The sequence below is a fragment of the Mirounga leonina genome, unplaced genomic scaffold (genome assembly GCF_011800145.1).
Source record: "Mirounga leonina isolate KUSES-001 unplaced genomic scaffold, KU_Mleo_1.0 Mir_153, whole genome shotgun sequence".
In the NCBI taxonomy this organism is placed as follows: domain Eukaryota; kingdom Metazoa; phylum Chordata; class Mammalia; order Carnivora; family Phocidae; genus Mirounga; species Mirounga leonina.
The window spans coordinates 41239891-41384069 of record NW_023270387.1 but is presented as its reverse complement, the minus strand read 5'-3'; the positions used below and the strand labels follow the sequence as shown (position 1 = coordinate 41384069).

The window sequence follows — 144179 nt, the reverse complement described above, 5'->3', positions numbered from 1 at the left end:
AGATATTGTGATGTTACTGGAACGCATGGAGACAAATCTTCCATCTAATGACAGCCACACATTCAGAACAACCCAGTCACAGATGGACTGGGGAAAAGTAGCTTTTAAGAATTATTCTGGAGAAAATGTGCAAACTCAAATGGCTGGAGATTTCTTATCGCATATGAAAATTTCTCACAGAATTAGTTCTGGAAGCTAAGGAACATGTTGAAAAGCCCTACAGAAGCAAAAGACACAAGAAACACTCAAACTTGCCCAAGAAGACCCTGACTGCTTTCCTTCCCTTCTTCAAGGAGAAGCGGTCCCAGTACTCCCAAAAATATCCCAAGCTGAGCAACCAGGAGCTGACCAATCTCCTGTCTGAGGAATACAAGGAGCTGCCAGAGCAGATAAGGCTCAAATATGTTCACGATTTTCAGAAGGATAAACAGGAGCTTGAGAAGCAACTGGCTCAGTTCAAGACAGACCACTGATCTATTCCAGAACTCTAAGAAATTGGATGTAACCAAGTGGAACCCAAACAAAGGCCCAAAGAAGTTTCAGAGTCATGGGCAGGGAGTGAAGTCTCCCCCTGAAACCTATTTTTCCAAGGGGATGAAATTCCACGAACAGCCAAAGAAGCCCCCCATGAACAGATAAAAGAAGTTCCACCGGGATTTGTGGTCAAGTCAGGAGCTGCAAGATGTGCCCCTGAGGGAGTGCATGGTGGAGATCAGCAGATGCTGGCAGCGAGTCCCCCAGAGCCAGAAGGAGCTTTATAAGCAGCAGGCTGAGGAGCTGCAGAGACAGTACAGGCTGGATCTGGATCACTGGCTCAAGAGTCTATCTCCTGAAGAATATGCTGTGTACAGAGACTCGACCCATACTAAGTGTAAAAACATGAGCATGAGGGGAGGCCCAGACCCCAAGAACAGACAGACAGATCTGCAGTCCCTGTCACCAAGGAGTCTGCAAGAAGGGCTTGGACAGGAGTCCAGGCTGCAGGCTCCAGAGACAGAGTCAGCAGACACTACTCGGGGCAATTCACGTGCCTCATGGGGATCAGGAGAAAATGAGGAAGGTGAGGAAGGGGAGGAAGGCAGTGACTCCTCAGATTCCATCAGTGGGGATGAAGATGAAGATTGTGAGTCTGAGGACAGTGGCTCCAGCTCATCTTCCTCAGGCGACTCCTCTGACTCAGACTCCAACTTGAGTTTTGTGGAACAGAGAACTCTCCAGCAAACATCCAGGGTATCCATGTCAAATGGAAGATGTCTTCCCCTTGTACCTTTTCATTTCCTTCTTTTGTATGTATATTTAACTCTTAGATCTCTGTGAGTCTTACTCATATCAAAAAATAAAAACAGTGAAGTCAAGACAGAAGTATTGCTTAAAAAATTGTTTTTTATTAAGGGGAGCATGTCACTGGCTGTGATGGATATGGACTCCATATTTCCAGATAATGGCAAGGAGCATAAAACCCTTAATATGGCCCGATGTTTGTGACATTTTATTTTAGCCACGAATATAACTTCATGATTTTGCTGCTATAGTTTCGGTTTTAAAACTTAGTTGACTAAGTTTAAAAATGTATTCTCTAAGAGTAGCCATGAGTTGATCATTGTAATGGTTTGATGATCAGTTTTCATTTTTCTATTCTTTCTAAACTTCTGTGAATGGTTAACTTTTTCTATGAATAAAATATTGAAAACAGAAAAGAATGGTATTTATTTTTTTAATTTTTGAAAAAATTCATAATTTCACTTGAGTGAGAGCCTCCATAGAATCAAGGGATTATGCTTTGGGGCACTGCTGCTCTGGGTGCTGTCTGCACTTATTCCTGGCAGAAGCCTCAACTCCTTCCTGCTGCTCCAGGTACAAGTGAGCCTCAGCTTTAACTTCCAGGACAGATGGATGAAAGGACAGATAGATAGATGAGTTAGAGAGAGAGAGAGATGATAGGGACGCTAGGTGGTGCAGTCAGTTAAGGGGCATACTGTTGGTTGAGGCTTGGGTCATGATCTCACAAGCAGTGGGATGGAGCCCAGAACAGTCTTCATGCTCAGCGGGGAGTCTGCTTGGGGATTCTCTCCCTCTGACCCTCCTCCCACTCCTCTCTCTCTTTCTCTCTTTCTCTCACTCTGTCTCTCTCAAATAAATAAATCTTTAAAAAAGTACATAGATACACAAAAAGATATAGACGCATACACTATCTCTTCTATTGGCCTTTCTATGAATTCTTGTCCCAATACCACATTGCTTTCATTACCTATTTTATCGGCATTTTTGGAAGTCTATTTAAGGCTAATGTTTTCTAATTATACTCTTTTTTCTCTATATATTACTGGCTATGTCCTTATTGTGTTCTCATGAATATTAGTATCCTACAAGTAGTTATATCATTTTTATCTGAAAACAAGGTTTGAGTGTTTAGACAAAAGACACCTTAATGAATTATTATTAATTGATTTTCTAGGTAGATAATGTTTCAAAAATAATGGCAATATTTACAACTTTTACACTTTTAATTCCTTTCTCTTTCTAAATATGTTGGTTGGGAATATCCAGAACAATGTTAAATCATAGTGAAATGCTTGTCTTGCTTCTGTCTTTGAAGCTAGTAGGATTTGCAATGATTAAAATTATGCTGATCAATATGCATTTGAAATAAATTATAACCTATTCAAAAAACACCTACTTACTTATTTTACTGTTCTTTTTAACCCATGATGTCTATTTTTTATTTAAAAAATCACTTCTCGGGACACCTGGGTGGCTCAGTCAGTTAAGTGTTTGCCTTGGCTCAGGTTATGATCCTGGGATCCTGGGACCAAGCCCTGCCTCAGGCTTCTTGTTCAGGGGTGAGTCTGCTTCTCCTTCTGCCGCTCCTCCCACCCGTGCCCACGCTTATTCAAGCTCTCTCTCTCAAATCAATAAAATCTTCTAAAAAATCACTTCTCTCTTGTATCAGTGTAATTTTTCTTTAGCTATATTAATACTAGGACTTGTATTGTTGAATTACCTAATATTAAGCCCACATTATATTCCAGAAATAAACCCACTGACTAATGTTGTATTGAAAAGATGAGTAAAGTTTAGGCAAATTTACCAGCCTTTTATATCCTGGAAATATAACAGATACACAAAGCTTCTGGTTATTAATTCCACTAACTCTTTTTCATGACCTAGAATTGAATTCATTGTTGTTCCAGTTAGTAAGACCTGAGTGGGGGCAGGGGGTGAGAGAAACAGGACTCTTGCTAATTATTACATTAAAGCTGAAGGGCTTCCCCAGGCCCTTCCCTAGAAAACTGAAAGAAAATGTAGTTAGGGAGAAGAACCAGGGAGGAAAATCTCTCTCAGAACTGTTCCAGACACATAGACTGGACTAGATTAGCACTTACGCTCTTGCATTCTGCAGAAACTGGACAAAAATTGATTGGGAAATGTCAAGGATTTCCCCATAAGTTGTCATGCACGTGGTATCTGAAACACCAGGGCAGGTATCCCTTCATGTCAGGGATGCTTGAACTGAGTCTCAAGGAGGTAGCAAGTCAGAGGGAGGAAAAGACATTGTAGAATTCGTTCCTACATTTACCACACTTATTCAGTCATTGGGCATTCCTTCTCTTCAGGTACCATAAACTCCTGTTTTCCTCTCAGTCCCCTTCACTGCTTTCTCTGTCTTGGGGATCTGCATATTCTCATGGTAGCCTATAAACTCAGCATGCTGCGTGCTTTTATGTGCCGTTCTTAACACCAAGTCCGTATATGTCTGCAAAACTCCTATCACAAAGTAATGATTTCATTGACATCTCCACTACAATTTTCCTCTGGAACACAATTCTTGAAGTGTCAAAACCAGAATTCATCCCAAATCCCAAACCTGCTCCTTTCTTGAGCAATGATCCCACCAATCACCCAACTGCCCCAAACCTTCCCATTCTACATTCATTGGTGTTCCCCTGCTTCATCTCCACCAGCACAGAGAAAGGGATCCACCCTCTCAACACCCAGTTGTAAATGAGAGTTCCAGAAGGCCTGACAAGCTCGAGTGGAGTTTTCCTAAATTATCTTGGCTAGTTTAATTTTCTTCAGGCTTTACCAGTTGTTACACACAGAATAAGCTATGAAGGACTCAGCTGTGGGACTGGGAACCACAGGGCAGCTCCAGCATCTCATCAGCGATGTAAAGTGCAAGCTGTGGGACTTGGGCGATGATTTAAGGCAGCCACTGGAGAAGTGTGGAGGTAGGGAGCAAAGGGCCAGAAGATTTTACCTTGACTACTCATTACTGATGAAAAAAAACCATGGAGCTGAGGGGGATGTCTGGGGTAGATCTTACTCTGTGGGGGGAGGAGGACGCTGCGCTGAGGGTAAAGCCCTCCCCATTCCTCTAGTGCTAATATGGTGGGAAGCTTGAGTCCTTGGGACGGTCCCAATGTGAGTGGAGAAATTCTGATGTCCGAAGATCTTCAGGGACAGGGTGGGGCTCAAACTTCTTCAGAGCAGAAGCTTTTCCCTTGTTCATCCAGAGCTCTAGGATTAAAGGCAATTCTACATTCCATCTGCGCACTCCCCTTTGTCTTGAAAAGGGTAGTGGGTGAGTGAAAATGAGTGATCTGAAACGGACTGCGTAATTTTCGAGAAAGTCATTTGAACCACCACCAAGACCTACAGAGGAAGCTGGGCCCTGCCCTGGAAGGAGGGTCCTACTGTCTACAAGGCTAAGGCTTCCCAGTTCATCCTCTAAGCGCCTAAAGAGCAGTGGAGGGTGCGACCCCGCCTGTCTCCAGGGTGAGAAAAGCCTAGAAGGACAGGGTCCCACTCTCGGATTCGCGGAGATTGAAGCTCTGCAGGAAATCCACCCGCAACAGGTGCGCACCCCACGTCTCCGGTCCCCGACGCGGGGCGGCGGCGACCGCGTGCACCACCGCGCAGGGACGGCCCCAAATGGTCCTGCAGCCAGGGCGCCTTTGCACACCCATTGTCCCGCGCTCGCTCAGCTTAGTGACTCGTCCTGCTCGGGCCGTGAACCTGCAGAGACGGACGGGGAATGCATTGGCGGGACGGTTTGCAGGGAAAATAACGAAAAAGGGGAAGCGAAGGCCTCAGGGAAAGACCGGGGTTTGCGAGACGACAGTGGGGAGAAAATAAGGGCCCACAAGAGGGAGCCCGAGAGCGAGCAGGGCCCGGGGGGACTGGCGCGAAGAGGGGTCGCCGGCGCCTCCAGCCTCAGTGACCCTCCGGACGCTGCGCACCTGCCTTAGGGGGAGACGGGGTCCGCGCAGCCGGCCGCCCAGGTGGGAGCCTTTCTCTGAATGCTGAAGTCGGAGGTGACGTGGAAAAGGTAAGGGTGCCGATGGTGATTGCATTCGGGGTCCGAAAGCGTACCTGGGATGTAGCTCAAGACCTCAGGCGACCCCGGGAGATCGCGGGAGGAATGCAGAGCGGGGGTGTCCCCAAAACAAAAGTAAAACCCACTCAAATCCCCCACTCGGAGCCCCCACACACCACCCCAGAGAGCCTTTACTCGGGATTTCTAAGACTTTACAGAAGGGGGGCCCCGAAGCGCGCGCGCTCCCTCTGACCTCACCCACTCCCCAACCCCCACCCACCTCCCCAACCCCCACCCACCCACCCCCGTTAATTAGGACAATTTCGCAGGTCATTACAGCTCCTCACATTTTACACAAGGACGTGCCTGGGCTTCAGAAGGATTTCTCTTTCTCCTTGACTCTTTGGACGCAGGATTCCAGATACTGGATGGAGGATAAAATGATAGACAGAAACAAGTACAGTCGCCCCGCTGGCAACGTTTTCGATACAAATTCCCTATCAAATACAGGGGAGAGAATGACTGATTCCTCTAAACCATAGGGACAATAAAATTGTCAAAAGACGAAAGGAGAACAGGGCTATTCTCTAGGAGGCAGATGCAGGAGCTGGACAATCTCAGCTTCTGACATTACCGGGTGTTCCTGAGAGTCAATGGGCTCTGCTTAAAATATACCTGCTGGGCGGGAATTTTCATCTCCTTCGGCAAAGTGCTGAAGAGCTGGCAAAGACCGGATCAGAGAGAGAAAGAAGAGAGAACAAAATATTATAATAGGACGGGAGAAAAAAGAAAACTGCAGACACAACAAAAACTATCGAAACGTTTCTCACAAGTCTTCCCAGACGCTGCTCCTGCACAGCTCCTGGAAAATTTGCAAAATTGCTCTTCACTTCTATGAACACGCTCCTCTATGGCCAGCATCCTCCTTTTTACAAAATTTATTTTACCAACTTGAAAACTGCAGAAGCCCAGAATCCGATACAAATCCTCAAACACTGACACACCTGCTATCCGTTCTTTGCATTTTTTTCCTCTGTCTTCATTCTTTTATTCCCTCTGTATCTTTATTTTTATGTTCTTATACATTTTTAGTGTAGTAGCATGCTTTTTGTTAGCTTTTTTGATGCATAATTTACATACAATATCATTTACCAATTTTAAGCTTACAATTTAATGTTTCCATAAATCAATAGAGTCACGCTGAAAAGCAAATCACAAACCAGCTGATATTATAGGTAATACCTAAAGATTATTATCCCTTGAAAAGAAGCATACTTTTGAAATCGGCTTGAAAACTTCATATTTAATAAGCAAAATAAATATATATCACAGAAGAACAAAATAATTAGAAGAGATCCGTTGAGCTGACTTCCCAAATGGCATAGAGAATGCTGTTCACTGAATGTAATTCAGTGTCCCTTTCTCTTTTTTTTTTTTTTTTAATGGATCATATGGGGGAAAATAATGCCTTCAGAGGTCCCTAGAATCCATAAGGCAGGAAACCATATTTGAAGAAATATTTGGAAGCATAGTGAAGGTATATGGTTCTTCATTTCTGACCCAAGAATATACCTTCCTGCCCAGACATCTCTAAACTTTATGAAACATGGTAAAGACATTGTCAAAGAAAGTTGTATTTCATAATAAAAAGTAAAGATACCCCCACATCCAGCCCCCAGTATTGCCTACCCAGCCCCAACTCTAACCCCTTCTCCCATATAGGTAATCACATCCTGATGATTAATATACCCTGATGCTAATTCTCATATTTTTGAAATTTAGGTAAATGAAGTCACATAGCACATGCCCTTCTGTATGTGATTTCATTTGTTTCAAATTATGTTGGTGAGATTTATCCGCCCTGCTGCTCATAGCAATTGTTTTTGTTATTTGTTTCTTAGTATTCCATTATATGAGTATACCATCATTTACTTATTCTACTATTGATGACCATGTGCCCTTCCAACTTGGGTAAGCATAAATACTGCTGCCATGAAAACCGTGTGCACATCCTTTTGAATTGTACGTATGCATTGCTATTGGGTGTGTAACTGGGAGTGAAGTAATTGGGTCATAATGCATGTTATGCTTAAAAGAGTTTGCCCAAGTGACTCTGCCAATTTACACACTTTTCAGCAACAGGTGATTGTTGTTGTTCCCTCCATTTTTTCTTGTAAACACTTGCCATTCCCTGTTTTGGTATTTCTGTCATTTTGTGGCTGGCATTGTGGTTTTAATTTGCACTTGCCTGAGGCCAAATGCAGTGAAACACTTTTTCATAGGGTTATCAGCCACTTGGGTTTTCTTGTTTGGTGAACAGTCTGTTCACATCATCCCTCCGCCCATTTTTCAAACAAGTTGACTTATGTTTTTCTTACTGACTTTTGGAGTTCTCTCTTCTCTGTAGAGTCGTTTGTTGGATGCAGGTATGTCAAATATGTTCTCCCATTATTGCCTTTCATTTTTTCATGGTGTCTCAACACACAGATGTTATTAATTTTCATGCATTTCAATTCATTTTACTTTATGGTTAGTAACCTTTATGTCATACTTAGGAAAACTTTCTCTGAAACTGGGATTAGGGGGACCTTTGTGATTGTAATCCCAGGCTCCTTTGGGGACTCCATCAGCACCTTAACCCTGAGGGGTCAGCGTGCCCCTCCTGGGGTGCCTGTGTCTGATCCTGCCCATGTGGGTTCCTTTGTCCAGCTGTCCTGTGGTGACCCACTAGAGCAGAGATCCCCGGGGAGGTGCCAGTGGACGGGGGCAGCAAATGGTTGTGGAGTGGTCCCAGCGCTTGTCTTTGTCCCTTTAGGTAAACACAACTGGGATTTCCTGATTTATTTATTTTTCCTCAGACTATCATGCTGTTTCAATTAATCTGTTTCTTTTAATAAATAACAACAAGTGCTAACAGACATGGAAAATAGGAAGAGGTGACAGCACACGATGTTGGTGAGGATGTGGGGCAACAGGAACTCTCACTGGTGGTTGGTGGAAATACCAAAGGGTACACTCACTTAGGAAGACAGTGTGGTAGTTCCTTACAAAACTTTTATCATATAATTCAGCAATCTCTTGTTATTTACCCAAATGAGTAGAAAATTTAAGGCTACAAGAACATCTGTACTGCTTTATTCATAATTGTTGAAACAGGGATGTAATAAGAATGTCTTCAATAGAGAGATAAACTAAAATACATGGCAATGGAATATTATTCAGTGCAAAAAAGAAAGGAACTATCAATCCATGGGAAAACTTGGAGGAACCCTAAATTATGTGGTGCTGAGTGGAAGAAGCCAATGTAAAAAGGCTACATACTGTCTGATGCCCACTAGATGACATTCCGGAATGGCTAAACTGTGGATACAGTAAAAAGATCAGTGGTTGCCCGAGGTTGAGGGAGGGAGGGATGGTCATGATCTTGGGGTTGTGAGATTGAGCCCACCTCCACGCTCAGCTCAGTGTGTGCTTGAGATTCTTTCTCCCTCTCCCTCGCCCTCTCCCCCCAAGCCCCCCACCCACCCTCTCTCTCTCTCAAACAAATAAATAAATCTTTAAAAAAAGTGGTTTCTTTACATGGTCAAATAAACTCACACTAGCAGTGTAAACACCTTTCAAATAAGCTCACACTAGTGTAAACATCTCCAGCTGTGTATGTGTAAGAACATGAGCACATACATCACGTGTTCACTTTCTGCTGTTACTCCATAAAGAAATCCTTTTATTATTCAACCTTTTATTTTTCTTCCATCCTTTTATTAACCTTTCTGAAATATGTCTTACATTCAGCACAGAACTGAGTTTTGCATTGTGATTTAATTTGACATCTTTTTCTTTTATAAGTCCATTTACTTTTATTGATAATGAGAATTTTGTGTGGTTTTATTTTGGTTACAGTATTTTCTACTATGTGTTACATGTCCCTATCTGTCTGTCCCTATCTTATTTGTATTTGTTGCTTTTGTTCTGGTGTTAGGATATTCAGGAAGGTTGGATTTTATTCTGATGGCTTCCTGATATACTTTTCTTAAGTCATCTTTTTCTTTAGACAGTAGTCATTGTCTGCAAACTAAGACAACAACATTAGCTTCCCCTCCCCATGCTATCCTTCATCCTCCACTTTGATATAATAATACTAACATGAAATGTTTCCCTTGGAGATAGTAAATATGCCTATAGCCTACACTTCCACACACAAGATCCTGTGACTCTGGGCATCATAGATGAGGTGGTCCGTAAGCTCATTCTATGCAATGCTTTTCTTCTTCCTGTTCTCCCATTCTTCTTAGTCCTGTCATTTCTACATTATCAGAGCACATACTAATTATATTCCTTTCTGTCCACTTCATCCTGTATATGTTGTCTTTGAAGTTAAATATACTCCGTGCTCACCACCACCACAATAAAATAAGAAGGTTTTTTTAAAAAAAAAGTGCTAGAGAAAGCATACAAAAATGTATCTGCTGGTGGAAAAGAAGGAAGAGAGAGGGAACGAATGAGAAGGAATATGTTTTTCCTGGGGGGAAGGGAGGTCACGCTGAGCCCAGTCTCTAAGATAGCAGAACAGGATAGTTGATTGGGAACAGGTGAAGTTTATAGCTCTTCAGGGGAGGGGGGAAGCCCGCCCCTCATAAAAAGCTGAGCAGACTCAGGAACCAATGATATTTCAGATCAGTGTTTCTATCTGCAGGTAGGACTTTGAGAACACTCTCTTAGCATCTATTTCCCAAGAAAATATTAGATACTCTTTGCCGAGCATCTGTCTGTATTGTGATGGACCTGAGTAGAATAGAGACTGGCCAGATTCATAGAAAGGGCCAGAGGATTATATCCTATTGAACCAAGACTTCCTGTTTTCCATGCACAGCATCTGGTATTTCTGGAACTAGAAGGTAAGGAAATTATCTGTACTTGGACTTGCTGAGGCTGTTTTCTCTTCCTCCTACATGTCAAATAGTTTTTCTTGGGCCTCAGTGTCCTTGTCCAGCTCAAATTATGATTGACTTCCTGAATTCTCTCCTCAGGTCAGGGCTTTGTCCTGGAGGTGGTTAGTTTGGTGGGCTCATAGGGTGGAGACCATTCACTCCCATCTGCTTTCGCCATCCTCACTGTCCCCTGCACGTTGAGACCAGGGGAGCCTCTCCTGGCCTCTGCTGTTGCTCTTAGCTTACACTACTGAGCTCTCCATGCCAAGCAGGAATCTCCAAATTTGGGGGTGCCTATCTGTTATCAGTTGGGTTTCTAAGTTTTCTGGCTCTTAGAGCCCTTGGAAACCCTGTTGCCTTTCCTTCATGATCTCCAAGACAGCTGGTGATTTTTCCCCGGGTGTCGGCGGTTTAGTTTCACTTGAGTAATCTGGGGTTCCTGGGGACATGTTGTTTTCTCATAGATGCTGTCTTGTTGTCCTTCTTGCTCTGTCAATACTGGTGGCCGATTCAGAGCTACTTAACTCTGCTGCTGCTAACATTTTTCATAGAAGCTCTACTGATTAAAATGTTGAATGTGTCCATGATTTAAAGCTGTAATTTTAATTCAATGTTATTTGACAGAGATATAGAAGAGCTTCTTTGTGTTGGTATTTCCATGCATTACAATATTTTTTAATAGAACATGAGAACATAAATTACTAAAAAAACAAACCAGGCCATCAGCCAATAACCATAAATTGAAATACTACGCAGCTGTTACAAATGAGGGACTCCAAACTTACATAGAGGTAACTATATGCTAAATTTTTTCAAATTTACTCATGTAACCACATTATTGTAAACACACACACACAACTATACATGCATATATCCTCAAGCAAATGGGTACAAACATTAAGAAATAACTAGATTGAGTGAAGGGTTTAATAACTTTATGTAATTTTATGTTCTGTGAATATTTTGTATGCTAGAAGCAGGCATTAATGTTTTTATTTTACTTTTAACTTTGATTTTGAGCTGTAGATTCACAGACAGTTGTAAACTATTGATACACAGAGGTTCCTTATGACCTTTGCCCATTTGCCCCCCAGCTGTAGCATCTTGCATGACTATGGTACATTACCACAATGTGGGAATTGAAATTGATGCAATTCACAGGACTTATTAAGATTTCACAGGGCGCCTGGGTGGCTCAGATGGTTGAGTGTCTGCCTTCGGCTCAGGTCATGATCCCAGGGTCCTGGGATCGAGTCCCACATTGAGCTCCCGGCTCAGCGGGGAGCCTGCTTCTCCCTCTGACCCTCTCCCCTCTCATGCTGTTTCTCGCTCGCTCTCTAAAAAATAAAATAAAAAAATAAAATCTTAAAAAAAAGAAAAGATTTCACAAATTTTAGGGTGCCTGGGTGGCTCAGTTGGTTGGGCGACTGCCTTTGGCTCAGGTCGTGATCCTGGAGTCCCTGGATTGAGTCCCGCATCGGGCTCCCTGCTCGGCAGGGAGTCTGCTTCTCCCTCTGACCCTCCCCCCTCTCATATGCTCTCTCTCATTCTCTCTCTCTCAAATAAATAAATAAATAAATCTTTAAAAAAAAAAGATTTCACAAATTTTATATTTACTCATTTGTGAGTTTTCTCATTATACATATAGATTCATGTAACCACCAACACAATCAAGATACAGAACATGCTACACAAGGATCTTGCCCTATCCTTTATAGCCCCAGCCAACTCCCTCATTCTTCCTGTCCTTAACCCCTACCAACGACTATGTGTTCTCCATCTCTACAATTTTGCGATTTCAAGAACTTAATAGATGGGATCATGGGTTTCAAAACCTTCTGAGATTGACTTTTAAAATCAACCGAATTCCCTCGGGATCACTTCAGGTTTTTGCATGTGTTCATAGTTTATGTCTATAGCTTGTTTATCGCTGAGTAGTATTTCTTTCTCTTTTTTTTAAGATTTTATTTATTTATTTATTTGACAGAGAGAGACACAGCGAGAGAGGGAACACAAGCAGGGGGGAGTGAGAGAGGTAGAAGCAGGCTTCCCACTGAGCAGGGAGCCCGATGCGGGGCTCAATCCCAGGACCCTGGGATCATGACCTGAGCCGAAGGCAGATGCTTAACGACAGAGCCACCCAGGCGCCCCTGCTGAGTAGTATTTCATGGTATGGATGTACCATAGTTTGATTGACCATTCAACCATTGACTGACATTTGGTTGTTTTCAGTTTAGTTCTAATAGGAATACAACCTATACACATTCATGTGTATGTTACTGTGTGAACATAAGTCTATTTCATATCTCTGGGATAATGGCCCAAGAGCTCAGTTGATGGGTCCTATGGTTAGCACATAGTTTGGTAAGAAACTGCCATGCTCTTTTCCAGAGTTACTCTATCATTGTACATTCCCATTAGCAATGTATGTGTGATTTTGTTCCTTTGCATTCTTGCCAGTATTTTGTGTTGACATTTTATTTTAGCCATTCTGAAAGAACAGTGATTTTTTTCATTGTGGTTTCAATGTGCATTTACCTAAGGGCTAAATATATTGAATATATTTTCCTTATTTACCATCTGTATATCATTTTCAGCAAAATGTCTATTCATGTCTTCTGCCTATTTTCTAATTGGATAGGTTTTTAAAAACTTCTGAGGATTCTTGTAGATATAAGTCCTTTTTTCAGATATGTGGTATGCAAATGATCTCTTGCAGGATGCGATTTGTCTTTTTGGGCACAGAATCTTTCCCAGGGAGAAGTTCTAATTTTAAGGAAGTCCAGTTTTATAAATTTTCTTTTTGTGGATTGTGCTTTTGTTGTCAAGCCTAAAAATTCTTTACTTAACCCCAAGTCCCAAGGTTTCTTCTCGTGTTTCTTTCTAAAAGTTTTATAGTTTTACTTTTATGTCCGTTTTACTTTTATGATATACGTTTATTTCTATATAAGGTGTAAATTTAGGTCAAAGTTCATTTCTGTGCCCGTGGAGATTCAATAGCTTCAGCACGGTTCTATCCTACCTTTGAATTGCTTATGCACTCTTTGAAAAAATCAGTTGGGCATATTTGTGCAGATCCATTACTTTTTAATAAAATAAAAATTTAATATTCATCAGTTATAGAAGTTTAATGTTTTTTTTTTAGAAGACCTACTTCTGAAAATAGAATAAAACCACCTTCATAGGTCAAATTGGTCAATATGCATAGTACTACTTCCCTTAAAAACATGAAAATGGAAACTAATCAAGCAACTGAAATTATATCAGACTGTAAGTAATGAATGCAATTTGAATTAATAGGTTTTTTCCATACAGTAGAATGAGTTTGGAAAAGCCCATTTTATCCTTAAATAAGCAAAGGCTTAGCGCTTTAATTTGAGAGACTGGAATTGATGTTCTACTGCCACCTTGTGGAAATTCTCTTCCATTACAGGCTATTATAAAAAGTAATGATGTGTGATCCTTGCAAGAGCCATTTTCTGCTTTCTCATTTCTCAAACACGATGCAACTCTAGAGAGGGCTTTTTTTTCCTTTCTTAAAATTAGTTTGTAGGTATTTGCCTCAAGGAACTTCATTTGTTGTAATATATTTTAAGAGTTTAATCTGTTAAATGGTGTCAGATAATCTGATTAAAATTTAAACTTCAAACCAAGAAGGGTGAGGTTTTTTTTTTTCTGTGAAAAATGAAAGTTGATTCTAAAAGTTGTAAAAATTTAAGTCTCTTGAAGAACACATTTTGAAGGACTTGTACTCAAGATAACAACTTATTTTAAGAACATGAGTCCCGTTGGAGGTTGTATGTTTTCTAGACCAAAGCTTCTCGAAATTAAAGTGCACTTAAGTCAGTTGGGTGTGCGCTAAACTTGCAGTAGGTGACTATCTCAGGTGACCTCAAGGAGATAGCAAACACAAGAACTGGAAAACCAGTTAGGCAGAGTCATGCAGACAGTAACTTTGAAAAATCAGATATGATAGGAACATAATGTATTAAGATTACCTAAGGGTCTTTCATGGGTCTCTATGGAAATCAGTAAACCTGATCTACAACCAGGCAAATTATACCTTCTAATGCACAGGTATTTGGAGAACTGCTTGCAAGCATGTATATCCCTTCCCCTCTTTGCATAAAATTCCCTGTAAACTAACAAGTTTTGGAGCAGTTCTTCAGAGCAATCTGAAATACTGTCTCTCAGGCTATCATCCTGAGTAAGACAAAAAGGCATTTACTAACCTATTTTGAGGTTGGCTTTCTTTTTTCCAGTTGACATGAGTATCTTGTCAAAAAGAGTAAATTTGACGAGTCAAATGAAGACTGAGAAGGCTCCCACATGAAACTGAGGCTGCTGATCTTTGACCAAACTTTGAGTAACAGGGCTGTGAACCACGAGTCTATAACTTACCTGCATATTCACCTGGGGAGCTCTTAATTTTACCAATACCTGGATCAGATCAATTAAGTTAAAACCTCTGGGATTGGGCTTTAATCATCAGCATGTTCAAAGCTCCCTGGTGATTCTAATGTGAAGACATTATGTATTAAACCTAAGAAATACAATATACAGGGAGAAGCAGACCTCTGAAAATTAAAAATTACAAGGAGTAGCATGGGCCCTATCTTCCTGGAAATCTCAAATGAATGTCAAAGTTGGGACAGAGAAATGCAAAAGTGATCCTGAAAATACCTAACACGAAAGGACATTGATAGACATTTGCATACAACCTGATGCATATGGCATGAGGTCAGTTTCTGTAAACCATTAAGAATTAAGTCTAACCAATAAATGAAAAGGTATCATGTGTTTAGGGATTGGAAATATTGATATTGATAAAATGTCAATACTATCAAAAGCCATCTAATAGATTTAATGCAATCCCTATGAAGATTTCAATGGCATTTGTTACAAAAGTAGAAAAAATCCTAAAACTTAAATGAAACCACAAAAAATCCTGAAAGCTGAAGTAATCCTGAAAAAGAACAAAGCAGTAGGCATTATCCTTCCAGATTTCAAGCTAGATTACATAATTATCATCCTCAAAACAGTATATAGTACTGGCATAAAAATAAATCAATGGAACAGAATCAAGAGTACAGAAATAAATCCAAGGATATACATTTAACTAATATGACAAGAGAGCTAAGAATACTCAGTGGACATGAGACCATCTCTTAAATGGTGCTAGGGAAATTGTATGTTCACATGTAAAAGAATGAAACTGGACCTGTATCTTTCACCACTCACAAAAACTAGCTGGAAATGGATTAATGACTTAAATGTAAGACCTGAAATGATAAAACTTCTGGAAGGAGACCTAGGCAAAGAGCTCCTTGACATGGATTTTTTTGGATAACATCTAAAGCACAAGCAACAATTAAACCCATGGGACTATCTCAAACTAAAAAGCTTCTGCTCAGCAAAACCATTAACAAAATGAGAAGACAACCTATGGAATGAGGAAAATATTTGCAAACCATTTATTTGATAAGGGGTTAATATCCAAGATATATAAAGAATTCCTACAATTCAACAGTAAAAAATCTAATTAAAATGGGCAAAAGACCTCAATGGACATTTTCCCAAAGAGAATACATATACAGAAGGGGGGCAGGTACACGAAAAGATGCTCAATGTCACTAGTCCTAAGGGAAATGCAAACCAAAACCACAATGAGCTATTATCTTACACCTGTTAGAGTAGCCATCATCAAAAAGACAAGAGCTAACAAATGCAGGTGCACATGTAGAGGAAAAGGAACTCTTTTGCATTGTTGATGGATTTGTGAACTGGTGCAGCCACTATGGAAAACAGAATGGAAGATGCTCAGAAAATTAAAAACAGAACTATCCTATGACCCAACAATTCCACTTCTGGGAATATATCCAAAGAAAACAAAATCACTCAAAAAGGTATCTGCATCCCCATGTTCATAGCAGCATTATTTGTAATAACTAAGACATGGAAATGATCTAAGTGTCCATCAACAAGTGAATGGATAAAGAAGCTGTGGTATACAATGTAATGTTAAAAAATGAGGAAGTCCTGCCACGAGATGGATGGACCTTGAGGGCATTATGTTGAATAAAATAAGTCCGAGAAAAGCAAATACTGTGTGATCTCACTTACACGTGGAATCTAAAAACTCCTGGGAAAAAGAGATTTGTGATTACCAGAGGCAGGAGGTGGATGGAGGAGGAATTGAAGGAAGGTGATCAAAATGTATAAACTTGGGGTTATAAGATAAACACTAGGAGTATGTTGTACAACGGGATGACTACAGTTAACACTGCTGTATGATATATAGTGAAGTTAAGAGAGAAGGTCCTGAGAGTTCTCATTCCAAAGAAAAGCCTTTTTCCTCTTTTTTTTGCTTTTTATTGTATCTATGTGAGGTGATGGTTGCTAGGTAAACTTATTGCAGTAATCATTTCGTGAAACATGTAAGTCAAACCATCATGCTGTATACCTTATATGGTGATGTATGTCAATTATATCTCAATAAAACTAGGGAGTGGTAGCAAAGGACAAAAGGTTATGTAAACCTGTTTTGAAATCTTTTTAAAAACTCAGTTTTGTGCTCACTGATTCTTCAACATGATGTACATGATGTATTTTCTGATTGTTAAAAATGCTTTTCTGTAAAAATAGTCTACCTTTTGAGTAAAGCGAAAACTTCTCAGCCCGTATGGATGGGGCCCATAAACCCCATCCTCAGAGAGTATATAATTGATGAAGTGGTTTTGTGTATAGGACAGATAAGAAATTTCTGAACATCTTGTACTGAGTAGGAATCAAGATTTCTGGGTAGAGAAGCAGAAAAAAAGTCACTGTTGGTCTAAGAACAAAAATGTTCTCTGAATTTTCCCACTTGGATTCTGTAAACTCAAGCCTGTAATTTATTATAACATTATATATAAATGTAATAAATGTTAACATAGTAGGGAGTCAATATTGCCAACATATAAAATGGATAAAATGCTGTTTTACCAAGGATACATATGGGTAAATAGAGACTCGTGTATAAGCCTTGGCTTTCAATTAATCTTTCAGGTTACTTTCAAATGCATTCCATTAACTTTTTTTTTTTAAAGATTTTATTCATTTGACAGAGAAAGACACAGCAAGAGAGGAAACACACAAGCAGGGGGAGTGGAAGAGGGAGAAGCAGGCTTCCTGCAGAGTAGGGAGCCCAATGCGGGGCTCGATGCCAGGACCCCGGGATCACGACCTGAGCCGAAGGCAGACACCCCATAACTGAGCCACCCAGGCACCCCTCAAATGCATTCCATTAAAAACTGTGTGTATGCTAACTGAGATACAACTTCTAATGTCCATAGAGGAAGAAAGAGGATATAAAGCTTTTGCACAGCAAAAGAAACAGTCAACAAAACGAAAAGACAACCGACAGAATGGGAGAAGATATTTGCAAATGACATATCAGATAAAGGGCTAGTATCCAAAATCTATAAAGAGCTTATCAAACTCAACACCCAAAGAACAAATGATCCATCAAGAAATGGGCAGAAGACATGAACAGACATTTTTCCAAAGAAGACATCCAAATGGCCAACAGACACATGACAAAGTGCTCAACATCGCTGGCATCAGGGAAATCCAAACCAAAACCTCAGTGAGATAACACCTCACACCAGTCAGAATGGCTAAAATTAACAAGTCAGGAAACAGCAGATGTTGGCGAGGATGCGGAGAAAGGGGAACCCTCCTACACTGTTGGTGGGAATGCAAGCTGGTGCAACCACTCTGGAAAACAGTATGGAGGTTCTTCAAAAAGTTGAAAATAGAGCTACCGTATGACCCAGCAATTGCGCTACTGGGTATTTACCTCAAAGATACAAAAGTAGGGATCCGAAGGGGTACGTGCACCCAGATGTTTATAGCAGCCATGTCCACAATAGCCAAACTGTGGAAAGAGCCAAGATGTCCATCAACAGATGAATGGATAAAGAAGATGTGGATAGATACAATGGAATATTATGTAGCCATCAAAAGGAATGAAATCTTGCCATTTGCAGCAATGTGGATGGAACTGGAGGGTGTTATACTGAGCGAAATAAGTCAATCAGAGAAAGACATGTATCACATGACCTCACTGATATGAGGAATTCTTAATCTCAGGAAACAAACTGAGGGTTGCTGGAGTGGTGGGGGGTGGGAGGGATGGAGTGGCTGGGTGATAGACATTGGGGAGGATATGTGCTATGGTGAGCACTGTGAATTGTGTAAGACTGTTGAATCACAGACCCGTACCTCTGAAACAAATAATACATTATATGTTAAAAAAAAAAAAAAGACAGCAGGAAGGGAAAAATGAAGGGGGGGGGGAAATCGAAGGGGGAGACGAACCATGAGAGACTATGAACTCTGAGAAACAAACTGAGAGTTCCAGAGGGGAGAGGGGTGGAGGGATGGGTTAGCCTGGTGATGGATATTAAAGAGGGCACGTTCTGCATGGAGCACTGGGTGTTATATGCAAACAATGAATCATGGAACACTACATCAAAAACTAATGATATAATGTATGGTGATTAGCATAACATAATAAAATTTTTAAAAAGATATTGGTTGAGTGTCTCTGATGCAAGTGACTGTGTCTGAAACTTAGGAAAACAATGACTATCTTTTTTTGGACCACCTTATTGAAATATAATTGACATATAATAAACTGCACAGTTTGATAAGTTCTGATCTATGTATACATGTCTAAAACCACCACCACATTTAAGATAATGAACAACCATACCCGAAAGTTTCCACCTCCCACTTTTTAATCTCCCTACCCTGACCCTCCAGGTTGCCCCTTTCTAGACAACCACTGATCTGCCTTTTGTCATAGAGACGAGCTTGCATTTTCTAGAATTGTGTATACATGCACTGTATACTATATAGTTGTTTTACCTAGTTGCTTTCACTTAACATTTATTTTGAGATTCATCTGTTATGTGCATGATTTTATTGCTGAATATTATTTGAATGAATAGATGCAACATAGTGTAACCATTGACTTTTTAATGCAAATATTGTTTTCAGTTTGAGTGATACCTAAGAATAAAATGGTTGAACCCCATGTCTCTGCTTGCTGACAGCATCCAATTAGAGCAAACATCTTTTTCCTTAGATTCTCGTTCAAATCCATCAGCCAAAGCTCAAATCCTATACTAGGTTCTGTCTAATACTCTATTCCTCAGTTCCCTTCATGGTTCCCCTTGGTATATGTTTTCCTTCATTGAAAGGAGTTATAAACACATCTTGTTCAATTACAAGTGTGTTCTTGGTGGTCTTTAGCTAACATTCCTTTCTAGGATTTTTTCTGTGTCACCTAAATTGCCTAATTTATTGGCAGAAAGTTGTTCAAAATATTTTCTTACTATTCATTTAATATCTGTACAATCAACAGTGATGTTATCAAATTTACCAAGTTAATGATCTTCTCCAAGATCAGTACGTTTTGGTTTTGTTGATTTTTCTCAGTTGTTTTTCTTTATATCATTGGTATCTGCTCATATTATTTCCATGCTTCTCCTTACTTTGGGTTTAATTTCTTTCTTTTTTTTTTTTCTTAAATCTGAAGTCACTGATTTGAGAACTTTTGTCCTAATTTCAGAGGCTATTAGTGCTAGACATTTATTTCTTAAGTGCTGCTAAATCCCACAGATTTTGGTATGCAGCATTTTTATTTTAATTGAATTTAAAACACTTCCAATTTTTCTTTATATTTCTTTTTTGAATTATAAGTTGTTTACAAATGTTACTTAGTTTCCAAATAATTGGGAATTTATCCAAATCTTTGTTATTGATTTCTAATTTAATTCCATTATGCTCAGAAAACATACTGTGTGGGTTTTCATCACTTCAAAGTTATTTAGATTCATTTTATGGCCTAGAATATGAACTACCTGTTAAATGTCTGTGCACAATTGAAAAGAATGCATAGTCTGCTGTTATTGGGTGCTGTGTTTCATAAATGTTAATGAGCTCAAGTTCACTGATAGCGTTCATCTTCTATATACTTTTTAAAGTATAGTTAATATATAATGTTATTAGTTTCAGGTGTACAACATAGAAATTTGACAATTTTATACATTACACAATGCTCACCACAGTTCAGTATAGTCACCATCTTCTATATCTGTTGATTTCACATCTATTTGTTCTGTCAAATATTGACAGAGGAGTATCAAAATCTCTTACTATAATTGTGGATTTCTTATTTCTTCTTGCAGTTCTATCCGTATTTGCCTCATGAATTTTGAAGGTCTGTTAGTAGGTGCCTAAATATTTAGGATCATTAAATCCCCTTGGTGAATTGACCATTTTATCCTTCTAAAATAACCTATTTACTACAGTAAAATAATTGGGAAAATTTTTTATTGAAATGGCAGAAAAGGCAATAAAAAGAAAATAACAAGTTTAAATTTTTTACCAAATGGCAAAATATAATATATACTAAAAAAAAAATTATGGGGGCACCTTGGTGGCTCAGTCGTTAAGCGTCTGCCTTCGGCTCAGGTCATGATCCCAGGGTCCTGGGATTGAGCCCCGCATTAGGCTCCCTGCTTTGTGGGGAAACCTGCTTCTCCCTCTCCCACTCCCCCTGCATCTGTTTCCTCTCTCGCTGTGTTTCTCTGTCAAATAAATAAAATCTTTTAAAAAAATTATCTACCTATCCCTAATATTCTTTGTTCTTTTTTTTTTTTTTTTCTTTTTTGATAGAGACACAGAGAGAGAGGGAACACAAGCAGGGGGAGTGGGAGAGGAAGAAGCAGGCTTCCTGCTGAGCAGGGAGCCCGATGCAGGGCTCAATCCCAGGACTCCGGGATCATGACCTGAACTGAAGGCAGACGCTTAACAACTGAGCCACCCAGGTGCCCCAATATTCTTTGTTCTTAAGCATACTTTCTCTGATATAGTAAAAGCCGATCTTGCTATTTTTTTTTTTTTTGCTTAGTATTATCAAGTTATATATTTTTGCATCCTTTCACTCTTAACCATTTTGTCCTTATACTTAAAGTACATTTCTTAAAGGACACATACAGACCAGACTTTTTTTTTTTTTTTACTATTTTTATACATTTTACTTTTATATATAGTATAAATCCTATATTACACTGGTATTTTTTCTCAAAACCATCAAATACCTTTTAAAGAGATTTGAGCATGAAAAATTATCCTTTGGGGACACAAGAACTCTAATCCCTCTGTCTCCTACTTTATTGCATTAGGTATATATTTTATATCTAATATTTTCTCACTCCCCATTGCATATAAAATGTAAGCAGGGTATAATGTTGGTGGTTATCTTTCCAGTTTTGGTCACAGGATGAGAACATTGAGATGGGCCCATGATGAAAATAGACAAAGAATGAACATCAACCAGAAATACTAGACTTGCAGCTGGTTGCAGTACCTGGGAGACTTGGAGTTGACTCCTCCCATTCTGTAAATCTGTAAAAGTACCTCTCTTTCTCTTTGCTGTCGAGGTCAATCTCTCTAGACCAGTGATTCTCAAACTTTAGCATGGCCAGAATACACTTAAGGGATTTGTTTAACACAGATTGCTTAGTTTCTGATTCAAGAATTCTAGATTTGGCCTGAGGATTTGCTCTTCTTGTAAGTTGCCAAGTGACAACAATGTTGCTAGTCTGGTGACCTCACTTTGGGAATCATTTCCTTAGATAGTACTCTAACATATTTTTTCTGTTTAGAGAAGGAATGAGTGGACTCTTATTAAGTGTGAAAATCATAAGACTATAGGGAATTTTTTTTGGAAATATAGCTATAGGAAGAATGACGTATATGGATGTTGGGCAGGCAAAGAATGGAGTATGTGATTATTTGCTGGCATGTTTTTGGTTGTCTAGTATTTGAAACCCTTATCTATGTTTGTGGACTATTCCACTCTGTGATAATTCATGGTTCCAGAATTCTTTTCTACTAGAGAAGCTCTAAAGTCTAGACATTTCTGTTCCCTGACCCTGAAAACTAGGGCACAGATACATGCTCTAGGTGTTTCCATGGTGTGAGTAAGGGTGGTCTCCTACATGAAGTGCTACACAGCAGCATGGTTAGTGTGATCTGGTGTTCTGCTGCTACAGCCCTACTATCTTCGCCATATTGTTCCTGTGACATAATTTTTGCCATAGTTAAAGGTGCCTGGCTGCCGTGATTTCTGCCCATTTTGAAATTTTTTTGATTTTCTTATCTTTCAGAGATTGTGAGCTACGATTACTCTTCTGCTCAAGTTAGTTAGTCAGTGCATATTGCTTGCAAAATGGAACATGATTAGTACCAAAGATATAGGCCAGTAATGATGTAGGTTGCAGATTATCTGTTTCAGTTCTAGTTCTTGTTTTCTGATAGGTCTTTTAGCTCTTTTGCTTGCGTAACTGTTCTGGCCATGATTTCCAACTCTGTTGAATAAAAGCTACAAGAGTGGGCAGGCATCCTTGGGCGCCTGGGTGGCTCAGTCAGTTAAGCAACTGCCTTCAGCTCAGGTCATGATCCCAGGGTCCTGGGATTGAGCCCCTCATCAAGCCCCTCCCCGAGAGGGAGCCTGCTTCTCCCTCTCCCTCTGCTGTTCTCCCTACTTGTGTGCACTCTCTCTCTGTCAAATAAATAAAAATAAAATCTTTATTAAAAAAAAAAAAAGAGTGGGCATCCTTGTCTTATTCCTGAAATTACAAGAAAAGTTATCAGCTTTTCACCATTGAGTATGATGTTAGCTGTAGGCTTGTCATATACGGCCTTTATTATTTGAGATATATTCCCACTGTAGTTACTTTGTTGAGAGTTTTGATCATGAAAGGATTTCAAATTTTGTCCAATTATCTTTCTGCATTTATTGAGATTGATCATACAATTTTTATCCTTCATTTTGTTAATGTGGTGTATCATGTTGATTGATTTGCAGGTACTGAGCCATCCTTACACCCCTGGAATAAATCTCACCTAATTATGATGAATTTTTGTGTATTGTTGAATTTGGTTTGCTAGTATCTTGTTGAAGATTTTTGCCTCTATATTCACAGGAATATTGGCCTATAGTTTTGTTTCTTTGGTTAGTTTTTTTGTAAAGTCTTTGTATGATTTTGGTATTAGGGTAATAGTGGCCTCATAGAATCAATTTGGAAGCATTCCTTTCTCTTCTAGTTTTTAAATAGTTTGAAAAGGATAGGTAATAATTCTTTTTAAAAATGTTTGGTAGAATGTACCCGTGAAGCCATTGGGCCTGGACTTTTTGTTTGTTGGGAGTTTTTTGTTTGTTTTTCTTTTTGTTTGTTTTGTTTTTAACCAATTCAGGTTTTTTTAACCAACTCAGTTTTACTATTAGTAATCAGTCTTTAAATTTTCTATTTCTCCTGATTCAGTCTTGGAGATAGTATGTTTCTAGAAATGTAGCCATTTCTGCTAGGTTGTCTAATTTGTTGGCATGCAATTTTTCATAGTTTTCTCCCATTATGTCATGTTGGTTGTAACTTCTCTTTCATTTCTGATTTTGAGTCCTCTCAATTTTTCTTGATGATTCTGGCTAAAGATTTATCAATTTTGTTTATTTTTACAAGAACCAGCCCTTAGGATCATTCATCTTTTCTATTTTTTTTAAGTTTCTATTTCATTTATTTCTGCTCTGATAGTATTACTTCTTTCTAACAACTTTGGACTTTGTTCTTTTCCTAGTTCCTTTAGGTGTAAGGTTAGATTGTTTGAGATTTTTGTTTCTTGAGGTAGGACTGTAGAGCTATAAACTGTCTTCTTAATGCTATTTTTGCTGTGTCCCAAAGATTTTAAACTGTAGTGTTTCCATTTTCATTTGTCTCCAGGTTTTTTTATTTCCTCTTTAATTTCTTCATTGACCCATTAGTTGTTTAGTAGCATGTTGTTTAGCCTTGACATGTTTGTGTTTCTTCCGGTTCTTTTCTTGTAACTGATTCCTTGTTTCATACTATTGTGGTTGGAATAGATGATTAATATGATTTCAGTCTTCTTAGATTTATTGATACTTGTTTTGTGGCCTATCTTGTGACCTATCCTAGAGAATGTTCTATGGGAACATTGAAAAGAAACTTGAAAAGAATGTGTACTCTGCTGTTTTGGGATGGAACGTTTTGTATGTATCTGTTAAGTCTAATGTGTCATTCAAAGATACTGTTTCCTTACTGATTTTCTGTCTGGATGATCTCTACATTGATGTAAGTGGGGGTGTTAAAGTCCCCTACTATTATTGTATTACTGTCAATTTCTCCCTTTATGTCTGTTAATATTTGTTTATCTGTTGAGGTGCTCCAATAGAGGTGCATAGATATTTACAATTGTTATATCCTCTTGTTAGATTGATCCCCTTATGTAGTGCTCCTCTTTGTCTCTTGTTACAACCTTTATTTAGTTATTTTTTAAATTTTTTATTGTTATGTTAATCACCATACATTAATTACATCATTAGTTTTTGATGTAGTGTTCCATGATTCATTGTTTGTGTATAACACCCAGTGCTCCATGCAATACGTGCCCTCTTTAATACCCATCACCAGGCTAACCCATCCTCCCACCCCCGCCTTTGTTTTTGTTTTTTGGGTTTTTTTTTAAGATTTATTTATTCATTTGAGAGAGCGAGAATGAGAGAGAGTACATGAGAGGGGGGAGGATCAGAGGGAGAAGCAGACTCCTCGCCGAGCAGGGAGCCCGATGCGGGACTCGATCCCGGGACTCCAGGATCATGACCTGAGCCGAAGGCAGTTGCTTAACCAACTGAGCCACCCAGGCGCCGCCCCCCCCCCCCCCCCCCCCCGGCCGCCTTTGTTTTCAAATCTGTTTTGTAAGTATTGCTACCCTGGCATTTTTCTGCTTCTGTTTGCATGAAATATCTTTTTCCATCTCTTCACTTGCAGTCTATATATGTCTTTAGGTCTGAATCAATTCTTGTAGGCAACATATAGATGGGTCTTTTAATTTTAATCCACTCAGTCACCTTCGGTCTTTTGACTGGAGCACTTAGTCCATTTACATTTAAATAATTATTGATAGCTATGTACTTATTGCCATTTTGTTATTTTCTGGCTGTTTTTGTAGTTCTTCTCTGTTCCTTATCTTTCCTTGTAGTTTGATGACTTTCTTTATTGCTTTCCCTTTGTGGGTGTGTGGGTGTGTTTCTGTATCTATTATAAATTTTTGGTTTGTGGTTACCATGAGATTCATATATAACATCCTATATATATATCAGTCTATATTAAGTTAATGGTTGCTTAAGTTTGAACACATTCTAAAGGAACTATGTGTTTATGCCCCCCTCTACCTTTTACATATAGGATATCATATTTTACATAATTTATTTCATGTATCCCTTACCTAATTTTTTTTAGATATAACTAGTAATACTACTTTTGTGTTTTAACAGTCATACTTGCTTTATAAACAATTGATCCGCTACTTCTGTGTGTTGGCTTTTACCAGTGAAATATTTTTCTTTGCATAATTTTCTTCCACTTATAGCCTTTTCTTTTGTAATTTAACATTTCTTAAAAGGCCCATTTAGTGGTGATGAATTCCTTTAACTTTTGTTTATCTGAGAAACTCTTTCTTTCCTTTAATTCTGAATGATAAACTTGTTGGGCAGGGTATTCTTGGTTGAAGGATTTTTTTTCTTTCTGCACATTGAATATATCATGCTACTCTCTTCTGACCTGCCAAGTTTCTGCTGAAAAATCAGCTGAAGGCTTTATGTGGTTTTCCTTGTACATAACGATTTGCTTTTCTTTTGCTGTTTTGAGGATTTTCTCTTTATTTTTAATTTTTCCATTTTATTCTAAATTTTTTTTAATATTTATTAGGGAGGGGGAGGATGGGGGGGAGGAACACAGAGAGAGGGAGAAGCAGTCTCCCCACTGAGCAGAGAGCCCAATGGAGGGGCTTGATCCCAGGACCCAAAGATCATGACCTGAGGCAAAGGTAGAGGCTTAACCCACTAAGCTCCCCAGGTGCCCCGATTTTTCCATTTTAATTATTATGCTTCTTGGTGTAGAGCTTCTTTTGTTCATCTTATTTAGGGACTTCTCTGCTTCCTGGACTTGGTGAGTGTCTGTTTCCTTCCTGAGATTAGGGGAGTTTTCAGATATTCTTTCTTATTTCTGACAATATTTTTTTAGTTGAAATATTATGTTCACATTTTAATGTAAGTACTTACATATTTAAGATTAATTACCCACTTTGTATATACATATTTTGAAATTTATTATTGAAGCATAGTTGGCATACAATGTTATATTAGTTTCAGGTATGCAACATAGTGGTTTGACAAGTTTATACCTTACTCATTGCTCATCATGGTAAGTGTCGTCACCATCTATTACCATATGACATTATTATAATATTAACTGTATTCCTTATGCTGTACTTTTCATCCCTGTGACTTATCTTCTAACTGGAAGTTTGTACCTCTTAATCTCCTTTACCTATTTCACCTATTCCCCCAACCACTTCCCTTCCAACAACCACCAGTTTGTTCTCTGTACTTATGAGTCTATTTGGGTTTTTTTGTCTTGTTTTTTGTTGTTTTATTTTTTTAGATTTCACATATAAATGAAATCATATGGTATTTGTTTTTCTGACTTATTTCACTTAGCATATTACCTACTAAGTACATTCATGTTGTCATGAATGACAAGATCTCATTCATTTTTATGGTTGAGTGATATTTCATTGTACATACATACCACATTTTCTTTATCCACTCATCTATCAGTGGACACATGTGTTGCCTCCATATCTTGGCTATTGTAAATAATGCTGCAATAAACATAGAGATGCATATATTTTGGACAAATATCCAGTAGTGGAATTACTAGATTGCATGGCATTTTTATTTTTAACTTTTTGAGGAAACTCCATACTCTTTTCCAAAGTAGTTGCACCAATTTACATTCCCACCCACCAGTGCATGAGGGTTCCCTTTACTCCACATCCTCACTAATACTTGTTATTTGTTGTCTTTTTGATATTAGCCATTCAGACAAGTGAGGTGATATCTCATTGTGGTTTTGATTTCATTTCCCTGAGGATGAGTGATGTAAAGCATCCTTTCATGTGTCTGCTGTCCATTTGTATATCATCTTTGGAAAAATGTCTATTCAGGTACTCTGCCCTTTTTTTTTCAGGTGGGGGAGGGGCAGAGGGAGAGGAAGAGAGAATCTTATGCTCCGTGAGGAGCCCAACAAGGGTTCAATTTCATGACCCTCAGATCATGACCTGAGCCAAAATCAAGAGTTGGATGCTTAATCAACTGAGCCATCCAGGCTCTTCTGCCCATTTTTTAAGCAGATTTTTTTTTTTTTTTTAATGATGGGTTGCATCAGTTCTTTATATATTTTGGATATTAACCCCTTGTTGAATATATCATTTGTGAATATCTTCTCCCACTCAGTACGTTCCCTTTTTGTTTTGTTGATGGTTTCCTTTGCTGTACAAATGCTTTTTATTTTGGTGTAGTCCCAATAGTTTATTTTTGCTTTTGTTTCCCTTGCCTAAGGAGACATATCCAGAAAACTGTTATAAGGGTGATATCCAAGGGATTACTGTCCACATTTCATTTTAGGAGTTTTATGGCTTTAGTTCTCACATTTAGGTCTTTAGTCTATTTTAAGTTTATTTTTGCATATGGTGTAAGAAAGTGGTCTAGTTTTATTCTTTGGCATGTAGCTTTGCATTTTTCCCAGCATGGTTTACTAACAAGTTGAGCTTTCCCCCATTGTATATTCTTGCCTCCTTTCTTGTGATTAATTGTCTATATAAGTGTGGGTTTATTTCTGGGCTCTCTATCCTGTTCCATTGATCTATGTGTCTATATTTGCACCAGTACCAGCCTGTTTGGATTGTTACAGCTTTGAAATTTAGGATTGTGATACCTTCAGTTTTGTTCTTTCAGGAAATTACTTTCCTTATTTAGGTTCTTTTATGATTCCATATAAATTTTAGGATTATTCTAGTCTGTGAAAAATGCTTCACTCTAGGTATTTTGATGGGGATTACATTGAATCTGTAGATTGCTTTAGATAGTATGGGCATTTTTTATAGTATTTATTCTTCCAATCCATAAGCATAGTATCTTTCAAAGTTTGTATTGTCTTCATTTCTTTCATCAATGTCTTAGTTTTCAGAGCACAGATTTTTCAGCTTCTTGGTTAAATTTATTTCTAGGTATTTTATTGTTGGTGCAATTGTAAATGGGATTGTTTTCTTAATTTCTCTTTCTGCTACTTTGTTATCAACCTTCAGAAATAACAAATTTTCTGTTTATTGATTTTGAATCCTGTAACTTTACTGAATTCATTTCAGTTCTAATAGTTTTTTGGTGGAACTTCAGGGTTTTCTATACAGTATCATGTCATCAGCAAATAGTGAAAATTTTACTTCTCCCTTACCAATTTGGATATGTTTTATTTCTTTTTATTATCTTACTGCTGTGACTAGGACTTCCAGAGCTATGATGAATTAAAGTGGTGAGAGTGAACATTCTTGCCTTGTTCCTAATCTAAGAGGAAAAGTTTTCAGCTTTTCATCATTGAGTACAGTGTTAGCTGTGGGTTTTTCATATATGGCCTTTATTATGTTGAGATATGTGCCCTCTAAACCCATTTTGTTGAGTTTTTATCACAAATTGGTGTTGTATTTTGTCGAATGTGTTTTTTGCATCTATTGAGATGATCATATGGTTTTTATCCTTCCTCTTATTAACATGATGCCTCACACTGGCTGATTCGAGGATGATGAAACACCATTGCATCCCTGGAATAAGGCCCACTTGATTGTGGTAAATTATCAGTTTAATGTATTGTTGAATTCAGTTTGCTAATATTTTGTTAAGGATTTTACATCTATGTTTATCAGAGATATTTGTCTATAATTTTTTTTTGTAGTGTATTTGTCCTGTTTTGGTATCAGAACATAGGAATTAGGAAATTTTCCTTTCTCTTCTATTTTTTTGTAATATTTTGAGAAGAATAGGGACTATTCTTAAATATTGGTAGAATTCACCTGTGAAGTCATCTGGCCCTGGAGCTTTGTTTGTTGGTTTTATTTTATTTTATTTTTATTACTGATTCAATTTTGTTACTAGTAACTGGACTGTTCAAATTTTCTATTTCTTCCTGATTCAGTGTCAGAAGATTGTTTCTAGGAATTGATCCTAGCTATTTATCTAGCTATTGTTTCTTTAAATAAGTTTTTTTTCTCCCACTTTCTCTGGAACACCTATAATATGAATGTTGTTATGATTGATTTTGTTGTAGATGTCCTAGTCTATCCTCATTTTTAAATTCTTTTTTTCTTTGTGCTGTTCAGCTTAGGTGCTTTCTACTACCAAGTCTTCCAGATTGCTACTCCGTTCTTCTGCATCCTTTAATCTGCTGTTGATTTTCTCTAATATATTTTAAATTTTCAGCTATTCTTCAGTTCTGATTGGTTATTTGTTTTATTTTCTATCTCTTTGAAGTTCTCACTAGGTTCATCCTCTCTTCTCCCAAGTCCAGTGAGCATCTTTGTGACCATTACTTTGAAATCTTTATCAGGTAGATTGCTTATCTCCATTTAAATTAGTCCTTTTTCTGTGGTTTTTATCTTATTCTTTTATTTGGAACATATTCTCTGTCCCCTTATTTTGTCTGACTTTCTGTGTTTTTTTTATTTCTATGTATTTTATAAGTCAGCTACATCTCTTGGTTTTAGAAGTAGTGACCTTATGTAGAAGGTGTCCCTATGATGCCTTGTAACACAAGTCCCCCTGGTCACCAAAACAGAAGTTCCAAGGGTGTCCCCTGTGTATGCCCCCTATTATGATTCAGCCTCAGCTCTTTAGGTGCACTGGTAGATAAAGCTTATCCCCTGCATGGCCTACTGCAACCACAGTAGGTGTGCTGGTGGGTGGCGCCAGCGCTCATCCCATCTGTCAGCAGTAATCAGCTGCATCTGCTGCTATGCACTGGTGGAGCAAGGTTTGTTCCTGCACAGCTAGCTGAGAGGCCCAGCTGCAGCTGGGCACACTAGTGTGTAGGATTAGCTTTCCTATCCCTTTGAAGGGGTGGCAGTCCCAGCTGAGGTCACCTGCCCAGTGTTGCAGGGCAGTAATCACTTTGGAGGGACACCAGTCCTGACTGAAGCTGCCTCCTAGGTGAGGCAGGGCAGGAGCTCTTTGGAGGGGCTGCCTGCTGAGGTAAGCACATTGAGTGGGGCAGGTCTATAGGGAAATGCCAGGGCAGGCAAGCGGTGCAAACAAGGTAAATGGAGAGTGTCAGAACTGATGCTGCAACCATTGGTTATCTAGGCTGAAGGAGGGCAAGAAAAATGGCACCTGCCAGCACTCCTGCTTCCAGAGAAAGCTCCCACAGATTCCTGACTCTCTGGCATGTGTCCTAAAATTAGTCAATAAATTTTCCTCATGTATAACTCAGGTGATTTTCAAACTGCTGCTTCTGTGCTGGGTCCCCTGCCAAGGTGTGTCCATGGGAGGTGGTGACTCAGGATCATAATACTCTGCCATCTTCCTTCTCCCACATTTTCTTTATTTCTTTTTTTATTTGGTTCAGTTAGGCAGCATATAGTACATCATTAGTTTTTGATGTAGTGTTCAACGATTTCATTAGTTGCGTATAACACCCAGTGCAACACATGGTCTCCTTAATACCCATTAATTCATCCATCAATGGACATGTATGTTGTTTCTATTTCTTGGCTATTGTTAATAATGCTGCAATAAATATGGGGGTGCAGATATCTTTTTGAATTGGTATTTTCATCTACATCAACTACTCAGAAGTGGAATTACTGGATCATATGGTAATTACATTTTTAATTTTGGAGTTGTTTTAAGTATAGTCAACACCCTTTCATCTGGGTGAGATGCTGTTTCCCAATGCCTACAGAGCAAGTATCCAAAGCAATTTTTAAAGTGGAAGGTAAATAGTAATTATCTCACTCCAAATTCTGTATTTACAGATTAGTTTTAAATTTGGTTTCACCTAAACTAAGTAAGAAATGGTATAAAATTCATTAAAGCTGATTTTCTACTAGGATAGAGTATCTCTCCTTGGATGTATTTTGCTTGGAGAAGAGAAGGGATAATGTGTCTCTTGAGGCCAATAAATTGCAAGGACAGTCTTCTCTAAGCAGTACAGAAAACACAATGTTTTGATCCTAAGATGTTGTAGTAAGTAAGTAAGTAAGTAAGTATAGTAAGCCTGCTCGCCACACCCTTTTTCCTCAAAAGATGACAACGAGAATGACCAGGATAATGGTCCTGCGGTCTGTCGATCGTTCCAAGTTTGTTGCAGTTTAGTGCTCCTTAAATCTTTTGGAAGTCAAAGTCCTGGGAATGGCTTTTGCTTTTTTTAGGTATCTTAGGTCCAGTTTTATGTATTTAGTTTTAGGGACTTTTACTCTATTCTGCAAGATGTAAGCTACCCTCAGATATTTTGTTCCAACATAAAGTAACTTTTATAAAATATTCAAATAGCATTCTTATTTGTGAAAAGAGACTTTAAGGAAAAGTAAATAAAATGTCTATGTTGGTTAAAAATTTAGTGTTGTTGTGAAAGAATGACCTGTGTTTTAAAAGTTAGGATAGATAGGTTGTTAAAATGTTGGTCTTTGTGAAAGCCAGAGAGCATTCATTGAACAAGTTATTTCATATCCTCTTAGACCACACCATGGTTCTTTTACCCTTTTGTCTCTTCTCTCCTGGATTTTTTTCCACCTTCTTTCTATGAACCAAAGTCTGTAATAACTTCACTTCTTAGTTATCTGAAAACCTCTTTCACTTACTCATGAATAGCCTTGTTTGTCTGGATCTAAGAAAAAGGAGGCATTCTACATGAAAGCTAAGAGCAGTGAGAAGCCTGGCAAATGTCTGGAAGCCTTTCTCGGGATAGTTTGAGATTTAGCAGAGATAAGCACTGAGTCTCAAATACTGGCAATGAAGTTAGGAAACTGTAGGTTGAGCTTCATTATGACTAAGGCTTGTAGAATAGTGATTATATTGTCATTGTAATGAATTATATTGTCCTTGGTCAGTTTGGGTGGTCAAGAGGAGTTACCATTTAATAAATGGAATAAAAACATTTTAGTTTTTCCAAGAACTGTCTCCAATTCTAAAATAGTGGGTTCTCCTTTCTTGCTGTTTTGCCTTGTTAGGGACCCTTGGACAATAGTGTGGAAGAAGGCCAGGAACTTTCTTGGCCATTTACTGTTTACCAAGCCTCCTTCATCTGTAGACATATGGGCATGCTACACTATCACTAGGATGGTATAGTACCACAGGTCTCCCTTTGGGATTGTCTGGTTCTTTGTGATGCTGGTGATCTCTGCTGATGTGGTAGTTTCCTGGTCTCTATGAATTTGTCTTGGATATGTTTCCTTAGTGTTGTCTTACCCTGAAGGGAGGTGAGATTTAAAAGCTAGATCAAGTGGGTTTGGCTGCTACTCTAAGAGGTCTGAATTTATTTTTAAGTTTAATGAGAAACCTTTGAAGAATAATAACAAAATCCAATTGCTACTTTAGGAAGAAAACTCAGCTAAGTCAGAGATGGTCTATACAGGAGTAATAGTGGAGGCAGAGGCCAGTTGGGGGGCTGATACAGAAGTCTAGATGAGAGATGATTGCAGCTAAGATTAGAACACTGGTGAAGCAGCTGGAGTCAAGCTATATTTTGATTGCAGAGCCAGTAGAATTTACTGGTGGATTGGATGTAGGTGTGAAAGAAAACAAAGCGTGAAGGCCCAGAGGTACACCCAGAATCTAATCTACAAGGAAGCCATTAAAACCACTGCCAAAGGTGGGAGAACATCTTGGCATTAAACTGGGTTTAAGGATGAGAATAGGAAGCAAATGATAAAATCAGAAGGTAGCAACTTCAAAAAAGCCAATGGTGCAGAGCAAAGATTCGTCCTTTCTCTCTGACCCCATGAGTCACCATGGAACTCACTTCCACTTCCCCATGAAGTGGAAAGCTGTCTGATTTTAGGGAGGGGTATCATCAAGTGAAAACAGGGGTCAGGTAAGATGGAATAGAGAAAGGGTTAGAAGGGAGATCCAAAATCTAGAGAGATTTATTCATAATTGAATGATACTGAAATTACATGAGGATAGAGGCTATAAATGAGGCTGGATGATAAGAGTGCTGCAAGAAAAAGCACGAGGAGTCCCCCGATCTTAGCATTATTAGGTAAAAGCTGTCATGGAAAACAAGCTGAAAGCACATGTTAATGATGAGGGGTGGGAAATGCTGAGCAGGAAATTTTGCTTTAAAGGCCAAATAATATACTTACCAGGGCCAAGCTTCTGTCTGGAATGTTAGCATCGTGGTTACACACGTCCTGTGTTGATGGGAGGGTCTGGGTGGGGGCCCTGTCCCTGTTTTACACTTTCACTTGGTGGGCCTTTTCTCATGTCTACATATACTGTTGAGTAGAGTAATTGTGACATCAGAAGAAACTCATCCAATCGTGGTTTTCTGCTTTTCTTCTAAAATTTCTTCCCACTTTTATCAGTCTTTTACCCTTTTCTCACTATCTATACTTCCTCTAACTTCTTACTTGCCTTATGGGCTATAGCATACTGTATAATATACTAACATTCTACCATCTTATTTTAAGTTTGAAACTGATTTTTGACAGTTTTTGCACCCAGGATTTTAAAAATGTTCAACTGGGATATAGCTCTTGTCACGAATCACAGCCATCATGATATCAACTCTTCACTTTTTTTTGAAAATGAACCTTGCTATCTGGATAACCAGATCATCCTGTCACCTTGTGACCTCATTAATGGCATAATGTCCATACCTGCACAGTGAATATCTAGGTGATCCCTCTCATGTGAAAGATAAGGCAACATCTTCAGACAAAACATGAAATGTGTGGCACAGCTGAACGCTGTTCCTTTATTAGATCTTAATCATTGGTATGTACACATACATGGGCACGTATGGTGGTGTATCTACCACCTTATTAGTACATATCACACTCCCGATGCGGGACTCGATCCCGGGACTCCAGGATCATGACCTGAGCCGAAGGCAGTCGCTTAACCAACTGAGCCACCCAGGCACCCCACACTTTATTTTCAAATCCTACTGTGACCCATTTGATGGGTTTGAACTTTGAAGTTGTAAGATTGGTTCTTTTAGGATGTGAGAAGAGGGAGGGGAGAAAAGATTGTATAAGAGCAATTTAACCTACTAATGAGTTTGTATCTGTATTAACAAAAAGCCAAAGACTTGGTGAACCAGCTAACCAGACTTTTTTTACAATGGATTGGCAAGATAAAGATTGCAGATGCCACCTATTGAGGCAGCGACGACCTTCAGAGTTAAGGTAATACTGCTTTTTCTTATAAATCTTCACATTTAGTTACATATTCAATATTTGCCTTCTCCTTATATCGTAGGCTTTCTAAAGGCAAGGATCATATCGTCGGGATTTTTCACAATGTCTGGCATGCTAGGGCAACCTTCTTGGGTCCCCTCCCTCCTCAGGAGCTTTGTACTGTCACTTTGCTATCATTCAGTAAACTTTCTTTGCTGCCAATAACAAATGTCTGGCATGCTATAACCTTTCAGTAAATATTGGTTGAATAAATAATTTTAATTTGGGGAGATTAATCAAGTTGGGAAATTGTGCTGATTAATATGCTGATGTCTTCTAGTAGTCAAACTTCAGTTACTTAAAAATTGAGATAGGAATATTAAAACAAATTTCTCAAATAAGTCCTTTTTTTTTTTTTTTTTTTTTTTGGTAGGCTCCATGCTCAGCATTCAGCCCAGCACAGGGCTTGAACTCACAACCCTGAGATTAAAACCTGAGCTGAGATCAAAAGTTGGACACTTAATCAACTAAGCCATTCAGGCACCCCTCAAATAAATCATTTTAATCATTAGTTCCTACCTTCTCTTTCTCCATCTAGAGATGAGAGAGATGTAGTCAATAGCCAGTGTCCCATGGGTGGCAGATAGAAAAGGCTAAGGGCTTAGAGATAAATGATATAATAGGTCCTCAAAAGGTATATGTGTAGCATGTTTTTGTGTATACTGATACAAAGAATGTTTGATATTGTTTGTGACCTAGAGAAGACACTTGTCACCCTACTGTTAAAGTAAAAACTGGATATTTATTAAAATTCCAACTTTTTAAAATAAAAACAATTATGGATGCTCTAGGAAAAATGTTTCTTAAACCCTGAGGAGTATAGTTACTTGATTGGCTTTTGCTTCTGTTTGAATAACTTCATTCTATATATGCAGCTGCTGTGGTGGGGGGACTTGCTTTGTTATGAAAGTATCTTTTTGAAGGTGTTCATCTCTAAAATAGAAAATGCTGGAGTCATCAGTTAAGGTATGGTAAAGGATTGCAAGAGCTGAGCTCTTTCAAGTTAGGGCTTTTTAGCAATATAGAAGTATTTTTAAAATATTTATTGTTGAAGAATAATTGACATACAGTGTTATAGTAGTTACAGGTAAGCAATATATTTATTCAGTGATTCTCTACATTACTCGGTGTTCACGACAGGAAGTGTAGCCACCATCTGCTACCATACAGTGTTATTACAATGTTGACCAGATTCCCTCTGCTGCACTTTTCATGTCTCTGACTTATTGTATAGCTGGAAATTTGTATCTCTTAATCTCCTTCACTTATTTTGCCCATGTACCTACCCACCTCCTCTCTGGCAACCATCAGTTTGTTCTCTGTATTTAAGAATCTGTTTATTTGTTTTGTTTTTTAGGTTTCACATGTAAGTGAAATCATATGGTATTTGTCTTTCTCTGACTTATTTCACTTAACATGATACCCTCTAGATACATCCATGTCGTCACAAATGACAAATTCTTTCTACAGCCAAGTAATATTTCATGGTGTAAAAATACCACATTTTTATCCATTCATCTATGGATGGACACTTGGGTTGCTTATATATGTTGGCCATTGTAAATAATGCTACAATAAACATAGCGGTGCATGTATCTTTTCAAATTAGTATTTGAGTTTTCTTTGGGCAAATACCCAGCAGTGAAATTACTGGGTCATATGGTATTTATGTTTTTAATTTTTTGGGAAACCCCTATACTGTTTTCCATACTGGCTGCACCAATTTACATTTCCACCAACAGTGCACAAGGGTTCCCTTTTCTCGACATCCTCGCCAACATTTGTATTTTCTGTGTTTTTTATTTTAGCCATGCTGACAAATGTGTATCATTACAGTTTTGATCTGCATTTCCCTGATGATAAGTGATGTTGAGCATCTTTTCATGTGCCTGTTGGCCATCTGTATGTTGTCTTTAGAAAAATGTCTATTCAGGTCCTCTGCCCATTTTAAAAAATCAGATTATTTGTGGGTTTTTGGCATTGAATTACATATATTTTGAGATCAATTAGTTGACTAAAGATAATTTAGCTCAAAGTTAACTCTCAGGGATTCTACAAAAGTTCCAAGGGAAAAATCTATAAGATATATCATATCTATCAGCAATTGCAGTTCACTAAAAATGAATTTATAAACTCCTCTGGCAACTTGTTAGGACCAAAGAGAGGTGCCTTAACTAAGATCATCAAGGCCTCGACAATGCAATAAAGATTGGGAGCAATACCATAGATGTACTATCCCCTTCAAAATTTACTTACTAGGCATGTTTGTTCTGGCTGCAAACTGCTTTTAGTTGGATACAAGGAATTCAGTCATGAATTGCTAAAGATATTCTTTAGGATGAAATAGATGGATGCAGGAGTCCTATTAACAAAGACCACCATTTTGCAAATCTTCTAAACACTTTTTTTTTTAAGATTTTATTTTATTTATTTTAGATCCTGTGCATGCACAAACAGGGGAAGGGGCAGAGGGAGAGGGAGAGAATCTCAAGCAGAATCTACACTGAGTGTAGAGCCTGCTGCGGGGCTTGATCTCACAGCCCTGAGATTGTGACCTGAGCCAAAATCAAGAGTCAGATGCTTAACCAACTGAGCCACCCAGGCGCCCCCTTTCTAAACACTTTTAAAAAGAATGCTCTATAACTGATAAGTAGGGGAGGTCAGGGAGGATGATGTTTGTTGAGAACCTACTGTCCATTATGGTGCTAGACATTTAAAGTGGTTAATCTTATTAATTTAAACCTACAATAATTCAGTCAGGTCATGGAAAAACTCCAGTACAGAAGAAATTGAGAATTACAGAAATTTGGAGTGTTGTTCAGGTAGTGATTGACAAAACAACTCAATCCCATAAAATTTTGTTGATGTATGGTTAGGGAACTAATGCATCCTGGTGGAGCAGCCAGGATCAGAAATGCTTCCCAAGTGGGACCAGTTGGAATTAGGACAGAATTTGGCAACAGGGAATTTGTCAACAGGGAAGGAAAAGCAGTACTTAAATGCACCTTGCTGCTGAAATTCAGCAATTACTGGAATGGGGGTGGCAAAGAGACAAATAGTGTGAAAATTAATAAAGGGAAATCTCCCTAGAATGGAGTAGGAAGGACGGCAGGGGGAGCTCTCCTACTGTACCACTCATTGCCCATTGCTGACCTTAACAGGAATAGAGGTACCTTCCTAGTTCTACTGCTTTACTGTCCCAGCAGGAATGAGAAAGCTCATAACCCGCCCCAACAGCCCAGCCAATGAGACACTGTCACAGTCGGCCAATGAAACGCCACTATACTTCAAACTCCCAGTTTACTCCAACAGACTTTTTGTTTGTAACAACAGTTCTTCTCCCTCCCCCTTTGCCCGCCCCCATAAAAGAACATTCTTCTCCTTTGTTCTCTGGTAGCTTGCCTGTCCTGAATTGGAATTCTCTGCAACTCCCGAATCAACCCATTTTTGCTAGTGAAATAACCGACAGCTTAATTTTTAAGGTTAACATTACTTGGTGGGCAGATATGGGATCGCGAGAAGACCCCAATAACTCCAAGGCTGGTGAGCAAACAGGTTCCAGACCTCAAAGAGCCAATTGAGCTCACTGCTTTCTTGCCGACCCTGGAGTTTGAGGGTAAGTTTGCTCCTGCATTGGATCTCTGCTCTCTTTGTGTTTGTGTCGATCTTTATAGGCTTTATTTGGAATCTATTTTAAGGCCTTGCCCTTTCTGAGAGTACTTGTTCAGCTTTTGGTCTGACTCTTTGGAACCAGACTGTGCCTTTTGGAACTGTGCTGGCTTTGGGTGAGACTCCTTTTTGGAACCAGGATGTTCCTATTGGAACTGTGCTGTTCAGGAGGTTTTTCTTTTTGCTCTAGAGAATACCTCCAAAAAAATGGAATCTTAGTCATCAAAATGCCTTGAGGGGATCCTTCCTTCTGGCATCCCCCATTGGTTTATGTTTAAAAACAGAAGTCCCTCCTCATGTGCAATTCTAATTAAATGGGCCAACTTAATCACAAGTTATTTAGAACATTAATGGCCTTTATAGGGAACTTTTGACTTCCTCAGTTAGAAAGCCCCAGCTAAAAAACAAAACAAACTGAATGGGATGCCTCTATAATTGGTAACTTGAGGCTTCTAAGTGTTTTTAGGATTCTAAGTTTGCTTCTTTGTGAAATACTATTTCTAAATTAACTGAGGCAAACTATTGAAAGGAATCAAAATGGCTTCTGAGGACCCCCCCCCCCCATTTTGTCTCCAGACACGTGGCCTCCACCCTGTGCACAGGCCCTTCCTCCAGAGCTATTTTCTTCTGATCCTTTGTGCCGGCCTTTCCTCCTGTATATGCTTCCTCCCCTTTCTAATCCTTTTGTTGAACTTCATTTTTCCTCTGAATCTCTTCCCAGAACTTGCTCTTCTGAGTGTATTAAAATCTACTCCATAAAGTTAAGTCTTGTGAGGATCTAAATAAACCTCAGATGTCTTAGGTTCCCTGCACTAAGGCTGAATTTTGAGCCATATTTTCCTTAAGTGACCGAGGACCCCTTTAGGTTTGCTGAAGAATTTAGCATAGTTATTCAAATGTACGACCTGGCTTCTAGGATATTTATCTGTCCACATGCCTGTTGGTGAGGGCCAGGTCAAATACTGGATAAAATTAGCTCAACAGAAACATCCTGAAAGGGATTTGGAGAAATAAACCTTAACTTTTGGCAAAATGCTTGAACACTCACTGGAAATGTCCACCAAGCAATTAGAGTAGCTTTTCCTAAGCCTGTTAATTGGAACAGAATTCATGTTTGTACACAAAGGCCTGGTGAAACTGTATCTATTACAGTCAAGTGCAAATTGTCTTTAAAGAAAATTCTGGTGTTTGTTTAGATGTTGAATCCACCTGGATGGTATTTACTTCTGTTTATTAGTGGACTGAAGGAGCCTCTTCCTCTTTTAGTTAAAAGGACCATGACAGAATGGGGAACTATGGCCACTCCAGATTTAGTCAGCTTGGCAAACTAGCATCCTCATATTCCAGATAAGTCACCTATAAGAAAGATGGCCACAATTCTCAATTTTCAGTTCTGGAAAATGAAGTCTCCTCTATGGAACCAAGAAACCTAGTTTCTGCCATTATTGCAAAGGGCCAGGACATTGGAAAATATAATTGTTACAAATTTAAGCATTCCAGGTGCCATCAGCCCCCTAGCCAGCCTTTCCAATATCTTCCTAATTCCCAATAATGGTGCTTGGAGGAACTACAGGGGCTCTTCCCAGTCCTCCCTCTTAATCTGCTTGGAGAAACCACTCTCCAGATTGGGGATGAATCTATTTGTCCTTACTGACCCTGGGGCAACATTCCCAGTACTAACCCCACTGCTCTAAAGGAGCTCCTGTCTCAGAGTACTAAAACAGTTCAAATAGTGAGGGTCTTTAATAAACCTCAACAGGTTCCTATCTGTCTGTCTGTCTCTCTTTTATCTAGGCCCTTTGTGAGATACACATTCTTCTGCTTAGTTCCTCCACCCGTATTCATTTATTGGGCCAAGATTTCTTAGAAAATACTCATACTGGAATTTTCCTCCCAAAAGGAGGAAATAATTCTGGAATTTGATAGTAGTAACCTAAATAGTCAACCAGGGAAATTAAATAACTCTTTGATAGCTCTTATTTGCTCTTGTTTCTGATATCACTATAGCTGAGTCTGGAGACAGTAATCATTTGTTCTTATTGGATCAGCTACCATCCTCTTTATGGGTAAACTCTTCAAATTATATTGCAGAATTTACAGTGCATTTCCCATCAAGATTCAAATCCATTAGAACTTCTCCTCAGAATTAATAAAGCTTTACTAATCAACTTTAATTAATAAATTAACCTATATATAAAGAAGCCCTCTAAGGCATCAGTCCCATAATGAGATTGCAAGGCTCATATCCCCTGCACTAGTCCCTATAATACCCCTATTTTACTTGTGAGAGCACCCAATGGCAGAGGATGGGGGTTTGTCCGGGACCTCTGAACAATAAATAACATTTTATACCTTGGCACCCTGTTATTCCTAACCCCCATACCCTACTGATACCCATTCCCACTGAAAGCAAACTTTTCACTCTAATTGCAGTATATTTTTTTAGTATTCCTGTTAATAAGGATAGCCAATATCTTTTTGCTTTCATTTGGGAAGAGTGGAAATGCACCTGGACAGTAATGCCCCAGGGTTACACCCAGTTTTTTCCTTTCACAAAACTCAAAAGCTATTTGGGTGATAGAAAGCTTCCTGCAGGCTCTATTTGTTATAGTACATAGATAATTTGCTTTTCTGCTCCCCTTCTCAAACCTCTTCACAGGAAGACTGCATCTGCCTGTTAAAACTTCTGGCCTTAAAGGGGCAGAAAGATTCCAAAGAAAAAATGCAGTTTGCTCAAACTCAGGTTTGATACTTAGAGTATCTGATCTCAGAACAAGAACTACATTTGGATCCAGGTAGGCTTCATGGCATCCTGAACTTCCCAAAACCTAAAACTAAGTGCCATTTATGAAGTTTTCTTGGACTGGCTATCTACTGTTGAAATTGAATTCCAAACTTCTCTCTTAAGGCTCAACTCCCACATGTTTTATTTAAAAATGACTCTATTTGGAAAGATCGCGATGACATAGATTTGGGGACCTTAAAGAAAAACCTAATAAAACTCTTTGTCCTCAGACATCCTAATTATCAACTTCCCCTTTTCCTCATTGTGTGTGAGGGGGAAGGGAATGCCCTTGGAGTACTCACCTAAAAACAGGGGAACATCATCAGCCAATAGGGCATTATAACCAACAATTGGACTGTTTAGCATGGGGATAACCCCCTTTCCTTAGAGTCATTCCTGCTACTGCCCTTTTGGTCGAAGCCACTCTGGAGAAATAATCACAGGATCCTCTTTAACCATCCTGTGTCCCATGTAGCAGAAGCCCCCCCCCCCCAATTTTCATTACACTTAAGTCAGTTGCCTTGCCTCCTAGGACATCCTGCTGCTGACTGCTCCTCATATAACTCTTCTTGCTGCAGTAACCTTAGCTCTGCTATTATCCTCTCCTTCATGGATGAAATCCCTCATGACTGCTTAATGCTGACAGATAACTTTTGACTCCCTTTGACAATTTGTAGGAAACTCCTCTAAGCAATGCAGATTTTTCATGGTTTAATAATGGTTCTTATTTAAAAGATGAAAATGGTAACTATTGTGTTGGGTATGCTATCACAACTCCTTTGGAAGTCATTGAGTCCATACCTTTACCTGTGGCTATTTTGGCCTAGCAGGTTTAGTTATATTCCATACTTGGGCTTGTACCTTAGCCAAATGTACAAACATTTATATCAGTAGTCGGTTTGCCTTTGGAGTAGCTCATGACTTTAGAAGTGTTACAGAAACAATGAAGTTTCTTTACCTACAATGGGAATAAAATAAAAAATGGCTCCAATGTCCCACATTTATTAGATGCCATACTTTTTGCAGGCAGGTCTGGCTATTACTAAGCTTCCTGGGCCTTCCAGACTCAACTCCTAGCGTCTAAAGGAAACCACCTCACTGATATTTCCAACAAAACGCTGTTCTCAAGGAAACCAAGACCCAAACCTGTCATGGCTGAAAGGGATGTTCTCTCAAATGATGAATTGGAAAAAATGACAAGAATTATCCAATCATTGTTTACTATTTTACCATCATTAAGCCATTGACCTATGACAAAATAATAATCTTTGGGAATGTAGGTGGGGAAATATAAAGGCTGCAAAAAGTGCCTACCTTTCTTGTCCCACCTGTCCAAAGTATCCAGAAAAGCCTGTTCACACAAATGGACTTCATATAGCTACCCTGTCTCATGGAAATAAGTATGTTTTAATTATTATGGTTTGTTTTCTCACTGGACCAAAGTTTTTTCCTTGTAGACAGACCAATGCTTATTCTGTGGCTTAAATTCTGCTAGAAAAGATCCCTGGGGCGCCTGGGTGGCTCAGTCATTAAGCGTCTGCCTTTGGCTCAGGTCATGATCCCAGGGTCCTGGGATTGAGCTCCATGTCGCTCTCCCTGCTTAGAGGGGAGCCTGCTTCTCCCTCTCCGCTACCTCTCCCCTGCTTGTGCTCTCTCTGTCTCTCTCAAATAAATAAATAAAATCCCCCCAAAAAGAGTCAAACAGAAAAGATTATCCCTCCCTGGGGAACCCCTCTTGAACTTCATAGGGCTTGGGGAACTCATTTTACCAGGCAGGTGTTTCAACAAGTGTGTTCTGTTTGGCCAGTTGTACAACTTTCATTGTGCATACCATTTTCAATCTTCAGAGATAGTTAGTTGCACTAACAGCACTGACAAAATTTGTACAGACCCTCCAAATACCTTAGCTGAAAGCATTGCTGTTGGTCTTCTAAATTTTAGATCCACTCTCTGGGATTCCTGGACTCTCATCCTTTGAGATGGTCACAGGATGTCCTAAGCGCTTGGCCCCTCCCTTCTCTGACTTGGAGTTGATAGAAGGGGATCTACTTTAACATTGTAAAGACCTAGATGCTTCTACTGAAAATAACCGTGCTTTGGTAGAGCAATCTTTTCACCATGTACTCAAGTACATGGGAGACAGACTTCAAGTACTCTGCAACCTGGAGATTTCATCTGTTGGAATAGACACTTCCAGAGAGACTCAACCTCACTGGAAGGCCCTTATCAGGAACTGCTAACCAACCCTTGGGCCACCAACCTCAAGGAATAGATTCTTGGGTTCACGTGACACATTAAAGAAAGCTGGAAACCCTGACTGGGTCCGCACACCAGCTGGTGACCTCAAAGTGAAGATTTCCTGGAACTGAAGCAGATGACATCTAATGAGACCACTTTCCCACGATGTCTGGACCAGGACTGTATCCCTTTTTCTCCCTGTTCACTGGTGCTTTCTCTTTTATGGAAAGAAAATGCTCTATATTTCCCAAACTCTTGCAAAAGGGGGAAACATCTTTTTTTGACTATGGCCTTTTGGAAACAACCTTCGCATGATCCTGTGAGATTTCTCTGAAGGGTGAGAAGGTCAGAATTCAAAGAAGTCTTTCATCTGAACTACGACCTGACTCCTGAGTCTTACCTAAATTCATGGTTTCTAAATTTACAACTTTTCATTGATATTAACACATTTGCTTCCAAGCCGTTCTTTTGAGATAATACCATTTTAAACCATCTTTGAAGTGTTGCTGTTTTGCAACAAGTTCGTCAGCTACTGCTTCATGTTTATAACTGTACTGTATCTTCCCAGATGTACTCCACTAATTCTTTCTATGTGATGTTGCTCATCTTTCATGGTTGCTTTAAGGGGAGACTTCCAGGAAACATACATGACTGCAGGCTTGTTTTCATAAGGAGAACCTTTCTCCCCTTTGTTGGAATAAGTGCCAATAAACATGTTAGTTGGCTACTTTATGACCTAGGGTACCAGTTGACCTCTATTCTACCACAATTTGAAATTGTCATGCTTTGTATAATTATTTCAAGTGTTGTATTTTGTTCCGTGTCAAACTTTTGTGAAAACAATGTACTCAGAAAGGTGATGCTCAGAAAGGAGAACCTGGTGGTTCTCTCTCCAAACCTCTCTCCAAACCTTCCCTGTTACTGTAATGTGGCCTTAAGTGGAACATGGGACATGACAACTAGGAAAGGTCCTTCCTGGACAAAAGGGACAAAACCACAAAATATGGAAAACCTGACTTTTGATCAGTGATGCTTTTGAGGAAATGTCTTGATCAAAGGGAGGAAATGTAAATATTAATAAAGGTAAACTTCACTAAAATGGAGTGGGGAAGCCGGAAGAAGGAAGTTCTCTCATCCTACTACTCACCACCAATTGCAGATGCCAACAGGAAGAGATATACCTTGCAAGTAGGTACCGCTTTACTCCCCAGCAGGAGGAAGAAAGGTTTTCTCCCCCCACCCAGCAACAGCTCAGCCAAAGAGAGACGGTCATAACTCAGCTAATGAAAAGCCACTATACTTTAGTTCACTCCAATGGACTTTATGTTTACAACAGTCTTAGCAAATACCCCCAGCTTTCAGCTATGAAGGACCAACCCTCTCCTTTGTTCTCACCCTTGCCTGTGGTTCTGCTGGAGCGTGCATGTTTGGAATTATAATTTTCTGCTATTCTTGATCCATTTTTGTCGGTAAAACAACATAGTTTTATTTTTAAGGTTAACAGTTGAGTTCTTTAGGAAACCATTAGGGACATTTTTCCTTAGCCACCCCCTCCCCATTCCCCACGGCGGACTGTCCTGGTTACTGCAGAATCAACATTATGGGAGTTGCCGGCCAACAGGAAGGCTCTGTCTCCTCCCCTTGCCGGATTTCCTTTTCCCCCTTAAGGCCCACTGAGAACCAGAGGCGGTGGGAGTTGTTTGCGGTGGGTTTGGAGGGCGGGGGTGGCAGCCCGGCTTTGTAGGAAACCTGAGGGTGGGCCAGCGTTCACCGCCTCCCCGGGCGTGCTCTCTGTTGGTCTGCAGGCTAGAGGGTGGCTCTTTCCGGAGCCCCAAGCTTCGTCCCCAGGGAGCCATGGCGAAGTCCAGGGGCCGTCTCTACTTTTGGATGTACTTGGCTGCCGCGCTGGCATCTTTCCTGGCAGGATTTATGGTGGGTAAGTATGAACCCCTTCTCCCCAGTGCAGGGCTGGTGCTTCTCCCTGCCAGGCTGGGGAGAAGCGAGAGAAAACAAGCCTGGAGGCTGTGCGGGCTCCCTGAGCTCCCTGCGTGTGGTCAGTTCCGTGAATTTCAGCCCAACTGGAAACCGAATGGAATGCCTTTTGACCTTCTTAATGAAGTGTGACTGAAATTCAGATTTATTAAAGGTTCAGTGAGCTCAAGATACTTGTCAAGAGCTGTTAGGTCAGAGCTGCCATTCTCCACAGGCATGAAAAAGGTGGTTTCATTTGTCAAAACTAGCAACTAATATGGACAGCACTGCAAAAACTGCCCTTCCTTCATCATTTACTAAATAAATATTTGTGGAATGTTTCTTGTGTGTCAGGCGCTGTGCTACGAACTAGATCACCCCAAGGAGAACAAGAAAGATAGAGGCCCATGCCTTGATGTGTAACATGTAGGAAAATGAAAAGAATATCTCCTAAAACTAGTTTTAACCAACTCAAAATTACACTGCATAGCAGAATTTGAAGGACTTCTGCATTTAATATGAACATTTTTATAAAGCTCACTTTGAGCTATTTCTGAAGTAAGGACTATTTTTTTTGGCTTCTAATTTTTGTAAAAGTCAAAAGCAATTATATACGTATATGGTAAGTATAGGTATATGTATTCTCTCCCCTAGGCTGGTTTGTTAAGCCTTTCAAAGAAACGACCACTTCACCACCCTATCATCAAAGTATACGGTGGAAACTTATATCTGAGATGAAAGCTGAAAATATTAAATCATTTCTTCGGTAAGTTTGTTTTGATGTTTGGTCTTAAAAATGTTGAAAATATTGCAGAGTGAGAAGTGTATTACAACTGGTTATATTCATATGGGTACTCATGTGAAATTATATGATCTCATTAATTTATGGTAGTTTAAATGTCCCTTTAAACCACTCAGTGTAAAATGTATTTGAATGTTGCAGGATGGGGTCTTTCTTCTCTACCTTAATCTACAGAAAAAGTATCTGGTTGCTTTATTAAGAGATGTTTCAACTTCATGTAACTTTAGACTGCAACTGAATGTTAGTTCTTCCTTATGCCTGGGTTTAATTAGCAATTTTATTTGAAGGTCACATTCTGTCAGGAAGACTTAGATGGTTGTAAACTCAGATTTAAAGGAGGAGAGATTAAAGTTTCAGACTGCCACAAATTAAACCTTTGTCCCACTTGCAAATATAAGTAACACAAACTGGACAAAATAAGAGCAAAAGGATCAGTGCAAATCCACCAGCCTCTAAGTGTGAAAAAGCATGACATTCAGGGAAATGATAATGAACTCCATGAAGGCAGTCACCATATGTGTTTCTATATTCAGACTCTCTCAAAGGAGTGTCATTAAAATAAACAAAAACAACAAAAACCCCAACCAGATTTATTGAAGTATAATTTACATAAAATGAACTGCATCTTTTAAAGCCTAAAATTTGACAGTATTGATGGATGTATAATAGATCAACAAGATACAGAAATTTTATGTCATGCCCTTTACAGTTTATTCCTATCTTCACCTTTAGCCCTACACAGTGACCCATCAGTTTTAGGTCACTGAGTTCCTTTGCATTTCTGAGAATTTTATATAAATGGAATCACACAGTATGTACACTTTTGTGTCTTCTTTCATTCAGTATAATAATTTTGGAATTCATCCAGGTTGCACATACCAGTTTATTGTTTTTTATTGCTGAGTTGTTGTATTCCATTGTATGAATATCTTGTAATGTGTAGTTGTTGGGCGCTTGGGTTGTTTCTAGTTTTTGATTATTAACAAAGCTGCTATGAACATGTGTTTACAAGTTTTTGTGTGGACATATATTTTCGTTTCTCTTGGAATGGCTCTATTGGAGCATATGTTTAACTTTTTAAGAAAATAGATTTCAAAAGTGGGAACATTTTTACATTCCTACCCATTATGCATGAGTGCACCAGCTGTTGTACATCCTGGTAAACACTTAGTTTTGTCTGTTGTTTTAATTTTAACTATGCTAATGAGTATATAGTGGTATCTTATTGTGGTTTCAATTTGCCTCTTCCTTATAATAAGTGATGTTAAACATTATCTATGTGTATTGGACATTTGCATATTTTCTTTCATAAAGCATCTATTCACATATTTTCCTATTTTAAACTGTTTTGTTTTCTTATTGAATTATAGGAGTTCTTTATGTATTCTGGGTACAATTCCTTTGTCAGACATGTATTGTGAATATTGTCTTCTGTTCTATGGCTGGCCTTTTTTTTGTTAGTGGAGTTTTGAAAGGCAGAAATTTTTAATTTTGGTAAAGTCTGGTTGACCAGTTTTTGGTTTTCTGTTTCATATTCTGTGTTCTATCTAACTTTGCCTATTAGAAGTATGAAGATTTTCTTCTATGTTTTCTTTTAGAAGTTTTTTAACTGTAGCTTATATATTTAGGTCATTGGTCACTTCAAGTTAATTTTTGTGTATGGTATGATGTAAGAGTTGATTATTTTTTAAATACAGATTCAATTACTCCTGCAACATTTGTTTTAAAAACATTTATTTCCACATTGAATTGCCTTGGCATCTTTGTCCAAAATGTGTGACCTGGTTTTGGATTTTTACATTTTCTTTTATTGATCTGTAGATCTCAACACTACACTCTGCTAGTTAGTGTAGCTTAATAATAAGTCTGAGAATCAGGTAGCATTAATCCTACAAATTTTTCTTCTTAAAAATTGCTTTGACTATTTTAAGCCATTTGCATTTCCAAGTTTAGGATAACCTTCTGAATTCCTACAAAAAACCTGGAATTTTTATTAAAGTTGCATCAACTCTATAGATGAATTTGGAAGAGAAGTAACATCTTTAAAATATGGAGTCTCTCAGTCTCTTTTTTTTCATTTGTCATAAGGAGGTAGTATAGTTTAACTTTTCACCCATGGAGGGGCATTTATGATCAGTTTTTGAATAATAATGTTGCTATTAACATTTGTATACAGGTTTTACATGATCATAGGTTTTCATTTCTCTGGCATAAATGCCTAAGGGTAAAAATTGCTAAGTTGTATGGTAGATACATTTTTAGTTTTAGAAGAATTTGCCTGCTTTCCAGTATAGCTGTATTATTTAATGTTTTCCATTGATATTATCATTATTTCTAATTTTACCCATTCTGATAGGTGCATAGTGATACCTCATTGTGATTTTTAAACTGCAGTCCCCTAATGATTAATGATATTGAACATCTTTTTATGTGCTTATTCATCATTTGTATTCTCTTCAGTGAAATGTCTGTTCATGTCTTTGACCTATTTTCTATTTGGATAGTTTTGTTTGTCTTTTGTTTTTTTGCTATTGAGCTTTGAGAGTTCTTTATATTTTCTAGATAAGTCTTTTGTCGGCTTTGTGGTATTCATATATTTTTCCCTCTTTGTTATTTGTCTCTTCATGTCTTAACAGAGTTATTTGTAGAGTAGAAGTTTTAAATTTTAATGAGGTCCAATTTATTGCTTTTTCCTTTTATGGATCATGCATTTGGGTTCATATCTAAGAACTCTTAGACTAGATCTCTTTTCCCCTCTCTTCCCTCCACCCCGAAATTTTATACTTTATATTTTACATTAATTTTGTGATTAATTTTTGCATAAGACATAATGTTTGGCTGGGGTACATTATTTTGCCTATGGATGTCCCATTGCTCTGGCACCATTTGTTGAAAGGTCATTCTTCCATTTAATTGCTTTTCACCTTTGTCAAAGATCAGTTGGTCATATTTGTGTGAGTCTGTTTCTGGGTTCTCTATTCTGCTCTATTAATCTGTGAGTCTACTCTCTGCCAGTCCCACATGGTCTTGATTACAGAAGCTATTTAGTAAGCCTCAGCAATGTGTAGAGTGATTCCTCCCATCTTATTTTTCTAAACAATTGTTTTAGCTATTCCATATCCTTTTCCTTTTCATATAAAATATAGAATAAACATACTTATGTCTATGCTAGGATTTTGATAGTAATCACACTAATCTTATAGAACAATTCGGGGTACTTGACATTTTTCCTATATCCAGTCTTCTAATCCATAAACATAGCCTCTCCAATTATTTAGATCTTCTTTGTTTGCTTTTATAACATTTTGTAATTTTTAAGATGCAGATCCTGGATATGTACTGTTCGATTTATATCCAAGTATTTCATTTTCTTTGGAGCAATTGTAAGTCATATTGTGTTTAATTTCAGTTTCCACATGTTTGTTGTTAATATATAGAAATACTGTTGATTTTTGTGTTGATCTTGTATCCTGTGGCCTGTCTAAACTCATGTCTCTAGGAGTTTTTGGTAGATTCATTGGGATTTTCTATGTAAACAATCATGCCATATTCAAATAGGGACACTTTTATTTCTACCTTTCCAAACTGTATGTGTTTTACATTTGGGGTTTTTGTTTGTCTGTTTGGTTTTTGTTTTGTTCTTATTGTGCTGACTGAAATTCCAGTAGTATGTTGAATAGGAGTGAGAGCGAACATCTTTTGTTGTTGTTTCTAACCTTAGGGGGAAAGCATTCAGAATTTCATAATTAAGTGTGATACTGTCTATAGATTTGTTGTAGGGGCGCCTATGTAGCTCAGTTGATTGAGCATCCGACTCTTGATTTTGGCTCAGGTCATGATCTTGGGGTCCTGGGGTTGAGCCCCAGTGCAATGGGGCTCCGCGCTCAGCAGGGAATCTGCATGGGATTCTCCCTCTCTTTCTCTCCCTCCCTCTTCCCCTCTCCCCACTCATGTTCTCTCTCTCTCTCAAATAAATAAAAATCTTAAAAAAAAATTAAAGATTTGTTGTAGATGCTCTTTATCAAGTTAAGGAAACTCCCCTCTATTCCAAGATTGCTAATAGTTTTTTTTTTTTTTATCATGAATGGATATTGATATTGTCAAAAGGTTATTTTTCTGCATCAATTTCTATGATCATGATTTTTTTTTTCTTTATCTGGTTAGGAATCTAGTGATTCCTTTACTGATTTTGGGGACATGGGGGTCAAATTATATCAAGAAGGGGGTCACAATCTCCAGGAATGTGAAAATGTATATTTTCCCCCATTAATTATGTAAATTTTTGCTTTATATATTAAGACTATTGATTAGGCATATACATGTTAATGTTGTTAAGTCTTTAAGACAGACTACCCTGTTATCTTTATGAAACGTCCTTCTTTATCTTCTGTAATCTCTATCTTTGAGTCTATTTTATTTGGTATAAATATTGCCACATCAGTTTCCTTACACTTACATTTACATGGCATATCTTCTTCCATCTACTTTTTAAAAATTTTTTTTAAATATTTATTTGACAGAGAGAGAGAGACAGCGAGAGAGGGAACACAAACAAGGGGAGTGGGAGAGGGAGAAGCAGGCTTCCCACTGAGCAGGGAGCCCGATGTGGGGCTCTATCCCAGGACCCTGGGATCATGACCCAAGCTGAAGGCAGACGCTTAACGACTGAGCCACCCAGGCGCCCCTTCATCTACTTTTAATCTATTATTTTTTTTAGAATTAAAATGTACCTTCAATAGAGAGCATTTAATTGCCACGTGGTATTCAATAAATTTTGGTAATCTTAAAGTGTATGCCTTGTAAATAGCAGATAGTAGCAGTTTGCTATTATATTCCTTCAGGTAATCTATGCCTTTTAATTTGAATATTTAGTCCATTAACAAATAATGTAACTATTGATATAGTTAAACTTAAGTCTACTAATTTATTGTTTTCTGTTTACTCTGTTTATTTTTGTTTGTTCTCATTTTTTGCGCCTTTTTTGGTAAAACTTTATTTCATTTGTTTATCTTTTTTTTTTTACATCCTTGTAATTTTTTTTTTAGTAGATGCTCTAGTGATTACACCATACATCTATAACTTATAAATCTTCACTCAATTCTTAGTTATTTTTTTGCAACTTAACATACAATACAGATAACTCACATTTCTATATTGCCATTTATCCTCTCCTCTATCATCCTTGATACTAGAGCTGTCAAAAGTATCATATGCAATGCAATATAAACCTTGCAAAACAATTTTTCTTTGAACACATATGTATTGAAAGCCCATTAAGAGTTAAAATAGTATTTTATATCTTATTTCCAATGTTATTCATTTGTTTCTGAAAATTTGGGTTATCCCATGGTATTTCTATTTAGTCTGAGTAACTTTCTTAAGCATTTCCTGTAATGTGGGGTCTGGTTGTGACAAATACTCTTAGTTTTTCTCTCTCTATAAAATCCTTACTTTATTATAATTCTTGAAGCATACTTTTCCTGGATATAGACTTCTAAGATGACTTTGTTTTCTTCTCCTTTCAGAACTTTAAATGTTTTTTCATTGTCTTCTGTCTAGTATTGGCATCTGATGAGAAGTTTACAGTCCTTTAAGTTACAGAACATGTCATTCTATCTTTAATTTTGAGTAGTTTTACTATGTGCCTAGGTATCGTTTTCCTCAAATTTATTCTGTTTATGGCTCTCTGAGATTCTTGACTTTGTAAACTTATGTCTTTCACTAATTTAGGAAGGTTTTGTTCATTATTTCTTAAAATTTTCTGCAGCATTCTCTTTACCCCTTCTGAGACTCCACTTAAACCCTAGAATCAAATAAACAAAGTGAATACAGTATGGTGTGTTTCCCTCCCATCTATCCTGTGATATAATGAGGTCATGAAGTTCCATCTTAGTTTCCATGGATGAACTATAGCAAACTATAGTAATGAGGTATGAAAACAGCTATACTGTTCTTGTGAAATTGAGCTGATTTATAACATTAGATATTAGGAAGCAAATACAAAATGTCTGTTTTGAGGTGCTTGTTTAGAGATAAAGGAAAATAATCAGGCAGCTAAGATGCATGTCACTTAAAGAGAGACTCAGTCTTTATTTTTCCTGCGATACAGTAAAATGGCAGAATATCTTGTTAAGATAGAATGCTTATATTTTAAATTGTGTAAGTTAAAAGACCAAGTATAATGTTAACACTATTGAATTCTGTCTGCAGCACATCATGAAGTGTCCAAAAGAAGTCACCTAGAAAATCAGATGTCAGAAGCAAAACTTAATAATGTTCTTGACCATTAAAATTTGTTTATCACTATTTTCCTTTAATGTGTATATAACATAAGGTGATAAGTTATGTACAAATAGTTTATATGATGATTATATTTTTGGAGTGCAATACAGAAATTGTGTTCAGGGGTGCCTGGGTGGCTCAGTCAGTTAAGTGTAGGCCTTGAGCTGAGGTCGTGATCCCAGGGTCCTGGGATCAAGCCCTGCATCGGGCTCCCTGCTCAGTGGGGAGCCTGCTTCTCTCTCTCTCTCTCTCTGCCTGCCACTCCCCCTGCTTGTGCTCACCCTGTCTCTGTCAAATAAATAAAATCTTAAAAAAAAAATTGCACATCAAGAATGACAAGAATAGAAGTAGAGTGAAATAAATTGAATTAGAAACTTGAGACTTTAATGACTGAGGAGTGACCCACAATTTTGACAGCCCCCAGAAGGTGGTGACTTTTGGTATGAGCTTTAAAAGAGTTGTTATTTTTGAAAGAAGAAAAAGGAAAAATATTTGAAAGAACCAAGGGAGAATAAGAACTCCCAGTAGATCTTCAAGCCTTGAGGATATGTGGGGGCATGGGAAATAAAAAAGCTTGCAGGTGAGCAGGATCCTCTGAGGAAACCAGTTAAGGCAAGGAAGTCATGCAAGCATTTGGAGAAGTGGCTGAGGATTAAAGAATTGTTGATCATAGATGTAGAAGGTTTATGATCAGTGAAAGAGCCTCGGAGGGAGAGGAGTTCAAGATTGGGTTAATGGTTCTAATGTAGTGGGAAGAATTTGATTTCTCCCCAGCCACTTTCTTGTTGGTAGTGCCTCAACTCTTCAGTGTTCATCCTCCTTCATGTATTCAGTAAGGGTTACATTCCTTCCAGCCCAGGAGTATCTTGATTGGTCCATAATCCATTCATTATAACTCTTCCCTCTGGCAATGATTCATTTAAAAAGAGGTATATACCCTATTATGTCCAATGAAATGAAAGGAAAGTGTAGCTGTGATCTTCTACTGTAAGTTTTCCTCTGTTAAAAGAAATACTGAAGAGGAAACATGTTCTTGTTTGTACTTGTTTCTTCTGAGCATTACAGTGTGAATATATGATGCCTGGAACTGTACCCACCTTGGGACCAGAAGGAGAAATTTAGAAATGAACTAAAGGATGTTACACACTGCTGCTTTTTTTTTTTTTTTTTGCTTCTGTATTCCATTTCAGTGGGTTCTTTATTTTTTTAGAGAGAGAGCGCACGCACACGTGTGTGTACGTGGGTTGGGAGGAGGGGCAGAGGAAAAAGGAGAAAGAGAATCTTAAGCAGGCTCAATGACCAACAGGGAGCCTGACATGGGGCTCAATCTCACAATCCTGAAATCATGACCTGAACCCAAATCAAGAGCTGGATGCCTAATGGATTGAGGCACCCAAGCACCCTTCAGTGGCTTCTTTAAAAGATGGATGACAAAAGCTCATGGTTAATCCTCCATCTTAATTTAAGGAAATACTTTTTTTTCCTTAATTATAAGAATGTTATCTGTTCATTGTAGAAAATAAAACAATAATTATATAAAGTAGAAATTAAATATCCCAAGCCCTACTGTTTTTTAATGCATACAAAATAACTTCTGTCTATAAACACTATAATACTTTTTTAAAACAAATATTCTAAGATATTAAATATCCATAACCTGTAGATTTAATTTAATGATATAGAAAGGGAAAGCTTCACAGGAGAAGATGCTGGAGGAGTCCTCATGGATGATGAGTAGCTTGCAGGTGGGAAAGGAGAATGAAAGAAGTGGTGACAGGGAGACACATGTAGATGGGACAGTATTTACATCTCAAAGACCTTGTGCAAAGGTTATAGGTGGTCACTGCATGAGGAAAAGGAGTCTACCAAATGCCGTAGGGTGGAGAATTTTATATGGAGAGTAATGGGAAATGAAAATGAAAAGATGGAAGGGTGGGTCAGATGAAAAAGGGCCCAATATGCCATGTTTGAATGTGAACTTCATAAAAATGCACAGTATAGGGAGCCTTACAAGAAGTTCAGGCAATTGAATAATATCAGATGAATAATTTCACATTATCACTATTTCTCAAGGTCAGACAACTATGACTTTCATATTTTAGTCCCATCATTTAATGGCTGAAATTATGAACAAATTATTTAACTATTCTCTCAGTTTCCTTATTTGCAAAATGAGGACAATGGGAGAAAGATGGTGAAAACTCAGTGAGGCAACCCAGGTGAGAGTGCCTGGTCACATGCCTGGCATATAGTAAGGTTTTGGCAAATGCCAGTTTTCCTTTACTGCCTGTCTTACTTTGGTTTTGTCATGGTTGGCTAAAAACACCAATTTACAAAAGTATTATTATCTGAAGGGGTGGTGGGGTGGAGAAAGGTGAGAAAATATTTTTAAAATATTTTTTTCCCTCATGTAAAATGAATCTTTAGAAAAACTATTTTTGTGAGGTCACTTAAATGCTACAACCCATTTATACTCCAAACCAAAGAACATTGCCCAAATTCAAGTCAACAAACCCATTGTATAATTTCTACACAACAGGCAGGAACTAAGCAGTAGGCAATATAAAAATAAAAATGCATGGACTTTTAACTTCAATGAGATCAATAAACAACTGAATAAATCTGACAACAGTGGAAGTATGCGTTAGACTGCCTAACTAGTCTCTGGCAAACATTATGAACTGCCCCCGCACCGCCCCAAATATCCTCCCTTACTAATGATCACCAAAAGGAGCACTATTGGCATAAAGGCCTGACGTTCTTCCACGGTGTCTTCTCATACCTGCTGATTGCATGTGTTTTTACCATGGTATATGTTCTTTTCTGGGGGAGCATAATGTGAATAGTATAGTTACACACGAATAAATTTTAAATTGGCATCCCTAGAAATTGGTACTACTAGCTGTTTTTTTTATCATTGATGTAGAGATGATAATACCTAAAGGATGAGTGATGCATCTAGAATAGTCCTTAGGCATATTGTCTGAATATAGTCTTTAACTCCCACTTGTATCTTACTTTCATTGTAGTTCTTTTACAAAGCTCCCTCATCTGGCAGGAACAGAACAAAATTTACTTCTTGCCAAGAAAATCCAAACCCAGTGGAAGAAATTTGGACTGGATTCAGCCAAGTTGGTTCATTATGATGTTCTCCTATCCTACCCTAATGAGACAAATGCCAACTATATATCAATCATGGATGAACATGGAATTGAGGTGATGTGGAATTGTTGGTACTTTTTGTATTTTATAACCCCACTTGTTTATGTGAATTGGGATGTAGGGTCAAGTAAGAATAGAAATTGGTTAATGGTGCAGTGCAACTCCTATTTTTTAGAAAAGTTGATACGTTGTAAACTAATTATTCAGTGTCTACTGTGTGTTAGGCACAGTGCTTAGTCTTAAAGCCAGAATGAAGCTTAGGAACAGGATTCTTTTTGCCTTAAGTAAGGCAAGGTAGGTGTTAGAACACGTCATTTTAAATCAGTATGGTGAGTGTTATAAAGAGTATGTTTTGGGTTCTTTATACAGAAAAGGTTCACTTAGTCTAGCCTGGGACTTAGAGAAGCTTTCCTGAAAGAAAACCTTTCTGATGTGTGAGTCATGAGCAATGCTAAGGAGTTAACCACGTGAAAAAACAAAGTAAAAGAATCCAGGTAGAAGAGAAAATACTGGCAAAGGTTTGGAGACCCATAACTATCTTAGTATTATTGGGGACCTTAAACATTTTCTGTGTTTCAAAAATGTCATGTACAAAGTGGGCCACAAAAAGAGATAAGCCAGTATATATGTTTTGGGGACAGGTCATAGAACAGCTTATATGTCCTAAGGGGCTTAGAATTCAACTTCAGTCAATGGAAACTACTGACAAGTCCTAAGCAATGGAAGGATGTGGCTAGAGAGGCATTTTTTAGATAGTTTGGGCCATCTACAGGTTAGACCTTGACTCGGCAAGGAGTGCAAGTTGGAGTCTTACAATAGTCCAGGTAAAAGATGATGAAGCCCTGAATCAGGATGTTAGTAGGAATGAGGAAGAGGGATGATCTAAGAAATAGTTAGGAAGCAATATTAGTGGCAATTGATTAGTGATTGACTGGAGCAAGGTGGTGAAGACAGAATTGAGGATGATTCCTAGGTGTCTGGTATGGGTGGCTGGCTAGTGATACTGCTAGTAATAGCAAGGAATGCCAAACAAGAAGCAGGCCTGGGGTGAGGGATGAGAAATTCAAAGTAGGACATGTTGAGTTTGGACATCCAAGCTGAAATAACCATAAGGCCCTTAAATATACATGTCTGGAAAGGTGGCCTTATAAGCATATGAGCTATGGATAAAATTTTGGGAGTAAATGAAGTCTGACAGGAAGGGAGTATAAAATGAGGCAGACCATAGACTGGGGATAAAACACAGGAAACATTTAAATGCATTTGAAAGAAAAGGAGTCCAACAATGAAAGTTGAAAAGGAATCATTAGAAAAGGAGGAGGAGAATCATGGGTGCCACCTTCAAAGCCCTGTTTTTATATGGGAACTTCTAGTCACCTCAGATTACATGCATTTGTAGAAGTTGCTACTATTTTGAAGGCAGTAAGAATGATAAAGCTCTTCCTCATTGTTGCCAGTGGAATTTACCTGATTAATTACTGAACCTAGTTTCAGAATGCTTAATCTTAAGTGTATACTTGGGGGCGTTATTCTTTAATAACAATCAGGAATACTCTCCAATTTATGTATGTCAATTCTTCCTAGATTTTCAATACCTCCTACCTTGAGCCGCCACCAGATGGATATGAGAATGTTACAAATATTGTTCCACCATATAACGCTTTCTCAGCCCAAGGCATGCCAGAGGTAAAACAAGACTTTTTTACTCAACTTTTTGAACCTTCCTTTGTTATTTAAAGCCTATATAAAGGACTAAAACCAAGGAGATTAGGTAAACCATACATGCTGATCCATACTTTGAGATTCAGTGCGATGAACACCCTTTCTAAAAATAATTTAAGAAAAAGAAAAAAATAGAAATACGTAAAAATCATAGCCTGGTGAAGCAGATGCCACTCTGAAATAACAGAGAACCTGCTGAACACATCTTTAATTCAGTAACATCAGTAGATGTCTTTTTTTTTTTTATAAAGATTTTTATTTATTTATTTAACAGAGATAGAGAGAGCACAAGTAGGCAGAGTGGCAGACAGAGGGAGAGGGAGAAGCAGGCTCTCCGCCGAGCAGGGAGCCTGATGCGGGGCTCAATCCCAGGACCCTGGGATCATGACCTGAGCTGAAGGCAGCCGCTTAACCAACTGAGCCACTCAGGCGCCCCAACATCAGTAGATGTCTTTACAAGCTCTTTTCCTTTGTTCAGAGTCTGATTTTTGTTATAGATTTATAGATCATGCCACAGAAGTGGTATTTAATTAATTAATTACTTAATACTATGCTTGAAAATTAAACATGGTTGGGATTTCTTTTTTCTTTTAAAAATCTCCTTTGTTTCACCTATTCCCCACCTTTCTCCCCTCTGGCAACCCTCCGTTTGTTATCTGTATTTTAAAGTCTGTTTGTTCATTTTTGTTTAGATTCTGCATGTAAGTAAAATCATATGGTATTTGTCTGTCTCTGACTTATTTCTCTTAGCATAATACACTTTAGGTCTATCCATGTTGTTGCAAATAGTAAGATCTCATTTTTTTTTTTTTTATGGCTGAGTATGTACACACACACACACACACACTCACACACCCCACTTCCTTATCCATTCATCCATCAACGGACACTTGGGTAAATAATGATGCAGTAAATATAAGGGTGCCTGTATTTTTCTTAATTAGTGTTTTTGCTTTCTGTGGGTAAGTGCCCAGTAGTAGAATTACTGGATCATATGGTATTTCTATTTTTAATTTTTTGAGGAACTTCCATACTGTTTTCCACAGTGGTTGCACCAGTTTATATTCCCACCAACAGTATGTAAGGATTTTTTTTTTTCTCTACATCCTTGCCAACACCTGTTATTTCTTGTCTATTTGATGCTAGCCATTCTGACCCATGTGAAGTGATACCTCATTGTGGTTTTGATTTGCATTTCCCTGATGATTGGTTATGTTGAGAATGTTTTCATGTGTCTGTTGCCCATCTGTATATGTTCTTTGGAAAATTGTCTATTTGGGTCTTTTGCCCATTTTTTTAAATTTTATTTTATTTTGTTATGTTAATCACCATATATTACATCATTAGTTTTTGATATAGTGTTCCATGATTCATTGTTTGCGTATAACACCCAGTGCTCCATGCAGTATGTGCCCTCTTTAATACCCATCACCAGGCTAACCCATCCTCCCAACACCCTCCCCTCTAGAACCCTTGGTTTGTTTTTCAGAGTCCATAGTCTCTCATGGTTTGTCTCTCCCTCCAATCTCCCCCCCTTCATTTTTCCCTTCCTACTATCTTTTTTTTTTTTTTTTTAACATATAATGTATTATTTGTTTCAGAGGTACAGGTCTGTGATTCAACAGTCTTACACAATTCACAGTGCTCACCATAGCACATACCCTCCCCAATGTCTATCACCCAGCCACCCCATCCCTCCCACTCCACCCCCCAATCCAGCAACCCTCAGTTTGTTTCCTGAGATTAAGAATTCCTCATATCAGTGAGGTCATATGATACATGTCGTTCTCTGATTGACTTATTTCGCTCAGCATAATACCCTCCAGTTCCATCCATGTTGTTGCAAATGGCAAGATTTCATTCCTTTTGATGGCGGCATAATTGTATATATATACCACATCTTCTTTAGCCATTCATCTGTCGATGGACATCTTGGCTCTTTCCATAGTTTGGCTATTGTGGACATTGCTGCTATAAACATTGAGATGCACGTGCCCCTTCGGAACCCTACATTTGTATCTTTGGGGTAAATACCCAGTAGTGCAATTGCTGGGTCATATGGTAGCTCTATTTTCAACTTTTTGAGGAACCTCCATACTGTTTTCCAGAGTGGCTGCACCAGGTTGCATTCCCACCAACAGTGTAGGAGGGTTCCCCTTTCTCTGCATCCCTGCCAACATCTGTCATTTCCTGACTTGTTAATTTTAGCCATTCTGACTGGTGTGAGGTGGTATCTCATTGAGGTTTTGATTTGGATTTCCCTGATGCCGAGTGATGTTGAGATCAATGGAACAGAATAGAGAGCCCAGAAATGGACCCTCAACTCTGTGGTCAACTCATCTTCGACAAAGCAGGAAAGAATGTCCAGTGGAAAAAAGACAGTCTCTTCAACAAATGGTGTTGGGAAAATTGGACAGCCACATGCAGAAGAATGAAACTGGACCATTTCCTTACACCGCCACAAAAATAGACTCCAAATGGTTGAAAGACCTCAGTGTGAGACAGGAGTCCATCAACATCCTAAAGGAGAACACAGGCAGCAACGTCTTCGACCTCAGCCGCAACAACTTCTTCCTAGAAACATCGCCAAAGTCAAGGGAAGCAAGGGAAAAAATAAACTATTGGGACTTCATCAAGATAAAAAGCTTTTGCACAGCAAAAGAAACAGTCAACAAAACCAAAAGACAAGGGACAGAATGGGAGAAGATGTTTGCAAATGACATATCAGATAAAGGGCTAGTATCCAAAATCTATAAAGAACTTACCAAACTCAACACCCAAAGAATAATCCAATCAAGAAATGGGTAGAAGACATGAACAGACCTTTTTCCAAAGAAGATATCCAAATGCCCAACAGACACATGAAAAAGTGCTCTTTTGCCCATTTTAATCTGATTATGTATGTATGTACATATTTTTTGGTATTGGGTTGTATAAGGTCTTTATATAGTTTGGATATTAACCCCTTACTGGATATATCATTTACAACTATCTTTCCCCTCTTTAGTTAGGTTTATGGTTTTCTTTGCTGTGCAAAAGCTTTTATTTTGCTCTAGTCCCAATGGTTTATTTTTGCTTTTGTTTCCTGTGCCCAAGGAGACATATCTAGAAAAATGTTGTTAAGGCTGATGTCAAAGAAATTACTCCCCTGTGTTTTCTTTTAGGTGTTTATGGTTTCAGGTCTCATATTTAGGGGTTTAATCCATGTTTATTTTTGTGGATGGTGTAAGAAAGTATCTTGGTTTCATTCTTTTGCATAAAGCTGTTCAGTTTTCCTAGTACCATTTATTGAAGACACTGTCTTTTCCTCACTGTATATTCTCACCTCCTTTGTCATAGATTATTTGATTGTATAAGTGTGGATTTACTTCTGGACTTTATTCTGGTCCATTGATCTATGTGTCTGTCGTCATGCCAGTACTATGCTGTTTTGATTACTACAGCTTTGTAATCTATCTTGAAATTTGGGATTGTGATACCGCCAGCTTTGTTCTTTCTCATGCTTGCTTTGGCTAATTCAAGTATTCTGTGGTTCCATACACATTTTAGTATTATTTTTCATAGTCCTGTGACAAAGGCTGTGTATTTTGATAGGGGTTGCGTGGAATCTGTAGATTGCATTGGTAGTATGGACATTTTAATGATATTAAATGATATTCCAATCTGTGAGCATGGAGTATCTTTCCATTTATTTGTGTCTTCTTCAATTTCTTTTATCAGTATTTTATAGTTTTCAGAGTACAGGTTCTTTCAACTCCTTGGTTAAGTTTATTCCTAGGTATTTTATTATTTTTGGTGCAGTGGGTTGTTTAAAACATAGTTGGGGGGCGCCTGGGTGGCTCAGTCGTTAAGCGTCTGCCTTCGGCTCAGGTTGTGATCCCAGGGTCCTGGGATCGAGCCCCACATTGGGCTCCCTGCTTCGTGGGGAAGCCTGCAAAAGAAAAAAAAAAAACAACAACAACAACAACAACAACAAAAACATAGTTGGGATTTTTTTAAATGATCTCTATTTCCTCTGGTTCAGTATATGCCAATAATCTCTTCAAAACAGAACACACTGTTTAAAGTGTTACATATTGGCATTTTTTTCAACCTTTCAAAATATTGAATTATTTTCCAAAAACATACAGAATTAGCACGGATCTGTTTTTCAAGCCCAATCCAGGAAAGATAACTTTTGATGATGTGGTATTGTGGAGCAAACTTACTCATTGGTTTTCCCTTTAATTGTAGCAGTATTCTATGTATTTTTAAATTTTTTCTTTTCCTTACAGGGAGATCTTATGTATGTGAACTATGCTCGTACTGAAGATTTTTTCAAACTGGAAAGAGAGATGAACATCAACTGTAGTGGAAAGATTGTTATTGCAAGATACGGAAAAATCTTCAGAGGAAATAAAGTATTGTATCACCTCCTTTTCTAGAGAGAAGAGGATAGTGTATATCCTCTAAATGTAAATGATCAGCTTGCACTTTTTTTTTCAGAATTACCTCAATATATGTATTTAAAAAATCTTCCTATTTGCCACGGTTGCACAGGAAATCCTGTTTTTATTTTACCTCACCTATCTAGAAAAGGAAATTACTTTTATAACAGAAACAAAATTTGCTTTTTAAAATTTTTTGAGGGAAATTTTTTGTAAACTGAAAACTGAAAGATCCCCTACATTGCCCATTTTATTTGCCCGGACATGATCAAACTTCCCAGCTTTTCTTGGACCTAATTCTGTGACATATGAATATAAATATCTTTTTCTAGATACTAATTTTACAAATATTATACAGCTTTTTTATGAAGATGGCATCATATACTATATATAACTTTATTTTCTCACTCAGCAATAATATATAGGTATTCCTCTATGTCAAAACACTGAGAGTTGTATAATGTGTCGTTACGAGTATAGGGCTCTAGATTCTTACAACATAGATTCTGGTCTAGTCTAGGCTCCCTGTTCTCTCAATCTTTTACTGTGAGCAAGTTATTTAATCTTTCTCTGCCAGTGTTTCCTCATACATAAAGTGAGAATGCTAATAATAGCATTAATCTCCTAGAATCCTTATGAAGATTAAATAACTTTATGTTTGAAAACACTTATGATAGTGCCTGGTACTTAGTTAATTCTATATAGCTGCTTATTAAGTAAATACCTTGTTATTTTGATGGGTACATAATACTTTGTAGAAGTGATAAGCAGTTTAACCATTCCTGCATTGACAGATGCTTGGCTTGAATTTATTACTATTAAAAATAATTCCATTGTGAACATCTTAGTCCATATACTTGAACATTTATGTGAAGATTTTTATAGTATGGATTCCTAGAAATTTAATGGCTGAGTCAACATGTATATTCTTTCAAAATTTTGGCAGGCATCAAATTGCCCTTCAAAAAAAGTTGTGACAGATTGTACTCCCATTCATACTGTAAGAATGCTTTCTGAATATTGCAGTGTGTTTTAGTTAATCAAGACTTATTGTAAGCTATCTTTTGCTACAGTATTTCTGGTAATGAATTAAGAATCTTGCAGGAAAGATTTTCCTATGTGGTCAATTTGGATTGTTAGAAAATATTTACAAAATACAGTAGGCAATTTTTCACACACTCTGTATAGACCTTTAAATTATTTTAGTTCCACAGGTATTTCTGTGATGTGCCAGACTTTGGAGGGTGGATAGTTAAAAGTAAACAAGACATGGTCCCTTTTCTAAGAACACCCTCAGTCTAGCAAGGGAGAAAGATATTTTAAAGATATTTTAAAATACTATGACCCATCCTATAACAGAAATATGTACAAATTAGAAGAGGTAGAAAGAAGGGAGACATTAATTTTGCAGTTCTAGCCACAATAGGACTGTTTCACAGAAGAGACAATAACTTGTTTGGAGTTGTATAGAATAAATGAGAGTTGTTAGCTCCCCCCAGGAGAGAAATTGTATTCAAGGCATAAAGAACTGAATGTCTAGCAGCATGATAAAAAGCAGTGTCTCAAGTTCCTTACATTATTTTATTTTATTTTTTTTTTTTTAAAGATTTTATTTATTTATTTGAGAGAGAGAGAGAATGAGAGAGAACACATGAGAGGGGATAGGGTCAGAGGGCAAAGCAGACTCCCTGCCGAGCAGGGAGCCCGATGCGGGACTCGATCCAGGAGCTCCAGGATCATGACCTGAGCCGAAGGCAGTCGCTTAACCAACTGAGCCACCCAGGCGCCCTCAAGTTCCTTACATTATTAAATTGATTTTCTCTTAGATGAATTAATCATCTGCCAGTTCTACATTATGGATTGCATATTGCCCCTGCAGGTTAAAAATGCCATGTTAGCAGGAGCCATAGGAATCATCTTGTACTCCGATCCAGCGGATTACTTTGCCCCTGCAGTACAGCCATATCCTAAAGGATGGAACCTTCCTGGAACTGCAGCACAGAGAGGGAATGTATTAAATTTGAATGGTGCTGGGGACCCGCTCACTCCAGGCTATCCAGCTAAAGGTAATGGATGGGCCTGTCCTGGTTCACCCATTTTTGCAAAAATACTACCTGCCCTTACAGAAGACATAACAGCAAACATCTACAAGATAACCTTAAAATTGTATACAATTACAATATTTTGGATTACTATTGCTAAGAATTAAAAAACATTTCCCATATATTACTTTCGTTTCAAATTTTCGTGAGGTGTGGACATGGAGAGGGAAGGGCCCGTTGAATTTTTCTCTAGTTTTAGCAGAGGTGCAGAAACATAGATCCCCAAACCCTAAGTAATACTGCTTTTACCAAACTAGAACTTTGGTTTTCTGAATTGATTGGTGATTTTAGCCTTCTCTAGATATCATACATTTGTATTTTTTTTCATATCAGTGAGTTTTTGGGTGTTGTCAAAACTTTTCACATTTTACATGTTGAACATCTGTGTAACTGCCTCCACAATTAAGATAATGAACATATCCATTACCCAAAAAGTTTTCACTCCTCTCTTATAATACTTTCCTCCAAACCCTTCCTGCCCACTCTCTGCCAGTCCCTAAACCACTGATCTGCTTTCAGTCAGCATAATTATTTCGAGATCCATCCATGTTGATGTCTGTGTCAATGGTTCATTCCTTTTTATGCTGAGTAGTATTTCATTGAATGGATACACTACAGTTTGTTTATTCATTTAGTTGGATGGACATTCAGATCGTTTTTAGTTTGGGGACTCTTATACATAAAGCTGCTATGAACAGTTGTATACAAGTCTTTGTACATATGCTTTTATTTCTCTTGGGTAAATATATAGTAATCGAACAACTGGATAATATGATAGATGCATATTTAACTTTTGGAGAAATTTTCAAATTGTTTTCCAAAGTGTTTGTACCATTTTACATTCTAGCAGCAGTGCATGAGTGTTCCAGATTCTATATCCTTACTACCTTTAGTTTGGTCAGTCTTTTTAATTTTACATTGGAATAGATATGTAAATCCTCCAAATTAACATTTTTTTTTCAAAGTTTTTGGGGCTATTCTAGGTCCTTTCCATGTGAATTTTAGATCCAGCTTATTAATTTCCATTGAGAAGTGTCCTGGGAATTTGATTGAGTTTGAATTAAATCTATAGGTCAATTTGGGGAGAACTGACATCTTAAAAAATAATGAATATTTTGATTCATACACATGGCACAACTCTCCATTTACTTAGGTATTCTTTAATTAACTCCACATGTTTGCAGTTTTACTGTATGGCTTGTGCACATCTTTCTCATTTACCCATATGCATTTCCTAGTTGTATGCTTTTTAATAATACATTTTAAATTTCAATTTCCATATGTCCAATGCTAGTAAGTAGAAATACTTTGTAGAAGAAATACGTCAGTCTTGTATCCTGCAAGCTTGTTAAACTTACTAAATAGTTCTAGTAGGTTTCTATAGATACCGTCAGTTTTTACATAGACGATCATGTTTTCTGTAAATACGGTTTTCTTTTTTTCCAATCTGGATGCCCTTTACTTTTTAAAATGTGTTTGCCTTAGTATACTGGCTAGTACCTCTCATACATTTCTGGAGAAAGGTGTTAGAGGAGATGTCCTTACCTTGTTCCTGCCTCAAGAAGAAAAAATCCAGTCTTTCTCTGTTAAGTATGATACATCTGTAGGTTTTATTTTAGATTCTTTTTGTCAAGCTGGGGGAGTTTACTTCTAATAGGCTAAGAGATTTTATCTTAGCACATTTATCTAGGAATGTATAATGAATTTTGTCAAATGCTTTTACTGAGTCTTGAGATGATAAGTTGTTATATTACTTTCGTTAAATTATACTAATAGAATTTTGAATGTTAAACCAACCCTCCCATCCTAGGATAAACTCTTAGTCACAATACGTTATCCTTTTATATGTTGTTGGTATATCACTGAATTTAAAATTTTGTTAAGCATATCTCTTTTTAGTCATGAGGGATATTGGCCTACAGATTTATTTTCTTGTAGTATTTTGTTCTCATTTTGGTATCAGAGTAATGTTGGCCTTATGGGGTAAGTTGGGAACTATTTTATCTTTGTTGTTTTGTAAGAGTTTACATAGAATGAGTCATTTTTGCCTATAAACATTTGGTAGAATTCCCTAGCAAATCTGGGCCTGAAGTTTTGTTTGTAGGCATGTTTTTAACTACAAATTCAATTTTTAAAATAGGTATGTGGCTATTTAGGTTGTCCATTTACTGTTGATTGAGCTTTGGTAGTTTATGTCTTCCACAGATTTTGTCCATTTTCTCTAAGTTAGATTTAATAGAGTTGTTCATAATATTCTCATTCTGTATGCGTGTGTGTGTCCGTGTGTGCATGTGCAGGGTACTAGAGTGATACTCTGTTCTTTATTCCTGATCATGGCAGTTTCTCTCTCTCTCTCTTTTTTTCTTTTTCTTTTTTTCTTTTTTTCCTGAATTGTCTTGCTAGAGATTTATCAGTTTTATTGATCTCAAAAAACCAGCTTTGGATTTTATTCATAATTGCTACCATTTTTCTGTCTCCTATTTCTTGCATTTCTGCTCTGACCTTTATAATGTTCTTTCCCTGTTTATTTTTGCCTTATTTATACTTTCCTATTTTCTTGAGGTGGAATCTGATGTCATTTGATCGAAATCTTCCTTTGTTTCTAAGATAGGTGTTTTAGTGCTTATACAACTATTTTGGCTGAAAGCCAAAGTCCCAATGAGGTTTTAATTCTGACAGTACTTTTAGTCTTCCTTTAAAGAGAATATTGTATTACTATTTGAATAAGATCTTTATTATTCCCAAGGTCTCATAAATTCCCTTTAATTTTTTTTCAGTTATATATCTAGTTTCAGAATTTGGGACACATTTTCCAGGCAACTAGTTAACTGAAGCTTCCCTAAGAAGGATTCAAGATCTCCTTGAGGAAATAAAATATTCTTGTAAAATTTAGGAGAATTACATGAAATGTCAAAACAAATTTGGAAATTTATAATCCCCATAGATTTTATTAAAATTTGAATGATTTAATTTCTTACTGTTGAATTAAATAGGCTATATTAGGTAAAACAATCATTGGTTTTGGGGGAACTTTGAATTTTGATATAATTTCAAACGTGTAATAGATCTGAGATAGTAATAAAAGAAATTTCTTTATGCCCCTTGCTCAGATTTTTCAGCTGTTTTCATTTTATGCAATTAATTTCTGCAGAGTACACCTTTAGACTTGATGTCAAAGAAGGAGTGGGAATCCCCAAGATCCCTGTACATCCTATTGGGTATAATGATGCAGAAATATTACTACGGTATGATTTTCTAATTGGATATGAGATTTAAGATATTTTACACTAATGTGTCCATTTTCTTGTCTAAAACCATTGTAATCTAATTACGTTAGGATAAAGTCTGGTTGTATACCTGAAACCAGTGTTATAGGTCACTTACACCTCAAAAAATTAAAAAAAAAAATAAGGAAACAAAGTAGGAAAATGAGTTTTTAAAAAAGTCTTATTTCAAAATAGTTCCTGAAGTAGGAATAACAGAGTACACCAAGAAATGGCAAGAAACCTTTAGTCTGCTACAAATGAAAGTCTCAAGTGCAAAACTGTGTCCAGGATAAAAATGCTGATTGGAGATTTTTCAAATAGTTGGATTTTCTTTGATATTCATTTGATGTTTGTACTTGACCTGTATTTTAAAAATATTACAGTGCCCACCACTTATTAGATGTGTGAACTTGGACCAATTACTTAATCTTTCTCTGATTCAGTTTCCTTATCTGTGAAATGAGGATAGTAATTTTTTCTCCCTAGTAAGGTTATTATGAGGAGGAGATGAGATCAATGCAAGTGTGTAAAGTATCTAGAATATAGTAAACATTTAATTAATGTTTGCTATTCTTGCATTCTATTATTGATGTTCTTTCATAAATCTCCCACTTTTATTTTTTTTAGATGTCTGTACCAATACAATTTAATAATTGTTTTATGAGTGCCCACTAGGTAACCAGCAGCTTCTCTAGAAATTAGTTTCTTCTCCTTAACACAGTCATGAGTTTGCTATTTTCACTATTTCTTAGATCTAATGCTTCCCTACATAAAGTCAAAAGTAAGGAGGCTGATGCTTCTCATTTCCTCTCCCTATTTTTTTTTTTTTTTCCTAAGCCCTCTTTCCACAAACATAGTAAGTACTTCATATATTTCAAGTTTGGCTCTCTTGCTAAAATGTAAGTTGCACAAAGAAAGGGCATATTGACAGTACTGGGCTCAATAAATATTTGTTAAATGTATGAATGAAATATCTCATTATCAGACTTCATGATTTCTTCTAAGAAATTGTGATTCTCAGCCTTTTTCTGTCATTTTCATTTTCTCTCAACAGTCACATGGGAGGAACTGCTCCACCAGATGACAGCTGGAAGGGAAGTCTTAATGTGCATTATAACATTGGGCCTGGCTTCGCAGGGCATGATTCCTTCAGGTAATTTAATATTACTTTAATAGACTGGAAAAGTTTTATATGTTTAATGGAAAAATGTCAAGATAACTGTTCTGCCAGGTATATTTTGCTTGTCTTTTTCTCATTTTTCATGGTGAACAATTGATCATTTTATATCACTTAGGATGTACTTATACAATGATGTACTGAATTCTTCTTCTGGTAGAGATATCACATTTGTTTTATAAAGTCTTAAACATGACTACATTTGCGTTTAAATTTAACATTTTAACTTCCTATTTCACCTAAAGTTTTATTTTATTTTTTTGTGTTTTTCCCCCTTTTTAATTTTTTTTAAATTTTATTGTTATGTTAATCACCATATTCATCATTAGATTTTTTATATTAATCATCATACATTACATCATTAGTTTTTGATGTAGTGATCCATGATTCATTGTTTGCGTGTAACACACAGTGCTCATTTCAGTACGTGACCTCTTTAATACCCTCACCAGGCTAACCCATCCCCCCCACCCCCCACCCCTCCAGAACCCTCAGTTTGTTTCTCAGAGTCCATAGTCTCTCATGGTTCATCTCCCCATCCAATTTCCCCCCCTTCATTTTCCTCTTCCTGCTATCTTCTTCTTCTTTTTTTTTTTTTAACATATATTATTTGTTTCACAGGTAGAGGTCTGTGATTCAACAGTCTTGTACAATTCACAGTGCTCACCATAGCACATACACTCCCCAGTGCCTATCACCCAGCCACCCCATCCCTCCAACCGCCCACCACTCCAGCAACCCTCAGTTTGTTTCCTGAGATTAAGAATACTCATATCAGTGAGATCATATGATACATGTCTTTCTCTGATTGACTTATTTCACTCAGCATAATACCCTCCAGTTCCATCCACGTCATTGCAAATAGCAAGATCTCATTCCTTTTGATGGCTGCATAATATTCCATTGTATATATATACCACATCTTCTTTAGCCATTCATCTGTCGATGGACATCTTGGCTCTTTCCACAGTTTGGCTATTGTGGACATTGCTGCTATAAACATTGGGGTGCACATACCCCTTCGGATCACTACATTTGTATCTTTGGGGTAAATACCCAGTAGTGCAATTGCTGGGTCATATGGTAGCTCTATTTTCAACTTTTTGAGGAACCTCCATACTGTTTTCCAGAGTGGCTGCACCAGGTTGCATTCCCACCAACAGTGTAGGAGGGTTCCCCTTTCTCTGCATCCCTGCCAATATCTGTCATTTCCTAACTTGTTAATTTTAACCATTCTGACTCATGTGAGGTGGTATTGCATTGAGGTTTTCATTTGGATTTCCCTTTTGCGGAGCAATGTTGAACACTTTCTCATGTGTCTATTGGCCATTTGGATGTCTTCTTTGGAAAAATGTCTGTTCATGTCTTCTGCCTATTTCTTGATGGATCATTTGTTCTTTGGGTGTTGAGTTTGATAAGTTCTTTATAGATTTTGGATACTAGCCCTTTATCTGATATGTCATTTGCAAATATCTTCTCCCATTCTGTCGCTTGTCTTTTGGTTTTGTTGACTGTTTCTTGTGCTGTGCAAAAGCTTTTTATCTTGCTGAAGTCCCAATAGTTCATTTTTGCCCTTGCTTCCCTTGCTTTTGGTGATGTTTCTAGGAGGAAGTTGCTGTGGCTGAGGTTGAAGAGGTTGCAGAGTGTGTTCTCTTTTAGGATTTTGATGGACTCCTATCTCACATTGAGGTCTTTCAACCATTTGGAGTCTATTTTTGTGTGTGGTGCAAGGAAATGTCCAGTTTCATTCTTCTGCATGTGGCTGTCCAATTTTTCCAACCCCATTTGTTGAAGAGACTGTCTTTTTTCCACTGGACATTCTTTCCTGCTTTGTCGAAGGTGAGTTGACCATAGAGTTGAGGGTCCATTTCTGGGCTCTCTATTCTGTTCCATTGATCTATGTGTCTGTTTTAGGAACAGCACCATACTGTCTTGATGATGACAGCTTTGTAATAGAGCTTGAAGTCCGGAATTGAGATGCCGCCAGCTTTGCTTTGCTTTTTCAACATTCCTCTGGCTATTTGGGGTCTTTTCTGGTTCCATACAAGTTTTAGGATTATATGTTCCATTTCTTTGAAAAAAGTGGATGGTATTTTGATAGGGATTGCATTAAATGTGTAGATTGCTCTAGGTAGCTTTGACATTTTCAGAATTTTTGTTCTTCCAATCTATGAGCATGAAACGTTTCTCCATTTCTTTGTGTCTTCCTCAGTTTCTTTCATGACTATTTTATAATTTTCTGAGTACAGATTCTTTGCCTCTTTGGTTAGATTTATTCCTAGGTATCTTATGGTTTTGGGTGCAACTGTAAATGGGATCGATTCCTTAATTTCTCTTTCTTCTGTCTTGTTGTTGGTGTATAGGAATGCCACTGATTTCTGTGCATTGATTTTATATCCTGCCACTTTACTGAATTCCTGTATGAGTTCTAACAGTTTTGGGGTGGAGTCTTTTGGGTTTTCCACATAAAGTATCATATCATCTGCAAAGAGTGAGAGTTTGACTTCTTCTTTGCCAATTTGGATGCCTTTGATTTCTTTTTGTTGTCTGATTGCTATGGCTAGGACTTCCAATACTATGTTGAATAGCAGTGGTGACAGTGGACATCCCTGCCGTGTTCCTGACCTTAGGGGGAAAGCTCTCAGTTTTTCCCCATTGAGAATGATATTTGCTGTGGGTTTTTCATCGATGGCTTTTATGATATTGAGGTATGTACCCTCTATCCCTATACTCTGAAGAGTTTTGATCAAGAAAGTTGCTGTACTTTGTCAAACGCTTTTTCTGCATCTAGTGAGAGAATCATATGGTTCTTGTTCTTTCTTTTATTAATGTATTGTATCACATTGATTAATTTGCGGATGTTGAACCAAACTTGCAGCCCAGGGACAAATCCCACTTGGTCGAGGTGAATAATCCTTTTAATGTACTGTTGGATCCTACTGGCTAGTATTTTGGTGAGAATTTTTGCATCCATGTTCATCAGGGATATTGGTCTGTAATTCTCCTTTTTGATGGGGTCTTTGTCTGGTTTGGGGATCAAGGTAATGGTGGCCTCATAAAATGAGTTTGGAAGTTTTCCTTCCGTTTCTATTTTTTGGAACATTTTCAGAAGAATAGGTATTAATTCTTCTTGAAATGTTTGGTAGAATTCCCCTGGGAAGCCATCTGGCCCTGCGCTCTTGTTTGTTGGGAGATTTTTGATGACTGCTTCAATTTCCTTAGTGGTTAGAGGTCTGTTCAGGTTTTCTGTTTCTTCCTGGTTCAGTTTTGGTAGTTTATACATCTCTAGGTATGCATCCATTTCTTCCAGATTATCTAATTTGCTGGCATAGGGTTGCTCATAATATGTTCTTATAATTGTTTGTATTTCTTTGGTGTTGGTTGTGATCTCTCCTCTTTCATTCATGATTTTGTTGATTTGGGTCATTTCTCTTCTCTTTTTGATCATTCTGGCCAGGGGTTTATCAATTGTATTAATTCTTTCAAAGAACCAGTTTCTAGTCTCATTGATCTGTTCTACTGTTCTTTTGGTTTCTATTTCATTGATTTCTCCTCTGATCTTCATTATTTCTCTTCTCTTGCTGGGTTTAGGCTTTATTTGCTGTTCTTTCTCCAGCTCCTTTTGGTTTAGGGTTAGGTTGTGTATTTGAGACCTTTCTTGTTTCTTGAGAAAGGCTTGTATTGCTATATACTTTCCTCTTAGGACTGCTTTTGCTGCATCCCAAAGATTTTGAACAGTTGTGTTTTCATTTTCATTTGTTTCATGAATTTTTTTAATTTTTCTTTAATTTCCTGGTTGACCCATTCATTCTTTAGTAGGATGCTCTTTAGCCTCCTTGTATTTGAGTTCTTTCTGACTTTTCTGTTGTGATTGAGTTCTAGTTTCAAAGCATTGTGGTCTGAAAATATGCTGGGAATGATTCCAATCTTTTGGTACTGTTTGAGACCTTATTTGTGACCTAGGATGTCATCTATTCTGGAGAAGGTTCCATGGGCACTAGAGGAGAATGTGTATTCCGTTGCTTTGGGATGGAATGTTCTGAATATATCTGTGAAGTCCATTTGGTCCAGTGTGTCATTTAAAGTCTTTATTTCCTTGTTGATCTTTTGCTTAGATGATCTGTCCATTTCCATGAGGGGGGTGTTAAAGTCCTCTGCTATTATTGTATTGTTGTCAATGTGTTCCTTTGCTTTTATTATTAACTGGCTGATATAATTGGCTGCTCACATGTTAGGGGCATAGATATTTACAACTGTTAGATGTTCTTATTGGATAGACCCTTTAAATATGATATAGTGTCCTTCCTCTTAGTATAGTCTTTGGGTTAAAATCTAATTTGTTTGATATAAGGATTTTGGTGTCCATTTGCATGGTAAATGGTTTTCTACCCCCTTACATTCAATCTGGAGGTGTCTTCGGGTCTAAAATGAGTCTCTTGCAGACAGCATATCGATGGATCTTGTTTCTTTATCCAACCTAATAGCCTGTGTCTTTTGATTGGGGCATTTAGCCCATTTACATTGAGGGTAACTATTGAAAGATATGAATTTAGTGCCATTGTATTGCCTGTAAAGTGACTGTTACTGTATATTGTCTGTGTTCCTTTCTGGTCTATGTTGCTTTTAGGCTCTCTCTTTGCTTAGAGGACCCCTTTCAATATTTCCGGTGGGCCTGGTTTTGTGTTTGCAAATTCCTTTAGTTTTTGTTTGTCCTGGAAGGTTTTTATCTCTCCTTGTATTTTCAATGACAGCCAACTGGATATAGTATTCTTGGCTGCATATTTTTCTCATTTAGTGGTCTGAATCTATCGTGCCAGTCCTTTCTGGCCTCCAGGTCTCTGTGGATAGGTCTGTTGCCAATCTAATGTTTCTACCATTGTAGGTTACATATCTCCTCTCCTGAGCTCCCTCAGGATTTTCTCTTTGTCTCTGAGACTCGTAAGTTTTACTATTAGATGTCAGGGTGTTGACCTATTTTTACTGATTTTGAGTGGGGTTCTTTGTGCCTCCTGGATTTTGATGCCTATTTCCTTCCCCAAATTAGGGAAGTTCTCTGCTATAATTTGCTCCAGTATATCTTCTGCCCCTCTCTTTCTGTCTTCTTCTTCTCGGATCCCAATTATTCTAATATTGTTTTGTCTTATGGTATCACTTATCTCTTGAATTCTGCCCTTGTGATCCAGTAGTTGTTTATCTCTCTTTTTCTCAGCTTCTTTATTTTCCATCATTTGGTCTTCTTTATCACTAATTCTCTTTTCTGCCTCATCCTAGCAGTTAGAGCCTCCATTTTTTTTTAAAGATTTTATTTATTTATTTGACAGAGAGAGAGAACTAGAGAGGGAACACAAGAAGGTGGCGTAGGAGAGGGAGAAGCAGACTCCCCGCCGAGCGGGGAGCCTGATGCGGGGCTTGATCCCAGGACGCTGGGATCATGACCTGAGCTGAAGGCAGACGCTTAATGACTGAGCCACCCAGGCACCTCTAGAGCCTCCATTTTTTATTGTACCTCATTAACAGCCTTTTTGATTTTGACTTGGTTAGATTTTAATTCTTTTATTTCTCCAGAAAGGGTTTCTCTAATATCTTCCATGCTTTTTTGAAGCTTGGCTAGTATCTTTATTTTTTTTAAATTTTATTTTATTGGTTTTTTTTTTTAAGGTTTTATTTATTTGACAGAGAGAGATAGCGAGAGAAGGAACACAAGCAGGGGGAGAGGGAGAGGGAGAAGCAGGCTTCCTGCTGAGCAGGGAGCCTGATGTGGGGCTTGATCCCAGGACTCTGGGATCACGACCTGAGCCAAAGGCAGACACTTAACGACTGAGCCACCCAGGTGCCTCTGCAGCTAGTATCTTTAAAATCATCATTCTGAACTCTAGTTCTGACATCTTACCAATGTCCGTATTGATTAGGTCCCTAGCAGTCGGTACTGCCTCTTGTTCTTTTTTTTGAGGCGATTTTTTCCATCTTTTCATTTTGTCTAGAAGAGAATAGATGAATGAGAGAACAAAATGCTAACAGGGTAACAACGTCCCCAGAAAAATATACACTAAACAAATCAGAAGAGACCTGAAACCAGGGGAAAAGAAAGGGAAAGAAAGAAAAAAAAAAAAAAAAGAAAAAGAGAAAGATAAAAAACAAAACAAAATAAAAACAGAATATGATGAAATATGATCAGTCTGGTGCATAGATCAGTGCCACACACTAGATTTTGGGTGTATTTTGGTCTGTTAGAAGAAAGTGCCTCCCAAAAGTTTAAAGAAAGAAAAGCTTATATATGTACAAAAATAAGGGTAAATACAATGAATGGATGGGTTATGAATGTAAAGATGAAAATTGTAAAAGATTTTGTAGAAGGAATTGATAAGAAGTTGGTCAAAAAAGAAGAGGATAAAAAAGAAAAAGGGAGAGAATGTGATTAGGCAGGAGACTAGAACAAAGCCACACACTAGAGATTTAGGGTATATTTTGTCTGTTAGAAGAAACTCAATCCCAAAATTTTAAAGAGAGAACAACTTATATATATATATATATATAGATATATACCAAAAGTAAGGTTAACTACTATGAAGGGATAGAATATGACTCTAAAAATGAAAAATAAAAAAGATTTTTTAAAGAAGGGATTGATAAGATGTTGGTTGAAAAGGGAAAAAGAAAAATTCAAAAAAAAGAAAAGAAAATTAAAAAAACTAACTTCGAAAGACTAAAGAATCATGGGGAAAAAAGCCATCAATTCTATGTGCAGTATTGCCCTAGCACTGGAGTTCTGCCGTTCTCATTGATGGGTAAACTTGGTCTTGGCTGGCTGTTCTTGATGATCTTCTGGGGGAGGGGCATGTTGCCATGGTTCTCAAATGTCTTTGCTGGGAGGTTGAATTGCCCTGCCCTTGCGGGGGCTTGGCTAAGTAATCTGCTCAGGTTTGCTCTGGGACCTTTTATTCCCTGCAAGTTCTCCATACAGCTTTGGAGGACGAGAGTGAAAATGGTGACCTCCCAATCTCCACCCCATAGGAGCCGAGAACTCGGGGCCCCGCTCCTCAGTGAGCCCCCAGAGAAAAGCAGTCAGTAACTCCTGTCTCCCTGGTCTCTGGCCACACTCTGTGCTTACCCGGTCTGTTCCCCAGCATTTCTATCTCTGGCACACAATCCTGTGTGGAGTCTCCAAACCCAGCAGATTCCTGCGGTACACTCCTGCGCTGCTCCTTCTGGGGAGGAAGGGGAGTCTCCCCGGATCTGCCGCTTGTTGAGTCCATGCTGGAGCAGCAGTGGCCCGACTGTGCAGCGGATCACGGTTATATGGCAACCCTGAACCGAGAGCCCACTCCTCCACTCCTTCTCTGCAGTCGGCTTCCCCGCTCTGATACCTGGGAGCTCTGCCACACTCAAGCACCCTGGTCTTTCTGTGACCCCCAAGGGTCCTGAGACCGCACTGTCCCAGCAAGTGTTCCACCCCCTGCTTAGCCACTGGAGCGACATCCCTCAGCGGAGCAGGCTTCTAAAATTTCCGATTTTGTGCTCTGCTGCTCTATCACTTGCCAGTAGCGGCTGATTGAGGCCCCCTCCCCCGCCGTCTATCCTCCCAAATATCACCTTGGATTCACTTCTCTGCATCTCCTACTTTCCAGAAAGTGGTTGCTTTTCTGTTCAGAGAGTTGCTGCTATTCTTTTCTTTGATCTCCTGTTGAGTTCGTAGGTGTTCATGATGGTCTGATCCGTATCTAGGTGAATTCCTGGGACCAGATGAAATTTAGGTCTCCTACTCCTCTGCCACCTTGCTCCTCCCTACATCATTAGTTTTTTGTTTTTGTTTTTGTTTTTTAAGATTATATTTATTTATTTGACAGAGAGAGAGAGAGAGAGAGCACAAGCAGGGGGAGCAGCAGAGAGAAGCAGACTCCGCGCTGAGCAAGGAGCCTGATGTGGGACTTGATCCCAAGACCTTGGGATCATGACCTGAGCCAAGGGCAGACGCTTAATGACTGAGCCACCCAGGCACCCCATCTACATCATTAGGTTTTGATGTAGTGTTCCATGATTCATTGTTTGCGTATAAGACCCAGTGCTCCATTCAGTATGTGCCCTGTTTAATACCCATCACCAGGCTAACCCATGCCCCCACTCCCCTCCCCTCTAGAACCCTCAGTTTGTTTCTCAGAGTCCATAGTCTCTCATGGTTTGTCTCCCCCTCAGAATTCCCCTCCTTCATTTTTCCCTTCCTACTATCTTCTTCTTCTTCTTTTTTTTAACATATAATGTATTATTTGTTTCAGAAGTACAGGTCAAGATTTTAAAACAATATTTCAGATAACCCAGTAGTTCAAATGCATAGCATTTTCAAAGTTACCTTAAGGGAAGGAGTACAAGAGAAGAGAGAAAGTAGCTAACATTTATTGATCATTTACTGTGCAGGTGGGTTAAATGAGTTAAAATGGGCAAGCACATAACTACACTAAGGCTCAGTGCATTAGCATTAGTATTGTTGTAGAGGAGTGATCATAGAATTTGTTCACTGAGCTTAGTATTACAGAAAGATTAAGTTTCCCACTGCATCAAGGCAGGCAGGAAATGCTGGCTGGAGAGATCAACTTGTGTAGAGTTGTGAAACAGCCATAGCATTATTTAGAACTTTAAGTTGTTTGATTTGTCTGAGGGAGAAAGGGAAATTTAACAAAATTAAATCAGAATATATAGCTCTTTTGATTAAACCGAAATTAGTAGATCAGTCTTATTTGCTAACACTTTACATTAACAAGGCAAACTTGGATTCTTAGGGTTTTTTTAGTTTGTGTAAGAATGTTTCTTCAGCACTTTTAAAGTATTAGAAGTTCAATGTTTTATTTTAAAGGAATTTTAGAAATACTTTATGTAAATGCTTATTTATCTCTATAACTCAGAACAGAGAGTTACTTTAATATAAGAGTTTATTATTTATAGCAGCAGGAAAATCTAACATATACAATGAAAGAAAAGGCCTTTCTGATTTAGAAACAGAAATATAATGACACAGAGAACAGAGAAAACTTATAGCTTCAGTTCTACAATTTCAGTTCAAGATTAAATTCAGAAACATAAAATCCCTGGTCTAGATATCAAAAAGTTGTTCTCCTTCATCATGGGCACAGAATTCTTAATTGATTTGAGTGCAAAATGGACAAATACACAAATAAAAATCTTTGTTCTTTCTCACCAAAAAGACCTTTTGATAATTTATTAATTGATTTACAGAGATTTTGTCATTTTTCACCCATATGAGCTGTCCAGATTGTGTCATTTCTCACCCAGAAGAACTCTTGATAATTAATCCTTTTACAGAGATTACCAAGTGACAAGACATAAAACCAAATTCTTAATCATTGCTGCCACCAGTAGGGAATAATTTACCTGCCATAAGCAAACTAGAAATACAAAACACAAAATCCATAGGGAAGATAGTATAAAGTTAGAAGTTCATAGAAAGACCAAGAAATAGACTGTTAACTATAGAGAACAAACTGATGGCTACCAGAGGGGAGGTGGGTGGGGGGGATGGGTAAAATAGATGATGAGGGGGGATTAAGAGTATACTTATCATGATGAACCCTGAGTAATGTATAGAACTGTTGAATCACTATATTGTACACCTAAAACTAATACAACACTCTACCTATACTGGTGTTAAAATTAAACACTTAATTAAAAAGAGATCTAGAGTCAGCAGAGTGAAAATTCTGTCACTGCTTGTGTTTTACCTCAAAGCCAAAAGAAGACATGTCTGGGTTTAAGCTACCCATACCTGGTTCTACAAGGTGAATCCATTATACATCTCCGTGGAACTTCCAAAAATGATAAAGGATTTTTTTTTTAAGTAAAACCATGTTTCTCCTACAAATATAAAATGAACATGTGTCAAATATTTCATTTAATTCATTAATTAATAAGGGAACCACAAAGGAATTAAAATTGGTTCAAAGGAGAATTCGATGATGATACCAAAAAAATCAGCGCATCAAAAATGCTGAAATGGAAGTACTTAATAGAAAAAAACTTGTTTTTTCTACCTGAAGGAATCAGTTGAACATTCACTAGACAGATTGTACATTTCAGTGGATGTGGTATTTCTGTAAGTTAACTTTGATCTCTACAGAGTTGTGAAATATTCTAGTCAAAGACAGTGATAGGCAGAGGTAACTGATGGATGAGCTAAGGCCTTTCTCACATTTTCCTTTCATTCATTTCACAAATACTTATTGTATATTCATTCATTTCACAAATACTTATTGAGCATTTACTATAACCCAGGCATTATTCTGTGTACTGGGGATTCAGCAGTGAACAAAACAGACAAAATTCCTTTCCCTGTGGAGCTTACATTATAGAGTTCATGTTATTTGGAACATGATGAGTTTGAAGTGATAATAGGACAAACAAATAGATCCTCTTAAAAACTTCTGGAGTTGGGGCCCCTGGGTGGCTCAGTCGTTAAGTGTCTGCCTTTGGTTCAAGTCATGGTCCCAGGGTCCTGGGATCAAGCCCCGCATTGGGCTCCCTGCTCGGCGGGAAGCCTGCTTCTCCCTCTCCCACTCCACCTGCTTGTGTTTCCTCTCTCACTGTGTCTCTGTCAAATAAATAAAATCTTAAAAAAAAACCCAAAACCAAACTTCTGGAGTCAATGATTCTAAAAACTAAGAAAGACATAAGTTTTAAATACGTGGATGAGCTCCACTGAGGATCTGAACAGATAATTCTATGTTTATTTTCAGGTTTTGATTAAAATAGATTTTTTCCCTCATTCCTTATTTGTAACATTCTTAGTTTTTTCATTTAATGACATAATATCAATGGTTCAGGGTTTCTTACTAATAGATCGTAGGCTTATATTTTTAGAAACACATGCTAAAAATGTTTCTGCTTCTTTTAATTTTTATCTCTCAGTAGCAAAATAAATCCTTAATGTCTTAAAATGTAAAAAATACCCATTGGTTTTTTTCCCCAAAGGCACTTTAGTTGAATATTGCACATGATTTAAATATGCATTCAGAAGCACAATATACATATAGAGGGAAAAATCAGAATCTGCACTTAGCAATGTACAGGTTTTGACAACCTCTTAGATAAATAACCACAAATTAGAAACTGCTGGGAGTCCTCTCTATCCACCCCTCCCCCCCTGCTGGGAGTCCTCTCTATCCACCCCTCCCCCTCCCATAGATAAAGATTCATTTTGTTTCCTTGTGAAAAAGAGACTAAGCATTTTCCCATGTCATTTGAATTCACAGAATGTGAATGGCTTTTTTTTTTCCTGACTATTTGAGCCTGACTGTATTTTCCCTTGAATTATAATTTGGTTAATTATATTTCATGAATGGATATTTAAAAGGCTGGCCTAAATCAGAATCAACAGTGATGGGCTAGGAAAGTTTCTTTATATAGTTGTCTGGTACATTTTAGCAGGTGCTTCCCAAATTCCCATTTCCTTCCCACGTTTCCCATGTTTCTTTTTGGCAGCACTCAGCCAGCTATTTAACAATGTACTGACATTCTGCTTCAACAACCTCGCACCAGCAGGAATTAATGTAAATACAAAGACATTTTAAAAATGCTTACTGGTCCTTTAAAACATAATTGGCTGCCTTCCTTATTTTTGTAATTTATACAGTGTATTTAAAATTTTTAGAATGAATACCCAAGACATTTTGAATAAGAGTATTTTGGACTTTAAATAAATATCAATAATATAGCTGTGAGGGAGGAATAAAAATATTGACATTCAGTTTTAAAATCTGACTTTAAGCATGCTGAAGTACTTAGGAGTAAAATGCATTAACCATTTACACATTGCACACATCAACAGTGTTAATGATCATTGAATTAGTTTGTGGATATATGGGAATTCATTGTCCTATTATACAGTTTTCTGTAATTTTGAGATTTTTCATAATAAAATGGTGGAACAAAACTGTTAGATGTAATAATCTATATGAAATAATTTATTCCCTTTGAAATCCTAGGAAGGTAAGAATGCACGTTCATAACACCAACAAAATTACAAGGATTTACAATGTAATTGGAACGATCAGAGGATCTGTGGAACCTGGTGAGTCTGAGTGTTTTTAAACACTTCATTTTTACAAAGATTAGAAGAGTAAGAGAAAATAAACTTCAGTCGATAACTGATTCTTTTTTTCTCTGACTGATGTGAAACAACTAATTGTACAACCCTAAGAGAAACCTCTACCTTACAGTGTTGATTTTTTTTTCCCCCTATGGAGGAAACTCAACCAAAAAGGAAGCTTAATTTAAAAACCTAAATCACAACTACTTGTAATGTATTGAAAGTTGTAGTTCTTTTGAACACCTTATTTTCCAGACAGGTATGTTGTTCTAGGAGGTCATCGGGACTCCTGGGTGTTTGGAGCTATTGACCCAACCAGTGGGGCTGCTGTTTTGCAAGAAATTGTCCAGAGTTTTGGAAAACTGATGAGCGGAGGTAAATAATGTTTTCTTAGTAGGTGATGACAAAAAGTGACTCACTTAATTGTCATCTATTTTTAGGCAGGCGTACCTAATTAATGTATGTTAACAATGATTGCAGGCTGGAGACCTAGAAGAACTATCATTTTTGCCAGCTGGGACGCAGAAGAGTTTGGTCTGCTGGGGTCCACAGAATGGGCTGAGGTAAATATGACCAGAGGTTCTTGTTATTTTCTTGGTCAACAGGGAAACAAATACATGTATCTCAGGATGAGCACATATACATTCCATTAGCTAAAATGGTTTTAATTTGGAGAAAGACTCAAGAATTTAAGAAATAAAGTTTGTTTTTACTTTCACATTAGTTTGGCAAAGCAGAATAACTTCTTAATTACTGGACCAAAACCAGGTTTATTCTTGTTAAAACATTTTGGTTTCCATTTGATTTGTTTTGTGAATAAGTAAAATTTGTAAGCGCAGAGAATAATCAAAACTAGCAAGCTTTTCTGACAAGAGGGTTGGCCTATGTAAAAATGGATGCAGATCCTTGGCATTAATTTTCAAGTTTTTGAAGTTTCCTTGGAGTTCTATTTAAGAAAACCTATGATGTTCTTACCTAAGAAAACCTAAGGTAACTGTACTTTGATTATAACTTTACATTTGTAGATTCCATATCAATTACAGCCATAGGTATATTTTACCATTCTACAAAAGATAAGTGCTTGATTGATGAGTAGAAGATAATTTTGTAAATGGAATTACTTTAGTAAATTGCATGTATAATTTCAGATATTTACTTTTTCTTCAGATACGATTGATTTTCATGTTACACTGGCTCCTAATGCTTTAAGTATCTCTCCTAGGCCCCCTTGTTTCATCTTCTTCCTTTAGCCTCCCTATCAAGTAACTAAGTTCTTTAATGTACAAGGTGAGGACACACATTTTGTAAAGACAGGTGCACTATATAAGCACTTACTCTCCCAGCACGATGTATTTATCTTTTATGAGTTGAGATTTTTTGCATTATTTTAAAGCATGTTATATACTTGTTGTTATTATCTAGTTTTTAAAATACTTTCCCCTGACTCATTTCCTCTTACGTTACTTTAAATGATCGTGTGAATGAAATAAGTATGGGAGTAAAATCACACACACTTACTTGTCTCTGTCGCTTATGCTTATATTCAATTGACATTGCAAAGTTTTATTATCACATTGGTAATTATGAATATGCATTTTGGAAGTAGACTGTTTAGATGAATCAAATTTCCTTTACTTTTAGAAATGTAAATTCTTGTGAATACGTGTATATATAAATACATGTCTCTGTTTCTCTAATTTTAGCAGCTTAAAGAACAAAAAATCTAAGATATAAAGTAATAAATATACTATGCATTAATTCAGATAAATCTGGGTTAGGGACAGTTTCAACATTTTCCAATTCTTGATCATATTCAGCAGCATATTTTCTTTAAATATAGTTAAGGAATCTTCTTTATTTCTACTAAAAATGTGTTGTAATGGAAACTCTGACTCTGTATGTATCTATAACAGAGACACCTACCATCTGGCCACTGTAGGCAAGTGAAGATAGGCAATAGTTCTCATTTGTGCCATAACCACTCACAGCTTTAATTTTTTATTGTAATCTTTTTAAAATTTAAGTATAGTTGACAGACAATATTATATTAGGTGTACAAATTGTGGATTGACAGTTTTATACATTATGCAGTGCTCACCACAATAAGTGTAGTTACCATCTATCATCATATAAAGTTATTATATTATTGACTGTGCTGTACTTTGCATCTTCATGACTTATTATTTATAACTGTAAGTTTGTACTTATTAATCCCTTCACCTATTTTGCCCATCTTCCCACTCCCCTCCCTTCTGGCAACCACCAGGTCTCTGTATTAGCTTTTGTTTATTTGTTCATTTGTTTTTTTCTTAGATTCCACATAGAAGTAAAATAATGTGGTATTTGTCTTTCTCTGTCTGACTTAATTCAGTTAGCATAATAACCCTCTAGGTTCATTTGTGTTGTCACAGATGGCAAAATTTCAGTCTTTTTTATGGCTGAGTCATATTCCAGTGTGTACACACACACACACACACACACCCCACATCTTCTTTATTCATCCATTGATGAACACATTAGATTACCTCCATATCTTGGCTATTGTAAATAATGATATAAATATAGGGGTTGCATGTATCTTTTTGAATTAGTGTTTTCACATTCTTTGGGTAAATACCCAGGAGAGGAATTGCTGGATCATATGGTAGTTCTAATTTTAGTTTTTCAAGAAATCCACATACTGTTTTCTCTGATGGCCACACCAATTTACATTCCCACCAACAGTGTATGAGGGCTCCCTTTTATCCACATCCTCATCAACACTTGTTACTTATTTTTTGATACTAGCCATTCTGATAGGTATGAAATGATACCTCATTGTGGTTTTGATTTGCATTTCTCCGAGTAGTGACGTTGAGCATCTTTTTATGTGTCTGTTGGCCATCTGTATATCATCTTTGAAAAAAATGTCTCTTCAGGTCCTCTGCCCATTTTTTAAGTGGATATTAGAGATCTTTTTGGTTTTGAGTTATATCAGTTCATTATATATTTTGGATATTAATTATCAGTACATCATTTGTAAATACCTTCTGTCATTCAGTAGGTTGCCTTTTTGGTTTGTTGTGTTTTGTTTTGTTTTGTTGTTTTTTGCTGTGCAAAAGCTTTCTATTTTGATGTAGTCTCAGTTGTTTATTTTTGCCTTTGTTTCCCTTGCCTGAGGAGATAGATCCAGAAAAATATTACTAAGCCTGATGTCCAAGACATTACTGCTTATGTTTTCTTTTAGGAATGTTATGGTTTCAGGTCTTACATTTAGGTCTTTAATACATTTTGAGTTTATTTTTGTGTCCGATGTAAGAAAGTGATCCACTTTCATTCTTTGGCATTCATCTGCCCAGTTTCCCCAGCACCATTTATTGAAGAGACTGTCTTTTCCCCATTGCATGTTCTTGCCTCCTTTGTCATAGATTAATTGCCATAAATGGGTATATTTCTGGCTCTTATTCGGGTCCATTGATCAATGTGACTCATTTTTGTGCCAGTACCATACTGTTTTGATTAATATAGCTTCTTACTATAGTTTGAAATGTGGGATTATGATGCCTCCAGCTTTGTTATCTTAAGATTACCTTGTTTTTTTATGGTCCATTGTAGTTCCATACAAATATTAGGATTATTTGTTCTAGTTCCCTAATGAAAAATACTGTTACTGGTATTTTGATAGGGATTGCAGTGAATCCATAGATGGCTTTGGGTACTATGGATATTTAAAAATATTAATCCGTTCTACAGCATGGTGCATCTTTCCATTTGGTGGTGTTATCTTCAGTTTCCTCCAACGATGTTTTGTACTTTTAGAGTACAGGTCTTTCACCTCCTAGGTTAAATTTATTCCTAGGTATTTTATTCTTTTTTGTGCAATTATAAATGGGATTCTTTTCTTAAAATCTCTTTGTGCTACTTTGTTATTAGCATATAGAATCAACATATTTCTGTATGTTAATTTTGCATCTAGCAACTTTATCATTTATTACTTCTCTTAGTGTTTTGGTGGAGTCTCTAGGGTTTTCTATATATAGTATCATGTCATCTACAAGTAGTGACAGTTTTACTTTTTCCATACCAATTTGGATGCCTTTTCTTTTTCTTGTCTGACTGCTACAGCTAGGACTTTCAATACAATGTTGGAAAAGGTGGCAAGATGAACATCCTTGTCTTGTTGCTGATCTTAAGATCCTTACACCCCTGGAATAAATCCCACTTGATCATGATAAATGGTCCTTTTAATGTATTGTTGGATTTGGTTTCCTCATATTCTGTTGAGAATTTCTGAGTCTGTGTTCCTCAGGGATATTAGCCTGTAATTTTCATTTTCTTTTTTTGAGTGTCCTATAATTTTCATTTTCTCTTTCTTTCTTTCTTTCTTTTTTTTTTTTTTTGAGTGTCTTTATCTGGTTTTGGTATCAGGGTAATGCTGGCCTCATAGAATGAATTGGAGGTTTTATTTCCTCTTTTATTTTTTGGAATAGTTTGAGAAAGAGAGCTTTAACTCTTCATAAATGTTTGGTAAAAGTCATCTGTGAAGCCACTGGGCCTGGACTTCTGTTTGTTGGGGGTTTTTTGGTTATGGGTCCAATTTTGTTACAAGTAATTGGTCTGCTCAGATTTTCTATTTCTTCCTAATTCAGTTTTAGAAGATGTACATTTCTAGAATTTTGTTTCTTCTAGGTTGTCAAGTTTGTTGGTGTATAATTTTTTTTTATTATTAACATATAATTTATTATTTGTTTCAGGGGTACAGGTCTGTGATTCATCGGTCTTACACAATATACAGCGCTCACCACAACACATACCCTCCCCAGTGTCCATCACCCAGCCACCTCATCCTGCCCACCTCCCCTCCACTCCAGCAACCCTCCATTTGTTTCCTGAGATTAAGAGTCTCTTGTGGTTTGTCTCCCTCTCTGGTTTCATCTTGTTTCATTTTTCCCTCCCTTGCCCTATGATCCTCTGCCTTGTTTCTCAAATTTCACATATCAGTGAGATCATATAATTCTTCCTCTGATTTGACTTATTTTACTTGGCATAATACCCTCTAGTTCCATCCACGTCATTGCAAATGGCAAGATTTCATTTCTCTGATGGCTGTATAATATTCCATTGTATATATATACACCACATCTTCTTTATCCATTCATCTGTCGATGGATATCTGGGCTCTTTCCACAGTTTGGCTATTGTGGACATTGCTGCTATAAACATTGGGGTGCAGGTGCCCCTTCTCTTTTTTTTTTTTTTTTAAAGATTTTATTTATTTATTTGAGAGAGAGAATGAGATAGAGCATGAGAGGGGGGAGGGTGAGAGGGAGAAGCAGACTCCCTGCTGAACAGGGAGCCCGATGCGGGACTCGATCCAGGGACTCCAGGATCATGACCTGAGCCGAAGGCAGTCGCTTAACCAACTGAGCCACCCAGGCGCCCCAGGTGCCCCTTCTCATGACTACATTTGTATCTTTGGGGTAAATACCCAGTAGTGCAGTTGCTGGGTCATAGGGTAGCTCTGTTTCAACTTTCTGAGGAAACTGCATACTATTTTCCAGAGTGGCTGCACCAGCTTGCATTCTTCTAGCTTGTCCAGTTTGTTGGTGTATAATTTTTTATAATAGTGTTTTATAATCTTTTGTATTTCTGTGGTGTTAGTTTTAACTTCTTTTTTTTTTTTTTTCTGATTTTACTTGAGTCTTCTTTTTCGTGATGAATCTGGCTACTGGTTTATTAATTTTATCTTTTCAAAGAACCAGCTCTTATTTTCATTGATATTTTCTCTAAGTTTCTATTCTATTTATTTCTACTCTGATCTTTATTATTATTTCTTTCCTTTTACTAATTATGGGTTTTGGTTGTTCTTTTCCTAGTTCCTTTAAGTATAAGGTTAGATTGTTTCAGATTTTTCTTGTTTAGTGAGGTAGGCCATAATGTATTGCTATAAAATTTCTTCTTAGGACTGCTTTTGCTATGTCCCAAAAAATTATTTCCATTTTCATTTGTCTCCAGGTATTTTTTTATTTCCACTTTATTTCATGGACTCTTTGGCTGTATGGTAGCATATTGTTTTAACCTCAACATATTTGTGTTTTTGCCAGTTCTTGTAATTGATTTCTAATTTTATACCATTGTGGTTAGAAAAGATGCTTATAAAACGAGTTTGAAAGTTTTCCTTCCATTTCTATTTTTTGGAACAGTTTCAGAAGAATAGGTATTTTCTTTAAATGTTTGATAGAATTGCCCTGGGAAGCCTTCTGGCCCTGGGCTTTTGTTTGTTGGGAGATTTTTGATGACTGCTTCAGTTTCCTTAGTGGTTATGGGTCTGTTCAGGCTTTCTATTTCTTCCTGGTTCAGTTTTGGTAGTTGATACATCTCTAGGAATGCATCCATTTCTTCCAGGTTATCTAATTTGCTGGCATAGAGTTGCTCATAATATGTTCTTATAATTGTTTGTATTTCTTCGGTGTTGGTTGTGATCTCTCCTCTTTCATTCATGATTTTGTTGATTTGGGTCATTTCTCTTTTCTTTTTGATCATTCTGGCCAGGGGTTTATCAATTGTATTAATTCTTTCAAAGAACCAGTTTCTAGTCTCGTTGATCTGTTCTACTGTTCTTTTGGTTTCTACTTCGTTGATTTCTGCTCTGATCTTCATTATTTCTCTTCTCCTGCTGGGTTTAGGCTTTATTTGCTGTTCTTTCTCCAGCTCCTTTAGGTGTAGGGTTAGGTTGTGTATTTGAGACCCTTCTTGTTTCTTGAGAAAGGATTGTATTGCTATATACTTTCCTCTTAGGACTGCCTTTGCTGCATTCCAAAGATTTTGAACAGTTGTGTTTTCATTTTCATTTGTTTCATGATTTTTTTAATTGTTCTTTAATTTCCTGGTTGACCCATTCATTCTTTAGTAGAATGCTCTTTAGCCTCCACGTATTTGAGTTCTTTCCGACTTTCCTCTTTTGGATTGAGTTCTAGTTTCAAAGCATTGTGGTCCAAAAATATGCAGGGAATGATCCCAGTCTTTTGGTACTGGTTGAGACTGATTTGTGACCTAGGATGTGATCTATTCTGGAGAAGGTTCCATGGGCACTAGAGAAGAATGTGTATTCTGTTGCTTTGGGATGGAATGTTTTGAGTATGTCTGTGAAGTCCATTTGGTCCAGTGTGTCATTTAAAGTCTTTATTTCCTTGTTGATCTTTTGCTTAGATGATCTGTCCATTTCCATGATGGGGGTGTTAAAGTCCTCTACTATTATTGTATTGTTGTCGATGTGTTTCTTTGCTTTTGTTATTAACTGGCTTATATAATTGGCTGCTCCCACGTTAGGGGCAGAGATAGTTACAATTGTTAGATCTTCTTGTTGGATAGACTCTTTAAATATGATATAGTGTCCTTCCTCATCACTTATTACAGTCTTTGGTTTAAAATCTAATTTGTCTGATAGAAGGATTGCCACCCCAGCTTTCTTTTGGTGTCCATTAGCATGGTAAATGGTTTTCCACCCCCTCATGTTCAATCTGGGGGTGTCTTTGGGTCTAAAATGAGTCTCTTGCAGATAGCATATCGATGGGTCTTGTTTTTTTATCCAATCTGATAGCCTGTGTCTTTTGATTGGGGCATTTAGCCCATTTACATTGAGGGTAACTATTGAAAGATATGAATTTAGTGCCATTGTATTGCCTGTAAAGTGACTGTTACTGTATATTGTCTGTGTTCCTTTCTGGTCTATGTTACTTTTAGTCTCTCTTTGCTTAGAGGACCCCTTTCAATATTTCCTGTGGGTCTGGTTTCGTGTTTGCAAATTCCTTTAGTTTTTGTTTGTCCTGGAAGGTTTTTATCTCTCCTTGTATTTTCAATGACAGCCTAGCTGGATATAGTATTCTTGGCTGCATATTTTTCTCATTTAGTGGTCTGAATCTATCATGCCAGTCCTTTCTGGCCTTCTAGGTCTCTGTGGATAGGTTTGTTGCCAATCTAATATTTCTACCATTGTAGGTTACAGATCTCCTCTCCCGAGCTGCTTTCAGGATTTTCTCTTTGTCTCTGAGACTCGTAAATTCTACTGTTAGATGTCGGGATGTTTACCTATTTTTATTGATTTTGAGGGGGGGTTCTCTGTGCCTCCTGGATTTTGATGCCTGTTTCCTTCCCCAAATTAGGAAAGTTCTCTGCTATAATTACCTTGATCCCCAAACCAGACAAAGACCCCATCAAAAAGGAGAATTACAGACCAATATCCTTGATAAACATGGATGCAAAAATTCTCACCAAAATACTAGCCAGTAGGATCTAATAGTACATTACATGGATTATCCACCACGACCAAGTGGGATTTATCCCTGGGCTGCGGGGTTGGTTCAACATCCGCAAATCAAATCAATGTGATACAATACGTTAATAAAAGAAAGAACAAGAACCATATAATCCTCTCAATAGATGCCGACAAAGCATTTGACAAAGTACAGCATCCTTTCTTGATCAAAACTCTTCAGAGTATGGGGATAGAGGGTACATACCTCAATATCATAAAAGCCATCGATGAAAAACCCACAGCAAATATCATTCTCAATGGGGAAAAACTGAGAGCTTTCCCCCTAAGGTCAGGAACACGGCAGGGATGTCCACTGTCACCACTGCTATTCAACATAGTACTAGAAGTCCTAGCCACAGTAATGAGACAACAAAAAGAAATGCATCCAAATCGGCAAAGAAGTCAAACTCTCACTCTTTGCAGATGATATGATACTTTATGTGGAAAACCCAAAAGACTCCACCCCAAAACTGTTAGAACTCATACAGGAATTCAGTAAAGTGGCAGGATATAAAATCAATGCACAGAAATCAGTGGCATTCCTATACACCAACAACAAGACAGAAGAAAGAGAAGTTAAGGAGTCGATCCCATTTACAGTTGCACCCAAAACCATAAGATACCTAGGAATAAATCTAACCAAAGAGGCAAAGAATCTGTACTCAGAAAATTATAAAATAGTCATGAAAGAAACTGAGGAAGACACAAAGAAATGGAGAAACGTTCCATGCTCATAGATTGGAAGAACAAAAATTCTGAAAATGTCAATGCTACCTAGAGCAATCTACACATTTAATGCAATCCCTATCAAAATACTATCCACTTTTTTCAAAGAAATGGAACATATAATCCTAAAACTTGTATGGAACCAGAAAAGACCCTGCATAGCCAGAGGAATGTTGAAAAAGAAAAGCAATGCTGGCGGCATCACAAGTCCGGACTTCCAGCTCTATTACAAAGCTGTCATCATCAAGACAGTATGGTGCTGTTTCTAAAACAGACACATAGATCAATGGAACAGAATAGAGAGCCCAGAAATGGACCCTCAACTCTATGGTCAACTTATCTTTGACAAAGCAGGAAAGAATGTCCAATGGAAAAAAGACAGTCTCTTCGACAAATGGTGTTGGGAAAATTGGGCAGCCACATGCAGAAGAGCGAAACTGGACCATTTCCTTGCACCACACACAAAAATAGACTCCAAATGGTTGAAAGACCTCAATGTGAGACAGGAATCCATCAAAATCCTAAAGGAGAACACAGGCTGCAACCTCTTCGACCTCAGCTGCAACAGCTTCTTCCTAGAACCATCGTCAAAGGCAAGGGAAGCAAGGGCAAAAATGAACTATTGGGACTTCAGCAAGATAAAAAGCTTTTGCACAGCACAAGAAACAGTCAACAAAAACAAAAGACAAGCGACAGAATGGGAGAAGATATTTGCAAATGACATATCAGATAAAGGGCTAGTATCCAAAATCTATAAAGAACTTATGAAACTCAACACCCAAAGAACAAATGATCCAATCAAGAAATAGGCAGAAGACATGAACAGACATTTTTCCAAAGAAGACATCCAAATGGCCAACAGACACAGAAAAAGTGCTCAATATCGCTCAGCATCAGGGAAATCCAAATCAAAACCTCAATGAGATAACACCTCACACCAGTCAGAATGGCTAAAATTAACAAGTCAGGAAATGAGAAATGTTGGCGGGGATGCAGAGAAAGGGAAACCCTCCTACACTGTTGGTGGGAATGCAACCTGGTGCAGCCACTCTGGAAAACAGTATGGAGGTTCCTCAAAAAGTTGAAAATAGAGCTACCATACGACCCAGCAATTGCACTACTGGGTATTTACCCCAAAGATACAAATGTAGTGATCCGAAGGGGTATGTGTATCCCGATGTTTATAGCAGCAATGTCCACAATAGCCAAACTATGGAAAGAGCCAAGATGTCCATCGACAGAGGAATGGATAAAGAAGATGAGGTATATATATTATGCAGCCATCAAAAGGAATGAAATCTTGCCATTTGCAACAACATGGATGGAACTGGAGGGTATTATGCTGAGCGAAATAAGTCAGTCAGAGAAAGACATATATCATACGATCTCACTGATATGAGGAATTCTTAATCTCAGGAAACTGAGGGTTGCTGGAGTGGTGGGGGGTGGGAGGGATGGATTGGCTGGGTGATAGACATTGGGGAGGGCATGTGCTATGGTGAGCACTGTGAATTGTGTAAGACTGTTGAATCACAGACCTGTACCTCTGAAACAAATAATACACTATATGTTAAAAAAAAAAAAAAGAATATATTAGGAAGGGTAAAATGAAGGGGGGAAATTGGAAGGGGAGACAAACCATGAGAGACTTTGGACTCTGAAAAACATACTGAGGGTTTTAGAGGGGAGGGGTGTGAAGGTATGGGGTTAGCCTGTTGATGGGTATTAAAGAAGGCACGTACTGAATGGAGCACTGGATGTTATATGCAAACAATGAATCATGGAACACTACATCAAAAACTAATGATGTAATGTATGGTGATTAACATAATAAAATTCAAAAAAGAAAAGATGCTTAATATAATTTAAGTCTTAAACTTATTGAGATTTGCTTTTTTTAAGATTTTATTTATTTATTTGACAGAGAGAGACCCAGCGAGAGAGGGAACACAAGCAGGGGGAGCGGGAGAGGGAGAAGCCCGATGTGGGGCTCAATCCCAGGACTCTGGGATCATGACCTGAGCCGAAGGCAGACGCTTAATGACTGAGCCACCCAGGCGCCCCGAGATTTGCTTTGTGACATACCATGTGATCTAATCTCATGGATTCATCTTTTTTGGGGTTCCTGGATATCTGTTTTCTTACCCAAATTAGGGAAGTTTTCAGCTGTTATTTCTTCAAATAAGTTTTCTGCTCCCTTCTCTCTCTTTCTCCTGGGAACTCTGTATTGCAAAAGTTATGTTTAATGTCGTTGCAGAGGTCCTTTAACTTGTCCTCATTTAAAAAGTTTCTTTTGCTGTTCAACTTAGTTGCTTTCCAATACCCTGTCTTCCAGCTTACTGATCTGTTCTTCTGGTTCCTCTACTCTGATGTGGATTCCCTTTAGTGTTTTCATTTTAGTTGTTGTACTTTAGTTCTGGCGGGTTTCTTTTTATATTTTCTGTCTCTTTGTTGAAGTTCTTACTGAATTCATCCACTCTTCTCTCAAGTCTGGTGAGCATCTTTATGAACATTAGTTCTTTTTCTGAGGTCATGTTTTGTTTGGAACATCTTCCTCTGTCTCCTGATTTTTGTCTGAGTTTGTGTTTGTTTCTTTGAATTAGGTGGATCTGGTACCTCTCCCAGTGTTGAAGAAGTAGCCTTACTTAAGAGTGTCCCCTGTGTAGACTGTGTGCTTAGTGGCTTTGGCTAGCTGATTGGTGCTTGATAGGTGTTGGCTGGGGCACTCTGCACAGGAGACACCCTTGTCAGGTCAGCTGGAGCTGAAGCAAGTGTAATCCAGGGGTTCCTGGAGTGCTTTGCACCGTGGTCACCCTTGCGGGACAGCTGAAAGGGAGCAGGCTCAGGCCAGGGGTTTTTGGAGTGCTCCACATTGGGGCTGCTTTGGTGGGATGGCTGGAGATGGCATGGGAGCAGGCTGGGTATGATGCGGGTGCTTTGTGCCTGGGTCGCCTTGGTGGGACAGCTGGAGCTGATTTGGGTTGGGGACTGAGTACCTCCGACCCTGGAAAGAGTTTCAGTAGTTAAGCCCATTTGGCAGTCGTTCTAAGGTTAGTAAATGAATATCCTTCACTTAATAGTTTATTTTCCCTTTAAACTACTGTGGTTTGTTTTGATTTTCTGTGCCCCAGGGTGGGCAAGTCTGCACATGGGCCCCTCAGAACTATCTCTCCCTACTATAGTTTGCCACATTGAGGGTGGTTGTTCTCAATGTTACTGTGTCTCTGCTGTTCTACCCTCCTTTAATGTCCCTCTATTCTTGTGTAGAAGCTGTTCAGTCAGCCCTTAGTTCTTCAGGAGGAATTGGTCTATATGTAGGTATAGATTTGGTGTGTCTGGGAACTGAGTTCAGGGTATTTCTATGCTTCTATCTTGGACTGCCTCCTGTTATAGCATGTTCTTATAAGGTAGCAAACTAGATGGAAGTAAAAGGCTCTCTCAGCATATTCCCGTCTACGTGATAGTATTTTCTACTTCATCTTGTGTGTGTGTGTGTGTGTGTGTGTTAGGAGTGAGAGCGAGGGGAAGGGGGAAAAAGAGAGACTGTCCTAATGTCTTTCTTTCTCTCCCTGTAGTTTTTTTCTATCCTTTTTTTAAAATTATTTTTTCTTTATATCTCCTCTTTCAAAAATAGATAAATGGAAATTCTCTATTTCTCACTTATACTTTACTTGGGTATCCAGTCTCAGTATATCTCTCAAACTTCAGTATATGTAAGGATTTCCAGGGATACCTTGTAGAAAATACAGATTTCCAGGCCTTTCAGAAATTCTTTTTCATTAGGTCTGCAGTGGGGCCCAGATTCTGGGAGCCTCACCCCTTCATATTCTAATGCAAGGAATCAAGGAACCACACTTTGAAAATACTTTTTCTGTGACAATTCCTGCTATTGCTATAAATAGTAGCTATGTGTGATATTTTCCCTACTGATTTTAATTGCATTAATGTTGTCAACCAGCCAGTTATCTGCATTTTCTTAGAAATTATGTTCAAAGGCATAGGTATTTGATTCATAAAGATATCTGTAGACCACTTTTATACTAATTTGCTTATTTTTATTTTACATTTCCACAATTATAAATATTGTGAATTAACAACTTTGCTTCAACTGTAGGAGAATGCAAAAACACTCCAGGAGAGAAGCGTTGCTTATATCAACTCAGATTCATCTATAGAAGGTATATTTTATTTCAGATTATGAAACAACGTATCATCTTTTAAGTCTGCAAATTGTAACTAACTTATAAACTAAGGTTATTTTCTTCCTATGAGATTCTTCAATGATACCTTCATTTTCCATTTTACCACTGGGAAAATCATGATTCAAATGAATGAGTGTATGATTCATAATTAAGCTACTGATCGTAATTTCTTCAGTATATTTGCCTATCTTGAATTACTACTTAAAACTCCAGTATTAATATTAATCATATTCTTCCTGTGGAGATATTAGACGAATTTGGCTAAAATATTTCAGAAGAATATTTTACAGAATATTCCATATAGAAATACCTCCTGTATGTATTAGAACAATTTGAAGTAAACACAAACTACAGACTTCCCTTGGAACTCAACATGTGACATTTGTGTCTCTAGGCTTTCATTGTATGATGATGTCTAGGTAATGTTAGAGCATACTTATGAGTTACTGAAATGCTCTAGTCTTATGTCTTGATACTGTTGAATTGAGTAAATAAAGAATGGATGGTATAGCTTTATCACTTCCTTTGCCAAAGTCCCCCTAAGAGATAGCACCTTAAAAATGATGCTAGGTGGGGCGCCTGGGTGGTTCAGATGGTTAAGCGTCTGCCTTCAGCTCAGGTCATGATCCCAGGGTTCTGGGATCGAGTCCCGCATCGGGCTCCCTGCTAGGCGGGGAGCCTGCTTCTCCCTCTGCCTCTCTCTCTCTCTCTGACTTTCATGAATAAATAAATAAAACATTAAAAAAAAAAATGATGCTAGGATTACTGTGGGACTTGCTGCCTTAGCATCCAAAGCCCTCCTATACACTGCAGCCTCTCCTGCTCCTGAAGAACTATTTCCACTCCATTCTAATTCCTTGAGAATGATGCCTTCAATTTCAAGTCTATTATACCTTGTTTACAATTAGAAATAGAATTAGACTTCTGTTGGAATTTCATTTGGAAGTATTAAAATACACTCTATTTTTTTCAGGCAATTATACTCTCAGAGTTGACTGTACACCTCTTCTTTACCAATTGGTGTATAAACTAACAAAAGAGGTAAGTAAATCTGTCTTAATGTTTTCTGATGAATGGATAAGTGAATGACACCTGTTTTCTTAATTAGTGGTACTGATTTTTAAACTGGTGAGAGATATAGCTGATTTGTGTATATATCAAGTCAGAACAAAATCTTTAATACAGTATTTAAATGACCCAACTATAAAAATAGTATTGCTGGTCTCTTCTAATAGTAGCTATTAATAATTGTGTGCACTGTTGTCAAGTATTAGGTACGTAATTTCATGTGGTAGAGGCATTTTGATAGAACAGAACACTGAGCTGAAAATGGAAAAGGCCTTGGGTCAGACTCTATAAAGTGAATTCTAGCAGCAGCAACAATAAAAAGACATGGTCACTGAATCCAAATACTTAGTAATCCAGAGAGGATACACTCTCGTAAATGAGGATTTATACTTCAGTAGAATATTGGGGACTACCAACAATGGAGAACAATTATGGAATAGAGAATCTGAAATCCTGGGGTAGCTGGGGAAGCATCAGAAGAGGTTTATAGAATAATTAGTGCTTGGCCTGTAAAATGGAAGGATGTGAAAGTAAGAGAGAAGGCATTCTCAGCATAGAACACAGTACCTAAAACAGATGTGGAGATATGAAAGAGAATATTTCCTGACCTCTAGGTGGATCAGTGTGACATGAGCATAAGGTTTCGGTGGAAAGATGGTAAGAAATGGGGCTGACAAATAGGCCAAGTTCAGAAATCTGGCGATAGAGAAATTAAAGATCTTTAACAAGGTTATACATTATCATATTTGTTCATTAGAAAGATCACTCTGTATCAGCGTAGTGAATAGATTAAGCTGTAGCAACTCTAACAGCAAAATGAAAATAATTCTTATCATATAGGAATTTTGTAAATATTGGTAAAAAAGTACTCTGAACTCTAATGTACTCTAAAAATTATATAATCTATTCACTTGACATCTGTGTACTTTATTTAAATAGTTCACTGTAGAATTTACAGAAATACTTCTGTATCACTTTACATTACAATGTGAAGTAGTGTCACTTTTCTGAAGGTACTGTTTCCCACTTTCCCTTATTATTGCCCTTTCCTTTTTCCTGTTAGTGTCTTTAAAAACTAGTTTTCTCAAATGAGAGTCTTTTTATTATTCCCATCCCAACTCTCAACATATTGGGTAGCTTGTGTTCTTGATCCTTTTATTGGAACGTCCTATAAAATAATCTTATCTAAAAGCCTGAGAAAATCCTTCTCAGCATATACATTTATGCTTTGTGCTGTCCTAGAGATGGCTCCTGCCTTTAATGTCAAGAATAAGAAGAATTTTAGGGGTGCCTGGGTGGCTTGGTCAGTTAAGCGTCTGACTCTTGATTTTGACTCAGGTCATGATCTCAGGGTCATGAGATCGAGCCGTGTCAGCATGGAGCCTGCTTGAGATGCTCTTTCCCTCTGCTCCTCCCCCCATGCTTGTGCTCTTTCAAAATAATAATAAAAAAAAAAGAGTATGAATGTTAGGGCCAACAGGGATATGTTTAGGTCTATGCCCCTTTGTACAGAAGCAGATGCTTATCTATGGCCATACCAAAACCCAGTAGAAAAAGACTTGTATTCTCCCATGAACTGATTATTACAATTTTACCAACCCCTAGTGTGTGTTGGCACAGTGAAACCATGCTGGCAACGTGAGGATAGGACAAGAGTTGTAGAGGGCAGAGCTTAGAGAGAAGGGCAGCTGCCTGATAAAAGAAAGAAATGGGACAGGGTGTTGGAATAATGGAGGAGGGTCAGCATCTATGAAGATGTGTATATCAGAGACAGAAAGTATGATCCAGGGAGACCAGGCTGAAGGGACACCATTCTGGTTAGTGCTAGACTGAGATGATGATTCCAGAAAATGAAAGGATTTTTCGGGAATTCAATCTAAGCAGGATGTGGGAGATGGAACAGGTTCTTAGCTATTGCAAGTTGGCAGGAGCAGAGTAGAGTAGAACCCAGTGAATTGGCTAGAAATGAACAGAACATCTCTGCAGCTGCAACATGCAAAGGGATGACTGTGGAGTGCCAGGACTGTTTCTAAGCTCAGGGCTGCATATGCAATGATGAGGTAAACAACCAACTCTGTATAAGGCCAGAGAAAATATCAGAGGAATTGATCTTTATGTTAAGATGGGGACCATTATCCCCACTTCCACAAAACTAGGGCTTCAAGAGGGGAGTACACCAAAGGTTATAATGCTCAGAGCTGCATAAGTAGGGTATGCCTTTTTTTTTTTTTAAAGTAGAGCTATAACCAAATTTCAGGTGGGTATGTGTGATAATATGGATTTAAAATAGACTTTAGCCTTTGAAGTCTGCAATTTTTCCACCACGTGGCCCTGCTTTTCTTCAAGTGGAGAAAGAAAAGTTATGTTTATGGGCATACTTTTAATGAGGGTAGTAAAAAAGGTTCATGAATTACAGAAGCTCTTAGAATTTCCAAAGAGAAATCTGAGGTTGCACAGAGCTTTTAAAACCCATCAAATTCCAACTTTGTTTAAATATAATTTGACTTTCTTAAAATGGCATTTCCTCCTTATCCCACCTGCCCTACAAAGCCAGGACTTACATTGCCAATTTCAAGCTTAGCTTGTTCAGGCATATCTGTTGCCCTAAGCCATTTTTTATAGGTCTTCTTGGACAAAAGCAATTTACTAAAGTAAATCTTTCTAAAGTTTCCCCCAGTAACTTGCCACTAAAAGAGATCTAAGCTCCCAAAAATCAAAGTGATGACATTTTTAAAAAATCTGGAACTCTAGTAAAAAGCTTACCAAAAAAAGCAGGAAATTTTATCCCAGGTCCCTGGCAAAATTACCATTAGGCAGACAACAAAAATGAACAAGAATTTGATTCGATTTTTTTTCTTGCCATTTGCTTTTGTTTTTCTATAAAGAACATAACACATATCCATATAGTAAGAAGTTGATAACATATGGTCAGATTTTAGTTGCTTCTGCCTCTAATTCACAATATTTGATTTTTTCATTCCAGATCTCCAGCCCAGATGATGGTTTTGAGAGTAAATCTCTTTATGAAAGCTGGTTGGAAAAGGACCCTTCATCTGAAAATATAAATTTTCCTAGGTAAATTACTAGGATAAATTATAATTATAAATTATGAATTCCCCTTTGCCCTTTGTTTCTCCAGACATGCAATTCTTAGATGTGTCAACAATTTGAGTAGAGGAAAGATAATCCCAGAGAATCCCTCTTGTAGTGTTTGATTTGCTAATCAGACAGAATAGCCATCATTCAATCTATAATAGATTCTAGTTTTGCAGACTTTTAGTCAAAATTATTTTGTCACATTATCAGGTATTATTTTGCATTCTTGCATTAAATTTCAAATATGTGTTAGATAATTAATAAATCACGTAACTCCAAATGAGTTACAACAGCAGCTTTCTTGAATTTTTTGTTTCTCCTGCAATACTATTTCTAAAAACTAGTAAGAGTGTATAGCTTCATTCCATATTCCAAATAAGTCTTGTGGAAGTTTGCATTTCCACTATAAAAGTTTCACATGCTTATTAAAAAAAAATTACTGGAGTAGAAAAAAAGGTTTTAAAAAGATCCAAGGTCAGGGGCTCCTGGGTGGTTCTATTGTTAAGCATCCACCTTTGGCTCAGGTCATGATCCCAGGGTCCTGGGATAAATAAAATCTTAAAAAAAAAAATCCAAGGTCTAAATCTCAACACATAATAGGTTGGAAGTATATAGTTATGTTCCTAATGCATATTCTGCTTTACTCACCATTTTATTAAGAATTTTTGTTATTGGGCGCCTGGGTGGCTCAGTTGGTTAAGCGACTGCCTTCAGCTCAGGTCATGATCCCGGGGTCCTGGGATTGAGTCCCGCATCGGGCTCCCTGCTCTGCGGGGAGCCTGCTTCTCCCTCTCCCACTCCCCCTGCTTGTGTTCCCTCTCTCGCTGTGTCTCTCTCTGTCAAATAAATAAAATCTTTAAAAAAAAAAAAAGAATTTTTGTTATTATATATATATAATATATATTAAATATGTATGCACTGGTTTTCTTTACTATATGCAAAGAAATGTATTTTGATTAAATTTCTAAATAAGGCACATTGAGATTCTTAATGATCTTAAATATTTTTATTCTTAATTTTTATTTTAAATATACTTTATCATGGCAGTTTTCTTTTCTTTTTTTTTTTTTTTTTAAGATTTTATTTGGTAGAGAGAGAGAAAAAAAACAAAACAAAACACGAGTAGGAAGAGAGGCAGAGGCAGAAGCAGACTCCCCGTTGAGCAAGGAGCCTGATGTGGGCCTCAATCTCAGGACCCTGGATCATGACCTGAGCCACCCAGGTGTCCCTCATGGCAGTTTTCTTACCAGATTATAGTTCTCTGAGAGTGACCAAATCTTATTTTCCCCTCTAAATAAATACCATAAAATGCTGAAAATAGACTATAGTCTCGGGCTTCCTGCTCAGTGGGAGTCTGCTGCTCCCTCTGCCTGACGCTCCCCCTGCTTGTGCTGTCAAATAAATAAATAAAATCTTTAAAAAAAAAAACAAAACAGACTGTAGTCACTAGGCTGCTGTCTTTGTTGGCACTGTTCAACTCTGGCTGTAGTCAGTCAATGCAGAATATATTTTTATCACACCAGTTTCTAGCACATGATAGTAAAGTATTGTGTAATGGTGTACCTTCTAATTCTTGTAAATACGCTATGCAATTCCTTGCTTGGATTCACTGTCCCATTTATTTCATAATTTTTTAAATTTATGTATTTATTTCTCCCTGTGTGTATATATATATTCATATTCTACATCTAGAATCAACAAACTGGGATCTGGAAGTGATTTTGAAGCTTATTTTCAGAGACTTGGAATTGCTTCAGGCAGAGCCCGTTACACTAAGAATAGGGTAAGCCATCTTATTATTTTGGATACCCAGCACTTTATCCAACTTTTTGTTAGGAATTTTAAACAGTTTACTTTTTTGGCACCAGGGCACCAGGTCACATGGCCCAAGAAGAATTCCAGGGGCAAAGGCTGACTCCCTTTATAGATGGACTCGGAATTAATTTGGGTTATTCTGTCAATTTTCCCTGCAGGATTATTCGGTGAAGTGGTAGTTATCAGAGTAATGCCAGGTACTTAGCTGGTTATCAGAACCAAGTAGTTCATATCCGTTTTTGGCACAGGTTTTGTTGGAAAGCCTCATTCTTCTCATCTTTTCCTGAGGAAAATATGCAGGTGAAGAACCTGTGTTGGTTAAGGGCATACCAGGTCAAGAGGCTTTATTGTCAGTAGCCCCTCTTCACATTCCCACTCCTGCCTGTCATCTGAGGCCAGGGCTCTTTTTAAAAAAAAAAATTTATTGTTATGTTAATCACCATACATCATTAGTTTTTGATGTAGTGTTCCATGATTCATTGTTTGTGTGTAACACCCAGTGCTCCACACAATATGTGCCCTCCTTAATACCCATCAACTGGGCTAACCCATCCCCCCATCCCCCTCTCTTACAAAAACCCCCAGTTTGTTTCTCAGAGTCCATAGTCTCTCATGGTTTGTCTCCCCCTCCGATTCCCCCCCCCTTCATTTTTCCCCTCCTGCTATCATTTTTTTTCTTAACATATATTGCATTATGTTTCAGAGGTACAGATCTGTGATTCAACAGTCTTGCACAATTCACAGCACTCACCATAGCACATACCCTCCCCAGTGTCTATCACCCAGCCACCCCATCCCTCCCCACCCCCCACTCCAGCAACACTCAGTTTGTTTCCTGAGATTAAGAATTCCTCATATCAGTGAGGTCATATATCTTTCTCTGATTGACTTATTTCGCTCAGCATAACACCCTCCAGTTCCGTCCACATCATTGCAAATGGCAAGATCTCATTCCTTTTGATGGCTGCATAATATTCCATTGTATATATATACCACCTCTTCTTTATCCATTCATCTGTCGATGGACATCTTGGCTCTATCCACAGTTTGGCTATTGTGGACACTGCTGCTATAAACATCGGGGTGCATGTACCCCTTCGGATCCCTACATTTGTATCTTTGGGGTAAATACCCAGTAGTGCAATTGCTGGGTCATATGGTAGCTCTATTTTCAACTTTTTGAAGAACCTCCATACTGTTTTCCAGAGTGGCTGCACCAGCCTGCATTCCCACCAACAGTGTAGGAGGGTTCCCCTTTCTCCGCATCCCCGCCAACATCTGTCGTTTCCTGACTTGTTAATTTTAGCCATTCTGACCAGTGTGAGATGGTATCTCATTGAGGTTTTGATTTGGATTTCCCTGATGCCAAGCGATGTTGAGCACTTTTTCATGTGTCTTTTGAGGCCAGGGCTCTTGATGAGGGTATAAAACAAGTTCCTCCTGATATTTAGTTGATTCTCGTTTCAGTTCTGCACTGACTAGTGTACACCATTGTTACTCAAACACATTGATAATATACAAGTCCTAGGATATGCCAACATATACCATGTCTGCTTGATTATGTTATAAATTATGTGATAAACCAAACCAAATTCAGATTTGTCACACTTTAATAATTTTCAGATCATAATTGCAGTACACCAACATCTTGCTTGTCTAGAATACATACCTCTTGCAAATCTGGCTATCCAGAATGTGACTGAGAACAGAGATGGAAGCAAAAACAGCTCTAAAATAACCCAAAATAAATGCATAAATCTGTATACTAATACTCATTAAACTCTTTCAAGGCCTATTCACTTTTATATTCTGTCATCAATCTGAACAAAGCTATCTAGTTTCTAAGACGTTGTGGATTAAAAGCAGAGTATTAGAGACTGACACATGGATTCCTTTTAGTGATACTAAAAGCAATAAAAATATTAACCAAAGGAGCAGATAAACAAAAACTAAACTTAGGAAAGGTGGCCCTAGGAAGTCAAAAAATATTTACATAAAATACCACTATGTAGTAATTTATCATGGTAGCCCATTAATTATATAAAAAAGGGTAAATGGTATTTGGTTATACACTTTGGAAAGGCAGACAAGGTGCTTAAATATCGAATTCCTCAACTATATGGTTCTTGGCCACCTAGAACCTTTCATTTCCAATCAATTGATAAATAATTTTAAACTGTGCTAATACGCAGTTTGAGTATGTACTCCTTAATTTCAGTTATCAGAAATACAATAAAGACAACTTTCCAGAAGTATCCTGAGTGAAGATTACGTGAATTATAAAACAACAGTAAAATTTTAAACTAGTGAACGTATGGTGATAGTGTTATAGTTAGATTTGAACTTTTTTCTGCTTCATTGTGATAAAACTCAGGGTGCCATATGGTTGTATTTTCTTCTGCAATCATTTTTATGATTACATGAATCCTGTAATGTGAATATTTAATGTTTGTATTTAGTACCTGCTTTTTTTTCTCCCCCAGAAAACAGATAAATACAGCAGCTACCCAGTATACCATACGATTTATGAGACGTTTGAATTAGTAGAGAATTTTTATGATCCAACATTTAAAAAACAGCTTTCTGTGGCTCAGTTACGAGGAGCACTGGTTTATGAGCTTGCAGACTCTGAAATCATTCCGTTCAATATTGAAGACTATGCAAAAGCTTTGAAAAACTATGCAACAAGTATCTACAATTTATCTAAGAAACATGACCAACAATTGAGAGACCACGGAGTATCATTTGGTAAGAATGGCTGGGTATTTTATAATCTTTAAGTTGGAGCTTTAAGATACTGTCTCCTTTTGTCACCAGTGCACTCTTTGATCCCAGTATACCTGCATCACTTAATTCCGACTTCTGGAAAAAAAACTAAACACTTTTAAAGAACGTAATTTCATCTGATATTTGTAGGATGAATCCATCTTGCTAAGTTTGTGCTATAAACATTGGGTTTGTAAATATTTTCCCTGTGTTGCTGCCTTTAAAAATATTTTTACTGTTAAAAGAAAAATACTAGTAAAATAAATACTACTACACAAAGATGGGAAAACAGAGAAAACCTATTCCACTACATAGGTAATTACTATTATTGCATGTATTTGTCTACATGGAGGATTTTTTTTACATGGTTTTAAGCATTCTTTCATAGCCATTTTGCAGTTACTGTTCTATACTACATACTCCCTACAAAGCAGGGATGAAATATAGTACTCAGTGGCACTGAGTACTGGGTCTAGAAGCAGTTACCCAGTTCAAATCCTGGCTCTAATATTTAAATCACTGTGTGATGTTGGGAGAGGGCCGTGGCCCCTCTCTGTGTGTCCGTTTTCTTAGGAGTGAAACAGTAAAGAATACAACATGTTTCCAAGACTGCTGTGCCTGATTCAGTTGGTTAATATATAGAAACAATGGTGCCGGACACTTAATGCTCATGAATGTTACCTACTAGTAGGGTTTTATTGTAACCATTTTCTTTTAATCTGGGAGTACATATTCTTAGTATATACCAAAATTGTCAAATTTGTATTCAGTGTCTACCATCTACAAGTTCTGTGTTATTTCCTGGGAGACATAAGGATGTGTGAAAAATAATCATTGCCCTCAAAGAGCACAGAATCTCATGTGAGGGAGAAGACCAAAGTGCCAGGGACAAGTTGTTGTAGGAGTACACAGAGAGTAAGTACAGAGTAGTCAGCAGTGGCTTTTGAATATTACTACATCCAAATTAGTCATCTTCAAAGTTATGATGAGCAGCAGGTACTAAGATCTAGATAAAATGATGCGAAGAAAATTTAGGAAATTGTGTTTACATGAGCGATTGGAGAATAATGAGGCAAATGAAATGAATAAGCAGAGCCCACAGCAAGATGGACACTCATAGTTCTTTGGCTATCCAGCATCCATTTCTTTTCCTAGATGCCCTGCTTTTCTTTTGAATTACTTTTTATCAACTGAAGTCAGGATCCTACAGGGAGAGCACAGAGTTAAAGTGGAAGGACTCTGTTGACACCGGTTAATTAGCCTAATGTATGTTAATACCCCCCATATTGTCCAACTCGCCATCTCACTGGTAACACTCCATCTGCATTAAACATTCATTATAAACGTTTCTTCTACCTAATGTGCCCTACTCCCTTCCCAGTCAAAATCCGTCATTTACTGCCAGGCAACAACAGACCCTCAGAAAATGTTTTAATGAAGGAATGATGGATGGGATGGATCATAATCTGCACTCCCAGTCTCCATTTCTTTACTTCCTTCTACCAATCCACTGAACTGTCTTCCTACTCTACTGAAATTGCTTATGCCGAAGTTATCATTCACCTATTACTAAATATCAGGGATACATTTCATTTCTTACCCATCTAGACTCTTGTGGTTCATTGGAAACCTAAAATTCCTTCAATACTTTTCTTTAGCTTCGATAATACCTATTATTAGATTATTTGGTACATGGTTTTTAAAACAGCAATACTAATTAGAGCTTAAAGCATATTTAGGACAAAAAAAAAAAAAGGCCTTATCCTGTGTCTGGAATAGTAAGCGCTCTATCTGTAAAATGTATCCCCTGCTTCACAGGATTAAGGAAGGAAGGAATCAATTTCTGTTAATGTTCGGTTTAGAAAAGATGCAAAATGATTAATAGGTGGTTGTAATAAAAAATATACTGAGAACCTTCTCACTTCCCTTAGAATTTTTGTAAACTAGAAAAGCTTGACCAGACAAAACCCGATCCTATTTGTGTCCACATATGTCAGCTTGTCACAGGTGGCCTTTAAACAAGACCTTAAATGCACTCTTTACAAAGAGGGATTAATATTGTTTGTCTATAATAATTGCAGGAACATAACTCATCTAGAGCTGTATCTAGCATATAGATGTTGTACCAATAAATATGTATTGAAGGAGTACATACATAAATGATGCATTTCTGGTAAATTAGGAGTTAAAAGAATTATGTCCTAGACTCTTGGAAGTTATTTCCTGAAGAACTAATTTAATCATTTTCTATTTTATATACTGTTTCTTTGTTACAAATTTTCTGATAATTTCCATGGATCTGCAGGAAGGCTCAACATTGTTTCAGTATCTATTCACTCATATCAGCCTGGAATGGGGTGGGCAGGGAAGTAAACATGTGAAATAAGCTCCTCTTACTGACTTTCCACTTTTGCATTTTTAAAAGATTCTTTATTTTCTGCTGTGAAGAACTTCTCAGATGCTGCTTCAGATTTTCATAGAAGACTTACACAAGTTGATCTTAATAAGTAAGTTTCAAATGTAAAGCTCCCCATCATTTTGAAAAGTGATTTAATTACTAGAATGAATTGTGTACACTTTGTAAGCATTCAACTCTACATCAATGCTCTACGGTCTGTAAACCAGCAGCATCAGCATTACCTAGTTAGAAAGAGTATCAAATGCCATCCAAGACCTACTAAATTAGAATTCCGTGCTTTTTAACAAGACTCTCCAGAATGGTTTGTATTCACATTGAAGTTTGAGAAGCATTATTCTATGGTAGACTAAAAACTCATTCCAAGACAAGGGCCAAGGAGGACAGCCGGTAATTCACAATTCCATGGTTTAAGTGCATTTGTAGTATGAATTTCACTACAGTCCCAATACTTCCCTGACCAAGTGCAGAAGTTTTTTTTTTTGCATTTCATTTAACCGCTTGCCACTTTTAGATTGAAATATAATGAAAAAGTTGTATTTAAAGCATTATCTAACAAGCATAAATTGTTCCACACTGTAGTCCAGGTCACATTTATTTGTTCAGATCCAATTAGAATAAGCTTTTTCACCACCCATATTGGCAACAAGATGTATCCTTCATTTTGAGGGGCTTCTCTCTCTCCCTCGGGTTGTAGGAAAGCCCAGAGAACCTGTGTAGCACCCCAAAGAGCTGGCAGATTCCAAATATGAAAGGGGATTCCCTGCCCATGATGTGCAACTACCCCCTCCCCAACTCTTCTTGCAGACTGTTGCGACTTCCCTTCATTTGTTGTTGTTCAGCCTTTACTCAGTGGCATTAACTTGATAGTACACCCAATCTGCCTCTGCAGGAGGCCAGGCTCTCCTCCTAGAAAGAATTAAAAATGTCTTTCTGTTCTTTCTATGGTCTTGACAAAAGAACCATTTCCAATAGGTCTCTCTCATTATGAATATTAGAAAGATGCCTCCATTGTTATATGTAGTTTACATATAAAGCATTACTGTTAATCTGCATTTTCTTAAAAATCTGTTGATTTTAGAAGTTTATTTTTCCATGCTTTATCCTGTATTATTTAAAAATACACAAAAACTAATGATGTAATGTATGGTGATTAACATAATAAAATTAAAAAAAATAAAATAGAGCTCCATGGTAACTATAACTCTTATTTTTGAAGTCCCATTGCAGTGAGAATCATGAATGACCAACTGATGCTCCTGGAGAGAGCATTCATCGATCCCCTTGGTTTACCAGGGAGGCCGTTCTATAGGTAAGGAAGCAACACCTTTCACTAAAGGACATTAAATACTTCACTGTGACCAAAACCAGCATGTCCAAAGTCTGTTTTAAACTGCTCTCATCAGGTGAACCGAAGATGAGTATATATGCTATGGGGAATATGGGTAAGATTATGTATAGTAGTGAAGTTGTAGTATCAGAAAAGTTAACTTCGTGTTTATTGCTTTGCTGCAAATGTAAATGATAAATGTAGTTGAAAACTCTAAGAAAATCTAAAAGCTATAGACTCTTAAAGGGAATCCTAGAGCTCATGTAGTTCAAAGTTCTACATTAATCTTTTTTATAGCATTTGAGGTAAGTAGCTATTTAGCCTCTGAATCTTCCAGCGATAGGAAGCTTACTACCTTATGAGGAAGTCTATTTCATTTTAAGAAATGTCTATGTTAACAGAAGTTTTCTTCATAAAGATCGTTTTCCCTGTAATTTCCTCCCTCTGACCCTGTTCAGCTCTCCAAAATCATATAGGGTAAATCTAGATCTATTTCCATAGAACATTTTAGGTTTTTGAAGATGGCTGCCACGTTCTGCTGAAGCAATATCCTCTTTTTGTATCTGTACCTCTATGTTGTTTTCTTTCGCTATCTTGACTGTGTGCTTGCACAGTCTCCAGTTTTTTAAGCTACCTCTTAAGCTGCAGTTCCTTGGTGAAAATTTGAGAGGCTGTTTATCATCAGATGACATGTACCAGAGACAGTTCTGTACGTTAGCTTTAAGTATTAGTGACTAGTATTAACGTTTAATTATAAGCACAGGCGTTTAGAGTCCAGCTCTGGCTCATACTAAGTAACCTGGGCAAAATACTTACCTAAACCTCAGTAAATGGCTGCTATTTTTAAAAATAATACAAATATAATTATTTATTGATACAAGTAAAATAGCCATCAGTTAAGTATTTACATGTCAAATAAAAAGTTGAAAGTAAATCTACATATTAGATTTATAATACAGGCAAGAGAGGGTTATCTCTTGCCTTTATTAGTCTATTCATAAGCAAAACCTCTTTTTCTCAAAATGAATGCAGACTCTTATAGAAGCTTGTAGGATAAAAAGGGGCCATGCTCCTTCAGCATTCCCTTCTATAACCCACACCCAGTCATTTGCTATTCTATTTAAAGAAAATCAATGTTTCATATACACGTGTATATATCTATATATTTATTCATCTATAGCTACATAAATGGGACCATATATTTTGCATCTTGCTTTTTTTTCATAACAATTTATCTTTTTTGTTATTTTAATCACTATACATCATTAGTTTTTGATGTAGCACTCCATGATTCATTGTTTGTGTGTAACACCCAGTGCTCCATGCAGTACGTGCCCTCTTAATACCCATCACCAGGCTAACCCATCCCCCCACTCCCCTCCCCTCTAGAACCCTCAGTTTGTTTCTCAGAGTCCATAGTCTCTCATGGTTTGTCTCCCCATTCATTTTCCCCTTCCTGCTATCTTCTTTTTTAACATAATGTATTATTTGTTTCAGAGGTACAGGTCTGTGATTCAACAGTCTTACACAATTCACAGAGCTCACCATAGCACATACCCTCCCCAATGTCTATCACCCAGCCACCCCATCCCTCACACCCCCCACCACTCCAGCAACCCTCAGTTTGTTTCCTGAGATTAAGAATTCCTCATATCAGTGAGGTCATATGATACATGTCTTTCTCTCATTGACTTATTTCACTCAGCATAATACCTTCCAGTTCCATCCACGTCATTGCAAATGGCAAGATCTCATTCCTTCTGATGGCTGCATAATATTCCATTGTATCCATATACCACATCTTTATCCATTCATCTGTTGATGGACATCTTGGCTCTTTCCATAGTTTGGCTATTGTGGACATTGCTGCTATAAACATTGAGGTGCACGTACCCCTTTGGATCCCTACATTTGTATCTTTGGGGTAAAAACCCAGTAGTGCAATTGCTGGGTCATATGGTAGCTCTATTTTTAACTTTTTGAGGAACCTCCATACTGTTTTCCAGAGTGGCTGCACCAGCTTGCATTCCCACCAACAGTGTAGGAGGGTTCCCCTTTCTCCGCATCCCCGCCAACATCTGTCGTTTCCTGACTTGCATAACAATTTATCTTAAGAGATCTTCCCATGTCAGTATATACAGTTTTAGCTCTTCTTATCTGGTGTATAGTGTTCCACTGTTTGGCATGCATGTATAATTTTTAAACTCTTTGTTGACTTTTTAATTCAATTTGCTTTTTCCCTCATTTACTTTTAGTAAAAATACTGCCTGTGTCCTTTTGAACTTTTGTTTTAATATCTATATAATCAGTATGTGGATTTCAGGGTCAAAGAGTTAAATGCATTCTAAATGTAAGTAACTGCCAAAAAGACTGCAGTATATTTTAAAAATATATTTGGAATTATTAACTGAATATTAAGGCTATATTCTAAAGCTAGGGCAGTACAAAATGGCAATGTCTGAAGATCCTGAACTCCACTCCTCCCATGGACACACTTCAAAGCTGAAACTACATATGGAACAATTTCCTCTGAAAAAGAAAGACCTGAAGAACTGAACAACTGAAAGATGAACAACTCCTTCATATCAAAGAAGAAAAAGGCCATACCAAGAACTAATCATGCCATACACCCATCTCTAGGGACACAACCCACAATGAGGAGGGAATTTACAAACCCAGAATTTCTCCCTTGAGGAGTGAAGGGTTCATACCTCAAACAGGGTACAACCAGCTTTTAAGACTTGCACCTGAGTGATGAGCCTCCAAAACATCTGGCTATGGAAGCCAACAGTGCTCACATTCAAGAGACCCAAAGGGCTACAGTGAACAAACAGCTCCTAAAGGGCTTGCATGGACTCATTTGCCACAGGGTCCAGTGCAGAAGCAGCCCTCTGAAAAGCAGACTTCATGTGAAAGATTCATTTGCTAATCTTAATGCATCACCTGGAGGAGGCTGGTGGGTGCCATCTTTGTGTTCTTCCTCTCCTGAGCTCCAGAGCACCAGTATCTCCTGGAAGGCAGCTTTTTTTACCTGTGTCTTTTTTTTTTTTTTAAAGATTTTATTTATTTATTTGAGAGAGAGAGAGAATGAGATAGAGAGAGAGCATGAGAGGGGGGAGGGTTGGGAGGGTCAGAGGGAGAAGCAGACTCCCCGACGAGCAGGGAGCCTGATGCGGGACTCGATCCTGGGACTCCAGGATCATGACCTGAGCCAAAGGCAGTCGCTTAACCACCTGAGCCACCCAGGCGCCCCTACCTGTGTCTTGTACTTAAGTGTTTACAGCTGCTGCCCAGGGATGCCCTTTGTGGGGCTTGCATTCCTGAGTGCCATGAGACTGTACCAAGGTACTGTACAGATAGCAGGCTGAGTTTTTTCTAAGAACAACACCTATTTGGTTGTACAGGAGCTTTAGCCTAAGGAGAAAGCTTCTGGTCTGGCATACATCTAGGATGGAAAGAGTCTTTTACACTCCCCCCGCCCCCCGGCCCTGCCCCAGTTTGATGGCATATCCCAAAAAAGGAGGTTGTACCTTTGTCGGGCACCCTGATTTATTTTTTTTAAGATTTTATTTATTTGAGAGAGAGAGAATGAGAGACAGAGAGCATGAGAGGGGGGAGGGTCAGAGGGAGAAGCAGGCTCCCTGCCGAGCAGGGAGCCCGATGCGGGACTCGATCCAGGGACTCCAGGATCATGACCTAAGCCGAAGGCAGTCGCTTAACCAACTGAGCCACCCAGGTGCCCCGGGCACCCTGATTTTTGCAGCTGCTGCCAGGGCACACCTGTACATTGCCTGGCTCCTCACAGGTCCCGTAAGACTGGAACCAATGGAGAAAAAGGTCTTAAACAGGCAACAGACCCAAGCAGCTCAGTCTTCCAGCGAAAGAGGTCTATAAGTTTATCATCACAGCTGCAGCCTGAGGGGCAGGCTTCTACTTAAACATACATAAGGATTAACTGTAAACCTTACCAGGGACATTGGAGGGCAGGCGCTATCTTTTGTGCTCTCACTCTGCCTGGCAGACTGAAACACCTATCCTCTTCTTTTTGTAAAAGAGCCTATTTACTTACCCTGGAGCTTCAACCTGCTCTAGGGCAGGCCTCAGATCTGGCACTCTTCTAGAGACCTATGGAAATGCTCTCAAACCATGTAAGGTGGGGCAATACCATCTTTGTGTTCTTCCTTATTACAGCTTGCTGGTATATTCCAGTAAGCAACTTATCTAATCAACTGGAGCCCCAATTTTTACTACTGTGTCTAAGGGACACCTCCCTATCACCTGGCTCCCACAAGATGATACATATTTGCATACTGTGGAAGCCAAACCCTCAACTATCAGGAGCTAGTAAAAACAGGCTGCTGGGACAATCACAAAATTTGAGAAACAAACGAGATACAGCAAGGTTAAATGAAAAGGTTCCTCTACTTCAACACTGGGAGAGGTAGCTGTTTCATCTGATGCATATAGAAACCAACACATAGCTTAAAAAAAAAAATGAATTAACAGGAATATATTCCAATGAAAGTAGGTAAAACCTCAGAAAAATAGTTTGTGAAACAGAGATAATCTACCTGATAAAGAATTAAAAATATGGCCATAAAGATGCTAACTAAATTTGGAAGAATGGATGAACACAGTGAGAAACTGAAAAAAGAGAAAAGTACCAAATAGAAGTCACAGAACTGAAGGATACAACAACTGAACTGAAAAATACACTAGGGGGGTTTACAGCAAACGAGATGAAGCAGAAGAGAGGATCGCTGAACTCAAAGACAGGGCACTGGAGTTCACGCTAACAGAACAAGGAAAAACAAAAAAGAAAACAAAAAACCAAAAAGCTTAAGGGACTTCTAGAAAACATCATTCCCAGTGTAGGGAGAGAAGGGGGCTAAAAACTTCCCTAATCTGGAGAAAGAAACATCCAGATCCAGGGAACCAAAAGAGATCCACACCAAAACACATTATCATTAAAATGTCAAGGACAAGGAATCTTAAAAGCAGCAAGAGAAGAACTACTTGTTATGTACAGAAGAACCCCCATAAGATATCTAGCAGATTTTTCAGAAGAAACTTTGCAGACCAGAAAGGACTGGCATTCTGCAACATTATCATTCAGAACTGAAGGGAAAAGAGTATTCCAGACAAAAGCTAAAGGGATTCATCACCACTAAACTGGTCTTATAAGAAATGATAAAGGAAGTTCTTTAAAAGCTGCAAAGAAAAGGTGCTAATTAGTAACAAGAAAACAGTGAAAATTTTACTGATAAACATTATAGTAAAGGTAATGTATTAAATAGTATGAAGGTTGAGGCAAGAGTTGCAATAAGGGATGCACAAAATTAAGAGGAAGTAAAATGTGACATTGAAAACAAAACTTGGTGATGGGGTGGATAAGAGTAAGTAGGGAGAGCTTTAGAATGCCTTCAAAGTTAAACGTAATATTCATGAAAGTCCGCTTTAAATCAATAGATTGTTATATGTAAGGCTCACGGTAACCACAAACCAAAAGCCACATAGGTATACCTCTGATATACTGCACGGTAGGTCACAGGTATCTTCAATGAAGCAAGTCAAAGGAAATTCCTGATTTCCTAGTATATATAAAAGATAGGTTTATAATATACTGTAAAGTGTGCAGAGCATTTCTAAAAAAATGGACTTACCTTAATTTATTGCTAAAAAATGCTAACCATCAGCTAGCTGCAGCTGCTAGCTTTCAGCTAGCTGCAATCTTTTTGCTGGTTGAGGGTCTTGCCTTGACGTTGATGGCTGCTGACTGATTATGTAGAGTGGCTGTGGCAATCTGTTCATGATAAAAAATTGTCAGTAAAGTGGGTTTAGAGCAAGGCCATATAAGACCTACCACCACATACCCTAATACTCATGGTGAGATATACTGAAAACTTTTCCTCTAAGATTAGGAACAAGACAAGAATGCCTACTCTTGCTACTTTTATTCACCATAGTCTTAGAAGTTCTAGCTGCAGCAGACAGGAAAAAGAAATAAAAGGCACTCAAATTGGTAAGGAAGAAATAAAACTGTCACTATTTGCAGATGACACGGTAATACATACAGAAAACCTAAACACACCAAAAAATGAGAACCAATGAATTCAATACAAACCCAATGCACAGAAATCTATTACATTTCTATATACTATTAGCAAAGTAGCAGAAAAAGAAATTAAGCAAACTCCTTTACAATTGATTCAAAAAGTATAAAATACCTGTGTGTAAATTTAACCAAAGAGGTGAAAGATCTGTACTCTGAAAAGTATTAGATATTTCTAAAACGGAACATAATAAAAACAAATGCAATCCCAATCAAAATATCAACAGCATTTTCCACAAAATCAGAATAAATACTCCTCAAATTTGTACCACAACAAAAAACATCCCAGATAGCCAAAGCAATTCTTGTGAAAGAACAGAGCTGGAGGGTATATACAATCCCAGATTTCAAGATCTACTACAAAGCTATAGTAATCAGTATGATACAGGCAGAAAAACTGACACACAGATTAATGGAATGGAATAGAGAACTCAGAAATAAATCCATGCTTATATGATTAATAATGTACAAAAAAGGAGGCAAGACTGTGCAATGGAGTCTCTTCAATAAACGGTGCTGGGAAAATAGGACAGGAACATGAAATGAACCACGTACATCAAACAAAAATCAACTCAAAATGGATTAAATGCCTAAATAAATGTGAGAGCTAGAACCATAAAACTCCAAAAACAAAAAACCCAACAACCTAGGCAGCAATCTCTAATACACTGGCCTTGGCAATGTTTTTCCATATAGGCCTCCTTGGGCAGGGGAAACAAAAGCAAAAAGGAACTATTGGGAGTATCAAACTAAAAAGCTTTTGTGCAGCAGAGGAAACCAACAAAATGACAAGCAACCTACTGAATGGGAGAAGATATTTGCAAATGATCTATCCAATGAGGGGTTCATATCTGAAATACATAATTGATACAACTCAACAAAAAGCTCCCAATAATCGATTAATGGGCAGAGAACCCGAATATGTATCTTTCCAAAGAGTACACATGGCCAAGAAACATGAAAAATGTGGTCCCCATCACTAATCATTAGGGAAATGCAAATCAAAACTGAGGTATCACCTCACAACTGTCAGAACAGTTGGCATCAAAAAGACAAGTGCTGGCAACAATGTGGGACGATGTGGAAAAAAGGTACCCTCGTCCATGTTGGTGGGAATGCAAATTGGTGCGGCCACTAGAGAAAACATTATGGAGGTTCCTCAAAAAATTTAAATTGGGGCGCCTGGGTGGCTCAGTCGTTGGGCGTCTGCCTTTGGCTCAGGTCATGATCCCAGGGTCCTAGGATCGAGCCCCGCATAGGGCTCCCCGCTCCGCGGGAAGCCTGCTTCTCCCTCTCCCACTCCCCCTGCTTGTGTTCCCTCTCTCTCTGTCTGTCAAATAAATGACTAAAATCTTTAAAAAAAAAAAATTAAAGGGGCGCCTGGGTGGCTCAGTTGGTTAAGCAACTGCCTTTGGCTCAGGTCATGATCCTGGAGTCCCTGGATCGAGTCCCGCATCAGGCTCCCTGCTTGGCAGGTAGTCTGCTTCGCGCTCTGACCCTATCCCCTCTCATGTGTTCTTTCTCTCTCTCCCAAATAAATAAAATCTTAAAAAAAAAAAATTTAAAAATTGAAATACTACATGATCCAGTAATTCCATTACTGGCTATTTACCCAAAAAACCCTGAAAACATTAAATGTATATATACTTACCTAAGTACAAATATATGTGTCCTTATTTTACCGGTGTTATTTATAACAGCCAACATAGGGATGCAAACCAAGTGTCCATTGACAGATGAAATAAAGATGTGGTATATATACAATGGAATATTAACCTAAAAAAGGATGAAATCTTGCCATCTGCAACACGGATGCACCCAACTAGAGGGTATTATGCTAAGTGAAATAAGTCAGAGAAAGACAAATACCATACTATTTCACTTCAAAACAAATGAACCAAGAAAAAAATTGGTGGTTGATAGAAGGGAAGGAAGGTGGCAGGCGTATGGGCAAAATAGGGGATTAAGTGGTACAGATTTGCAGTTATAAATAAGCCATGGGGATGAAAAGTACACCACAGCGAATATAGTCAATAATAGTATAACTTTGGTGACAGATGGTGACTACACTTACTTCGGCGAGCATTTAATGTATGTAACTGTCAAATTACTACTATACACCCGAAACTAGTAACACTGTATTACCAAATGTATTCCAATAAAATAGTTTGAAATACTACACAAGAATAACTGGATTGTAGTTGGAAAAATGGTGTCAAAAGACCTGCTTGATGCAGGTTTGCCACAAACCTTCAATTAAAAAAACAAAACCAAAAATGTAGCTTTCAAGCACAATGAAGTAAGCCTGTATTAGATACAAGAAATACAAAATTTAAGCATACTGTACCAACAAACCACAAATGGTGAGAGCAAGAAAATAAGGAACAGGAGAAGTACAAAACAGCAAGAAAACAACTGACAAAATATCAATATGTACGTATATACGGATTATTTTAAATGTAAATGGAATAAATGCTTCAATGAAAAGACAAAGTGGCTGAATGAATAAAAAAACAAGACCTATCTATATCATGCCTAGAAGAGACTCACTTCAAATGTAAAGACCCACACAGACTAAATCTGAAGGCATGGAAAAAGATATAGAATGCAAATGGAAGCCGAAGAAAGCAGGGATAGCTATGCTAGTATCAGACAAAATACTTCAAATGAAGACTGCAGTAAGAGACAAAGAAAGAAATTACACAATAATAACAGGGTCAAACAAGAGGATATAACATTTCTAAGTATTTATGTACCCATCATAAAAGCACCTAAACATATAAATTATTAAGAGACCGACAGAGAAACAGCAGTTCAATAGGAGGAATAGGCTAGCTTCCAAACAAAAAAATCACGTATTAGACCATATGAAATGAAAAGATATATACAGAAAATTCCATCCAATAGCAAAACACTCATTCTTGCAAGTGCACGTGGAATATTCTCCAGGAGAGGTCATATGTTATGCCAAAAAAAACAAGTCTTAATGAATTTAAGAAGAATGAAACATCCAGCATCTTTTTTCTTTTGACCACAGTGGTAGGAAACTAGAAATCAATTACAAGAAAAGTGGAATATTCACAAATAGGTGGAAACTAACATTCTACTAAACAGCTAATAGGTCAATGAAATCAAAAGACAAAAAAATACCTTGAGAAAAATGAAAATGGAAATACAACATGGCAAAATTTATGAGATGCATAAAAGCAGTTCTAAGATTGATGGTCACCAGCAATGAATACCCTACATCTCAGAAAAAAGTAAAACTCTCAAGCAACCTAACATCACCCCTCAAGGAAGTAGAACGACAAATAAAGCCCAAAGTTAGTAGAAGGAAGGCAATTACAAAGAGGAAATCAAGGAAATAGAAACTAAAAAGCCAACAGAAAAGCTCAATAAGATGAGCTGATTGTTTGAAAAGATGAAATTTATAAACCATACACTGGATTCACCAAGAAGAGAACGGGCTCAAATAAATAGAGGAGACATTACAACTAATACCATGGAAATAAATAAGAGACTAGTATCAACAATCATATGCCTACAAATTGGACAACCTAGAAGATAGAGACAAACTTCTAGGAACATATAACCTTCCAGAACTGAATCATGAAGAAAGGAACGTGGAAACAAAATTTGAATAGAACAGTTATTAGTGAGAAAATTGAATCAGTAATCGTAAACCTCCCAACAAACAAAAGTCCAGGACCAGATGGCTTCACCAATGAATTCTATGAAACACTGAAAAAATAATCAGTATCAATCCTTTTCAAATTCTTCCAAAAAAGAGAAGAGGGAACACTTCTAAACTCATTTTAAAAGGCCAGCATTACCTTGCTAGGAAAATCAAACAAGGATGCCAAAAGAAAATTACCAGCCAATATGATGAACATAAAAGCAAAAATCCTCTATAAAACTTAAGAAACCGAATTCAGCAACTTATTAAAAAGATCACGGTACCAAAATGGGATTTATTTCAGGGATACAAAGATGGCTCAATATCCACAAATCAATGTTATATACCACATTAACAAAATGAAGGATAAAAGTCTTTAATAGATGCAGAAAAAGCATTTGACAAAATTCAACATCCATTTTTATTAAAACTCAACAAAGTCAGTAGAAGAAATGTAACTCAACATAATAAAGGGCCAATAAGACAAACCTACAGATAATATCATATTTAATGGTAAAAGGCTGAAAGCTTTTCCTCTAAGATAGGAACAAGACCAGGATGCTTATTCTTGCTGTTTCTTTTCAACACAGTATGGGTAGTCATAGCCAGAGCAATTAGGCAAGAAAAAGGCATCCATATTGGAAGGAAGTAAAACCATTATTATTTGCAGATGACATTATATATAGATAAACCTAAGGAATCCACCAAAAAACTGTTAGAATGAACAAATTCAGTGTAAGGTGAAGACACAAAATCAATATACAGAAATCTACTAATGGCCTATCAAGAAGAAGAATAAAGAAAATAATTCCATTTACAGTTGCATCAAAAAGAATAAAATACCTAAGAATTTAACCAAGGTGAAAGACCACAGGACTATTAGATGCCAGTTCATGGATTCAAACCAGGTTTGTATAATCCTTGTATCTATCTATATTTTTACTATACTCTGCTTTTACAATTCTCCAGTAAAGGACAAGTATACTAATGAATAGCTACAAACTTTATTTGTAATAACTCATGTATAGGTCAGAATATCAGTGTTTATAAACAGTTCAGCACATATACTGGCTTTAATGAGGAAGATTCATTTAAGGCCATATTAAAATTTAAAAGCCAAGAGCAATAAATCCTGATGTACTGGGGCACCTGGGTGGCTCAGTTGGCTAAGCATCTGCCTTCCTTTCAGGCCATGATCCAGGGGTCCTGGGAGAGCCCATGTCAGGGACAGGAGCCCTCAGCAGGGAGCCTGCTTCTCCTTCTCCCTCTCCCTCTGTCCTTCCCCCTGCTTTGCTCTCTTGCTCTGTCAAATAAAAAAACCTAAAAAAATAATAAATCCTGATGTACTTTGGATAATTTAAATGATTTGCATTATACATTTCTACTTAATCATTAATACTTACATAGTTTCACATTGTCTCAGAGACAGATTTACATCCTGAAGAAGCTGCAGGATTTGACTCTTGGGCTTAATTCCTGATAATAGTGTTGAATAAAATACGTACGTCCCTTTCTGGAAGGCAGAATTCCAATTTTTGGAAAGAGAAGTAGTTTGATTTCTCCAGGTACTTATAAAATAGGGAATCAAATGCAAAACTTTTCTTCTAGATCAGAAATTAAATGTGACGGCAGGCAATTCATATATAACAGCTTTATCTTTGTGGAATGAACTTCATTATCCTCATCTATATTTTGGGAATACAACCTTATTTATTGATTTTTTAAAGAGTATTGGGAACAAGTGTTATTCTTATTGAATCTCTAAAAAAGGCAACACACTTCTCTCAGTAAATATATCCATAAAGCATACTTGTTACCACTGTTTGGGTATCTGCTGGCAATCAGACAACTGATGTACACAGCTTACAAGAACACACTTTCTTCCATTTGTATGGGTTTGGCAACAGGATTTATGAGACTAAGTCTTAGTGAATGCGTAGTCAGATTTCTTTGCTTAAAATTATACTGTTACATTAAGTATCTTAAACCAATTATAGGTCTTCATTTTGGAATTAAAAAAAGTGAATGCCAGGAGGAGACAGTATTCTTAAGATGGGGTCTAACAAAAGGGAATGAATTCGAGAAGCGTATAAAATGTAATGTTATGTATACTCTTTAGCTCAACCTGCCATCTGTTGTCTTCTGTTAGGCACATCATCTTCGCTCCAAGTAGCCACAACAAATATGCTGGAGAATCATTTCCTGGGATCTACGATGCTATGTTTGATATTGAAAATAAAGAAGACCCTCGTTCAGCCTGGACAGAAGTAAAAAAACACATTTCTATTGCAGCCTTTACAATTCAAGCAGCAGCAGGGACTCTGACAGAAGTATTATAGTAAGGTCTCAGCCAAGTGGCTAACCATTTAAAGTGTTACTGAAAGTCTGAGGATAAAATTCTTCCTTGTATTTTGATAACTTATGATGCCAGAGTATTCTATAATCTTGCTTTTCATGTCATGTTTTGATTTTAGACTTCCATCCTGTCCATCTGTAAAGAGGTGTTTTGGCTCTTTAAAAATTCTTAACTTAATCACCGAAGTGTTAAAACAAAACAAAAAACCTCCAGTCATGGGGCAGAAACACAAAGTATCTGAAAATTCCCTTAAGTAAAATATGGCAAGGAACCTGGAACTCTCAGACATTGCTGGTAGAAATGTAAAACAGTACAAACACTTTGAAAAAGAATTTGTTAGTTTCTTACACAGTTAAAAATATAATTGACCCTGGAACAACATGGGTCTGAACAGCACACATCCACTTATACGTGGCTTTTTTTCTCATAAATATGCATTTTCTCTTCTTGATTTTAACATTTTCTCTAGTTTTATTGTAAGAATACAGCATATAATATACAAAAATGGGTCAAACTGTTATCAGTAAGGCTGTTAAATTTTTAGGGAGTGAAGTTATATGCAGATTTTTGACTGCATGATGGGTTGGCACCCCTAACCCTCACATTGTTCAAGGGTCAACTACAGTAACCTTCGCAAGTTATTGTTTCACAAGTTATTTTGTTTTCATCATCTTTAATCAACATGATCATCAGAACAGAACAAGTGATTTTGTGGCATAACAGTGTAATCAAGGATGTTACAGAATGTGCTTGAACTATTTCTTAAAAACGCCTTCCCCTAGGAGTACTTTACCTATGAGATGTTTTATGTAAGCCACTTCGTAACCACAAAGCAAAAATATAGTAATGAAACATAAAAAATGGGGAGACTGCACAAATCACCATGGAAATCCACTTTACAAAAGTAGAAACAGGGAAAGGAAACACAGAAGATAAAAACTAGAAGGCAAACAACAATAAGATGGTAGTAGTAAGTAATTATGAATGGACTGAATTCACCAAAGGGTAGAGTGACTGGATGAAAAAAAAAAAAAAAAACCTTCACTCCACTCTGTCTAAAGGAAATTCATTTTAGCTCTAAAGACATACACAGGCTCAAAGCATAGGTACAGAAGAGGATATTCCATGCAGGTGGATACCAAAAAAAGTGGGTGTAGCCATACTTATGCCAGAAAAAATACACTTCAAGCCAAAAACATTAACAAGTGATAAAGAAGTCATTATATAATGATAAAAAAACAAAGACATCAAGAAGAGAGAATGATCATAAATATATATACCTCCAACATCAGAGCACCATGATTAAAAGAATTCTAACAGATTTAAATGGAGAAATAAACAATACATTAATAGGGGACTTTAATACTATTAGAACATAAATCATGCAGACAGAAAAGCAAAAAGGAAATATTGGAACTGAACCAAAACATATTCTAAAACAAAATGACTTAAAGGTCATATATAGAACATTTCATCCAAGAGCAGTATAGTACACATTTTTCTCATGCACATATGAATGTTTTCCAGGGCAGATCCTATGACCGGGCACAAAACAAATCTCAGCAAACTTAAGATTGAAATCATTCCAACTATCTTTTCTGACCACAATGGTTTAAATTAGAAATCAGCAAGAGGAAGCTAGGATAATCTACCAGTACATGGAAACTAAATAACACACTTCTAAACAATGAGTCAAAAAATAAAAATGGGAATAAATTATATCGAAACACATCAAATATGGTATAGAGCAAAGCAGTCAAGAGGCAAGTTAACAGTATTAAATGCATCTATTAAGAAATTACAAAGATCTCAAGCAACCTAACTGTACCTCTAAGAAGTATAAAAAGAACAAGTGTAGAGGTAGGAGAAGGAAGGAAATAAAACCAAAGCAGAAAAAAAATCTCTTTCAGAAAAAAACTATCTGTAAAACTAAAAGCTGGTTCATCAAAAAGATAAAACTGACAAAACTTTATTAGCCAGACTTAGAAAAAGACCTAAAATTAGAAATGAGAAAGACCATACAACTGGTACTACAAAAATACACAGGACTGTAAGAGACTATTATGAACTCTACGCCCAAAATTAGATAACCTAGAAGAAATGGAGAAATTTCTAGAAACAACCCACCAAGACCGAATCAAATGCAAAGAGAAAATGTGATAGACCCATAATGAGCAAGAGATTGAATCAATAATTTAAAACCTCCCAGTACAAAAAATAATCTAGGACCAGATGGCTTCATTGGCAAATTCTAATAAACACTCAAATACCAATCTTTCTCAAACTCTTCCAAAAACTTGAGGTTTACTTGAGGTGTAGGGAATACTTCCAAACTGTGCTTAACAGGCCAGCATTATCCTGGCACCAAAGCAAGATAACACAACAAAAAGGAGGTGTCTGGGTGGCTCAGTCAGTTAAGCATTCAACTCTTGATTTCAGCTCAGGTCATGATCTCAGGGCTGTGAGATCGAGCCCCGCACAGACGCTGGGCATAGAGCCTGCCTAAGATTCTCTCCCTCTCCCTCACCTTTCCCCAGCCCCTGCTCACATGCACGCTTTCCCTCTCTAAAAAACAAACAAAACACAAAAAAAGAACTATAGACCAATATCCCTGATAAACACAGATATAAAAATTCTCAACAAAATATTAGCAAACTGAATTCAAGAACACATAAAAAAGATTACACACTGGGGCTAAATGGATTTTTCCCTGGGATGCAAGGATGGTTCAACATACACAAATCAATACATGTGATACATGACATTAATGTAATGACATGATCATCTATACATTTGACAGAATGCAACATCCTTTCATGATGAAAACTTTTGGCAGACTGAGTATAGAAGTAACATACCCCAACATAATAAAGGCCATGTACGACAAACCCACAGCTAACATGATACTCAATTGACAAGAACTGAGGGGCGCCTGGGTGGCTCAGTTGGTTAAGCATTTGCCTTCGGCTCAGGTCATGATCACAGGGTCCTGGGATTGAGCCCCGCATCGAGCTCTCTGCTTGGCGGGGAGGCTGCTTCTCCCTCCCCCTGCCGCTCTGCCTACTTGTGCTCTCTCTCTGTCAAATAAATAAATAAAATCTTAAAAAAAAAAAAAAAAAAAAAAGAACTGAAAGTGTTCCCTCAACATCCAAATCAGGAAGGAAGAAGTCAAACTGTCCCATTTGCAGTTACATAATTTTGTATATGCAAAATCCCAAAGACAAAACCAAAAAACTGCTGGAACTAATCAGTGATTTCAGTAAAGCTGCAGGACAAGTGATCAATGTACAAAAATAAGTTACATTCCTATACCCTAATGATGAAATATCTGAAAAAGAAAATTATCCCATTCACAGCATCAGAAACAATCTATTTAGGAATAAATTTAATCAAGGAAGTGAAGGATCTGTACAATGAAAACTGTAAGACTTAGCTGAAAGAAATTAAAGACACAAACAAATGGAAAGACATCCTGTGTTCATGGATCAAAAGAGTTAGTATTAACAAGTCTCTACTACCTAAAGCCATCTACAGATTAAATGCAATCTCCATCAAAATATCAATGGCATTCTTTACAGAAACAGAAAAACAATCCTAAAATTTGTATGGAACCCCCAAATAGCCAAAGCAATCTTGAGGGAAAAGAACAATGCTGGAGGTATCCCACTTGCTGATTTCAAACTATACCACAAAGCTACAGTAATTAAAAACAGCATGGTGCCAACACTAAAACAGACATACAGGTCAACAGAACAGGGAGCCAAAAACTAAACCCGAGTATGTAAGTCAACTAATATTTGACAAGGGAGCAAAGAACACCCAATGGGGAAAGGACAATTCAACAGATGGGTTGGGAAAACTTACTATGGATAACAAACACAGAGCAATGAAATTAGACTCCTTTTACCACTCACAAAAATTAACTTAAAATGGATCAAAGACTTATAAACATAAGACCTGATACAATAAAACTAGAAGAAAACATGGGGAAGAAGCTCTTCAACAATGATCATAGTAATGTTTGAGATATGACCCCCAAAGCACAAACAAAAGCAAAAAAATCAACAAATGGAACATCAAAGTTAAAAGTTTTTCACACAGCAAAAGAAGTAACAAAATGAAAAAGCAAGCGGGTGCCTGGGTGGCTCAGTTGGTTAAGCGACTGCCTTAGGCTCAGGTCATGATCCTGGAGTCCCTGGATCGAGTCCCGCATCAGGCTCCCGGGCTCCCTGCTCGGCAGGGAGTCTGCTTCTCCCTCTGACCCTCCCCCCTCTCATGTGCTCTCCCTCTCATTCTCTGTCAAATAAATAAATAAAATCTTTAAAAAAAAAAAGAAAAAGCAAGCTACAGAATGGGAGAAAATATTTGCTAATTATATATCTGATAAAATGTTAATATCCAAGACATATAAAGAACTCCTACAACTGGATACAAAAAAATGAAAGAATCCAAAAAATGGGCAGAACTAAACAGACATTTTCTAAAGATGTCCATCCACATGGTCAACAGGTACATGAAAAGATGCTCAACTTCAATAATCAGCAGGAGAATGCAAATTAAAACCACAAGGAGGGATGCCTGGGTGGCTCAGTCTGCCTTCAGCTCAGGTCACAATCCTGGGATTGGGGTCCTGGGATCGAGTCCCTCATCGGGCTCCCTACTCAGTGGGGAGCCTACTTCTCCCTCTGCCTGCAGCTCCCCCTGCTTGTGCGCATGCTCTCTGACAAATAAAATCTTTAAAAACACAAAAAAACACAAGGAGACATCACCTTCTATCTATTCAAATGGCTATCAACAAAAAGACAAGTGCAGCAAGGATGTGGAGAAAAGGGAGCCCTTGTGCACTGTTGGTAGGAATATAAATTGGTTCAGCTACTATGGATAACAGTATGGAAGTTCCTTAAAAAAATTAAAGAACTATCACATGATCTAGTAATTCTACTTCTGGGTATATATCCAAAGAAAATGAAACCACTAATTCAAAATGATAAATGTGTCCCTGTGGTTCACTGCAGCACTATTTACAACAGCCAAGATATGGAAAGAACCTGTGTCCACTGACAGATGAATGGATAAAAAAATGAGGTTATGTATACACACAGACACACACACACACGGAAATATTCACTCATGAGAAAGGAGGAGATATCCTGTCATTTGTGACAACATAGATGGACTTAAGGCACATTATAGAAGTCAGATAGAGAAAGACAAGTGCTATATGCTGTCACTTATATGTGGAATTTAGAAAGGCCAAAGTTGTAGAAACAGAAAATAAAATGGTGGTTAGCAGGGTACAGAGATTGTGGGGTCAAGAACAGATGTAGTTTCAGGGTACAAATTTATAAGTAGTAGTTAATATGCCCTAGAAATATAATGCCCAGTACAATGAATAAAAACAGCAAATTGTGTTATTAAATTCATCCAACTTGCTAAGAGATTAAAACTTAATTATTCTGACTTCCAAAAATAATTACCAAATATAATAATTATGCGATAGAGGTGCTAATTATTGCTTCAATGGCAACCGTATTATGATATATAAATGTATCAACTTAACATGTTATAGACTTTAACTTTCCTTAAAAGCAGAGGCCTGTGTGGTTGGCCAATTATCAGCACAAAGAAGTCACTAAAAAGTGTTTTTGTTAAATGAAATAATTAAGCAAAGGGATGGCTACACAATACTGAAGATGTTTACCAACTTTTAGATATTAAAAATGTTAATAAAACTTGTAAATTTCATACCTACCAAACTCAGAACTTTTTGGAGAAAAACTCAAGAAAGCTAAAACTCAGCTAGTCTCAAGATTATCTGGCAAAGCATAATACATGAAAAGTAAATCACCCATGTATGCTAGAGATCTCCCTTTGGAAGAAGGGCCCTATTATTTATAACATAATTTTACATGTGGTTCTTGATTCATTAAATACTCTTAGGGTTCAGGTTTTAAAAAAGTCTTTCCTTTGTAATTTGATGGAACATCTTCCCTAACTTTTCACAAATGAGAACCCATCCAGTTTCACATAATTGAAAGAGTTGGTTTGCATAACACACCAATAATTTTAATGCTTCTTTCACCCCGTTACAGTGACGTTACTTGCCTATGTACTTAGCCTTTCAATCATCCATATCTAAGTACACAGAGATGCACAAAATTGTTCCAAAGTTCAGATGATAGTAAGGCCAACTTACATGCACAAGACTTTACAAGACAAATTCACTGCCATGAGCCTATTACTTTCATTCAGTCCTGCAGACTCCCTCCCTAATTCTCAATCGCCCACATGCCCTTTAAAGGTCCTTACCAAGTATGTTAGTGGCTCCACTGAATAAAAAACTGAAAACCTACTATCTTTCCATGATAATTTGGTCATCTGATACTAAGAAAAGACTAATAAGCAAAGGGCAGTTACAATTTTAGGTTTCGCATGGTGACTTAGATGTCTTTAGATGACTTAAACTCATGCTAAAGGGTTTAAGGACTTAGGAATCAAAGTTCCTCAATTTAAAATCTAATCTCACCATTTGCTACTTATGTGACCTGAGGCAATGTATGTAGTTTTCCTTTGCCTCTGCTTTTCTATCAGTAAAATAGAAGTAATAGTATATAATCATATAGAGGTGTTCTAAAATTAAATGAAAAGCTACTAAAAACACTTGAAGTGCTTGACAACCTCTAGGTGCCAAACTCTTGAAGAATAAAAAATTAGCTATAGGGGCGTGTGGGTGGCTCAGTTGTTAAGCATCTGCCTTCGGCTCAGGTCATGATCCCGGAGTCCTGGCATCAAGCCCCGCGTCGGGCTCCCTGCTCGGCGGGAAGCCTGCTTCTCCCTCTCTCACTCCCCCTGCTTGTGTTCCCTCTCTCACTGTGTCTCTCTCTGTCAAATAAATAAAATGTTAAAAAAAAAAAAAAATTAGCTATAGTTTGGTCTACAGTTTTGAATTACTTGTAACTGATACCTAAATTCCTAAGCCTCAACTGCAAAATTTTTGTAATCTAACCTAATCACAAGTGAATTATAAGGTCCTGTTATTAGACACTTTTCCTGACGGTTTTAAATTACCTGCCTGAAAAACTGAACTAGAATTCCACCTAACTGAATACATTTCAGTTCTAATATTCCTTATCCTGATATTGGCTTTCTGCTTCCTTAAATTTGTTCCTCCCCTCTGCCTCCAACTCAGGCTTTTCCTGCTAATAATTTAGGGAATTTTATGGAGGTGGGGGCGTGTCCTGGAAGGAATCCTTAAGGTATCAAAACCAGTCCAAGTTGGCCTCTAATATGAAGTGTGCAGTCTGAGATCAGTCTATTAGAATCTAGCTCTCATTAGTAGGGAGCCTTTTAAAGTTTTACACACAGTTGTTAATTCCAAGAAACCCATTAATTCTAATAAGCCCAATGTAGCAAACGTTTATAATTTGTGGATTTTATTTGGTGACACACATAATCTTTACATTTTCCTCCACCTTAAGAATATACCATGCCTAACTAAATTGTTTAATCACTGAACCGACAATCAAGCAAGAGATAGTCTGTGGTGAATTTATGTTGTTTTGTCACCCAGCAGCTTTCTTTCCCCATTCTGCCAGCAAAGAACTTTTCTTTCCTACAGGGGACTCAGTACAGGTGGTTTGGGTGGCACACACTGCATATTCAGGGTGTAAGTCTGAACAATCTTTTATTGGACAGTATGTACCCCAAATACCACCAATGAGAATGACACTTGACATCTGTGGTTTTCTCAATACAACCCTAAGAAAATCACCAGACAAATCCCAAGTGAGGGTCATTCTACAAAATACCTGGCCAGTCAGTACTCCTCAAAACTGTTAGGGTTTTGAAGGAAGTCTGAGAAACTGTCAAAACCTAGAGGAGCCCAAGAAGACATGATGACTAAATGTAATGTGGTGTCCTAGATAGGATCCTGGGACAGAAAACGACATTTGGTAAAAATTAAGGAAATCTGAATAAAGTATGGACTTTTGTTAATAAAATGTATCATTACTGGTTCATTAATTCTAACAAATGTATCATACTAATGTAAGATGTTAATTATAGGAGAAATTGGATGTGGAATATATGGAAACTCTTCTGTACTATCTTCAGTTTTTCTTTAAATCCAAAACTGTTCTAAAACAGAGTAAATTTAAAAGAAATTAAGTTGATAAGAAAAAAACTGCAAGCCTAATCACACTTCCATGCTGCTAGTACAAACTTTCTTGTACATCAACATTTTTCTGCAAATTTTTGGGCCCCATTCCCAGAGTTTCTGATTTAGTAGGTCTGAGGTTGGGGACCCAGAATTTACATTTCTAATAAATTCTGAGACGTTGATCCTGCTAGTCTAGAAATGGTATTTTGATAGCCACTGGCCTAGCCTAGAAGATGAAATGATCCCTTGCTATCTGTCCTATACTTACAGTATTATCTGTCTTTCCTATGCAGGCATTTTATGTTGCAGACACTTTAAATTATGTAATTGCTTTAAGCAGGTCTCATACTAATGGGGAAAACAAAGACAAATCTGATGCTGTTTCATTACACATTTTCCTAATATGCAGATATGAATTCCTATCTGTAAAGCTACATACAGGATACATACCATTATCAAAAAGACAATGGAAACTTGTTTTTGAAACTGAGGATTCTGAAACTTCTTTGGAGGCTGTTGAGAGAAACTAGAGATCTAAGAGTTGTCAAATCACAAATGATGAGTTTGTAATCGAGCTATTATTATAACTAAAACCACTCAGACAAAAGGACTACATATTTTATTTTATAAACTTATTTTCTAACAAAACATATGAAACTAAAAATTTGTTCCTGGTAACCAAACACAGTGTTACCAATTTTCCATGCTATGTGCCAACGTTTTATGGAACCTATTAACTGACAGACAAAAGCAGCACAGAGAAGTTAAGAGCACAGAACGCAAAGCAAGGCTGCTTGAGCTTGAAATCTCTACTCTCTATAAACTCATGAGCTTTGACTTAGGCAAGTTATTTAACCTATGCAATGTATCACTTTCCCCACCTATAATATAATGATAGAACCTACCTCATAGAGTTATCATTAGGATTAAGTTCATATTCATTAAAGTCCTTAGAACAGTGACTGGCCCATAAGAAGGGCTGTGGATCTTGATATTTACAAGAGCCAATCAATATGCCAAGCACTATACTAGAAAATGGAGATACTATGGTTGGCCAAAACACAGTCAAGGTTATTGTCCGTCTATAAGAGTATACAGACATTAACAAATCAATCATACAAATAAAATATGAATATGGAACTGTAAACTGTAATAAGCATTTGAACGAAAAGATCACACTGTTTTAAAAGCATTAACACTACTACACTCATCTAGTCTCATTTGTGGAGGGTGACAGGAAAGTACTACAGGTTCGTGGATGTTTCCCTCTTCCAGGCTTAATAGTAATCTTACTTCAATTAGCAAAGTCTTAAAGATAATTTAACAATCCAATCATTTGAGCAGTATACCTGCTTGATCAAAAAGAAATGGAAACCAAGTTATTTTGACACAATTTTTAATCAACATAAAAATGTTTAAGGCTGGGCGCCTGGGTGGCTCAGTTGGTTAAGCGACTGCCTTTGGCTCAGGTCATGATCCTGGAGTCCCTGGATCGAGTCCCGCATCAGGCTCCCTACTCGGCAGGGAGTCTGCTTCTCCCTCTGACCCTCCCCCATCTCATGTGCTCTTTCTCTTTCAAATAAATAAATAAATAAAAATCTTAAAAAAAAAAAAATGTTTAAGGCTGGAAGTTTTATTTCACTTTAATGGACATTAAAGGTGGCCTACTAAATTAAAGATTTTATTTATTTATTTGACAGAGAGAGACACAGCGAGAGAGGGAACACAAGCAGGGGGAGTGGGAGAGGGAGAAGCAGGCTCCCTGCAGAGCAGGGTAAGTAAGTTTCTACATTAGAAAATTAAGAAAGGTCATTAATTAACATTTAATTAAAACATGCCCTTTAGAGAAACTGTTCTTGAAGGAATTCTTCAAAACTAAGAATTATATAAAAACTTAAAATCAAATAGTAACTATGCAGAAGAAAAACACTGCAAGCTCAGTACTTCAGAGATAATACTATGTGTATAAAGCCCCAGGCATCTACACCTAAATAAAAAAGGCAAGTCATGCAACAACTCCAGATGAGTTTAAGTTCTAAGATACTTAGGCAGGAAGGAAGTAATCAGGTAAAAAATCAACTGCCTATCAACTCAACAATTTAAATAAATGAAAGGAAATATTAACAAAACCTAAAAACAAGCTAGACTTAGCTTGCATTTCAGATCTGAGGCCACAGAATTATGATATAGGCAAAAGAATAAAAACAATACCAAATATGAATGCCTAATCAAAATTAATATGCAATAAAACAAAACCCTGTTAATGTTCTGACAACTTACAAATACCTGGTAATTATAAAAACAAAAAAAGAATATATAATCAAATGCCTTAAAACTGGTAACAGAACTCATAAATGAGCTTTTAAAAATGTACTGTGGGTGTCAGATTGGGGAATGGCTGACTTTTTTTTGAAAAAAGCAAGGAGTGGCAGAGCAATACCCCAAAGTCATCTTAAAATATTTTCAACAAGTCTTTAAGGTTTTCTTCACCCTTAAATGGTTAAAGAATTGTCTAAAGAAAACCAAACAAGTTACACTTAATAAGAATTAAAATCTCTAGCATAAAATGATAAAATAGATCATTAGTCCTTTGCCAGTATATGGTCACAAGAAGTTACATCACTGACCTATATAAACATGGCTCTCTAAGATAGGCTGATTTCAATTTATATTTTTAATGGTTTACAAGTTACTATCTGAAATTATTACAAGAAAACTAGGGTAGGTTTTAAGAACTACCCTTCAAGTGTTCCACTAAAAAAAGATGGTCAAAATCAATGTTCTGCTTTAGGTAGTAGTATTGTACCTACTGTACTAATTCTTAGTTTTGTACGTGTTCTATGGTCACATAAGATTTTAATACAAGGCAAAGATTACTATAGAAAATAAGACTTCTCTAAGTACTTTTTTTGCAACTCTTATAAATCTAAAATTATCTCAAGAGTTTAAAAAAAATAAAAGCTCAACTCTTAGGACCTTACTACCTTTATACTAGCAAAGGTACTGAACAAGAAAAAAATAGTATTTTCTATTTCCCATGTTGAGTTTAAGCTGTCAGATTAGTTACCAAGTGTATAATAAACTTAGTTTTGACTGCTTTGCTACAAGTAAGTACTCTGAATGCTGAGAAAGACAAAGCGTATTTCTAGAGATACAAACTTAACGTTTTTAATTTTCTTGACAGTTAAAGTAACACATATTCTACTGAATAATAACTCTGTCCCTTTATGTACGAATCTAAGATAAAAATATTTAGATATTTATTTGGGCAACAAATCAGAGGATCATTAAGAGTAGAGAGAAAACAGAATGGTCACTAATCACTAATGTAACTATATAAGCTACATCTTTCACACAGGCACACACACACACACACACACACAGTTAATGCTTTGTAACTAACTCTCAGGTGAAAAATCCACTTGCTTTAAATAATAGTTCAACTGCATGTAACACATTAAGACACTGCTTAGGGGAAAAAAAGTCTCAAGAAGAAAACATTAAAAAAGGTGTATTAATCATTACTTCAAATCAAATCAAGTATCAACCTCTCCCCTAAACAATAAACAAGATTTTATGTCTCCAAATGAACCCAGGTCTTTAAATTATGAAAGATAATTTTTAAAAATTTAAATACAACCCCAAGTACTAGAAACTTACATACTCTATTTGGCCCAATTGTACCAAAATGTTTACATGGCATGTCATTAAAATACCATGTGTCATGCAAGCCCAGTTGCCAGATTTTTTATGTCTTTATTTGTAACAGAGCTAAATCATTTAATAATTACTTAACTACCTTTAGTAGTTATTTGCTAAAAGGATAGTTGAGTGAGACACACTCTTTATTAACCTATACTTCTAAAACTGTACTTATGCAAATTTTTGTTATAAGAATAAAAAAAACACTCAAGGGGCTTGGGAAATAATTATTTTAATCTACATTAGCATAATTCATACCCAAATTTCTTAAGTCCTGCCAAAGCTTTGGCCTTCAAAACATTTCTTAATTTTAGTTTTCTTGGTGAGCTCTGCATTGCCTCAAAAAGTAAACTGTCTTTAATGGGTTCAATTAGCATAAACAATCTAAGTCTCTGATACCTGTATCTAATGAAGTGTAATATATAATCAACATTGTCAAGCTGTTCATGAAAGCCTAAAACAAAACTCCAAAAGAATTCAGCTATTTTATTTAACATGTAATAGATATTTCTCATAAAGCAAAGCTTAAATATTTCATTTTTTGATACCGTAATGTATTTCCATAAGCCTTTAAATCTATGGTTTTATACATACAGTTTTCCATCAGGGAGGCCAGATATTTATATATATATATAACATATATATATATAAAATTATAACATATATATAAATTTCTCTTTACATGTAACTAATTAAAGATTTTAAGAGGGTGTAGGTTATGAGAATCAGGTACAATTTAGTCATAACACCATACAAAGACCTTATAAAATAATCAGGAAACAGATATTTAACATTATTGCTTAGTCTTAATAAAACGGCAAATTTTAACCAAATTGATACCTCTCTACTCTTATTTATAATGTTTTCTATACATTTAAATCATAGCACTTGGCAAGTAATATAGGTGCTGATATGTTTTAATTTAATTAGCTGTAAACAAATTCCAATTTGTTATTCAATGCATATACTCCCCTTTAACTAGCTACTACACTACCTCAGAATTATTCCTCCTAGAAAAAGTAACCTTCCCTAGGAAAAAACAATGCAGAGCTTCATCTCCTTCTTAAAGATTTTCAAGTATTATAGGAACACAAACTAATGAAAAAACTAATTAAAAATCTGACATTCCATCTTGTTTTACTAATTATGGGATAATAGAAGAGATGTGAACAAATGTTTTTTTTACCCTTCTCTGCTAAACATAATATTATACCAAGAAATACTGTAACTGTTTATGAGCTACTTTCTAGCTTTTCAAGTATAGGACATAACTACAGTTCCGCCAAGTGAGGAGAAATGAATAATCAAACTTAGGTAACTCAAAAAGAAGACGGGAGGCACGAAAAGATAAACTGCCTTTGGCTTTTAAGAGCCTACCGTTGACCCTGAACTGCCAGATTCAACAACAGCAACAACAACGACAACAAAAGAGGACAGCAGCAAGCCACCATTTACCACATAGCAGGAATTCTGAAATAGGCAATAACTTTCTTTCCCTGTCATCTCATTCTGTTGTTTCTTCTTTTTGTTCTTCCTGCTTTTTGGTAACAGGCAGTTCAAGGCTTGCCCATTGCATAGCTTCAGCTTTTCTCATGGTGATCTCAATCTTTGTTGCAGTCATACTTACATAACTTCTTGTTACATCAATCACCTGCAACGTAGCAGAGAATGACAGTAAACCCTGATGTTGTTTTTTAAGTCTTAGGGGAAAATATTGGTCTTGTCTATGCTAATAATCACAACTCCGAGCTTCTAAGGCCATTTTTATACCCAGATTTAAAGTTTTTAAAAGAATTAATGGTAAGTTATATTCCTACTTTGCATCATTGGTTTCTAAAGTATGGTCTTTTTACTGTACAAATTGGGTTTTTTAAAAAAGTATTAGAAAAAATTCTGGATTCATTGATACTTACACCCCATAATTTCACATTTTGATGAAATTCCTTTTCTCCTTCAAATACAATGTGCACATTTAACTGAAAAACACAGAAACCGATCAGATCCAAATTGAATAGGATTTAAAACAATGATTATAAAAATAAGATACTGATATAAATCATTTAAGCTATTTCAACAAACTTCCAATATTGTGTATTTTTTTTGAGGAAACCATTAACAGAAAATTTAACTTGCCATTTCATATTGAGAACGAGGTATTGTATTATTTGATAAATCTAAGCTACCATAGTATCTCCAGAATGCTTCAGAAATAATTCATTATGCAGAAATTTTCATTTAAAATAGTTTCTGACAGTAATTTCAAGCATTTTTTCCAAATGGAAAAGATTAAAAAATCTTAAAATCAATCCAAACACAGTATTTATAATACATTAATATAGAGAATAATGTATGAAGACAATTTTTTCTCAAAGATATTTAGTGTACTTACCAATGTACTATTTGCTTCTACTTGGCTAAGTTCTGGAAGTGAATTTTTAGCATATACTGAAATGGTGACCTCACCCCCAGTCTGATGCCAGTCATGTCTACATGGAACAACTTTTTTCCCCTATGAAAGAAAAACCTTATGAATTTACCAAGTGCCACATAACCCCTCAAAAAAAGAGGAATCTGAGCCAAATAATTAAAAAAAGAAAAAAAATTACCGTGTGCAACTGAGCCCTTAATGTTTTTAAGGGCAAACAACTTCAAAAATTCCCAGCTAATGAAGGTTTAAACAATAAACTGTATCACAATAAAGATAACCTTTATAGTCTTATGGCTGGAGAACACGCTTATTCTTCCATTTGATTTTTTTCTTTAAGGGCCATAGCATTAATATACACTGAAAGAACTCCTACTAAATTTTATCCTATTTTAACGTTTCTGAAATCCACTAAGCACAGTCATAAAAACGTTCTATGAAGACTAAAATAAGACATTTGCTTAGTGAAATAATCCAGAAAACATCTTAACCTCATGCATAGAAATCTTCCATTTATTTTCTGTAAGTTGGAATCTGACTACAAATTGAAATTTCCAATTTCTACAAATTGGAACTAAGTGACTACTTACAGCTATCTGCTATCTGTTAGAGAATAGTTTATTTTCCTCTAATAATAAAATGAAGAAAAAAGTGGTAATTTGTGGAAGTAATGTTTTGGTTATTATTATAGAAATAACTATTACCTACCAGTGGAACATCGCTTTATCAAGGACTATTTAAAAAAGAGACAAATTCTGATTTGTTTTGTAAATTTACGAGAGCAACTTAGTTACATAATGCAGGAAACTGTGAGACACTACTGTTGAAAATGCAGTATTTACATTTTGGTATAAATATGCTAATAGAATTTAAATTACTTACATCACTTACATTTTTTGCCCTTAGCTGCTAGCTCAGACACTTAATACTTGATAGGCGCACACATTAAAATATAACAAAACATTACTTCATCAAGGGTTATACTCTGAAAACTTCTGCATATAATAGAAAACAACATTTTAAGCTAAAACTTCCAAAGTTTTGGTCCCTGGAGAAAATACAGGGAGACTTTACTAAGTCTTTTTGTTAATAAAACATTCGTGCAAGTTTTGTGGCAGATGAATTATAACTTGAAGGACATATTTATAATACCAAAGCACGTTATTAAAAATCAGAAACTATGTTAAAAATCAGAAACTATAGAATACTTAAATGTAGAATGAATCCCTAAAGCAATCTGAAAATCTACGATTATTTTATAAGTTAAAAGACACATATAGTGAAAAGGTTTGTTGTTAGTGGGGTTGTTATTGCCAATATAGCACATAAAACTAATACATTATAAAATACATTACAATAGCTAAGGTGCACTTACTGAGCAATAAATTGCTTGCCTTCTTACAATTTAATGGGATTCTGGATACTTATTTGCATAGCCTATGTCTTTTTAAAAAGCTATCCAGTGAAGCTGGAACCAAAGCTTTTTTGGTTGTTTTGATAAACTACCCCGAAGCAAGCAGAGGCATTCAAGACAATTGGAACAAGTTTGCCATCCTTCTCTTTGGCCGCTAGGTGGAGTGATTTTGCATTGTAAATGGTTGCATGAAGTTTTAAGTGGCCAGAAGAGAATCCAAGGTCTAAGTGATTAGTATCATTGAAGGAGTAGAAAATTGATTTTAAAAAAACAAAAAGTGGGAAGAGCCTATGGAATTACAGAAACACATGCTTCAAATTTGGCAGAGGCTTTAGTATTTCACAAAAGCCTGTATATTTGCATCATCATACACAATGGCTACCTGGGATCAAAGACAGTGCTCTGGGAGCTTGACTCAATTTTAATTTTTAGGCACATCAAACCTTTTTACTGTATGAGAGACAGAAAAACTTTTTTTTTTTTTTTAATTTCTTAAGACAATAATTTTAAATCTTAAAAAAAAAATGACAGATAAATATATCCCAATATGTTGTTATGAAAATGTTACTTACAGCATCCTTTTTAGTCCACATGTGTTTCCCTGTTGTACAGCCCTCTTGGGCTAAGAATGTATTGAAATCAGAAGTTTTTTTTCTACAACAGCTCCAGTATTTCATCCTTTAAATTATCATAGAAAAACTTCAGAAATAAAATCTTACAACCACTTAAGTCCAAAAGTACAGTGACAGTGTGATTTTAAAAGATAAATGTGTGCAACGTTAGTATTCTACAAAGTGTCTAAGTTACTAAACAGTTAAAACTTTCAGAAGACTAATCATTTTAAAACCAGAATGGCATTTATTGTAGCAATTCTGGAGCTCCTCAGTAAAGATGCTTAAAACCATCACAAAATTCCAAATCCACTTTTCACTAATAGTTTTTTTCACTAATAATTTTCACTATTTTCACTAATAATTCCAGTTTCCTCATAAAGCTCCCAAAAAGTGATACAGACTGGAAGATTTTAACATGGTACTGCATTTCTATAAACCACAGCACAGTACGGAAGAGGGGCTAGATCTCAGTGAGGGCTGCAGAAAGTGTGGATTTTCTTGGATGACACAATATTGGTTTCTTAGTGCCCCAGGGCCAAAAATTCTAACTGTCCAGCAATGCACAGAACAGTCCTTCAAACTAAATAAGGGTAACCCATTGGAAAAATAAGGGAATAAGGAAAAACATGAGGTTTGAATCACAATGGCCACTCCACTGTAATAATTGTTTCAGTTTTCTCATATGTAAAAAGACAAAGCCCATATTCTAGGTTATTCTAAAGATTATATGACAATGTAAGTAAAATACCTAATAATACTGCATGGCAAATAATGTTTATAGGCATATTAACTTTTCTAACCTCTACCATGAAGTTTTAATTACATGTATAAGTTACCCTTCATGAAAAATAGGTACTCCAGAATGATATACACAGACTTCTTCTAGACTCTGTGGACCCTGAAATGTCTAAAAGAGAAAAAAGAAGAAAAAATTAGCTTCACATCTCAATGTCATATTTCATAAACATTTGTAGAACTGGTGACCTCTAAGAACTATGAAAATGCTCAAGAAATAGCAATTACCTAGAATATTCATAAATTCACCCCAGGCCATTCCAATAAGGAATGAAAAATGATTCCTTTTTAGATACGCTTAAGTTTTAGTTCCCTGTGAAAAAGGCAAATAGAAAAGTAGGCAATGGGATCTATTAAGATGCTTTCAGACTTTCAGGTACGAGGTCACAATTCAAGCATATTCAGGTATTTAAATTTATAGGACAATACTGAAACCAAGGGATTAGTATTCTCAATGGAAATACAGTTACAGCATGATTTATGTGTACAGGAAACTCTGTGTGGGTATTACAAATTAATAAAGCAATTCTGGAAGTTCTACAGTGCTGTTGACTTCTTATCCCTAGGAAGGGTAAAATGAGCTGCAGACCTATAAATATATCCAGGGTTTGTCTGGAAGATCCGGGCCCCATTGCTGCTGTAGGTGAAGGCTCTACAGATGAATTCACAAAAAGTTATGTTAATAAAACACAGATGCAGCCAGTAGTATATTTTTTACTTTGGTATTTATAGCAACCACCTACAAGTATAGAAAATAAAATTCTGTGTATTTACTTTTGGTAAATCCAAAGTACTGCCTGTGTACATCTCCTAAAAAGATTCCATAAGCTCGTAAAAATCAGTTATGTTAGATTCTGATTTTTTATCACTATTGCCCCCTCAACTCCTACTCTTCTTCCTACCTTATTTGATGGCACCATATCCATGTTTTCTATCATGAAATCCTGTCAATTTAGTTTGAAAATACCAGTTTAATTTGCTCACCTTCCTCATGATCACTAGCAGATTTTAGACAATAAGACTATACTAACAGATTCTAACTCTTTTCTCTACCTTCCATTTCTGTACTCTACTCTCTAAAACATCTATCACTCTCTTGTAATAGTTCTTTAATTACATCTACCTCACACCTTACAGTTATCAGTTCCAGGTGGTTTGTGTATTTTAAACGTGCCTCCACATAATAGAAAATATTCATGGCCTTCAAGTAGGCAAACTTCTTAAAAAGAATACGAAGAACAGTAGCCAAACAAAATAGACAAATTGGGTTTCATTAAAATTAAACAGCCTCTGTTTATCACAAGTCGTTATTAAGACAGTGAAAATGTATAGTGTCTCTCTCTGGTTAAAAAATAAACAAGAATTCCTAAAATCAGTAAGAAAAAGCCAACTGATAGAAAAATACATAAAAGATTTCGGACATTTCACAAAAGAGAATATCCAAGGGACCAATAAACATACAGAAAGGTACTCAACCTCATCATCAGGAATGTGCAAATTAAAATGGAACACTACACGCTAACCAGAATGGCTAAAATATAGAAGACTGATATTACAAAATGTTACCAAGGTGTAGAACAAATGGAAAGCCTCATATACTGCTGGCAGATGTGTAAATACAACCATCTTCAAAAACTATGAGGAAGTATCTGTTAAAGCTGGACACAGACACACAATGATCTGGCAATTCCATTTCTAGTCATATACCTAATAGAAATGTATCCACGTGTCCCAAAAGTCAGGCACAAAAATGTTCAATAGTAGCATTAAACAAAAAAAGTTAAAGGATAATAAAAAGGTAAGCTGACTGGCAACATTCACACAGCAGCACATTTTAAAACAATGAAAATGAACAAACTATGGCTACATGCAACAAAGATAACTCTAACACACATTTCGTTAAGCCAAGGAAGACAGGTGCAAGAATACCTGGTCTACGATTCTATTCACATTAAGCTCAAAAATAGGCAAAACTACTCTATCTTGATAGAAAAACATGGTTACTTTTGGGAGGAAATAATAAATGGGAGAAGGCATAAGGAGGGCTCTGCTTTGTGAAAATCCCTTGAGCTATAAATTTACTTACATCTGTATACTTTTTGATGTTATATTTCAATGAAAAAGATCAAATAATGGCCTCTCTAAACTACATCAAGTGAGATCTAACTTTCAAGCACTATAAAAGCCTTTAAAGATCTGGTCCCTACTTCTCTCTTTTAATCTCCACACCAACAAATTTTATACATTATTAACCGTTTCTTGTTTGCTGTATACGGCTATCACCTCTGCTTGAGGAATCCTTTCCCTTTTTGTCCATTTATGGAATTGACATTCATGTTTCAAAATCGATCTGAAACTGTCTCTCTCTGATCTTCCTGCACCTCCACCCCAGTACTCAGTCACTCTCTTCTATCTACTACTTCTACCTTACATACATGTAAATCCATTTCCATTTCCATCCCTAAATAAGCAAGGTGATCTCAAACTTAACATGAGGGAAAATTACAAACCTTGCTCCCCAAACCCTGTTTTTTCCTTCTTGGTTAATGGTGTCACCAGTCACCTAGCTGCTGGAGCCCCAAGTCCCCTCCACTTAAAGTTCATTAGCAAGTTCTGCTAATACTTCCAAATAGTATTCATTCTGCATGGTTTGTCAGGAGCCAGGCACTGTTCTGAGCATTTAAGATACAGCAAAGAACAACAAAAAAAATTCTGTCCTTGTAAACCTCGTATGAGTGGAGGAAGGGAAGGAAAATTAGATCATAAGCAAAATACATATGCAAAAGAAGTAGCATGTTATAAGGGGATTAGTGTCCTGAAGAAAAAAGGACAGTTGGGAGTGGAGATGCTGGAGGGCATGCAATTTCACACAGAGGGGTAGGAAAATCCTCAGATGTTCGCGTAGATCCCATATTTAACCACTTCTAAAAAATAAGCTCCAATCCCACTGCCTGCTCTTCCACAATTGCATCCTAGCTGGTTTTCCTTCCTCCAAATCCCCAGTGCCCCATTATATTTGCCAGGTTATCTATCAGTCAAAGAGGTTTTTAGAACCCCTCCTTAAAACAGAGAATGTCTTCCCATTACACGAAAAAAAGCCCAAACCCCTCAATGTGCCCTGTAAGGACCACCATAATCTTGTCTACCTCACTTACCCCTACCTTTCATATTTCACACCCATGACCAAGCCCCATGGACTTTTCTCATAATTTCTTGAAAAGCCAAGCTTTAAAGGCCCTACACATACTGCTCCCCTATCGATTGGAGGTTTACATAACTCACCTGCTACATTATTTAGATTTCTGATTTAGTGTCACTTCCCAAAGGGCTTTCCTGACAGCCTTATTTTTAATAGCTTTATCTCCTTGTTTACTATATTTTCTTCGTATCTACCTAAATTCATAATATTTAATTGCCTATGTGTTATCCTTCTCCCTAAATTAAACTATCAGCTCCACAACAGCAGAAATTTTTGCTTCCTTGATACTGTGTTTCCAGCCCCCCAGACACTGTCTGGCATACAGTAAGTGCTCAGTAAATACTGACTGAATTAGAATTATTTATTCCATGATTCTGTCAGATATGATGTTCGTCAGAGACAGAGTCTCTTATCCATGTTCACAGCCCTAGTCCATAGCACACTGACCAACACATAACAGGCACCCAAATGTTTGTTGAACTGAATCAGTAAATTGCACCCTCTTCTTCAAAAATTACATTTCTACTTCCATGACACAACACAAATTTTACAATATATACCTTTGAACACCCTCCATTTTTACATGCGGTCCCAATCTTAATTTCATCACTGTCCTCTTCTAAAACAAGAAAAGAAAATCAAATTAGAAACATTAAAATAAATACTTTAGTGTCATTCTTAAATAACCTCTTTCATAAAACAAGTATTTGAAAAAATACTAAATCTAAAAAACACTGATATTTGAGAACAATTTTAAGTTACTAAGTTTTCTATGTGACCTTTCAGGGAATATATTTAAAAAGCTGGTAAGAATTATTGTGATTAAGTTTTGCCCATGTCCCCAAATGGTATATGACACATTTCTATTCTATAATGCAATACAATATCCAACATCTTAACCCTATAAAAGAGAAATCACGAAAGGGATAACTACTTTTCTCCATGGTATTGAGTGTAGGTCAGAATATACTGAGAATATTTTATATTACGCACAATGAACATTTAATAAAGACATTTTAACAAAGACATTATGGAATAAACCACTAATTCATTTTGTGGTACTACTGGTATTTAGAAAACAAAAATAAATTCTTTACTATAATGTGCTACCTTTTCATATTTATATTCAGTGAACCACACTGTGGTCTCTTTTAGATAATTGGTTAATTGTACAGAAAAAAAAATACAAAATAAAATCTTACCTTTCTTATTTTCTTCATTCCCCGAGGATAGTTTAAGTTTATCAAGTGCTTGTTTTAGGGAAGCAGATATTTTTAATTCCAATTTTGTCATTGGTTCATCTGGGCTGGAGAATTTTTAAATTTTATTACCATTATTGATATACCAAAAAAAAATACATATATATATATATATATATATATATTAGTAAAAATAAATACACTAAGAATCTATAAAAAGCCAAATGCTTTGTGAATCAAGTTTTTCCTATTAAATAGTATTTTACAAATAACTGTAATATGTATCTATACTTTCAAGTTTTAACAGAAAAATTCTGATATTAAAATATTAAAACTCAGGCACCTGGATGGCTCACTCAGTTAAGCATCCGACTCTTGATTTTGGATTAGGTCACGATCTCAGGGTTGTGAGATTGAGCCCTGAGTCGGACTCCACACTAGGTGTGGAGCCTGTTTGGGACTTTCTCTCCCTCTGCACCCTCCATAAATACATACATACATACATACATACATAAATACATAAGTAAATAAACATATTAAGTCTCAAATAATCATGCTATTGCCAACATGGTAAATTACTAATCAGTAGGTCTAATGGGAAGGAAGTAAAGAATAGGAATCCACATTTGCCAAGAAGGAACCATGAAGTACTTTTACATTCTACACCTAAGCAAAATGCTGAGCATACAATTGACAACAAATATGTACTAAGTGAATCCATATTCCTACCAGTGGAGATAATTCACTTTGTGTGGACACTGGTTATATGCATCCATACATTCAGATAAAATTTTATCACAAGGCAATTTCAGTAGGGTTAAAAATCATTAACACGCCCCAACACTTCATAATGATTAAGTGTTATGCGTACAATTTATTTAAAGCCATTCAATAAGTATTAAGCATATTAATAAATGCAACAATAAAAACAAATTATTCATTCCACATCCTTAATGAAAACAACTATTGTAGGAAGATATAGGAAGCATTAACAACAGTACATAAAAACCTATATTCCCATAATCTCTACAATACTACCAAATGAATTTATGGAAAAGTACTTAAATTTCTCTCAATTAGTAGTCCATTATTTAAAGTAAATTATTAACTCATACTGCTAATTACAGTAGACACCATTGTAATACTTAAGAATGAGCCATGCCAAAGTTGTCTTTTCCTCTTAATTTTTTTTTGTAACTGGCAAATCAGCCAGCAAGGCATCTGATAAAGTCTCTCATGATTATGAATAAGGTGGAGATGGAATAAAAATCAGTGTAAGTAGTTTGGTTAAATGAACAAATGTCAAAAAGTCTCTCAGGCTTCTTATATTGGTCCAGTATTATTCAATATGCTATAAATTTATTTAAGATCAATAAAGAGAAAAAATCATGAAAACCATTAAGTCCATTATGGGAATAACATCAACTCAGGGGGCACCTGGGTGGCTCAGATGGTTAAGCATCGGGCGCCTGGGTGGCTCAGTTGGTTAAGCGACTGCCTTCGGCTCAGGTCATGATCCTGGAGTCCCGGGATCGAGTCCCGCATCAGGCTCCCTGCTCGGTGGGGGGTCTGCTTCTCCCTCTAACCCTCCTCCCTCTCATGCTGTCTCTCATTCTCGCTCTCAAATAAATAAAATCTTTAAAAAATAAATAAATAAATAAATAAATAAATAAATAAATAAATAAATAAATAAATAAATAAATATGGTTAAGCATCGGCCTTTGGCTCAGATCACGATCCCAGGGTCCTGGGACAGAGCCCCAAGTGTACTCCCAGCTCAGCAGGGAGCCTGCTTCTCCCTCTGCCTCTGCCTCTCCCCCTGCTTGTGCTCTGTCTCTCCCAAATGAATAAATAAAATCTTAAAAAAAAAAAAAAAAAAAAACAACTTGGGCCATATTTGAGACCAAAAACCATCTGTTTTCTAAGTCTTATATCCTGGTTCTAAAACAATACTCAAGGGCAAAATGAAGGAGGCCTGCTTTAACAGTGGCAGCCAACATGCATGTGTGAGAACGTAAAACAGAGTTTAGTTGACCAGAAGGTAAGTACAAAGAATCTGGGTAATTCTACTGCATAATGAGCAAAAGGTATTTTAAAAGTACTTTAACAGATCTGCCATCTAAATCAAATAAATAAAAAAGTTTAATAGTAATAATAAAATTATCAGTTTTCAGTTATCTGAAAGTAAAAGGAGTGACTAGGCTTGTTCTAGTGACAAAATATGCAAATGAAGGAGACAGAATTTGGCTCAATATGAGCAAAAAAATATACACTTAGTAACAATAAAATGGACTAATTTAAAATAAAAGTAAATTCCTCTTCACTAGAATTATTTGAAAGGAAACTAAATATCCTTCTGTCAGGAATGTCCTAGAAAATATTCAAGAAAACAGCAGAGGAATGAAGAGGCAGGTGTCTAAAGTTCTTTTTCAACTCAAACTGATTCTATGACAACAATTCCTTTCTAGAATTTCACTATGCCACAGTGAAAAAGACATGTCAAGTCACAAGACAGATGGAGGCTTTTCTGCTTTTGACATATTATGATGATATATGAACAAATATGCAATGGAAGTTTACTGTGTACATGCCCTCAAGTTGAAGGGGGAATAAAAATGGAATGTATACTTAAGAGAAAATCAAATAGATAAAAAGTTGGTGACCTACATAATAGCTATAAATGGTATTATGTAAAATCATAAAATACCAAGAATAAATGCTATTATTCACTTGTGACAAAAATATACAACTGTATAAAGTGTACCTTGGCCTTTTTATTGCTTCTACTGGTTTAGGGGCTTGAATGATGTGCTCCTGAAACCTGGGTTTCAATTCAGAAAGTTCTTTCTTCTCAGTAGTCTTGACTTCAGGTTTGACTGGCTCAGGTGGCTTCTCACTATTATGCCTGCCTTTTGTACAGCCCTGTTAGGAAAGATAAGAGTTATCCTAGCATCTGTTTCACATGCCATGATAGAAAAATTAGTTTTCTTTATTAATAAATTCTACTGTTCGCTTTCTCCACACAGACTTATTTTAAGAAACTAAAAACAGAACTCTAAATTTGCAATATTTGTAAATAAGTTCTTATATCTTAATGTATTTTAAAAGAAGTCTTTGAATTACACTTCATAAATATCAGCTTATACTATAAACGCAGCATAAACTTTTTTTTACAGTAAAATTCTGGAACTCTCACATGGAAGTCTACAAATTATTAACACAAAAGGACCTTGATTTAAGCCCTACTTCTTCTACTTATTAACTATTTCACCTTGAGCAAGGGAATCTTTTTAAACTTCAGTTTCCTCAAAATGGAGGTAAGGGCACTTAAGATATTTTCTGAGAAGATTAAGTAAAATAAGAGTATTTGTCAAAACTGGCAGGTGAGTCAAACATGCATTGTAACATTTCTGAAATCATAACTTCAATGGCATGTCATTTCCTTAACAGTTTTTGTTTTCTTTCTTAAGGGTATACAGAATAAATGGTACATTGTGGTAGTATCTTAGATTTGATAAATATCTATTGTTCCTCACTATATAAAGGCCTTAAATAGCTACCTACTACTTCCTTCTTGATGTACTTTAAAGACTACTCATATCAAAGACAAACCTGTATTGACAGGTGGCTAATTAATATCGTGAAACTTTTATCTCTAAAACGGATAAATTCCTTATATTAAAGGCTGTCAAGAGAGGTGAACTTCACTTGCAAAGAAAGGCTCTATGTGCAAATTAACAGACCATTCAACAGATGTCCCAAATCAGACTCCTCAAATCTGGAGCTTCCCATTATTTGTACTTTCTCAGGAGATAACCTAGGAAAAAAATTAATACTTACTGCAATGCTTAAAAAATCAGAAAAATCGGTCGTTCTTCTCTTACAGCAAGACCAACCCTATGAAACAGAAAAAAAATTGAAAATTGAATTTGCATAGAACCACAGCCCACTAAGAGTCTACTTGCATATATCCTTGAATCTGGCAGTGACTTGCACATATATAGATTTCACAGTTGTGAAGTGTTATAAATGATTCATCAAATCAAATGATCTTTAGTTTTTGATTTAAAAAAAGCTAATTAATCAATGTTAAAGGTGATTTGTATTGTGACTGATCACAAAAGGAAGTACCTTAAAATGGGAAATAAAAATCGCTCATTTTTTCAAGACTAGTACTTGATTTTTAGAAGAGAAACATTTTCTAATTTCTAAAAATATCATATATTTTAAAGGATCTGGGGGGTAAGTGAAGTGCTTTACTTTAAAAATCCAGTTAAGTCAGAGACATTAATTATAATTCAGCTTCTAAAGAACTCACTATAGGTGTTCCCCAACAATAAGCATTCTATTTTCAGACCAACATAGATTGATTAGCATAGTAGCCTAAGGACTGTTAGATCTTTGAAGGTTAAATGATCTTTTTAGCGACAAGCATAAAAATATAGAAATTGCAATGCT

General features: G+C 37.1%; 2 protein-coding genes across 3 annotated transcripts in view; one reads left to right on the top strand and one right to left on the bottom strand.

Moving 5' to 3' along the window:
• The first annotated feature begins 45084 nt into the window (after nucleotides 1-45084).
• NAALAD2 (N-acetylated alpha-linked acidic dipeptidase 2) lies at nucleotides 45085-119773 on the top strand. The gene is made up of 19 exons (XM_035009405.1): nucleotides 45085-45293; nucleotides 45983-46094; nucleotides 55442-55628; nucleotides 57159-57260; nucleotides 61571-61696; nucleotides 63603-63789; nucleotides 66977-67070; nucleotides 68146-68244; nucleotides 80256-80341; nucleotides 80615-80734; nucleotides 80840-80922; nucleotides 93493-93556; nucleotides 94554-94621; nucleotides 97632-97723; nucleotides 99437-99527; nucleotides 102043-102307; nucleotides 104751-104832; nucleotides 105961-106053; nucleotides 118009-119773. The coding sequence occupies exons 1-19, from the start codon at nucleotides 45212-45214 to the stop codon at nucleotides 118196-118198; spliced, it is 2223 nt and encodes a 740-aa protein (XP_034865296.1). The 5' UTR covers nucleotides 45085-45211; the 3' UTR covers nucleotides 118199-119773.
• A 9019-nt stretch (nucleotides 119774-128792) lies between these two features.
• Nucleotides 128793-144179, bottom strand: part of CHORDC1 (cysteine and histidine rich domain containing 1) — a 22341-nt gene continuing 6954 nt past the window's right edge. The window contains exons 3-11 of one of the 2 annotated variants that reach the window (XM_035009402.1): nucleotides 143562-143618; nucleotides 142486-142643; nucleotides 139725-139828; nucleotides 139083-139141; nucleotides 135365-135435; nucleotides 134487-134592; nucleotides 132465-132584; nucleotides 131989-132051; nucleotides 128793-131726 (exon numbers count right to left, since the gene is read on the bottom strand). In XM_035009402.1, the coding sequence (XP_034865293.1) occupies nucleotides 131580-131726; nucleotides 131989-132051; nucleotides 132465-132584; nucleotides 134487-134592; nucleotides 135365-135435; nucleotides 139083-139141; nucleotides 139725-139828; nucleotides 142486-142643; nucleotides 143562-143618 (885 nt within the window). In that variant the 3' untranslated portion in view covers nucleotides 128793-131579. The remainder of the gene's footprint in view (nucleotides 131727-131988; nucleotides 132052-132464; nucleotides 132585-134486; nucleotides 134593-135364; nucleotides 135436-139082; nucleotides 139142-139724; nucleotides 139829-142485; nucleotides 142644-143561; nucleotides 143619-144179) is intronic. The other variant, XM_035009403.1, reaches the window with a different exon arrangement.

What these genes read in the sequence shown, in the direction of transcription:
- NAALAD2 (XM_035009405.1), top strand. Translation starts at nt 45,212, where the DNA reads ATGGCGAAGTCCAGGGGCCGTCTCTACTTTTGGATGTACTTGGCTGCC. An exon ending in AAATCTTCAGAGGAAATAAA is followed by an intron (nt 61,697 to 63,602) that starts GTATTGTATCAC and finishes TTGCCCCTGCAG; the next exon opens with GTTAAAAATGCCATGTTAGC. An exon ending in TGGAAAACTGATGAGCGGAG is followed by an intron (nt 80,735 to 80,839) that starts GTAAATAATGTT and finishes CAATGATTGCAG; the next exon opens with GCTGGAGACCTAGAAGAACT.